The following is a 122,751-nucleotide window of genomic DNA, read 5'->3' as shown; positions in this document are numbered from 1 at the left end:
GGGAATGACACGTACTAGTATCCAAATGACGGCATCCATCTTCTCCAACAAGATTGGAGCCAGTCCCTGCCTATGATCCACAATTCAAAGTCCAACAGCACGCCCGACTTGCCCGTGGTCACACTAAATGACATTGAGGGGGCGTCTTTGGGCGAGATGACTGCTGCCACGCCACTTATTTTCCCCTCAACTTTCAGGCCATTTGGAAAAACTGGAAAGGGCTCGGCCGATCCGACTGAATGCATATGGCGAATCCTTTCTCCTATACCTCCGGCATGGGTCTGTGCATGCTCTGAAAGAGGGAGGGGTCTCCTACAGAAAAGTGCCCCTAGCGTCATATGTAACGCACAGCCCAAATGAATCACATGTGGAATACATGTCTAAAATATTATACAACGGTCAATAAGATAAGTCGTAAATCACAGTCAAAGGCCGATAGGTTACTCGTAGCTCAGCCTACAGAGAATGGGCTTATTATTATTGTTAATCCATACCTGTTGAATAATGGCGGATAGGTTGTCAACCCAGGACTTCTCCAAGTTTTTCAGCACCAAGGACCCCTAAATGAATACATTACATATAGGGTCATACTGACCTAGGGATCCAGTCCGAGAACTGCTTTATAGACGGGCAGAGTGAAACCTATGATCATAATAGCCTTTGTTATACATTTCCTCATAGTGCGGACTTCTGGTAAATTTAATAGGCCTCACAGTGGAATTAAAGTATTTTTTAATTTTGCTGGAAACCCCTTTGGACCTCCCCAAAGGCCCCGTGGGGTTCCGGGTTCTACTCTGAGGACCACTATGTTAAACTATTACTTTGGATATTTCAAATAGAAGTTTAGGTAACATGTAATATTGATATGCAGTTCAAATTCAACTCCAGCCCCTTCAGATTGAAGGTTTTTTTTTTAAGCCTATATAAAGTTTAAGTATAATGCATACACTGTTGCGCACAGGCATGCACAGGCAACAGTAACCTATTAAGTTAATTATTATAAATATGAGATATGAGCTCTATGTTCCAGTCAGTGACTTCTGCATCATGTGTGAGCATACATAATGGCATAATTTAACACATAATCAGTGATGAGTGGCAAATAATATAGGTAAACTATGAACTCACCCCAAAATGGTCAACTAGCGATCTAAACAATATAGCAGGATATAATTCATAATAGCATTAAATTCAGTTTTATTTTCTTAAAAATATATATTTTCATGTAACTTACATATATGTCTGATAGCATTTGCTGTGTCAGATACTGTGAATATATATTCTAAACATTGATACAAGTTTGAAAAGTTGGGTAAACTTCATTTCACAAGGAAAAGGGTAGGCAAAGTGTGTTTAGGTGGGTTTAGCCTCCACTACACCCCTGCAATTTGCAAGTGCATGGAGATATGCTGGGGGCTAAAATTATAGGCTACTGTGTCACTGCTGTGTTTCCTAATGAATAGGCCTAGGTGTGCACGCTCATGTAAAGCAGGCTACAAAGGGAGTGTTGGTTTTGTGGGCCCTTTAGCCAGTGGCTCAGACTGGGGCCATGGCTGTCTGAGTAGGTTTACTCCTCTGCTGCTGAACAAACACAGAGAGCCATCTGATTGGTCGGGAGGGCTATCCAATCAGAGGGCTCCAGACCCGCTCCGTACTACTGCTGCTGGCTCGGCCTCAACGCGCTCATTCATTGGCTCTCCTGCTCCACTATTCTATATGAATCAGCGCGCCAATTATGCATTTCTCCCCATGTTTCCCCTTTTAGGCTTTATCACGAGCCATGGAGATGTAACGAAATATGACCTAGTGACTACATCCGTGGCACTTTATATAACCGGTCATATCATCAATACATGAAGTTTAGATTGTGTTTACAGCTGAGGGTAACAGAGATGAATAAATAAATAAACAATAAAAATTAGTATTTAAAACTCATATTTAACATACTGCCTACTTCCTAATCGTTTTGTAATTCGTTTAAAGTTTCAACTCCAGAAACTTTTCTTGATAAGATTTTGTTCAGTTGCAGTTCCATAGCTTTCTTTATTTTTGGACCTGCACAATGAGGAATTTATTCAAACTTAGCATTTTCCATTGGCCTAGCTGGGCTTATACAATTTTTTAGAACTTAGTTTATTCGACCTTAATGATTTCCGCTGCACGGGAAATAACGAAATGCAAACATAACAACTGTGTCTAAAACATGGCTCCTGTGATAGTTTTATGGACTGAGTGCACAGAAACACAAGTCACAAGAGCGTTTGCCTGACATTGTCTGTTTAAATGAACTAATGCATGGCTGCAGCCTGTGTGTGTGTGGCTGCAGGCTCTGCAGGAGGAGTGAATGTATCGCTGAGGAATGTACAGAAAGTCTCCCCGCCCCCAGCCCCAGCTCTCCTCGCTATGGACAAATTCCATAGGGGCAAACTGACATAAAGTTTCAGACTAGGTTGCATCCTATGTGGGATGATTTCTGCGGTTTATATGAATAGGGGAGAGAAAAAAAGCCTGGCAAAATCGATCTGGTTTAGCATAGCCTAAGTGAGGATATCTGTAGAGAGAGAGAGAAAGAGAGAGAGGCAGAAGGGAAAAGCATTAAGTAAAACGCAGCCTATAGCCTAACTTTGTGCTATTGGCCTCACTCCAAGATGTAGATAGTCTACGTCGCCAAACGCAAGGGTCGTTTCCCCCCTTAGGCTACATGGAATCAAGGGATTCTGTGTTCCGGTGAGATTGCTTTATTTATTTATTTCTTGTTAGGCGAATATAGCCTTTCTCATTGTGTTTTTTCACTTGAGTTTTAACCATTAAATCCACCGACTGACCGCTTTGGACAGAATGTATGGAACATTGTGGTGAACGCCATGTTGAAGGGAATGCTGAGCCTCACAGTAACATAAAACTTTGATGGAAACACTGTCTTTATCGATGTAATAACACGTTTTATCCAGACATATGTTTTCTATTTACATCCAGTGCTTTCATACAGGCTCCCATACAAGTCTTTCAAAAAAAGAACTGGATAAGTCTTTTCTCCACAGATTCCCCTATGGGATGGCACCCCTCATCTCATTAGAAAATGGCGGTTTTATGCCCCTTCAAAACACATGCCAAGGAACATTTCTGTTTAATGGTAGGCTAAATAATGAGTTAATGGTCACTGGCAAATTATTAAAGCGATAACACTATTGCAACTACTACCTTTATTTTATTTAAAAAGAATAATGCTAATAAATAAATTATACTTTTTCTTGGTTTCTCGTTGCTCACTCTGTTTTTTCAACCAAAACTGAAATGCTGTCATTAGTCAGAAAAAGTTGACTCAATCCAGGCCACTGGAAACTGTAGATATTATTTAAATGTGAATGTATTTTTTAAGGAATGAAACTGTCTCTTGTTTTGCTGAAAATAGTTTAAAAAAGGCTATTAATAGTTATCATGCATGACTACCGTCAGACGCTGTTTTGTGTCACAAGTGGCAACAACCATCACTATTATGTCTAATGAAATATTTAATTGCAAGTAGATTGATTTAGTTCTGTACACTCTGCATTTGATCTAGTGTGTAGAATTATGTTGTCTGAAATTCACATTTAGTTTTTACTTACAGTAAAAATATAATTTTTTGTTATCAACATCTGCTGATTGTTTTTTCGTGAGGTAAAGCTGACGCTGTGCATTTTATTGTTGTGAGCAGTTGGTCAGATTAACACCACATGTAGATACAGTGCAGAGACCTGATAAAACTATCTATTTCACACTGGAGTCACATGAATATTTGCTGACTTTGTCACACATTGCAGTTGTAGTCTAAAGGGCCATCTTTGAGCATGAAGCTTTGCCTCTCTGACTTACTGGACAACTTTCCTGCTCTCCTGCTGCCTGCTGTTGTTTGCTTGTTGCAGCACCTTGATTGATTAGTTACACTGTGACTTGTGCTGAGGAAATTTCTCCTTAAAAAGCTCAAAAGCAATAAATTCCTTCAATATCTATGTCAGGTACATTGTTTTCTAAAAGAAGAGAGAACCATGATTTGTTGTGCTTCAAGTTTTAATAAGTGTAATTTCACATTACATTATGTTTATTTCAAAATAAAGTGCATGATTTATTGAATCTGGAATGGGTAGTAGGCTGCGTATTTTATCACAGGTGGAAAAGTTTCAGCAATTGTTGAAAATGTAGTTATTTTCTATTAGTGACATACTGCTAAGATTGAGTTGAGCTGAAATAAAAGTGTTGGAGCTAATTATCTTCCAACTAAATGATTTTGGTGACCAATTGTATTAAAGTTATTGCAATTTTACCTTTTTATTTGATGTATGATTCGATAGGTTTCTTGAATATGCAATATTTTGAAGTTATGGCATAGCAATAAACTTTTCCCACTGTCTGTGGAGTTCCCTTTGCATTTAAATCTGAGATGTGCATATACTATGTGCAACCTTCAATGTAGGTTTAAAACAGTTTTCATATTGATAATGATCAATTTTCTTATATTGAGGCAAATACCAGTTCATTAAAAAAACAATTACACATCAATAACAGCACATCTCTGGCTCAGCAAAGAACTGAATTTGGACAAAACACTCAAATTTCTTTCAGATGTAAATAGATAAATGTTTATTCCATGACCCAAAAATGTCTTTTTCAGAAAACATCATCTGCTTAGAAAGATCCCGAACTTTAGATAAGCCCCTGGTAAACTGATGAAGAAGCCATGTGAGATTTCACCAGTACCAACATAACATCAAAACATCTGACTGATAATGCAGATAATTAGCTTGAGTTGATTGAATAGCAAACAATTCTGTTAACCTTTGTTATTCCACAGTCAACCCTCATGTTTACCGCTTAGACATTAACAAATCAGATTTACATTCTTCGCCACTCTTCCACTCTCTGGAGTATGCATCTAAGAGCATGTTGTTGCTTGTTAACCTTCAGACATTGTCCTGTGGTTCAGGACTGTAGCCTCTGGACTGGACCGCAACTGGACCTGCTGTAACCCACCATGGGCATGCTTGGCTTGTGTAAAACTACTCTGCTCCACATAACTTTGACCTCTGTTAAAGATTTATGAAGGAGTTCACGGTAAAGCTGAGGAAGAATGAAAAATGTAAATTTTATGTAGCCTAAAATCAGAATGCAGCCTGTGTGTCGGAGAGAGTTCAACAGTGAGTCAGCTCATCTTTTTCTGTTAAGTGGAAGGCGTGGGCTCCAAGTAGATCATCTCCCATGCTCTTGATGTTCTCCTTTCTCTGTCTGAGGAAACAATGTACATGTGTCTTTCTGTTTGATGAATGTTTGATCACCTGAGTCACAATTTTATAGGTGAGATATCTCCTCATGCATCCCCAACAATAGGAAACCATCTACCCATTATGTCCGCTACTGGCTATCCTATCTGCAAATGGCCCCCTCCATCCTTCTTCAGAGGATTTTCAGTCATTGTGGGGTCTAAGCTAATGGGGATTCTACCTAAGAAAAAGACATATATATAACATAACACTAGCTCACATTTAAGTATACAATTCAGTGATTTCTTGGTGTTCTTTTCAATCTGTGCACCTGTTCTCTACTATGAAAACAGTAAGACCACTAAAATGTAGCTGTGCTAGACTATGGATCAGAGGAAAGTAAGTGAAAGGCAACATAATGTTTCCTCATTTTATTACTCAGTGTTCTTCCAGGGAATATCAGAATATCAGTGACTGAGTCTCACTAAATGTAATCAAAGGAGCGAACGGGTGCTACGATGTATACACAATAGAAATCTGTCAGTGGCTCGGAGTTCATGTGACTGTTGAATCTTTATTGAGAAAGAACTCATACTTTGACCCTTGTATCCTGCCAGCTAGTGGTTACCTTGGAACCTAAAGAATTATCTTTGAGTCAGTGTGAATGAATGCATAACTCTGAGGGGCCCCATGGCATGTCAGCAGTGATTATGAATGAAGTGCCTCACTATTAGGGCTAAGGTCTATAGATAAAGAGCCCTCAATTTCTTCAGGTTTACTCCTTTGATCAGCCACTCAGTTTCAAGAGCTTGTTTGCTCTCAGCGAGTATCAATCCAGCGTCTGAACCTTTATCTGATCGGGACAGACAACTGACCAAGTTGTCTGATGCAATCTGCAAGGTTTTGATCAATGCAGGAAAATGTGACTGGTAACATTGTCTGATGTGATTCAAAAATGGCCTTGTTCTGTCAACACTTTTCCTAATGTAAAACACACATTTGGTAACTTTGAAAAAGGAAATGTACAAGTAATGTCATGGTTGAGTTGAAGTACATCATGTTGTCACATGGCAGTGAAAAAAGTATTTTAATGTCCGAGCATTTTAATGAAAATAAGCACACGGTCTTGTGTTGTAACTTTGGACTGTTGTAATTTGTTGGGATTTGCCTCTAAACAAAGAAATGTACAATTACAAAAGGCCCTCAAATATAGTGTGTTTTGTAATTTGTACCGTCTGTAATGAAACTCCCCCAATAAAAGATTATGGATAAGTCTATCTGCATCTGGTTTGATTAGTATGGTTTGAATGAGAGAAAATCCAACTTATGGAAAGTCTATTGTGGTTTCAAAGTGTGGCTCCAGTTCAACTAGTTTTACATTTGTATGAACATGAACTTATCATACAGCCATGGCACACATCTTATTCTGTGAAAGCTTGTTTTCTCACCTCACCCACACAATTTCTTAACTCCCACCTATACAACTAAGCCCAACTTCAATTTCATGCACATTAAGTCAGAAACCACCCTACACATTTTGGAGTTTTCAAATTTTATTTCATACAAAGAAACGACAATAAGAAACATAATACATGAAAATAAAACTCTGTGGAGGTACTCAAATGTTGACTTCCTCGACTAAAAAAAAGTGACTCCGAATGTGAGCAGAGACCCAACCACTGATCTTTGGTAACACAAATTTTACAGCCTGATTTTACCTGCTACTTACCAGGAAAACTGAGTTAGCACTAGGCAAAAGGGATCAACCTAATCGGTAAACCAAGACATACATAGACGTTTTATACTTTCTTTGTAACACCTACCTAACACAGGTTGTAAAATGAAGTGTCACCATTAACAATATTAGTTATTGAAACTCTAAAGCCAGTTGCCCTGCATCTTTCCTTCCCCATCATGACACAGACTATATTATAGGTCAATGTAACAGATTAAGAGAATGCCGTTCATTCACCATCACTACAAAATCACTGCTTAGGAAAATGAAGAGGGAAGGAAGGATGCAAGTCTAGGAAACAAGCAACAAGTTAACAATCAGCTGTTGAGTCCTTTGCTCTCATTCGACATGGATGCATTAAAAAGTCTAGAAATTAAGACATCTACTGCATGTAAACAAGACTTCTTATGTCAAACTTAAAGAGTTCTGTCTGTCGATATGGACTTGCTAGCTCAAAATATTCCCCTCTGAAACAACTTGATGAACCGACACCGGCAATGAGAGGGAGGGAATCTGAATGTTGAAAGAAGCGACTCAGTATCGTCCTGCAAAAACATAAAATGGGATTTCACATTAGTACAGGTGCAACTCAGTACAGTGTTAATTAAGTCAATCTGCTTTCAGCAGTGAGTAAAGTACCTAAACGTGTTTGGACATGCATACCAAAGGCAGCCTAATGTCTTAAAACAAGAACATGAATGCAGTGGAGATGTGTGTGTTGCATGCGTTTCTCTTCACACTTACGTGGGCTGTAGGAGCGGGATCGTGAGCGAGACCTGTATCGGCTGTAGTAGGGTGACGGAGAGCGCCTGCGACTGCAGAGAGACAGAAGAAATTACACCTTTCCTCCAACTCAACAGTGTAATATCCATATTGTACTCACATTCATCATGTGCTAGAGGCTCGGGGTAATTACTCACCTATACCTGTAGTCATACTCGTCATATCTGTCATAGCGGTCATAGCCACGGTCATAGTATGAGTCTCTCCCCCTCCTGCTCCCACTGCTGCTGCCGCCGCCACTGCCGCCGCCGCCGCCACCGCCACCGCCGCCACGCCGCCACTGCCACTGCCATTACTGGTGATACAAGAGAAATCAACAAGTGATGACCTCCAGGAGTCTTATCTATTGAGAAACTCAGCACCATGTCATAGTAGATATAAATTGCTTTTTTGTTGTTTTTTTTGTATTTAACCTTTATTTTACCAGGTAAATCCCATTGAGATTAGGAATCTCGTTTCCCAGAGAGACCCCGGCCGTTATTTCACAATCCTTTTGTGTAACACTAAAGGATTTGAAAGTAATTTAACAAAAATGGTATGAATGAGCTCCTACCTAAATACAATACTCCCTGCATCTCAGTTCGCTGCCCTTTACCTCTGTAATGTACACTTGATGTCTAATGCCACACTACAGATACAAGGAACTAAGATATAGGGGACTTGACCATCTAAGTGCTCTTACTGTGTTGGCCGACCCATGTAATATTCCTGGCGTGGGGGTGTGGGGACGCTTGGTAATGGAATAATCCACTCTGATGCGCCTCCCATCCAGCTCCATGCCGTTGGCTCGCTCCATTGCCTAGGGAACACAAGAGGGAGGAAAAGACAAAGCTGCTATCAAAATCTCTTATGCACTTTGGTAAAGTGATTTAATTCACAAAGGCCGACCTACATTACAAGCAGTAGCCCCTTGCAGGGGATGTATGGCGTGTAAGAAGAATTATGTGTGGCAATGTTGACACCTAGTGGTGTGCTCAGGTAATCACACTTAACTAAAAACTACAGGATCCCATATAAAGGGGAGGACCTTTTAACCCTGCATGCATTGCACCTATGAAAACAGTACTGCACAATACATGTATATGTAATTGCCAATGGCCATATGCTGGAGCAAAACTTTTTACAAAATAAACATAGAAGAAAAACAATTAACGTTAAGACTGGATCAAACGGCCTATATTAGTGGGACTGAAGCCCATTGGCCTATACGATCGGACCCAATAAATAAAACCACAACCATTTCCCATACCTCTTTGGAATCCTCAATTCTCTCAAAGTAAACGAAGGCAAAGCCACGGGAGCGACCGGTGGCGCTGGTCATAGACCACGTTGACCCCCGCAAGAGGACCGTAGCGAGAGAAACACTTCCCTCAGGTCACGTTCAGTAGTGTACAGGCTCAAGCCAAACACCCCCAAACATGTGTTGGGGTCAGGGTTCGCCTGGAACAGTAAGGGTCAGAGTTGGTAGGGTGGCTTACCTCATCCACGCCACGGAATTTAGCACACACATTGGGCACAAAGACAGTAGAGACACGTCTTTCCAAACCTCAGGCAAGCAAAAGAATGCAGCACTAGGAAAATATCTTCCATTACTTTGTATATAACTGTGGGAACTTCCTTGTTGATACATTTGGCCACTTGAAATAAGTATTACAGAGTAAGAGTGCAATGCACATTTCTTTGTCCCACCAGCATTTCAGTGCCTTTCAGAGCTCCATACAGTTTGGATAAACATGTCTTCTGCAGTAAGCATGTTGGACAGAAGAGTGGTAATGCAGCATGAGAATTTCTATCTTCAAGAAAAGCACATCAATTATTCACAATAACCATTTCTCTGGGAGATTTGTTCTAACTGCATACAAGGGATGGTGGGAAGGCAAAACGACATTCTCCCTAACTTCCCCCTGACATATATACTGTAGTAAACAAAGGGGGGTATATAAATTAATGAGTTTTAGTCCAAAATGACATATGCACTGTTAGAGAGGGAAACATTTTTATTTAAATAAAATAACTGGACACCTATTCTTACATAATGACTTTTGGCTGGAAGGTTAAGCAGATAATGGGTTACTATTAAAGTTAAGGATCTATGTACATGTTAAGGAGGTGTGTACCATCACTTCCCCTCAAAGTGGCTCTTGGTTGTACCGGTCCATAGGAAATGCTCAGTGGGGAAACTGTATGACAGTTTTTAATAACCCCTTCTGAAACGGCTTTCAAAACATGCCAGAAATCACAGAAAGAGTACAAAAACCATTCCATTTGCCTTCTGCTCACTTTGAAACATTCTCACCTAATTCCTGTCTCACATTATTACATGGAGCTCTTATCCCTCTGATTCAATACTACAATGGGGGCAACACCTTTGGCCCACATAGAAATATTACATATTACAAAATGTTAGAAGGTCCACATACCCTGGCATCAGCATCACCCGCCATGACTGTACGTTTCTTTTGTGAAGTCATGGTTCTGTCGATATAATGAAAGGAGGGGAAGGTTAATCAAAGGGGTTATTAAATGTCACGTCAAGCTGTTCTCCCATGGCATTAAGCAGAAACACCTGAAAAAACATTTCCTCACAAATAAATGACTGTGAAAAATCTTTTTGCCCTTTTGACTTCAAACTTTGTGCTTAGTACCTGTGTGTGAATTTAATTTCTATAAACCTTGCAGTATATAAATGAGAAAAGCATTTTTTTTTTATCATCCAATTCCAATCCTTATGCAAAACTCTCCATTTTGTGTGTGCTCGCCTTTTTGTTTGCTGTAACTATGGTGATTTGTCTCTCCTTCATGAAAAGAAAATGTGCTTAAACAGTGGAGTGTTAAAGAAACAGACCACGTTTTTGGGAGATCTCAGTGTATACCTTTATAGTTTTTAAGAATTAACATGCACAACATGTGTGTGAGAGTATACAATCTGTCCTTTGGTTCATTCTGGCCCTCCGACCTGATCACACTTACCCTGCTGCCTGTGTGGCGGCGACGGTTGGACATGGGAGAGGCGCTCTGGCTCCTCCTGCGGCGGTATTCTGGGCTATAGGAACGGGAGCGGGACTTCTTCCGGTGGGAATGGGAACGAGAGCGTGAGCGGCTGTAGCGGCGGTTTGAGTGCCGTCGAGAGTGAGACCTAAAACAGATGTGACAGAGGGGGAGAGGGAATTGAATATGAGAGGGAGAGTAGAGGCAACAGTCAAAGAGGAGAAACAATGACAGAAGAGACATGATAAGGAACAGGAAGCTTTAGCACATCCTTTAACAGGATGACACATTTCAGTGAACTGTCGATCAATCAGCAGCACTTAATGTTTGCAATAATGTCACAAAGGTCAATAAAATGGCAAAGCATACCTAGATTTTGAACGAGAGCGGGATCTGGACTCCGAGCGTTTGGAGGCCCGGGATGGACTCGGGGAGCCGGACCTGCTCTCCGACTTGACCCGAGCTGGACTCCCACGGTCCGATTTAGATGGGGAGCGAGACTCCTATTGCCACAGGAGCGTGTTAACAACACTTTTATAGACAAATACACATATTGCCTCACACACAAACTACCACACACAGAGCAGTGACATGTAGCAGAGTATGTTGCACACATACACCTTTCTAAAATGTACAGCTTATGTACTGTGGAGGAAAGGGTTAGTGCTCTTATCATTTCAATTAACAAATCTTTGGTTTACAGTGTGGCATTATTAACCCTGTGTAACAATGTAAAATATAGATCTATTTCCGTGTCCACTTGGGCCATGGGAAAAACTAAACGTTAACATGCATTTTCATTTTACAGAAAGGGAGCATGGTACAGAAAAGACATTTGGAACACAAATGGTACATTTACTTAACCTAGGGACACATTCATTCTTCCAGATTCTTTTTACGCTACTCCCTTCTCTCAGGAATTCTATCCTTCTTCATTCTTCTTTTTTCAGTTTTCTCATTTTCTGATTCCAGGTCTGTTTTTCCTCTCTTCACCCAAATTGAAATCAGTTTCATTTTAGCCATTATACTGCAAGTGCTTCTATATCTGAAACCATTCTTCCGTCACATTTCCTCCCTTTCCACTTCTATGTTCTGCTCTGTAAATGTTTTCATTAGCCTTCTTTTATCTTGAATATTTTCTTCCACATTCTTGGATAAAACTCTTCAAATCCTTCACGATCAATAACCTTAATGAAAAAAGAACATTCAATAAAATTAAGATCAAGGGTTTATGAAAAGGAAAATATCTTTAGTGAAAAGATAATGACTTATAACACTGAATGCAGTACAATTACATTGTTGTTACATTATGTATCATTTCAGAATAGGCAAGTCAGTACAACAGTCTAGGTGGTGGGGCTAAATTCAACTAACAAAGTGAAAGCTATGTGTTTACATTGTATAATAGCTTAGGCCTTAAATGTCAGAGTTAAATAGCTAAATCACAGCGTGAAAGCAGGGAAGGAAGAGTGGCTTTCAGAAACTTTCAACTGCAATCCCTAGCTAAAATAAATAAAGGCTGGATCAGGCAACAAAACAAAAGCTCGGGTTGCCCATGTGCAATATGGCTGCAGCAAGAGCAGCGACATTTGAGCCAAGGGATGTTGTGCAAACGACGCAGTAATAACGTCCATTAGGTCAAATAAACGAGTTGCAATACATTGGATAAAAAAAAATTCCAATTCAAATCAATCTGCAAATACCGAGATCTACATTTCCGTGTCTAACGTTAGTAGCTCAATTATTAATTTTGCACGCTAGCTAGCTAGCTAACGTTAGAGGGGTTTGATTGAGGCAGTCTCACTGGAGCGGGAACATTCAGTGAAACAAAAAAAGCGATGTAAAAACAATGTTTGCTAAAAGTAAAGCAAGAGCTCTATCCGCCTCTAACACCGATAACATTAACGTTAAGTCATATAAGTACGTAGCGTAACGCAACGTTGCTGGTGCATTGCCTTGCAGTGTTCCTTATCGGCAGCCACACAAGAGAAAGAAAGGGGGAAAGGAAATACTTGATATCTTTAACTGTAAACACTTACCCGCCCGTCATAGTTTCCATCCTCAATGTCACTCATTGTGCAATATAATATAACCGACAAATATGACCTAAATGGTCCGTACTGGGGTTTTATACACCGTTTTGTTCAGGCCGGTTAGCTAGAAGATGGCGCATGCGGAGGGGGGCGGGGGGGGAAGGTTTGTTTATGGACTGCAGAGTGTGACGTCAGCAGCTGGCTCTCCTCCCACGCTTCCTCGATGCCAAACTTGATTGTTGTGCTAATGTGCCCGATACATGGGTCCCCAAACTTTTTCAGGGAACCCATCTGATAAAATGGATGCCACCTGAGACGATTTCGGCTGCTAGTTGACTTCATGCAGAATTACGTAACTGTTTATATTGTAGCTGGGCAACAAAACAAAAGGTGCAAAAGTGGGGACAGTGAAACCTACAATCAAAACAGTCATCTTTATACATTCTCATTATGCTAAAACCTGTAGTGACTGAAATAGCATAAAACTATTAAACTATTCCTCTTTTGGCTGGAGATCCCCTAGAACCATCTCAAGGACCCCTGTAGGTCCTCGGTCCCCACTTTGGGAACCACTGGCCTAATATTTGGATGGTAGAAAACAAAATTTGATTCCTTGTTTGCTGCTGAGGCACATCATGTCACAGCGAAAAACACCAGAATGACACGGATACATTTTCCAACAATTTTTCATCTGATTTAATTCACAGGGATTCACTGGATGGAGGATCTGTGATAAAAAAATCATCTGGACGGGGAACAACGTATTTTTCCATGAGTTCAAAAGTAATTTTGTGTATCCATGAAGCTTGTTAAAATCCTCAATGTGTATGAATGTAAACTAATATGACACTTCTGGGTGTTAAAGGACAGCTGACAATCTGCCTTACCATCTTTGAAGCAAAGTACATTTATGGCATCGCTCAAAGCATAGAGTAACCACAATTCAATTATTCACTGTACTGGCTTCGAAACACACTTAAGGTCATGAAGTCTGGGCAACATTTAAAGCAAAGTAAATGGGCAATTATGACTGAATGTTTCAGCCCCAATTGTGTTCCTCATATATTACTATGCCATTACTATGATTTTGTCCCATACAATTTCCCAAGCCATATTGATGACAATATTGCCCATCTTCATTGCCTCACAGAGTTGCTCATGTATCATCACCTTTATGAGCATCAGCAACAAAGCCTCTTTCCTTCCCCTGGGCCGGACTCTTGGCATTACAGAAACCATGTTCAGTGTCTGCTGCAGCGAGGCTGGAAGAATAGATATGTCAGAGCTTGACGTCCTCCCCCTAAAATATCCCTAATGTCAAAGTTGGACGAGCCCACTATTTTTAGGGAATCCCTATGGAGTCACAGTGCAACATGAACCCTGAACACGTGTAAGCAATAGGTCAGTCATCTTAACAGCACTACAGGGCTAAATATTGACCATACAGTACATTCAATCCATTCCACATCTAAAATAAAACAGCTCCCAACACTGAGCATGGGAGCTAAATATTGGATTGCAATTGAGACATATAACACATACGCTCTTTGTCATGTATGCGGTGGCAAATAAACATTGTCCCCTCATATTCTACATAGACTTCCAGCTGTCTTACAGCCAAAGTAAATACACATTTAAACTGCCTTCACAGGGAGTGCAAATAACATTCTTTGGATTATCTCTGTCAGGTCTACTATACAGTTTAATTATCCATAAAATCATTGTATATATATATATTAGCTAAAAGAGGAATCTTCTACATAATACGCAATTGGACCAGCTGCAAATTGAAATGCAGCTGTTCCTTACTACCATGAGTGTACTATCTAGTTCAGCATTTCGATATGTTGAAGCAGTATTGCAAATTCATAGGCGCTGTACACACTGAAGCGTTCTTAGCCATTTCTACGGTAAAACATATGAGACGGAGATTCAGTTCCATGAGTGTTTACCTCTACACATTTGCTGTAAACAGTCAGTCAAGTTCCAATCATGACACCATCATAAAAAGTAGCTAAAATTTAAAACAAAGAAGGTCAGCAATGTAAATATCAAAAAAGGTGCTGGGTAGTCCTGGTAAAAAAATAAATATCAGCATATGAAAAGGAAAGAGCATCAAGCAGTCCTCCTTTCTTCTGAGTCGGCATTTCCGAAATGCATCCCGTGTTTTAAGTTAGAGGATGTCCATACTGCTTCCTATTGCTTTTCATTATTCTAATATTGTTAGATCAGTGATTAACTCCGCGAAAGTGTGATGCGTTAAAAATAACACTATATCTATTGACACTACGCTCCTTGATGCAGTCTAGGCCTATTAGGTATGTGTGGGTGGAGGCGGGGCGTCCCTGGGTGGCTGTCCTGCTTCAAGGCTTTCTGTAAGGCAGCTGGCGCAGAGGCAAGGACGCCCCCTGCAGCGTGGGAGGTGTTAGTGGAGGAGGCGTTGACCACCAGGTCGATTTTCCCCTCCAGTTTTACCAGCCGCGTCAGAATGTCATCCAGCAACACAGCTATGGTCCTCTTCAGATCAGCTGTGTGTGTGTATAAAAGAAAGAAAGAAAGAGAAAGAAAGAAAGACAATGAGAAAGAACAAAAAGAAAACAATGTTTGACCAGACTTTCTCACAAAAGATAGACATTTTTTTGTGTTAATCTTTCTCTAAAGCAAGTTAATTCCCCAAAAAGGCTCACCATAACCAGCCATGGAGGTTCCCTGCGGCCCGCCCGGGGCGTTCTGGTTCTCCTCGGTCAGGACCTTGACGTAGCGCCGGCTGAGCTCCAGGATCTGCTGGCGTAGCTCGGCGCTGCTCTGGTGGCGAGGCTGCTGCACGGTGTAGCGCAGCAGCATGAGTCCCCACACCAGGCCGAACACCAGCAGCAGCACGCTCAGCTTCTGGGACATGTTCCTCCGCAGGAGCGTGCCCAGCATGGTACTGGAGCGGGGAGGGGATGGGGAGGGGAGCTGGAGAGGGGCTGATGGAGCTGACAGCGGGAATTAGGACTGCAGGAGGTGGTATCTAGGGAGGACTGGAAATGGGAGGTTTAAAATGTTACTTGGGAAAGAGAGGGGTGGACGCTCTGTTGATGCCTGTCGGTTTTGCTTCTCCACAGTGAGGTCAGCGGTCGGGGATCAGCTACATAACAGCACTCCTGGAGCTGGTAGGGATTAAGTGTCTTGCTCGAGGACGCTTCAGTAGGACAGGTGCTTGCCAATACAAGGGCTCATCCAGCTAAAGGACAGTCTCTCTGACCGCTAGGCCATCCTGCCACCCCTAAGAGGTGGTGAAACGAGACGGCAGCTGACGCCCACAGGTACCAGTGATCAGGTGTTTTGGCTGAAAGACGGCTGGCACCAAACCACTGATGCAAACTGGGTGTTCAACCCGGGGGTCCGCAGGCATCGTTGCCGAACTCTGAGAACTAGAACGAGGAAGAAGGAAAGCAAAGACGAAGTGAAAGAAAGGAAAAAAAGAAAGAAACACACAAATCATACAGCCGTTACAAATGCACAACCTAGACCTTTTTAATTTTCACCTTTAATACATAGATGTAGCAAGGATTTTAATCTCTCATTACACCAACAGCACTGAGCTCAAACTCTGAGCAGTATCCTGTGTTGTACTGGGTTGGTAAATAATTCAAATTCAAAAGGAAGCAGCTGGTGTAAACTCTGCTCACCAGGGTGAGAAATGCAGGTGAGCAACATGAGCGAACTGACCCACTAAGGGTGAAGAGAACCCAAAACAAGGCAATCGGAGAACTGTGACATACTGCATAGCCACCAACTCCTTAAGCTCCTCTAGATTCAGGTTGAGGATTCATCTTGGACTCATAGCCCCACTGAGCAGTCTGGCTTTTATTTCAGGGCTCTATTTTGAGTGGCTGAAGATTTCTTGGTGGGGGGACACGCAAGTAATTTTCCAACACACACACACACACACCACTGCACGCGCTGGATACAATAAGAACAACATCCAGCTCCTCAATACTGGCTACAAGTTGTTGGCTGCATCAAACAGGCTTCCCAGACTCATTACCTATTACTGAGGGAAGAATCTGCTTTGGGTCAGGGTGCACAATAGCCTGCTCATCAAGAAATCTTTTTCAGCCTTCTTAGCCCAGAAACCTGATTACCAGTTTAGATTTCATAGGACCCACTTTGTAGCTCCAGATAGGGGATGGCTGACACAGTAACAAGCTGAGGTATAGAGGGTAGCCTATTCATTTTCTAATCCCACCTCCATAATGGTCATTGGCCTGACAAATAGCCTATGAATGCACAGTGCACACATAGCGGAAATTAGACGATAATATCTCAGTTTTCACAACCCTGTCACTGGGTTCATTCTCTGCTCTCTCTCATGGGCGTGGGAGTGTCACATCCTATTGAGGTCAGATAAGGGACACTGACTGAGGGGGAATAAATTATGAAAAGAAAAGTAACAGAATCCGTTCAGTGATGTCTCCTAGTCTCTATCCATACACACACACACACACACACAAATATGTCCTTCCTATGACCTGTGTGTAGATCTACAATGTAGATATGGACCATGCATCAGCAGGCAAAAACTGGAGGAAACAGAAAGCAAGGTGCAAAGTCTTGATGGAAGTAACAGTTGATGTCTTTGAGGAAGTTACAATGTCTACACGAAACTGCCAGCCAGCCAGCAGAAATATATCAGCCACTTTGAATACTATAACCTTTAGTTTGTGTGGCTGAAAAACAGTTTCACCATGACAACCCTGAACATGAAAGGCGCAAAGTCCTTGTTGCCTTTGTCCAACAGTGTTTTCTATTTGGCCACATGATTATAGAAAATTCTCAAGATTATTTTCATGTGTCTGACAACAAATCTTATCCATTTTAAATAATCGTATGGTTGACACTTGGCAGCCAGAGCAGTCTTGGTATCTAAACTACTTCCACTGTGCTGTCAGGCTATTCAGTAGGCCTGGGCATTGTTCTCAGGAAAGGCACACCGTTTAGGCTAAGGGTTTGGACAATGAATGTTCCACTTGTTTGGCAGGCTACTCAAACAAAAACAGTGTATCCTGTGGAATGATTGACCGTCGATAAGAATCGCAGCCCGGTTTTCACCTGGTGTCAGTGAAATACCTAACCCACAGGTTAAACATTGACTACCACAGCTGCCAACTGTGACATTACCGCTTAATCAACAGCTGGTAGGCTCAGATGTGGGTTTATTCAGCTGACCAGACAAACATGGGCACAAATCTGAAATGTCACTACAGAAGACAGACTGTAAACACACACACACACACACACACACAGAGTCCTAGGCTTTTCATAAGTTGTGGAGGGGCAACTTAACCAGAGTCGACTTTGTCACTGCAAATTACACAATAGTTTGCTCAACATGATTAAAAGATATTGACATTACAAACGCTCCGACAAAGATTGAAAAACACCAGATGATAAGTTTAGTTTCAAGACTTTTAACTACCAAAGGTTTTCGGAATATCTGTAAGTTGACGTTCAATAGACCAATAGATCAACTGCACAGAATGCCATTAAAGCTAAAAGTGAAGCCTCTTCTAACTCCAGTTAACATGTTAGCTCGACATGTTAGCTCGGCAACAAACAAACTTGTCAGCCACCAGAAAAGGCAAACCGTCATCTGCAAATGGAGTACATGGAGTAATCTTAAACAGATTATTTACCTAAACGTGTTGATTGAAAAGCTATCTTGTAGTTGTAGCTGGAATAAAGAGGCTCCAGAAAAGCAGGGACGGGGCGACAGAGAGCTACAGCTGCTGCCTCTGGCTGACACTGAATGATGCTTGTTGTTTGGCAACCCCGGGGTGTTGTTGCTGTCGCCGGGGAAATACTGTGAACCGCCCGCGGTCTCCGTTAAAAACTTAGCTAACGAGCTACATACTGAGGTTTACGTCCGCTTGCTAGCAGCGCTGACTTTTACTTTGGCTTCGACAACAGTCTGGGAAATGATGAGGTCCTCGCAGTCAAAAGTCGGCAGCTATGACTCCGCGCATGCAACTATGCGTGACTGTCATGGTTCCCGTGAACGTGCACTGCGTGCGTCATTGCTATGGCATTATGGGAAATGTATTTTATATCGCGTTCTGGTTCTCTCCCCCCGCACGCCCCCCCCCCCCCCCCCCTCTCTCTCTCTCTCCCTGTCTCTCTCTGTGTGTGTGTGTGTGTGTGTGTGTGTGTGTGTGTGTGAACCCTCTTCGGTATTTACTTGCAGTTCGCTTTTCACCCGATAGAGGGAAGGCTGCGACTATTTCCATGGCAACGTTAACACTGAAGCTAAACCAGATAGCGGTTGTTTTCTACATGGGAAGAAAACAGCATATCTGATGTTTGACAATGGAGACAATATGTGTCGATAAATCTGCTTTAAAGGCAGTGGATGACTATGTGGAGTACAGAAGGTTTGTCTTAACGTTAGACTTTATTCTGTCGGCACTGCTGGGATTAGCTCTCAGTCTCACCTGATTTATTTACTCTGAGAGGTTTTCAGACACCTTGGGGCTAGCAAGCAACAACAACAGCTAGCAGCAATAATGTGACTGCTAAAAAGAGAACAGTTGTATTTGGCGTTGCTCACTTATAACACCAATTTAAGTTAGAAGATACCAAAAGGATATATCATCTGTGCTTGCCTCAGTAGTAGTGATCAGCATGTTGTGTATGTGTAATCATGTTGACAAGAATCTTGACTGTAGCTTTATGAGGTTTTATGGTGGTGTGTTTCTCTTAGGATTGTGGGTGATGCTGACGGAGGAAAACTGTTCACTCCAGAGCAATATGAGGAGTACAAGAGGAAGGTGCTTCCTCAGAGAGTGAAGAACAGGCTGTATGTGAGCTTCGGGGTGCCAGGAGGCATCGACTGCAAACTCATTGGCCCTGAGACACAATGCTTCTGCACACACAGGTAGTACGCTACACCAGAACACATGAAATCAGCCCCACCCAGCCTTTCCTCCAGCACATATAGACACACACGCATAGACCAAGCTGTTGTCTCTTTTTAAAGATACATCTCTTCCAGGTACAAGCAACATAAGACAGAATTTGTCGTGGTTCCCCCTGAGCGCCCCCTGGCCCTCCTGTGCCGGGTCAGGGGTTGTCACTGTCCCGCCTACCAGTACGTTCCCCGAAACGGGTCGCAGCCTGTCCGCTGCAGGTGTAAACACTTGCCTCAAGATCACAGTGAGGCTACTGGGCACTTGTGCAAGAAGTGTGAGTCTGACATCCCCACACTCAAAGTCAGTCGTAGTTCCTGTAATACCCCTAAAATACAAGTTACAAGTTATAGCAAGTTACAAGTTACAAGTTCTTACTCAAGGAAAATATAAGTGTTCCAGATGAATTTCACACATGTTTCCTATGTATCAGGCCCCTGCTGTTCTGGGTTCCAGAGCCCCTTCACCTGTGGGTGTGGCCAGCCAAGCTCTGCCCACCACACACTGGCGAGTACCAGATTTAGGATCAACTTTGCTACCATTATTCCTCAGATATAAGGTAAAACGCCTCACAACTTGACCTTAAGTCACTGTACTGTCACTTTTTCCTCTTTTTCCTGCAGGTTGAGACGAAAGCAGAGAGGGAGGCGCGGGGTCAGCCGGTGGGAAGGGATGTCCCCTATGCCGCCATGGGGGGGCTGACGGGGTTCAGCTCCCTGGCAGACGGTTACCTCGCACTGGAGGCCAGTGGCTCAGGTGAGAGAGCGACATGCACCAGATATGTGATGACTCTATCTGCAGTGAAAAGCTATAGCAGGTAGATCGACGTTAAAGACCCCAGAGAGCAAAATGCGTCTTTCTTGCTCTGTGTCCTTGTGTGTGTGTGTGTGGTACATAGATGGTCCTCCATTCTCTGCCTGGTGTCCTGAACAGTCTGCATCATTCCAGCCACATGTGGTTGAGAAGTCACATGGAACCACCTCACCTTCCGGTCTGACAGGTCTGTCAACAGGTTCAACCGTCGTGCTGTTTGTCATCTCATATTCTTTACTTTTGGTGATCCAGCCGGTCTACTGGGTGAGGAAAGTTCCCTTAAGTGGCACATGAGGGCAGCAGAGAGCAGTGGAGCGATGCTGCTGAACAAACAAGTGCACAGAGCAGAGAGCTATGTTCAGGTCAAATGCAATATAGTGCAGTAAAGGACACCTGAAAGCCCACAAACTGCATCTGCAACCCTTAGATTTGACCAATTCATTGATTTCCCACCTAGACTATATTTGTATGTATGTTTGTATATTTGTCTCTCTCCATATATTTGTGGTAAAACTTTACAACTGTGGGGACCTTCAGGACCACTATAAACCTCCAATATGCATGTGGTGTGTTGGAAAGATGAACTTCTTCTCGAACTCATCTATGCCACATGAATACAAGGGTCACACAGAGGTCTTGGATTGACTTCCATCATAGCATCTTGCCTAGTTTAGTCTACTCATACAAGTCTTTCTTTTTGGGTTTATTAAAGGTTCCAGGAGTTCCACCAGCAAAGATTTCACCTACAGTACAGTATGCATCCAAAACCATAATGCTTCAAAACACAACTAATAAGACCACATACTCTTATTAGAATAGTCACAAGGAGGTGTTTTGAAACCTTGGAATGGACAAAACAAATTTACCTAATTAAAAATGTTTTAAAGATGATAAGTTTACAAATGATATCAGGCCAATAATGACATAATGGCAACATTATGAGAGGTCTTTTGGAATACTTAGAAAAAGGAATGCATTGATGTGGAACACTTTTGTGCATTTATCTGTAGTTAATTATGTATGATTTAATACGCTTCAGATTGATTTCTCCAAAAATTTAGCAGTTACTGTGCACATACAGTGGTACTGAACTGAGTTCCCTAAAGACTTGAGTACAAGTATCCCGAACAGTAGTCTCCCTGAATAGTATTATTATTCTTTCTATTTGAGGCTCATCGCATGAGTCAATTTATGAGTGGAAAAGAGAAACCTCTGAGTTGATTTATGATAAATGGATATCAAATTCAGCAGCGACTGCTCATAAACACACACTGTTCCGTAGCCATTTGTTTTATGGCCCTGACTACCATGAAAGTTGCAATTCCTGGTGTAGTTACTGAACCACAACACATTACAGTGCTATTTATGAAGGTTCCATGCCTGTGAATGACAAAAAAATCCACCGTTGCTATTATTTTTTGGCTCTCTGGCTTATAAAGGATAATACCACATAAATTACTTAGTTTTGTCCCTCCAAAGGTGATTTCCATAATCCCTGCTGTATCTTTTTCAGCTGAAGGCAGAGAAAATGGCTGCCAGGCAGAGAGGCTCAGCATCAAGGGTCAACCCAGCCTCCCCTAAAGCGTCCAGCTCTGTCCTCAGTAAGACATCCAACAAACAGTGAAATGCACCTTCCACCAAAGAGCCCAATAAACTATCTGTCAAATACCACCAGCTGCAAATGTATGGACTATCAACATTTATCATATCAAATAAATCATAATCTGCTTATGATCTGTACATTTTAAAACTTCTCCAAAAGTGAAAAAGCTTTGCTGATGATTGCATTGAATATTTTTTCTCTCTTCGAGTGAAATGCCTTTGGTTGTTTTTGTGATAACATTTAAAACATTAACCAAGCTTAGGGGTTTATTAAATGACTCATCGACTAGTAGCTGAACCAAACTAAAATTTGCATATCTGTAATACACTGTGGTTTGTACTCAGCATCTGCTGTTCCTCTCCAGTGACGCTGTGGTGTAAATCAACTGAGTTAGACATGGAAACCCAAGTGAGCTTCCTGGCAAGCAGCAACTCAGTCTCATCAATAGTCACCAACAAGAGGAAACAATAATGCATCTTTACGTCTTCACAGCTCGACAATTAACTGAGAATGCATTGATCCAACCAGAGGTTTGCGTGTGGGGAACCGCAGTCAATAACACACACTGCGTTGCCATGATGAAGCACAGAACTCCACGTCTGCTACAGTTTTTTCCCTTCTTTCCTTGTAAATTTATGAGACACAACCTGAACAAATCAAAGTCTGACAGAGCCTGAATTGATTTTAATACATACTCAAAGGAAAATGATAATTGGATTGAAAATATTCATGAGAGGCTACATATGGACATATAGGTCAGGAGGAGATGTTGTTATCGCTGTTGTATTCATTATTGTACTTAGCTGCCATATGTGCTTCAAAAATCATCATAAAAAAACACACATAGTATGCAAAAATGTATCACATTTAAAGTATGGTAGAATTTCTGTAATCCAAACAACATTGTAATATGGTCTTTTTATCTGTTAAAATTTTCTGGTTGATTGAAATTATTAGAAATATTGAAGGACTAGATCAAACCTTTTTTCAAAATATGAAACGTGTTCATATGTATTATATAATGCCTTGCACAGTCTAATTTGCCTTCTGTCCATCAACAAACAACTTCCGGTGCATCCTCCCTATTGCTTTAATGCCATTTTTATCATTGTCTCATGTTTTGTTACTGATGCTTATTCCATTAACTGGTCAGTTTGCATGTCTGAGGTTTGAATGATTGATGTTCTCTTGTTGAGAGAATGCCACCCACTCAACATGTTACCAAAATAAGACCAGAATCATAGAGCTACGTGTTCAGTGATGAGAGCAGGTTTTAATTTGCAGATAGATGTACTGTTTCCGATTGATTAATCCCATTCCTCACGGCAGATCAGCGGTGATGAGAGCTGATTTAATCCGCACAGAGAATGGAGATTGAAACAGGTCATGTTTTCTCCATAGGTGGCCCACTTTCAAACGTCTTTAACTGAGAAATAAAATTAATACGGATCTAAATGGGGATTCACTCCCACTCAGATGTTCCCTCCGAGTCGCACTGGATCAGCATCCACATTGGTATGGCTGCACCGGCCGGCGCGTCTCATTTCACCTGTGTCATAATGCCAGCGGCCACCTGAGGGAACTGAGTGTGTGTGTGTGTGTGTGTGTGTGTGTGTGTGCTGAACAGGTGGTCTGGAGGGAAAGCAACTAGGGGAACGCCTGAGGGACGGCATGGACGCACCTGGGTCTCTGCAGCCGGGTGCTGGAGAGGAAGCCAGTGGAAGGGATCCTATCTGAAAGCTGACACTTCTGATTCAGCGTGTTCGTACGATGACAGCGGTGTCAGGTCGCCACAGCATACATCAGTATGTACACACATCCATACCCGTGCAGCCTTGTAGTCGCACTTACACTGACAGGCATGAATCCCATCATGTTTCTCCTTCGCCGTGTATGCGTAATCACAACAGCTCTGTTGACTCTTACAATCAAGCATCCTTAAAATAAACAGCTCACCTGTATCCACTTTCTCCTGGAGGATTACAAATGAGTGAGTGAGTGGGGGGGGTGGACAACTAATTTGAGCGGTAAAGGCCTGACACATTAGTCTGGCACAATTACTGTGCTTAAGGTAATTGCCTCTCCATAGCAACGCTGTTTAGGAGGCAAAAGGCAATTTACTTTGGCCATTGGTTGAAGAGAATGACTACTTCACTTCCCTTATTGCCATGGGAACCACACCCAACTTGACTGACAGATCCATCACTACAAATCATGAAGCAAACACAGAAGATTAGATTGGCAATTTCTGTGCAAGGAAACACTTAATTACCCCTATGACAGGTACGGTAAGCACACACTGATTGAACTGGAGGAACACAGTTCCCTAATTTCTCCACAGATAGAGTGGTGACAAAAATATAAGTGGCACTGAGAGAAGTAACAAAAACTGAGAGACATAGAGAGACTCAAAAGACTGACAGTGACTGACAGTTCACTTGAACCAGTCAAGACTTTGTCAAATGAAACAACACAGATGACATACAATATAAACTAAATTCTCCTTAGAGTGAAAACCCAACAGCAGCAGAATTTCCATGTCATATTCTCAGAATTGCCTGACCATTAACTAATCTTTGTGAAAGGTAGAATGAAGAAGGGCAAGAGTCTCTTAAGATGTCATCAAGAGAAAACATCCTTTAGCTACTCCATTGGCAGTGTATGGGTGACAGAGTTTGAGGACATGGTGACACCGTGACAGTAACCAGGGTGATTTTCTGCTTCACATCTGTTAGCACTATAATGAAACTAAAGCTCTTTTGGTGTAAAATCTCAAACAAATATTCCAGTCCACAAATAGTCAACAAAATCACAAAATCAAATTAATCTCCAAACCTCTGACCTGACCTTTTTGCTTTGCTTCTATTGTTTTAGGTTTGGGATAGAGTTATTCATAATCACAGTTATTTGAATCTGAATCTGAAGTTATTTGAAAAACTAAAGGTCATAGGAATAATGTACTGAATTCTGTTTGAGGGTGGATTTTTTTTTAACCATATCAACATATATAGATATATAGATATAGATGTAATTTCTTGAGGAGGAAAGGCAGATGGAAAAATAAGCATTTTTTTTATCCCATTGTAACACAATACAAATGTAAAGACACATTTGGCTTCAAGATTCATTTAAATGTGTCTTTGTTGACTTGAGCTCTGTGGATTCACTTGAGAATGTCTCCAGTTTTGGCTTTCTCTGGAAGGCCAAACTTTTGATTCAAGTTTAAGAATTTAAGAATTGGACTTTTGACCCATTTTCCCAAGTCCTCAGCTCTGATTTTCACTCTTTCTGTCCTCCTATTACCCCATCGTCTTCTGATTACCAGGAAAAGAGACAGATCTTCCTCAAACAAAATATACAACCTTTTTCTTTTTTACAAACACAAGCAAGGCATCACAATCCCCTGAAATTGAAGCACAATCCTATAACTTCGAGGCTTTGAATGCGTTGTGTTTTGCCTTTCTTTTGTGATGGAAACGCCGGGAAATTGAGGACGCTGTAATTTCATTGAGGCTGTGTGCTTCGATCCCCTCCTGTGTCTGCAGGATCTTTGAAGGGGGTTGAGGATGGAGAGGGAATCATGAGAAATGGATTTTGCTTTTTTCACAAAGCGCTGGGATGACGAAGAGAAAGGGATGTTGTATAACTATGTTAAATCAATAACAGTGTTGGACTAACAAAAATGAGTTCTTGTGCTTCGACAAACACACACACACAGAAAAATACACATGCCTGGAGTGCACACACACACAACACATACACAACTGATGGAAACATAGACACATACACAGAGTACACATATAGTCACAAATACACACTGCATCCCACTGCACCAATATATTTCTTCTCTTTGAAGCTTTCTAGTAATCATGTCTGCTTGGAAATGCTATAAAAGGCAAATAACACACGCTGGAAACATCTGCACGTCGCATCCTGTCTCGTTGGTGGCAAACTCTTCATGCCACACAGACGTTGATTGGATAAGGGCACCTCAGATGCTAAATGAGGGCGCTAAATGCGATGCCAGAGGACATGAGAGAACTAAAGGAGTGGGGAAAAAATAGAGGTGGTAGAGAAGCCTGGAATCAAAGGCAGGAGATCGACCAACAGAGGCACGGCGCATAGAGAAAGAAAGGAAACGTGGGGGGAGAGGCAAAGTGAAACCGCAAGGGAATTAAAGAGAGAACCAGCAGAGTTCTGTCAAAAGGAAGCGATAAGGGTTTACGGAGGCCGCTCCCTCCGCGCTCAGCAAACTGAGCTTGTAGATTGGCAGCCTGTATGTCCATCTCTCCCCGCTGTCTTCATCCAGTAAGCCCCCTATCTCACCAAGATCCTCCTTAAGACACCAAAAAGACTTGGCAAAGATGAGGAAAATGAAAAACAATGAACAACAGACTACAGACAGTCAGCCAGGTTGGCAGAGAGAAAGAGAAGAGGAATATTAACACATTATAGTGAGAGAATTTTGAGTGTGTGTGTGAAGTTGAATACTGGACAGTGTCATCAAAAAAGTCTTGCCAATTTTCAGTGGCAGCTGTGTTTGAGTGACTGTGCGCCCAGGAACGCAACATTATGTCCTATGTTCCACCAGCTACCTGAATATTAACATTAAACCTCGAAAATGCCTTTTAATTTGTAGAATAAGTGTTTGGACACACTCACAGGACAATTTTGTCCTTTATAAATGCAGAACACTCTTGAGAACTGATGCTTTCAAATGCTTTTTAACGCATTTGATGGAATCCTTAAATCATACATTAGCCTTCCATTATCAGGCTGCTCTTGAGTGACGCATATGCATGGTGGTAATAGGTTCAGTGGTTGTCACATTTACTATGGTGAGGGGCGTTCCTTTGCTGCATGTCGTCCCCTTGTTCTCTCTCCCATACCTTCCTGTCTCTCTCTCACTATATCTGTCCAATAAAGCATAAAATGCCAAAAAAAAAAACCATAACATTTACTATGGTAAATGCCTGGGAAAGTGCCTGTATACATGTTAAGACATTAAACCACAACAGCTGATTACTCATCTTGATTACTAATGCTGTTTGTCCTGTGTTACATTAATTATTCAATAAACAGGAAGATTTTAAAAAAGATTTAGAAATAAATCTTTATGCATGTGAGAGTGGCAACATGTTCTTTTCCAGTTTTCCTCTTTGCAACGCTGCAGCTTTAAAGGGACATTTCACTTCGGTGTTGCATTTTGTAATCCATAGTAATTAGATATGAGACAGCACTACCACCATCACCACCAATAGCAGTCAACACTTTAACACCAATATACTAGTTTGACAATCATATTTCAAACACATAGTATGTGTTACAGTAAATGGCAGTTGATCAAGATTATATTGTTTTTTGCTTTGGTTTCCATCACCTGTTTGCAATTTACGAGATTTTTTTCAAGATGAGATGTCCACCATTTGAAAAAACTGATCTAATCTTGCAACTTATCACAAAAAATGAAGTTTTCATAACGGTGTCCTTGGATAACTTTTACGAACAGCATCCTTTGAATTGTGGAGATACTGGATGATGAACAAGTAATGATTTTCTTCTCCAAAATGAATACGTAGCACTTTGGATCGGATTCAAGTCAATTCAAGTCAATTCAAGTATTGATTTTTTTTTAAGTTTGTTAGCATCTGAATCCACACACCAGGGGACAGGAATTGTTAAAAAAAAAGTCTGTTTGTTGCTTTGATATCTGTGGACCGCGCATTACTGCTCAATCACATACTCATCATTAAATGACATTGATAGCAGTGTGACAAACACCCATGGTCTCACATAGGTTATGTCTGTCACAGCATTTATTAAACCAAAGTTTAGTGCCGGTTGATGCGACGACAACTTTCACCGGGCTTCCTAATATCAGAGTCCCTCGGGGCTCATGGACCCCGACCTCCAGGTCACACCTGAGCCGAACCAAGAGGTCACCGCTTGGCCGCGACCTTCTGTTCAATTCTCCATCTGTCAATCAAAACACCTTATATGAACTTTCTCATGACGTGACATGTGAGGCGCTTTTAAACCGAGAACAGATGTGACACACACACACACACACACGCAGTCGCTCACACATACATGGAGAGAAAGAGCATAGGAGGCAGAGAGAGAGGAACACTGAGAGGTAGAGGTAGACAGGTAAATTAACAGACAGACTGGAAAGGGTGACTCTTCCCAATAGCAATGGGACTCAATTAGTGTGATAGAAATTGGAACTAGTGTTGTACTTGCTCTGAACTAAATTAAAGTGGAGAAAAGCTTGTGCTCTCAGAGATGTTATTTCGGTTCAATAATTGCATGCAAAGGCTGTCAATTAATGTGAAAGCCAAACTATTCAGAGAAGCACAATTTGGAGACATACTGTACCTCTTTCAAGTGCTGATAAGAGCTCAGAGTGGTGGATAGCAGACAACCAAGATCTTTTTTTTTTTTTTTTTTTTTTAGAACACTTCAATGGCGATATACCACTTCCTTTAAAACAACCCAGACAGCAAACTGACATTGAATCAACAGAATCATTGCTAAGGCATCAATGTAAATTACATTGAATTAATATTTAAATCTGACATTGCTACAACATCTTTTTACTAACTGATTTAGCATTGATTCAAGTTTTTTTTATTTAGACACACAAAATTTGTGTAGTTTCCCAATTTAAATTCCCACTAATGTTGCAATGCAGGCTGAACCTCCACTATCAGCCTGATATCAGGACCATTTGACTCAAATCACCTTCACTGTCAAGCAGCAGCCCACATACCCTAACAGGGGGCTGCCTATGCTCTATCTAAATAATAGCAGTGCTTGCTTACTAGAAGTCACAGTGTCACCGTAGGACAATAGTACAGTCAGAAGCAGCAATTTTACTGTCAGAGTTGTGTGTAAAAGATATACAATAGCCAAGAAAGCACCAAAGCAGTAACAGATTTAGCCTTTTTCAGTCCTCTTCTCAGTCCGTGTGCATGCAACTGCCCTGTGATAGAGGAGATATGGACAGCCTGCTTGTCAGTGTTTTCTTTTAACAGTTTTATGCACTGTAAATTTGAAATGTGTGATTCACAGGCAGTACATATTGTACAAACCAGGAGGCTGATGAGAGAAGAGGAGGAGGAGAGAAAACACATTTGCATTTAAACAGCTTGTTCTGTAAAAGACTGATACTCCAAACATCGGGAGGGCAATTCGAGCATTTAGTACAGAAACAGTTTCTGATAAAAAGAAGCTAAGCACAAAGCGCCAAGAACCTATTTTGTGCTGTATTCAATTAATGGTGCTGCATTTTTAAACATCAATATATCATTGTCAAATTAATTGAGATTCCTTGGTATAATTACTGTAAACAAATGACATCATGGTCGAGAGAATTGGTAGCCTCTATCTCATGCCAGTGGTATTGTTAGTTCTAGTGTTTTTCTAATTTAAGACCACATTTCCCATAAACCCCGTTGGTTCCTGTCGTGAAGAGGATGTTGCTATTTGTCACTAAGCATGCGTTTGTTTTCTCTTCTGCTTTACAGCATGTGGTTTTTCCATCGGCCTTTCACTCCTTCCACCGTCTGCCATTGCCAGAAACTCTGAAAGTTTTAGCTCCGTTTGTGCTGTGTCTTCCTGTTTTGTGCTGTAAAGCAATTTCCCTCTATGCCGTAAAGCAATCCAGTGAAATTCCTGCAAAATCTGACCTGGTGACTTCATCCACTGTGTGACAAATTTCTGCAGTTTGATTTATCTACTATATCTTTAACACACTTTGATGCAGGGAAGACACTACTGTACTATTACACTACTATTTTATGTACACTCAATGGCCACTTTATTAGGTAGGCTACACTTAGCTAGTACTGCATAGGAACCCCTTTTGCCTCCAGAACAGCCTGAATTCTTCAAGCCATGGATTCAACTAGGTGCTGGAAATGTTCCACATGGATCTTGGTCCACGTTGACTCAATACCGTCATGCGGTTCCTGCAGATTATTCAATGACACGCTAATGCTGCAAACATCCCGTTCCACTTCATGCCAAAAGTAATCTGTAGTAGGTTGAGATATTGCCATATATATGCCAAATTCTGACCCTGGTTTTGTTGGACCAGGCGACATGTTTCCACTCTTCACTCGTCCACTATTGGTGATCCTGTGCCAACTGTAGCTTCATCTTCCTGTTTTTCACTGACAGGAGGGGAACCCGGCTGCTTCAAGGTTCCACGAGAAGCCCTTCCATCACTGTTACATTCAGCTGTTATTTGCACACTTGTCAACTTGTCTTGTTAGCTTGAATGAGTCTTGACACTCTCCTCTGACCTCTCATCAATGAGGTGACTGCCGTAGACTGGAAATCTTTTGTTCATCACACCATTAAACTCTAGACACTGTAGCCTAGAAACCTCAGCATGTCAGCTGTTTCTAAGACGCTAGAACCGGTGCGACTGGCCCCCGACGACCACAAGTCACTTAGCCCATTCTAATGTTTAGGTGAACAGTAACTGCCCTCTTAACCCTGTCCGCACGCTTTATATACCTCCGCTTTATTTATACGTGACTCACCGTCTGGAGGAGTGAGCTGTTTGCTTAAAAGGGGTGGTGTACCTTTTGAAGCGAGTCACTGCGTGTATATGTATCCCAAGAAGAGGAAGAGAAGTTATAATTCATGGCTGATCATCATGATTCGGTCATGTCTTTTTGCTCTACTTTCTCGCACTTGTGCCTCTTTCCCCATCTCCTCCATGGCATCCTGTGGTATACAAAAAGCCCTTAACACATCCTCTGCGCAACTTAAAAACCAGCACCAGTGAAGAATGCTGATTTTGATAGAATATACGCCTGCGAGAGAAGAGGCTGATATACAAAAGGATTATGAATGGGAGTTAAATGAAGCACTTGGTGATACTGATAAACTTCAATTGAAGTGCTATTTGAGGTGTTTTTATTAAGAGGGTTTCTGGGAGATAGGGCTCTTCTAGGCTGATGTTTGGCTGACGTGTCTTGATAACATATTCAAATTTAGGGTCTTTTGTTCACGTTGAGTGTCCCAGTCTCCCTTTCCATCTGAAGGAATGAACTGTGAAACAAAATTAGTGGACTGATTCAATCAGACGCCGCAAAAAAAAGCGTTCATGAACATGTGAGTCTGGTTGAAATCTTTTTATTCCAGATCACTCAAGGCGACGCCATAGGAGACTCATCTGAATAACAAAGTTGGCTCACAGCGTTACATTTCTGCCTCCCATTGCAGGTTATTCTTTTATGATGTCAGATGTGATTATTAATCTCACACATGCGTGCACATAAAGAAGAATCGCTACTTGATTGTGAATTGCTTTCTCACCCCCTTCCTCTATACATACAGGACTTACAAATACTAAAACGTCACACTCAGTGTGTGTGTGCATATGTGTGTGTGTGTCTATCTGTCTGTCAATCTGTTTGCCTGTCTGTGTATGTGTGTGTCTGCATATTTGTTTGTGTGTCTGTGTCTTTGTTTGTAAATGAAATGTGTGAGTGCAAGAGTATGTTAGTGTGAGATGGATAGATGGCAAGAGTGTGTTTATGTGTGTGTGTGTGTGTGTGTTTGTGAGAGAGAGACATAACATAGAATGTACATTACAATATTGATAATACAGTTATTTCTGCACTAAATCAGACCACTTACATCCCACTTGTAAAAGGTCCTTAACAGCTCTATCTGTTGTGGAATTAACTTAACTAGTAGCATTGTCTTAGCTCCCAATGCATATCAATGTACTGCTTTGCAGTGCATATTCCTAACAATCACCATAATTCAATAATTTTCCTATAGGGACTTATAGTGTGTCTAAGGTACTGAAGGGTGAGTTTATAGTGACCTTCTCCTACAGTATCACTGTGATATTCATGTCATATTCCTTCAGGGACTTGTGATATTTGGTTAGTAGGCTATCCTCCTAGATTTTATCATTGAATTGCAATAGTTCTTTTCATAAGGGATAGGACAGCTTAAAAATTGGTTAATTTCCAACCTCTTGGTCTCATTGGAAACAAGTCATATCAACACGACTTCATCTATTTTTAGTTTGTAATTTTATTGTTAAGTCATTAAAACTAATGAAAACATGTTTTAAAAACACTGCGGTGACAGCATCACTAGTGACGTGCACATGAAGAAAGGCAGAGACTTGCGCTAAACAGAGCGCATCTCTGACGCGTCTTCTGCGGCGCGTGTGGCGCACAGAGATATAAAACCCAGCGCGCACGGAGCGCTCAGGAGCAGAAGAGACGCCTGAGGACACCGCGCGCACACCCCTCAAACCCTCTAGTAATTGTAAGTACTTTGCTATTTGATCCATAAAAACCTATCAACGTAATGAAGTGTTATGGAAGGAACAACTACTTTCTAAATGCTTAAGTCATTAAAGTCTCTCGACCTGGCTGCTTGGCTGCGGGTTAACACCAAGAGTTTTTTTAAATGAGTTCAATTCAAACTCTAATATGTTTGAATGGAGCATCTCAGCACAAGAGGGCCCATATTGCAAAGTTTAGTATGGCTTTAGTGATTTTTCTTTTTACTCTGACAAACAAGCAAATTTGTCATCAAGCAATTGGGATAAACTGTGGTACTAATTCATGCTCGACTGCATTCATAGATGCCGTCATACACGTCTAATCCGCAGCAGAGAGTGAAATACTGAGCAAAAACAAAAATACATGGCAGTAGGCTACTGCTGATTTTCTTAGAGTTAAGTGAAATGAAAACCATTGAGGTAAAAAATGCGCAGTGATGTGACCTGGACTTACAGGTATCCGCCCCTGCTGTATCAGATGCATCCTAACTTGGTGACCTGGCTGGGGACTCTGGGGTTCCTGCTGTGGGCGCTGATCTGCTTGGGGAGCCTGACGGAAGGATACCCGGTCAAACCCGAGAACCCGGGCGAGGACGCTCCAGCGGAGGAGCTGGCCAAGTATTACTCCGCCCTGAGACATTATATCAACCTCATCACAAGACAGAGGTAGGCCAAGTGACGGTTTGTGCACTAATTGGGTTTAGAAAACATGTCTTAAACATTCACCTGGATGACTATATTAGGAGATTTTACTGAACATAAAAACATTGTTTTAATTTGACACCAATCATCTCTGGTATAATGAAATTGCAGCAGTTATAAATGTGGATAGATTCACAATCTCAATACAAGACATAAGTATAGAATAGAATAGAATTGAATAGAATGAGATGATATTTAAAAAGAGTTCAAAAACAGTTTTGGAGTCAATTTGCTTTCAATTATTCTGGAAGTGAACTGTTAAAAAAATGTAAACCTGATACATAAATTCCCTTCAAAGAGGTTACAATTTACTTTCTCAAGTGACTGAATTAAGACTAGATTGTCCACCAACTGACACAGTCCCACCAGCTCTATTCTATTCTATTCTATTCTATTCTATTCTATTCTATTCTAATGCATTGCATTGATATTGTGAATCTATCCACATTTATAACTGCTGCAATTTCATTATACCAGAGATGATTGGTGTCAAATTAAAACAATGTTTTTATGTTCAGTAAAATGTCCTAATATAGTTTAATGTTTAATTATTATGTTATGTTGTTTTCCCTCTGACAATGTGAAGAGAGCCTGCATAGGGAAGAAAGCAATGAAAAGTTCAGCTGAATGGGAAAAGGTTGAAGGCTTAATGCTGTTCTTTAATTTTGGAGGATCGTTTATCCTCGTGGCTGGGAGGTCACAGGCTTCAGAAACAGATCATATAGCGTGGGAATGTCATTGGTTGTGTAAAATAGTAAAATTTGTTGCCTCTAAGCTAATTTGCTGACTAGTCGTAATGCTCTTCGTAAACTTTCACTCAGCCTTCAGCATGCATGCTCCAATATGATTGCTGCATACGTATCACACTAATCACTGTAATACAAAATAACACAGCAGTGCATGGGTACGAAAGTGAGTCATCAAGAACAAGAAAAAGGGAACATATCTGTAATCCCACTGAGAGTCTGTTGGAGCTGCTGGTCTGAACCCTGCTGGTCTGGTTTCTGGATCCCGCTGTTACTCCTATAATTACCCATACTCCATCTCACTCACCTCGGTACAGACTAGGGACGACACACGCCGTGCTTGTTCACCACCTGTACAGAAACCTAGGGAGAAACGACTACCAGGGGCCGGCATGCCACGGCAAAATAATCACAATCTTCAGTTTTCTTCTGAATGTCACGGGCTTGGATGCTGCTGCAGTCATTTAGCCACCCGGGGGTGCACATGGCACATGCGGTGTCAGTACAAGCGCACTGACACAGAGCTTATCATCTGAGGAGCAGAACTGGCAGTATGACCACCTACGATTCACCTTGTGTCTGCGCCCGCTGAGGCTCGGACGCACTGTGTTCAGTTTCCACTAAGCTCTAATAGGACACATGACACAAGGACATGTAGGGTAATAGAGTCTTTTATATATATTCAGTCATTTTTTTCCTGCATTTGGTTCAGCTCAGGTCTCTCTTTTTCTCTTGTCTCTTTTTTTTCTGCTTGACAACCAAAAGCTCCAAGTCGCTGCTCCTGGAACTTGCCCTCAGCTTGATAAATCATCTCTCTCTCTCTCTCTCTCTCTCTCTCTCTCCCTCTCTCTCTCTCCCTCTGTCCCCCTCTCTTTCTCTCAGGTATGGGAAGAGGTCCAGTCCTGAGATTCTGGACACACTGGTCTCAGAGCTGCTGCTGAAAGAGAGCACAGACACGCTTCCACAGTCCAGGTGTGTGTGTATGCGTCTGTATCTGTGTCTGTGTAGCCTATGTGTGTTATGATGAGTTGATTCTAGGATTTCAACCCTTACAGATGTGTATTTGTGTGTGTGTGTGTGTGTGTGTGTGTGTGTGACTGTCTGCATCTATATGTGAGTGTTAGGGTGAACCAGGCAGTACAGGCAAAACTAGTGATAGCACACTTTCAGTATGTACAGCTCCAGTGTGTGTGTGTGTGTGTGTGTGTTGGGGAGACAACATGGCTGATCTGGACCTTCTCTCTCTCTCTCTCTCTCTCTCTGCAGATATGATCCCTCGTTGTGGTGATGTCATCGCCGTCTGCCCCACAAAACCCCGCCTCATCGCCACTCCACCGCCGCTGACATACTGACCTCCACATGTCTGTTGACTTACTAGACACTTCATACCTTCCTACACCACCAGCTGACCCCCCCCCCCCACCCACCCACCTCCACCCTTACCTCTATGAGTTGCCAAGTATATTGAACCCCCTCCTCCTTACCCATCAGCTACAATCAAGACTACGTACAGTATGTGCCATAAACCTGTAAATAGTTTATTCTGAGAGTCATCGTCTGTGAATAATAAAGATAGGAGTGAGGGGGGCATGTTGATTGTATGGTATAACCGTGCTATTAAAGATTCATTGTTTGAAACAATGCATCGATCTTGATTTGGATTTATACACACTGCAGACAGGGGCATCAATGGAAAAGTCACTGCATCTAATGTCATTTGCTATCATAATGTTAAAACCTGCTTATATTGATATTTCTGGGGGCAAATATGACTGATGACAAGATCTTATTATTTGGTTCTTGTGATAAATTATTAGAGGTAGACCCACCAAACTATCAGCTTAGAGGGAACAATGAACCTGATTACTTACGTACTTACTCCTCTTCATTCCCTATGGGACATAAGGCTGCAAATGAACCTGATTGCTTCCCTGATCTGAATAGTATTTTAGACACCGTTTGCTTTATCTTTTCTCTCCCTTACAATGATTAAAAAAAAGAAAAGAAACAAACTACAAGATCACATTTGGACCGGCTGTGTTAACGTGCCATGTCTTGCCATACCCAGTTGACACCCGTGGCTGTAGTAATGCAACGCTGTAAAACCCGCACAACAGGGCAAGTGCAGTGAAAGCACATTTGAACTGAGTCTAATAACCGCGAATGGTTGCCCTGAGAGCTTTTCACGGACAGGGAAACATTTGAAGCGCGCCAATTGGGTAGATAATGGCGCACTCTTGTGGCCATAACGCTAAGTACTACTCCGAAACTAAATGGAGAGGAGAAAACACATTTCCAGGAGCATTATTGCAATTATACGAGTGGTTAGCATAACCTGGCATCAAATCAGCCCAAGGGCCATTAAGCTTATTCGTTCAGTGCATTTGTCAAAAAAGAAGGTGGTCTCAAAGCACAGAGTCAGCAGTTATGGGGCACGGGCACAGTGTATGGTGACGAAATGTTAGGAAGAAACATGGAGAGGAACTAGACTCAAGGATACTGTAAGTCTTAGTTCAGGTTTTTGGTATTCATGGTGATTCATCATTTCCCCACAGGCTGGAACAAGTATTTAATCAGTTGTACATAATATAATACAAACACCCGGTCATTGCCAACGCTCATCGACATCATTTCCATATCAATGAATTGGAAACTTCAAAGATTTTACATCCCCCCCCCCCCCCTCTCTCTCTCTCTCTCTCCACGAAAGGCTTGGATTCTCTGTGGTGTGAAGATGAAAGCAGAGTCGAAACGAATGCGGACAGTGCAGGGAACCTGGTCAAACTTGCCACTGTGGGACAGAATTCCTAATCCCCCGCTCTAATTCCCTGTTAATCTCGAAATGTATAATTCCCCTCAAATTTAATTACAGTAATTGAGCACGCACGGCCGTGGTGTGGAACTGCTCTTCTAACCTTCATACATTGTTTTGGCGTGTGGATATACCAGTGGCTCCTACAGAAAAAAATCACTAGCCTAATATTGCCATAATATTCCTATAAGGATTTGTGTGTCTATGTTAGCCTACTTGACAGTGATTTTATAGTGGCCCTGTACTTTTATAGTATTTTTTTTAAACTCCCGTCGCTATAACATTCCTATAAGATTTCATCGTGTATCTCTGATAGTCTATAGCAAGTTAATAGTGATCTTGTCGCACTTTGTTTTTTAATTTCTATAATATTCCTATAATGTAAGAGGGACTTTTGCTGTGATCTTTTTGTATCCGTCACAAATTGATGACTTTTGTTCTTTTACATAAGGAATATTAATGCATTTGAAATCATATGAATAAAATATATTTATGTGAATGGATGAGCGCATGACAATGTAATATTCAATGTATCAATTAGTAACATCATGAAAGAGGTTACTACAATGTACTCAGTTATGCGAGGGTTGAACCTCGACTTGCATTGGTCTATGGCATATGACGTCACTGAAAGAGGCGGGGCCTTTTAGTTTGATTGGCACCGTATTCTCTGGTAGTCTGCTGCGGGACCAGGACAGACAGCTGAGGGGGGTTTGAATGTCCAACCGGGACAGTCGGTGGACTACCGCGAACTCACACGCACAATAAACAGGTAAGACACTGCTCATGATCATATTCAAGACTTGCCAATTCAAATTCACGCGTTCCCTCGCATGCAAATGAAAGAGAAAAACACTTTGCCGTGTTTAAGGTGCAGCAAGACTTTGACAGAAGGAAGCTTCCCCCCATAGAGCCCGCTCTGCCGTGAGAAAGGCTTGACTGTGTGCGTTGAGCGCCTATTGTGAAATCGGACGCGTCCCTTTCCTTTTTCCTGCATGTCCTGAGGAAGGATACAGTGGCCGGGTTGTAGGTTGTAGCCGTAAGTGTGCGCACGCCACAATGGCTCGGATGGGTAACAAAAATGGCCGCACGTGTGGTGGGATCAGTGTGAATTTACAGTTGTCTGGACAGCCAAAACGGCGCAACCATTTGGCACGGATGTGGCGCATGGACCAGGCGCACGGATCTGACTGGCGCACGGATCTGACCGTGCGTCAGAACCGTGACATATGGATCCGTGGGGAGAGAAAAGAGCTGTGGGTTAGTGCTGACAGGATGAGTGCTGCTAGGCGGTTGGGACGCGCCACCGTCCCAAAATGATAGACTGCAATATCTACCAGCAGCGGGGTGGTGGACTTAAGAAAACACGGGGAGCGCACTTACTACAACGCAGCACTGAGCCACGTACAGTAGTACCCGCGCCAGGGAAAACGTTTTGTCTTCTGGCAACGCTTTCACAATAACAAGGCATTGTTTGTATCGAGCTGATGCTGAATGAAAAGGGAGAGGGGAACCGGTGGCTTGGCACAGGCTGCCCGACCGGAGGCGCAGCCAGACGGTGCTATTGATTTTTTTTGTCCTCCACTGAGATGTATGAGTGCACCATCGAATAATAATGTACTAACACAATGTCAAAGCCAATTTATATGAGTGCTTAATCGAAACATAAAACCATGCATTTATCACAACGGGCTGCGGCTTTCAATGAACCTTAGTGCACTTCCACGCTCAGGAGCGCGGGGTCACTTGGCGAGGCCCATAAGCTGTTTAGCCTCGTGCACGTGATGGGGGAAGCCCATGCATATACGCAACATCCTTGGGGATCCTTAGGGAGGGGCTAGGACAGGCCACTAGCCCATCATGCCACCTGAGAAGGCCACCGTGGATCCTGTTGCAGCTAAACTAGAGTTTATGGGTCTTTCTCTCTTCCTTTTCATAGGATAATAGGGCTTAATTAGATTTGTTAAAGCTAATAGGAAGAACAAAATGGGGAAAGGAAGGAGACCCAGACCATTTAGTGCATTAGAGCAAATCGGCAGTCCCTGGACCAGAGTATTCATTCAGCCATATGGGAGGCAGGGCTCCGAAATGACCTTTACTGTAGGCGGAATAATTTGGTACAAAGTTAAGGTGTAAGTCCTCATATGCACGGTCAGCAGGACAGGAGAAACATGAACTTCAAGTTTAGCATGTGCATGACTGTAAATCATGGTGGAACATATGAGAGATGTCAGTGAGTCATGCAAAGACCAAGCCCAAGGACTCAGAGGCATCTACTTTTCCATTATTAATACGCAGCTATGGGAGGGACAGAATGGGGAAAAGGAGGAAGGAAAGGGAGAGATACACATACACACACACACACACACACACACACACACACACACGTACCTGGAGTGACTCAAACCTCCCAGGGATGAGCAACAGATGTATCAGAGGGCAAACACCGCAGTTATCTCCACACCTATAATCAACTCTCCCTCCCCAGCAGCACTCTACACCACCGGTAGATTTGATACAAAGCTGACCCCCGACCTGTTATTATGAGCTAATTCACTGCCAGGAAAACACATGACTAATTGACCAACCCACACAGAGAAGAACAATTATGTTGAATCGATCTGAACTTTTGTGTGAGCATAGCTAGTTGCCAAGAGTAAGCATATGTATTTGTCAGTTTTTGCTGCAGCCCGGTGCTGATTCATCGAATTCCATCTACCACTAAGGCCTTAAAGGGGCATACCACTGCAGATAAACAATAAATTATATTATCTGCACTCCATAATGCGGTTCGATCTTACATAGAAAGCACCTTCTGCTCTCCCATTGGCTGACACAAGGAAGAGGAGCTGAATCTGTGATGCCACGCTGTTATAAAACTCCACAGAGAACACATTAGAAAAGATGGGAAAGGTGACCGAGGCAGTATCTAGGACACCTTTGAGAGGGTAACGACACATTTTCTGACAAAAACTCATCTGCACCAAGATCATATAAAGTTCATGTGGTTGTAAAAGTTCAGGCAAGCATTCCAGGAATGTACCAAATCAAAAGTAACATTCATTTTCCCCACAACAGCTCCAGACCGCAGGTTATAGTCTTGGTTCTATGGCTTCTAGCTTTAGGAGGAAGTTGGGGATAAGGGATAATACATGTGAATTCTTAATCCACTTTAAAAAAATATGAGATGAACTGGTTGTTGCTGGTGAACTTAGTTGGTGATGAATGGTAGAAGCCTTATTTCACCCTGCTGTCCTTACATAACAGGCTGCGTTGGAAAGATACACTTTTAACTCTCATTTCTTTTCCTTAGTCCACTCTCTTCCTCTCCCTCCCTTCTCACCATCAACATTTTTTATCATCCATCAGTTTTCTCATTTGCAGTCATGTTAAGTGCAGTTGCATCACCCCCACCCTCCCACAACACTCTCTCTCTCTCTCTCTTCTCTCTCTCTCCTCTCAATACTAATAGTCAGTAATAGGCATCTGGGAGGGGAGAAGAGGCTGAGGAGAGGCAGGCATGGTCATGTGAGGCGATGAATTATGTCATGGGGCGCTCATTAAGATCGCTGCTCATTAAGCGCAGAGGGCTTTGACGAGCTGCAGATGTAATCACGTCTTCCAAAGCGACGTGCCAAACCGCAGACATCCCAGAAATGTGCGTCGGTTGTAACATCACCGAAGAGTTGAATGAGATAATTTTTGTGCGGTGACGCAACGACGGGCGTGTTTGTGTTTAATGGTAATAATCTGGATAGCAGGTGAAGAGTAGAGATAAGTACCCACATGCAGTATAGTTGCTGGATTGGGCATGAATCAGCAGAAAGTTGGTAAAAGCTGCCGTCTCACCATTTATTGCGACGAAAACTCCCAATTTTTGTCACAATAAATGGTGAAACGGCAGCTAGGAGTGTGCTGATTTCATCAACTTTCTATAGACAGCAGCATCAACAGCTGCAGTGATGATGGAGTGATAACTATAGTGAAAAAAAAACATAATTATGATAAGTATTACGCTGATAATAATGGGCTAAGATGGCCATCTTGGTGGTAGCAGTGTAATCCTCTTATTGAGGGGCCATGCTAACACATGGAGTGACCTACATATGGTTTGTCTGGAGGCAGGGGGTGATGGGTGAGTGGCTGGACGGTGCGGGGTGTGGGGTATTCATATTCATAGCCAATCACACACACACACACACACACACACACACACACACACACACACACACACACACCGCTTCCCCCACTATCCTGCGCCCCCTAGCACTCAGCACCAAAATGGAGTCACACAGTCAGTGGGCAGGCTGTAGCTGTGCTCAGCAACGTTCCCTAATTGCTCTTTGCTCCCCCAGGAGTCAGAGCAAGGCCCCGGCCCAGCGGGACGACATCTGGGCTCCCAGGCAAGATGGAGCTTACTGGCCTCCTTTGTGATTCTCAAGTCAGTGAGAGAAACCGAGAGTGACGGCTGCTCTGAGTGCCCTGCGCCTCTGGCTCTGTGCTGCACTGGGGGGGGGGGGAGAAAGAGAGAGAGAGAGACAGAGAGTGTGAGAGAGTCTGTGTGTAACAGAGAGAGAGAGAGAGAGAGAGAGAGAGATGGGTAATAGGGTCACCCTCACTTATTTGTTTTTGTCAGCCTACGTATCTGTGAATTGAAGTTGGAGGCCCTGTAGACTTGACTGTGTGTGTGTGTGTGTGTGTGTGTGTGTATCCCATGACCCCAAGGGATGCAGCGCACATTGTACTCCAACCAAGACTACTTGAAGCAAATTCACAAAAGGCATTGAGACAGAGGTAGAGTGAGATTTTCTGCTAGCGTGACTGTAACTGGAGGAATTACAGCCGTGCAGCTTGTGATGCCTGCCTGTGCTTTTCATGGCACACACACACACACACACACACACACACACACACACGCACACATGTGTGAGGCAGTGATGATCTCTTGCTGCGTTTTGTACAAAAACAGACCTGATCCTCCGTAATCCCTCTTTCATGGGCTGTCCGTCATCTGACTGCTTGGCAACCTGGGGCAGTGGGAGGGCGTTGGTTGGCTCGTCCCCTTCTGCGGACCAGCCAATGGCAGCCTGGATTGCTGGTGGCCACTTCCTGGTTATTCTCCCTCTGTTCCAGAAGGTGGAAAGAGGTGCAACAGGACATCAGGGGAGCCCAGAGTCCAGCGCATGCTCAGTGGCATGCGCTGGACTCACTATGAGACAGACTGACCTGGTCGTTGAAAGATTTCACCACATGCTGTAACCCAGTTCTTGGTCCTTGAGATGACCGGGCTTTTGCGTGCGAATGTGTGTGTGTGGGTCCATCCTTTCACATCTGTTCTATTTAAAGCAAATTCACATAAATCATTCACAGGCATTGAGACACAAAGACATAACAAGATTTTCTATTAGTAGAGGAATTACAGTCATCTCGCTGTTTGTAGAAACAGTGTAAATAGATTAGAAAGGCTTTTGTATTCAGAGACAGCCACTCCCTCCAATCTTTCTTCCCCCAAGACTCCTTCATCTGTTCCCTCTCCACCCTCTTCTCCTCCTCCTCTAATGCTTCCCCCTTTTTGAAAACATGAGAGGCTTTTCCCCCGCAACTCTACCTATTCTTTAAGGATTCATGCTCTCTCTCGCTCTGCTCCCCCATGACTGCTAATGTGTTTTTTATCTTTCCTGTGTGTATCCTTTACTATCTTTGGGGAGTTTGCTCTAAATCTCTGCTGCGCCTCCTCCCGAAATGCTCTCACTCACTCTGCCCCTCTTATTCTTTCCGCTAAAACCAGATTGTGACCCCTTTCATCTTTTTTTAGTCCGTTTTTTCCATCTCTCTATCTGTTTCCTCCCCCTTTTTTCCGCTCGGACCTTTGATTGGCCTAGCCCGGCTCCTGCTCCTGCTCCGCGGTGCAGATGATTTGATGAGGAATTGCCAGAGTGGCTTTGGCTCCATTAACATTCTTCCAAGGGATATCTTTCACTTCCAATGAGCGTGCCGCCCCTGATTGTAATCTGCGTTGCGTAATGAATCGACCTCTCAAGCCTTTCTGTCTCTCTCACACCCTCTTTCCTCCGCTCTCTCTTTCCCTCATGCAATAATGGACCAATTAGCTGCCAGTGAAAAGAAGAAAGCGTCCCGTAGAGTAAAGAGGGATGAAAGTAACATGGGATGAAGTAAAGGCCCGTGTCGGATAAACCACACCACCTGTTGTGATTGCCTATAACGAGCGTCGCAAATGTTAAAGCACTTGGGAACTGGCCTGATTGTGCAGAAGGGGACGTGTTGCCATGACCCAGACCAGGGAGGAACGTAAGGTCAAAGGTCAACTGAGGAGTTTGATCTCCTTCTGAGTGCGACAGGGGTTAATGGAAACAAATTGACAGACAGAGGCATTTTTTTTAAGCATTCAGCTGATGCTTTTATCCAGAGTGACTTACATTGAGTGAGCAGGTAGGGGAACAGGTAGACGCTCCAACAGGACTCTTGTCTTTTGCTGGGATAGAACCTGTGACTTTCTGGTTACAGGACGGTCTTCCCAACCACCAGGCTACCCTGCCCTCCTGAGAGTGAGAGAGAGAGAGGGAGAGAGAGGGGGGGAGAGAGAGAGACTCAGAGAGAGAGAGGGAGAGAGGGGGAAATGAACCATGTAAGAGTGATAATCTATTGTTTCGTGGGTGAGTGGAGGCATCGGTTATTTGTAATCACACTATTTCATTTTTTTTTGCTGGCTTGCATTTTCTAATGGTCCATTTCATAATAGTCTATTCAGAGGAGCACGGGCGGGCTCAGCGCTGCCAAACCTATGCGGTTTTATTAGAAAGATGATGTTTTAAACAATTTACTGTCAGTACCACAGGGACAGAGGGGGATGGGAGTGTGTGTGGGAGGGTCCTTTCTGCGTTTCTTGAGAAGAAGGGGGTAATGCAAAAATATCAAGCCATCTATGAGTGTGAGAGAGGTGTATGTGTGTGTCTTTGTGTGTATGTACATGATACAGAGAGGGTGTGTCTGCATGTGTGTGAGCCTTGTTGTGAATGAATATGTAGTGCCGTGTCATTAGTTTCAGAGAATAGTGATAATTTACTGTGTTGATGGCTTGGCGCCAGTTGATGATGCGAGCATCCTTGAATAGCTGAGGACAATGAATGATCCTCGATGGCTCTAACCATGGCTCGATCGTTCTGAAGGAACAACAGATTCCTCTCTTACGAGAGACAGGGATGACATACATGATTGTAACAATCCGTTGTGTGTGTGTGTGTGTGTGTGTGTGTGTGTGTGTGTGTGTGTGTGTGTGTGTATGTTTGAATGCTCACACGTGTGGGGAATGAAAACTAGTATGCAGGAATGCAAGTCTAACTAAATGTTTATACCTCAAAGATGAGCAGCTCCTTACAAACTTACTTACAGACTTACAGGCATCCCACTTATTCTCTCTCTCTCTCCCTCTCTAGGTCTCCAAGGTTGACTGATGAGCAGCCAGTAGGACCACTGGGAGGGTTGGGCTACACCAACCAGCACAGGTAAACACAACTTCCCCCCCTCTGACACACTGGAGACATTTAGGAAAATGTTCTATGCACACTGTGTGGATCTGGCTCTGGATCTGACAGTGTCTGGCTTCCCTACATGTGTTTTTGAACATACACTATGGGTTACAGGGTCATGACACTTGCTCAGCACTTGCTCAAGGACCATGTCAGCATTTATCTAAAAAACAGAAAAACAGTTGAAGTTCCAAGGTTTTCATATGACAACAGTGGATGTATATAAGTACATGTAAGAACATGTATTGCATATAAACCCTACACCAGGGCCTGGGAGAGTACTGGATTATGATTGGCTGGAGGGGCATCTATTAAGTTCTTGGCCTCAGGGTCATCTATTCAGAGTACAGCTTGTTGGGAACCATGTCTTATATTTTTGTCAGTATGGGTCAAGTTAAATTTACTGCTGTAAGCTTCCTCCAGCTTGCTACAGAATAGTTTATTAATAATAACACAATTAATGAGAAGAAGATCACCCAATTTTCTCAACAGACTCATTGCTAAGAAACAGCATCACGTGGAGTTTGGTGATCAGTTCTTTTCCTAAAATCTGTGGTGATATCCCATGATGCTTTGTTATGGACAGTGCTGTTTTCTCCTCTCACAGCTGTTCTGCCACAGTCAAACTCTGTGTGACATCGGCTCTCATCTTCTCTTTTTCAAAAGGGAAACAATTGGATAGCCTCATGTGAAAGACTGTGAACTGGCATTTGTTGTGAGGCTCATTTATCTTATTCTCCACTGATAATAACAATAATTTAATACGCTATTGATCACCGCAGGGAAATTCCCCCCCCCCCCCCCCCCCCCCCCCCCCCCCCCCCCTCCACAGAGAGGTCAGAGGTCAGGCGCTGCTACAGAACAGCACTCCTGGAGCTGGCAGGGATTCAGTGTCTTGCTCAAGCAGGGTGGATGTTTCCCAATACAGGTCTTAAACTCAGGTTGCCTGGTTGAAGTGGTCTCTTTAACCACCCACTAGGCCAGTGGTTCTCAACCTGGGGGTCAGGACCATCCAGGGTTCGTGAGATAATTTTGGGAGGTCACAAGATGATTTATGGCATAGGAAAAAAATAAATATTTTTTCTGTACAAATTTATTATCATGTCGATCTTTTCTTATTTTTCTCTCATTTTTGCTTTTTTCTTGTGAAATACTGAATTGTTCCGCCTCTAGGCCTCCTCTCATAATCAAATGAAACGACCTGAAAAGGGAAAATCATTCTTTGGTTGAACTGTTCACCACTCTGCATATGCAGCCCGTGACGGGGCATCGCTTGGTTTTAAGGGATCACAGTTGAGAACTGCTGCACCAGGCCACCCTGTTGCCCTACTGTACAACAGCAAACCATTGCCAAACCAGGCGATGTATCATACTGTAGACATGTAGAGATGTTTTAACAGTGGATATGGTGAGAGAGAGAGGGAGAGATTCTGTAATCCCGTGCTTTCGTGGCCGGATTAAAATCCCGCGTCGGAGTTGGGGGAGGGGCTGACTGGTGGTGGTGAAGGCGGGGTGGAGGGCGGGGCGGGGCGGATTAAATCCTACAGATCATCTCCTCTTACAGTTCAGCTGCGTCACTGTGGGAAGGGCTCCATGGAGGACGCAAAAGGGGAGGAGTCTTATCTTGGATGACTGTAAACCCCGGGCTGTATGGGCTGGCTCTGTTTGCTTGTACATCTTGATGGCCTTGGTATGGCAACAGATGGGGGGAGCGCAGCCACAGAATCTCTGCTGCGTTCTGGCAGTTGTGTCATGTTATATAATGTTGTAGCTGTTGTGGGTAGACAGATGGGTTGGAGGTATGAAAGGGTTGAATGGGTCAGACAACGATTTTTAATCACAGATAATATGACTGTAACTCACAGATCTATGCATCAGCACTCATTAAGGACTCTCTGGCTCCTTTCATTCAAACACTGCCTTGCTTTAATGTGTTAATCCATGCATACTTTGTCCAATAATAATAATCTGCCATCCTGTTCGCATAAAACAGGGCAGAATGTCTAGAAGGTAGTGCACCCAGTGCCGAGCCCAAACATATTTAGGTGCATGGGTGTCCTTCTTATGCTTGTGCTGCTGCACCCCCAAAAATGTGCATACAGCTCCATTGACTTAGAGAAAAGCAGGCAGAAAGGGGACATTAATTCAAAGAGGGAACGAGAGAGAGAAACAGCTTCTATCAGGCTGACACATGCTGCTCGGGGAGGCGGCCGACTGCTGAGGGAATTCGTACCAACGCAATCTGCACACGCTGAGAGATTCTGCACACTACTGCGGCAGGGTGCCAACTAGTGGACTGTCCAAACGCAGAGCAGTGTGAATGACCCCCTGCCTGGAGGAGAGAGAGAGAGAGAGAGAGAGGGAGAGAGAGAGAGAGATAGAGAGGGAGAGAGAGAGAGAGAGAGAGAGAGATCGGAAGGGGTGGTTAAGGAGTTCGTTTGAAGGTAGGGGGCAAGAAGGGGGAAAGAATGGGAATCTAGGGTCAAGCCCCTTCAGTAACACTTATGTAAGATTACTTACATAATGACACAGCCAACTGGTGGGTGGGTGGGTGTGTGTGTGTGTGTGTGTGTGTGTGTGTGTGTGTGTGTGTGTGTGTCCCTCTGTCTAGACAAGAGGGGGTGCACGACTTTGGGCGGGGTGGAGACAGGATCGGGGAAACAAGAGGAGGGGTACTCAAGCAAGCCCTCAACAGCAGGAGAGGATTGTGGGATTATGTGTGTGTGTGTGTGTGTGTGTTCAGCGGGGTGGGTGAGGGTTAGGAGAGGAAGGTATTAAAGCCAGTGTCGAGGGAGGGGACTGACGACCACTGAACGCGTGTCCACATCTGTGTATGCGAGCCAGCTATCTACCTCCGTCTCTCTCTTCTTATCTCTCTTCTCTCTCTCTCTCTCTGTCTTTATGCCTGTCTCTCTGAACGTGTCTCGTCCTTATCTTTGCCACCTCCACCTCTCCCCCTCTTCCCATCTTTCTTCCTCCTCACCGCTCCTTTTTCCTCCTCGTCTCTTAATATCCCCCTCTTAATCCCACTCTATTGTGGCTCTCTTTGTGTCTCTCTCTCTCATTCTCTGCCCTCAATCCCCTCTCTCCCTCTCTCTCACATTCTCTCCTTCTGTATTCTCTCTGTTTCTGGGAGTTTAGCGGGTCAGCGGTGCCAGAGACGAGGATTGGAGGCGGAGGACAGAAGACACAGTTGCAGCAGAACTACTGTCGATCTCGGGGCGCTTTACTAGTGGTTAGCGTTAGCGTACGTGTGGCAGCAGGAGGGAAGAACAGCAGGAAGGAAGGAAGGAAGGGAAGAAGGAAGGTGGTGATGGTGATGGCTATGGAGGATGCCTGTCCCAATGGGGTGCGGGAGGAGGAGGTGACGCCCCCTGCCGATGTGGCCGCCACAGGACAGCCTGCCGGGGAGGGGCCCCCCGCCGCCCAGCCCACCCAGGGACCAGATCCGTCTGGAGGTGAGGAAAGCGGGAAGAGGAGGGGTGTCCCATATTTAGGAAGTAGGACAGATGGATAATATGGAGATACTGTAGTTTGTGGCTGGGTGTTTTACGAATGGAGACGGGAGAGGGATTGATGGAAGGGTTGTTTGAAAAATGTATAATCCACAGATTAGAGTTTGGAGGCAGGCTTGGTTGCCAGGTATTGTAATCTTCCAGCAGTTGTGATAGAAAGCTATAGCAGTGTGGGGATAAAGACTTGGCGGAGATGCAGCTGCCACATTTTTCTATCATCCAGAGAGATATGGGTTTTGACAATCCTTTGGAAGTGTTTTTGGTGAGAGGGGGGGGGGCTTTTTTTCCTCCGGACATGGTTTGTTTTGTCAGCCCTTAACCTGCGCCGCTGAAACCTGTTTTGATATGAGCGGTTTCACTTTTGCTCTAGTCAAGGTGAGAGCTGCAGTTCTCAGATGCTCCAGATCTCCATCTGTGAGCAAAAGAATTATGTTATCAGGTATAGTACGGGTTTCCAGATCTTTGCTCATGGGATTTGTCCTGCATTCCTGGAGAAATAGAGTTAGGAATTCGTAAGCATTCACGGCATTGATATTCACCGCACGCCACAGGGTTAGGTGGAGAGAGGCGTTTGGCAGACTGAGGACTGAGGACAAATAGAGTGCCACAGGGGGAAGACTTAAGTACAGGTACAGCAAGATGAGACATTATGTGGATGAATGAAACATCTGGAAAAGTCTCTAAAAGTATCATTGTCTACTACTGTAGTCTCTTAGCTTTTATAACTCCTTCAGGCTTCGTAGAGCTGGCACCTGCCTGTTTCTGCATGCCATATTCCATAGGATTATAAAGATTTCATGTAGGAGGCTTTAGTCCATCTCCCATACCCCGCTGGGTAGAAAAGCATCTCTTGGTTGCTTGTGGGTTTGAGTAATGTACACACAAGCACACGTGGCAGGGGGCGGTAGACTGGCCGGGATGAACAAACATTCCTGTGGTCGGGGACACAGTGACACAATGATCTGACCAAGAGGGCAAAGGTCAGCGTGGAGTGCACAAACAAGAATCAGGCAGGATCCAACTGGTGTGTGTTTGTGTGGGTGGATGTGTGTGTGTTTGAGGTTTTTGTAGTCAGATCTATTCGAATATGAGAGGTTAGTTTTGACTTTGGGTCCTCTGCTTCAGGGTCTCCTGTGTCACATAATGTTTAGAGAGGTGGTTGTGGTGAAGTAATATTACACACACACACACACACACACACACACACAGCGCAGTGCAGCACAGCGCAGCACAGCACAGCACATTTTAGACTTTTCAGTAGACTCTTGACAGAAGTACAGTTATGCAGTTATACGTGTGTGTGTGTGTGCGTGTGTGTGTGTGCGTGTGTGTGAAAACTCAGCTTTCCTGTGGAATTTTAAAGCACATTATAGTTTTCTGAGTTTCAGGAGCTTGGGCCATTACTATTCATAAGTGTGTGTGTGTGTGTGTGTGTGTGTGTGTGTGTGTATGTGTGCTTGTGTGTGTGTGTTATTGTGTGTCAGTGTACATCTGCAATCAAGGGGGTGGTGTAATGCTTGTTTTTATGCTTGCACACGGTTGTGTGTGGGTGAGTTTACTACAATTACAGCTCTGCTTTGAGACTGTGTATTTATTCTGGCTTGTGAGGGACTGTGTGGGTGCCACAATAGGAACAAACTAGCCTATTCCTATATATATATATATATATATATATATACATAAAAGTTTTAGACTGTCTTTCTGTGCTTTCATGCAGTAAATATGTGTTTATATATGTTGTTTTACGGGTGTACAGTCAGGGTTAATAGTCTGCAAAGCGGTTTTAAACTCACTCCCTCACTTGCCCTTCTTAAATAGGATCATAAATATTTAAGGTTTGTTTTTGCATGGAGCCTACTGTTTATGCAGTCTGTCTGTGCTCTCTGGCAGCACACCGTGCCCCGTCTTCCCCTCACTGTGAGGTGATTTGTGTCTTCACCAGCCTCCCTGTACCCTCTTAATCATACAGTTATGCTAATAGTGTATGTATGATGAATAGATATACAGTATCTTTTGCGATACAAAATGACATTGTCAAGCTGCGGTATGACTGATTTGACAGTTTTTTGGATGCAAAAGGGAAGAGAGATTCATCATTTATGAGTGAAAGGTTTCATTCCAAAACGGCATATACATTTTGGAAAAAATGCTAACCCAAGTTTATTAATCAATATTTTGAAAAGTGCAGATGATTCATTTTTGCCTCATCATGACCTAGCAACGTCAACAGTATTTCATAATGTGTTTCTTTCATGGCAGCAATTATTTGTAAGAGTCTGTAACACCTTTTTCAAATGAGGAGATTTTTTTTTAACAAAACTCAAGTATTACTTGACTTTAGGACATGGAACATGAGCTAAGGCTAAAGAGTAATAGTAGACTAGTAGAGTAAAAATATAGAGTGAGTGTATGAGAGAGAGAGAGAGAGAGAGAGAGAGAAAAGTCTCATGGTGATTCAACTGTTTACCAGTGCTGACTGGACGTATTTACTACCCACATAAGTGTATAAACACACAGCACACTCACACACACAGTACACACACACACACATGTTCCCAGGGCTTTAAATGTCTTACATGGGCTTATATGGGCTTTCAGACCCTGGCATTAGGGTGTTAGCTTGCTGATACCTACAGAGTCTCTCTGTCTCTCTCTCTCTCTCTCTGAGCACAAGACAGGACAGGACACTCAATGGAGTTCATTTGTTTGAGAACATTTGAATCTGTAAAACTGATTTAATGGACTTATTCCTGGACTTATCCCGTCATTTTGTGCTTCGGCTTTGTACATAAACATTATTAACAGCCAATGGACTGCAAGCTGGTTCCAAACTAAACACAAACATAGGTCATTCTGAACTGACTAGTCTGACCTCCAGATGGAGCACACAAGTGCTGGATTTTAGATTGAATTTGATGTTTTGGACCATCAGCTTGTTAGTTGTCTACAGAACTACCCAGGAAGAGAGTGAATCGACCACAATCATGGCCGATCAAGGTCGCAAAACTTTTCAAAACTTGTCAAAACTACGGAAGGGGCTTCTTAGCATCATTATATAGCACTAACGTATTAGAAATTGCACTCTCACTCTCTCTCTCTGTCTCTCTCAATTTGAATTACTATAACTACTATTTTTTGTTATTGTTTTGCTTAGACTGTGTAACATCGGAGTTAGAGGCTGGTCTGTGTGAACTGCTCACCCTCTCAGCCACAACAGTGTCTCTTAATGTCATCTTTGCTTTGCATGACTTTCACGCATGGTTAACTCTCTCTCTTTCTCTCTGTCTCTCTCTCTCTTTCTCTCTGTCTCTTTCTCTCTGTCTCTCTCTCTCTGTCTCTCTTTCTCTCTCTCTCTCCCTCTCTCTCTCTTCCTTTCTCACCCCTCTGTCCAGCCATGCAGCAGGTGTTGGATAACCTGGGCGAGCTGCCTACCTCCACGGGGGCCAAAGACATCGACCTGCTCTTCCTGCGCGGCATCATGGAGAGTCCCATTGTACGCTCCCTCGCCAAGGTAGCACACACACATAGGTAGGGCTGAGCAGCACAGAGATGAACTGCTAGCCAGCTCCCCGCCCTGCTCCGCTCCCAGCAGCGCTCTGCTTGCTGTGGCTAAGGTGCTCAGGTACAGTAAGGCTTCCACTAACACACAGCGCTCAGGATGCAGCGCACGTTGATTCATCGTTAAACCAGTGCACACATCCTGTCAGTGACAAAATGGTACAGCTTCAGTGATAAAAGGTGCAACGGTGCAACTTTTTCACTGACAGTGCACGCACTGCCATGCCTCTGCACACAGACTGGCTTTCCTTTTCTGTTTGCACACACACCCACCCACACACACACACACACTCCCTCACAGCTGTAGCAAATGCAGCATGTAGTAAGGTCAGTTAGAGGGCAGCTGTAGTCCCCGCTAGACTGGCTGATGTCATTCTCTGCCATCTGACTTCCACTGGCGCTCTCCCAGCTTTCGTCTCCATTAGTCTCCATTTTAAAATCTGTGGAGTGAAGACAATTTCACACCAGCCTGGGCCACGGGCTGGCAGGCCAGTTAAAACTTTCATCCTTGAAAAGAATTTAATTTAGAGACAACAGATGATTAGACTTAATAAACTCCTTTGACTTTAACAAGTAAACGTGAGTCAGACAGTGGCTTGCTTAATCTGAACAATATAACTACATGTAGAATCCAATACAATGTCATCAAACACTAGCACACGATCCCCTTTGAAAAATGGTGCAGGAAAAACTCCATTCATTCAACTCTTACACAACTAAACAGAGACTACTAAGAACCAGTTTAAGAGAATCACAAGAACAACACAACTACAATCTATCCCAATTCTCTTCCACATCTGTGACCGGCACTCCCTGACCTTTAACCTCTGGCCCTGTCCGTCCCTCGCAGGCCCACGAGCGGCTGGAGGAGGTGAAGCTGGAGGCGGTGCAGGACAACAACGTGGAGCTGGTGACGGAGATCCTGGGCGACATCAACAGCCTCAGCGTGAAGGACGACAGCGCGGCCGAGCTGTCCAGGATCCTCCAGGAGCCGCACTTCCAGGTGAGACAGAGGGACACAAATACACACACACACACACACACACATAGGTACGCAACTGGTTTGTAGTACTGCTGTTCTGTGTTATGTGAAGACCAGAATTCTGTAACACGTTTATATGCACCAGGGTTTAGCTTTAAAACCCTGGGCTTAGTGTCCAGTACAGTACAGTACAGTACATCGAACCTTAAAATCAGCCCATAATTGTAATGTTTTGATTGTAGTTATAGTAGTACAGAGCCGATGTTTTGGATCCCATCCTCATACACCACTAGAACACTAACCTCTATCCCGGGACCTACCGGGGGATAGACAGGCTACACAGGCTAGACCAGTAGGAGTTCGATTTTTGAGCCGAGCAAAGCCTCTGCACCAATCAGAGCCCTCTGTGCTGTAAGCTCAAGGATAAGACCCTGTTGACCTACTGAGAGAGAGAGAGAGCGAGGGAGGGAAAGCTCGAGAGGGGAGAAGAGAGAGAGCAAGTGAGGGAAACAGATATTACATCATGTATTGACTGTATGAGTTTACACACTTGATGTTATGTTTTCACCCCTGTCTGTCTGTCTGTTAGTTAGCATTTGGCTGAAATTTGATAACTTGCTGATAACTTGATGAAGTGCTGATGGGAAGATCCGACATCCGACAATTCATTCCTTAAAACATCTAGTCGCCATTTCCTTGACATGTTTGAGCATCGCTAACGTCCTCCGCTCTCCCTCGCTCTTTCTTCACCTCTCTCAGTCTCTTCTGGAGGCGCACGACATCGTGGCCTCCAAGTGTTACGAAGTCCCGCCCCCGGCTGAGATGGCCAATGACGCGGCGGTGAACAGCGCTCTGATGCAGGCCGACGCCGTGCGCATGATTGGCATCCGAAAGAAGGCTGGAGAGCCGCTGGTGAGGAGAGGCGGAAACCGTCTGGTTCTGAACGGGTTTGCATGTGTGTGTGTGTGTATGTGTGTGTGTGGATATAGATGGAGAGGAGAGGTTGTCAATAGAGTCAGAGTGAGTATGTGTGTGTAGATGTCATTGCAGTGGGATTGTGGGTGAAGTGAGTAAATGTGTGTGTGTAATGCATGCTAATGCCCATGAGCGGATATCGGAGGATAGACATCATCCCACTCATCCCTATTCTCTCCGTTCCTCACCCCTCACCCTGTCCTGTCCCCTCAGGGCGTGACGTTCCGCGTGGAGAAAGATGACCTGGTCATTGCCAGAATCCTCCACGGCGGCATGATCGACCGGCAGGGCCTGCTGCACGTGGGCGACATCATCAAGGAGGTGAATGGGAAGGACGTCGGCAACAACCCCACCGAGCTGCAGGAGATGCTGAAGGACTGCAGCGGGGGAATCACACTGAAGATACTGCCGAGCTACCGAGACGCTCCGGCCCCGCCACAGGTACACACACACACACACACACACAATATACACACATACACGCCTGTTCAGACACGCACCTAGTTATGTAATAGTTGCAGATGTTGGGCGGTGGTATGGGGCTGGTGATGTGTCCTACGGCCATCCCACAATCCCCTGCGCAGGAATGTGAACCCTGGGAGCCCTATTAATAACACTCCACATGCTATCTGGGTCAGATTCGCTCTTTCTTTCTCTGGGCACATGCTACACACACACACACACACACACACACACACACACACACACACACACACACACACACGCTTACTGTAATCTCAAGCTCTCTCACATGGAAAGTACAGTACATTTTTAGATATTTCCCCTCTAAAGCGGACATGCCCTCTCCAATGGTGCCTCCACCCGTTATGACTCTCAAGTTGTAAATTCCAAAGATATTATATATTCTAAACAAATAAACTTTTTTCACATGGAACAGGAATGCTAATAAGTCTTAAATGGAATGAATAGCAATAAAACGGAATGGGACATTATGTGCAATCTCCTCATGCTCTCTTGCTCAGGGCGTGATACGCAGTATATTTTACTGGCTTGTTTTATTGCTTCCTCTGGCTGCTTGTGTAAGCTAATACACTGACCAGAGTGCTTACCCCCTCTTGGCAAATGCCTCCGCTGTTGGCGCGGCGTGAAGGGCTGTATCGGGTGCAGCGTTAGACATCCAATGTAATGGGTGTGAATGAGCCACAATAACTAGGTGTCAGAATGTGTGAGACATTATGACGCTGACCTTAAGCCTCTTTGTTTTCCAGTCATGTGTGTGTATGTGAGTGCGTGTGTGTGTCTGTAAATGCGCCAAACTGTGCACCATATGTGTTTTGTATCCAAACATCAGCCTGACCTTAACAGAAGTAACACTTGGTGATCTTGTGGATTGTGAAAAATTAGTGAAGTCCTTAGGTCTATAGGTGCTCATTGGGAACAGGGATGAAATCTATAGAAAACTGAGATACTAGCTCTAAGATTGAAAGCCTCCTGTGAGAAAAAAAAAAGTAAATTCTCCAAGGTACTCTAAATCCAGTAAAGAGGGAAGAGACTAAAAACCTGAAATTTTAAAAGCCTTTATTGTCATGGCTTAGTGCCAACATGTTTCAACCATAATGTCTTCATCAGGGCAAGAAAAGCCTGATCTTTTTTGCATTTTTTTTTTTAAGTGTGCAAAAGAACCTCAACCACAATTAATTCCTGCAAAGACTCAAAAATTAGCTTTCAGATTTTGGCAGTGATCTCTCTCCGTATAGGGAGTCAGTAATGATGTGAAATCCACATCTCTTCTCCATAGGTGTACGTGCGACCACACTTTGACTACAATCCAGCCAGTGACAACCTGATCCCCTGCCGAGAGGCGGGGATGGCCTTCAAGAGAGGCGACATCCTTCAGATTGTCAACAGAGAGGATCCCAACTGGTGGCAGGTGAGGTGACGCACGTTGGCCTCACTGGTTCGGTGTTGGCCGCATCTCAATACGCCAAAGTCCTTTCCTCCACTGCTTTCCTTTGTGTTTCTGTCACTAAAGAGCACAGGGACACAAACAGCAGACTGATCTGTGAACTGATCTGTGATCTGTGCCAGGCATGCCATGTGGTGGGTGGCGCCACGGGACTGATCCCCAGCCAGTTCTTGGAGGAGAAGAGGAAAGCCTTCGTCCCTCGAGACTTTGATGGATCAGGTAGCTCGCTACATACATCTGTTGGTGGTGTCATTTCTTGCCTCTCACATTGTCTTAACACAGTGAGCGATGCTTTAGTTAGAGCTCACTTCCAAAGCTTCTGTTTCACTCTCTCTCTAAACCGATGCTGATGTAAAATAGTTGAATCCGTCTAATGTCTCTCTAGTGGGTTGTTGTCATAACTCTGTCACTTCTCTATTCCTACACCAGTCAAGAAGGATTTATGACAAGAAAGCCTGTGTAGCCATTATTACCAACAAAGATACACTCACAGAAAATGGTTTACTCCTGCCCCCTTGTGGCCAACTGGTGCAATAGCACAGATGTACAAGTGTAGAAATGTCCACTTGTGTGTTGTAGGTATCCTGTGTGGAACAATAACTGGAAAGAAGAAGAAGAAGATGATGTACCTAACAGCCAAGAATGCAGGTGAGAAGCCCGTTCACACATTCTACCATTGGCTGACCTCTTGAGTATCCTTTCTTCGGTTGGCTAACTGCTGTGCTGTGATTGTGATCGGACAGAGTTTGACAGACACGAGCTGCAGATCTACGAGGAGGTGGCGAAGATGCCGCCTTTCCAGAGGAAGACACTGGTTCTGATTGGTGCACAGGGAGTGGGCCGGCGCAGCCTGAAGAACCGATTGGTGGTCCTCAACCCCACCCGCTTCGGCACCACTATTCCCTGTGAGTACATGACACCAAGCCAAGACCGCTGTCTTCTTGGTTGTGCTATCCACTGCAGCCAATATTCCTATCTTTGGGAAACACATATCCAGTGTTGGAACTTCAGCAGCCATGGAAGCACAGAGATTTTGGCTAGTTTGACAAGTAGCTGGCTATTGTCAGACTATGGGACACCTCATTAACTATTCATACTGTCAACCAATCAGAGCATTAATTGAAACCTGGCATAGGTAACCAGGAAGTAGTGGAATTCTAAATCTGTTTGATTCTGTTGACAACCAAAGGGAGAGACTCTCAAAGGGTGTTAAGTCAAATTTCCACAGTGCTGACAGTTATAATAATTTGGGTAACTTTACATTAACAGGTCCTTTATTAAATTATACCATGAAATGAGAAATGCAGTTCTCATTGCACTGGACCTTTAAACTCTGAAGCATATTAGAAAGGTCCCAGTGGAAACAAACAGTGGAAGAAAAATGAAAGGAGAGGTAAAGTTCAAACATTTCAACTGAACCATCACTTCTTCTAGTCACCTCGCGGCGGCCCCGCGACGACGAGCTGGATGGAAACTCCTACCACTTCACCACGCGGCTGGAGATGGAGGTGGACGTGAAGGCCGGCCGCTTCCTGGAGCACGGCGAGTACGACGGAAACCTGTACGGCACCAAGATCGAGTCCATCCACGAGGTGGTGGCCGCCGGGCGCACCTGCATCCTGGATGTCAACCCACAGGTACGAGGCCCAGGGTTTAGAGTTTCAGAGGGGGCTGGAAGTGGAGAGATGTTTGGAGTGTTGGGAGTCTTCAGAAGATGACAGTTAAAATGTTTGTGGTAGATTCTGCATGTTTTACAGTGTTGAGAGGTTGATTTAAGGGAGGAGAACGATTTTGTTTTAAAGTAATGGGGGGATGTAGAGAGCAGAAACTTTACTCTCCACAATGCAAATTTTTGTGCCGTCGCCCGCTGTGTGTCTCCAGGCTCTGAAGGTGCTGAAAACAGCAGAGTTCATGCCCTACGTGGTGTTCATCGCAGCGCCGGAGTTCGACACGCTCAAGGCCATGCACAAAGCCGTGGTGGACGCAGGCATCACCACCAAGCAGCTCACGGTCAGTTCACACCCGCGCATGTGCGATAATCTCTTAGATGTAGAGATGAAGTAGCGATGAGATGAGATTAACTTTTTTGATTCTTGAGGGTAAATTTGATCATTGCAGCCATCTTAAAGATGATGATGATTAATGAGTGATGTGGCATTTTCCACAAGCTTTCAGATTATACTTATATACCTTATATACCTGATCTTATACAGCAGCAGGACTACACATAGAAGGTTAGGTTTATATCTTCATGCAAAGGAACATTCAAGTATGAAAGATTGAGTAAGGCACAGGGACTGAAGTCTTTTGCATAGACTGGCAAATAAAAACACACTCACCTGTCCTTTGTGTGTGTCCAGGATGTGGATCTGAGGAAGACGGTGGATGAGAGCGCCCGGATCCAGCGGGCTTACAGCCACTACTTCGACCTGACCATCGTCAACGACAACCTGGACAAGGCCTTCGAGGCGTTACAGGCCGCCGTGGAGAAACTGTGCACTGAACCGCAGTGGGTGCCGGTGAACTGGGTGTACTGAGGCCCGCCCCGGCCCCGCCCCGCCCCCGCCCCAACCGGGTCACACTGACCCGCAGGCATGCGTGTGTTTCTGACCGCAGAGGCCGAGGGAAGAGGAGCAGAGGGCAGCTTCGTCGCTGCAGATCCTTCTGCAAAACAAATATAAGAAAAGCAACTCCTCCTCTCTCAGCGGTCCTCTTCGTCTCCCCTCGGGCCTGCGCACCGTGCGACTTTTTTTCTACTCAAAACTCAAAGGGAAAGAGTGCTTATTTATTTTAGTGTTTGTAACTTTTTATGAAAGATCTTTCTATTCATACCAACGTGGAATTCCGATGAGAATTAAATTTAAAAAAAAAGCGTCTGGTCAAATACTTGGGCCATATTTTTTAATTAATTTATTGCTGTTGTTATGTTTGATTTTTTTTTTTAGTTGTCTCCCCCCCACCCCCCGAGATCAAATGCTTTTGTTTTTCCTTCACGGACACCCAGGAAGAGTTTGTTTATCGTTGCCATCGCAGCTTCAGAATGAAGACGAGGAGAAGCGACAGATGAATCCAGAACTTTGAGCAGTCTTGCCAAAGAAACCAGATAGTGTCACACATCAAGGCCATGTGGGAGAAGCCTCTGTAGCTGTGTTTTATCTTAACCTCCATACAAATGAATTCTCCACTGTTCTTAAGTAGCCTACCTTAAAATATTCTAGCACTGACGTCCATAGGATCATAAACTGGGCATAAATGAATTGGTTTGTACACATTTTTCCTCAAGTATGTAAAAGAAAAAGCTTTATAATGTACTTTCAACAGATCAAACACTGTGTCTGTGTTACACCAGTCTATCTTTAATTTTGTCTAGATTTGTTTTTGTTACACTAGTCTTTCATTGGTGTGGTGATTTCTAGAATTGTAGTGTTTGGTCACCCATGATCCTTTGTTTTATTTTCAGTTGTCCTGTCATCAGCCAGTGTGTCTAAACTGTGGCCATCACAATGTCATTGCCCATCCCTTCTACTATCTACATAAGCCAATTTGTTAGATGTTTTATATTTGTGAATGTGGCATATACCCTCGCTCCCCACACGGTCCTTATCTACAGTGTCGCAGTATGCCAAAGCCCTGATTATACTCCAAATAAAGTTTGAAATCCACCAACTGTATAATATGAATTTATAGTTTAATGTAATAGGAATCAAGGAACATCAAGTAAAATCAACAGGAAAAAAATAATTTTACACTGCCAAAAATATCCATCGTAAGTCATTTATTCTAGTATTGAGTTTTAAAATCTTATTTTTCTTAAAACAAGTGGAAAGAAATCTACCAGTGAGGTGAAATAATTTCATTATTTCTAATGCATATAAACTTTTATCAAGAAATTTGTGTGACATTGTTTTGTTACTAGCAGAGTGATCTTCCTTATTTCAAGATATTGCAATTTGTTCCAAGAAAATTGAAAACAGGTGAAACTGCATTGGAAAAAAAAGTAAAATATCTTTCCCCAAAGGCAGATTCTTTTCATTTATTTAAGGAAAATTAGATTTAAGACTCCTCACTAAATGAAGATGGATATTGTTTGCAGTGTAACATTTCAAACTGCAAATTCCTGGGGTGAAGCTGTGCCACTTGTTTTAGAAAATAGCCCTCCTGTCTTTTATGGTGTTTTCACATCAACCATGTCAAGAGATTTGTGTTATTACAATTCTATCAGTAAAATTACAATGAATAAAGTTTAATCAATCTCACAAACTAGCTGCTTTTGAGATCAGTGTGTAATATTTAATTTTTACTTCGTAAGATTAATTACTGGCAAATATTGAATACTGTAAGCTTGCTAATATGAAAAATTAGCAAATGCACATTTTTAGAATTAAGAAGTGTATGAAATTGAGTAAAGAAAGTCATGGGAGTTGTAGCCTAATCGATGCCATGGGTGATTTTTACAGCCTAAAGCTTATACAACATTACAACAGGTGAATCTAAAAGGTTCAAACTATGATTGGTGTGAGAAGTGTTCTGAAATTATTAAACAGGTGATTAGCAGAAAATGAGAAGGCAGTGTATGCCATGGAGTTACACTATGTACTGTAGAGAGATGTAGGCTACTATATGAAAATGGCAAGTAATTCTGCAGAACTGCTGCATAACACTTGCTCAAGCCATTATATATTGAAAGTATCACAGTAGAGTATATTCTGAATTTCTGCTTTCAGTGTGTGGGTAGCATCCATGAGCAAATGCCCAATTAGAGCCAGTTGTGTATTTTCTTGAGCCTCGACCGGACCAAACTCTCATTAGCCCGTCCTACCAGGAGTCACTGTGCAGGTCCATAGATAATGAATCCAAGTTACTGCAATGCATTTCACTGGTGTTACAGCTAATCTTGTTTGGTCTCAGTCCTCTAAAGGCTCTTTGACCATGTTCTGTGTATCATTAGGGTTTTGCCATTTCATTAATTTTCAGTTAATTCAGAAGCCTAGTAGGTCTAATTTTTACCGTTTTTACCCCAGGACGTCCCTGGCTGTTGTCTTCAGATTCTTCCAGAAAGTCATTCCTGGTAAATACTGTAAAATGGCATCCTTCTAAACCAGTGTCATGTCAGCAGTAATTGCAAATCAAACCTCTGGTGAAGGTTTTTCAGAATGAGTCTTGTCTTTTAGAAATTATTTCATTTTATTAACTTTGGCCCTCATTGCCTGGGAGTTAGTGTGATGGAGTAGTCATACTTTCCCAAAGTCTCTGGAACAAAATTTGGAAGAGGTCGGTCAACTCTTCAAACTGGTGAGGAAGGTTTTTGAGTAAGTGTCAACCTGAAATTGAATTTTTCAAAACTGAATCTCAATAATGAACATCCACAAATTTAATTTCATAACTGAATGGAAATTAAGTTTTTTTTCAAAACTGACGATTTCAAAATAGTATGAATACGATTCAATTTGAGCATGAAAACAACAAATGAAAGCAATTCTTTAAAGAGAAAAGTCACAACACGACTGGAGAAACTTTACATTTTTATTAATTAACGCAACTTACAGTCAAGCCAAAGAGTGAACTATATTAAGTGATACGTATTCACATTATGTCCTAACAGGGTTTACAGCATATCTTGTGTTTTGTAAGCATAATTGTTAACAAAAATAAGGAAATGTAAAATAGAAATCAAAGCTTACACATATACTTTACGACAACAAGAACAAGGAGCTTAGCAGTGGATGTGAACAAATTAAATCAGCAACATAAAGACCCTCACCATAACAGGAATGACAGCAAATTCAGTTTTGGCATGTCGTGGTTTAAATAAGGAAAAAAAAAACTCGAGACTGAGCTCAAATGACACAAATGAAGGGAGGTTTGAATTCACACAGCTGTGCAGCACTGCCTTTGCCAAGAGAGACTTTGGTCACTTTGCTTCTCCATCATGGCTTACAATGAAAGAAAATAAAATGTACTGTATATAATGAAAATGGCCAATGAGGAAAAAAAACAGAAAAATGGAGTGTCCTGGAAACTGTGTTCTATGAATGAAGTTAGGGGAATATTTTGCATTTTTCTTCAAACAAGGAAAAATGCAAAGAATCTAGAGATGATTGTCAGTGTTTTCCCTAAATAAACAAAATTTCTCAAAGAAATATATATAAAAAAAAAAACAATAAAAACATAAAAAATGTTTTGCAGTGGACTACAACTCCAGGACCACCCCTACATTCATAGGAGGTAGATAACATGGCAATGACACATGACGCAATTTCTAAAAAGATGTGTCAGAATGGGAATCAAGCTCTCTGGCAAGTTTGTGGAATTGTAGTGCATAATTTGTTCAACTTTTAAGGCCAAATATAATAGAAACAAAGTACCTCACGTGTAGATCTAAGGCTATTTTAAGACAAAGGTGTGGGGAGAATTAGGACAGGGACACAGTAAGCAGATACAGCCCTTTCACGGCAATACCTGAGTCAACAGTCATATTAAACCACAGAGTCTCGCCAGATGGTTGGTGCACATCAACTCTTCATTGCCTCAACCCAATATTTTTGGCTACACAGACACAGAGCGTATGCAAACAAAAAAAACAGAACACAGAAAAATGATGTGGCTACAATTGAGAAATACTCTGATGAGATTAAGCGTGTTTAGAAATTGCATAAACGACACAATCATTTGGCCACAAGGTGCAACGCACTGCTTCGTCACACCTGTTAATGGTATAATAGAACTCTATCGGATTAATTGGTCATGGCATATGCACAGCCTGTCGTGACGTTCAAACCTCCCAAAGGGGAAAATTAAAAATTTTATTGGACAATATGAAGTACGCTAAAGAAAAAAAAAATGAAAAAGTCAATGCAGCATATATCAGGCTTATGAGGTACTTCATGAATATATAGATATATATATCTTAACCTTTTTAGAAAAGCTCTTCAAAGTCATATTATTCCTTATAATTCCTATCGATAGCATAAAATACCTCGTCAGTTATTTTTTACTTTCTGCCCGACCTCAAATGGGCGATTTTTTTTTTGAGACTGTTTTGAAAGTGCAAAACACAAATACTGATCGTTCTATGCAGCATCTACACTCAAGGTTGCATGATAATTAAAATGGAAATTCTTTTTATGTGGCGCTGTCTATTTTGTCAATCCTATATGTAAAAAGGACTGGCAAACCCACCGTTGGGGGAGATGGAGAAGAGATCCTATAAAGGCACACATAAAACGACTACAAACATACTGGATGTTTTCAGCTCAGACAGAAATGACAAGAATTTGAAGTTAATTGCCACACAACCTCATATGTACCTTTCGTTGAAGTCACAATGTTATGACATTGCAAAGTATGTTCAAATGTGTATATTCCCTTTGTAAATTGTCGCATGCAAAACTACGTCTTTTAACCTTATCAAAACGGTATTGAATCTGGTTAATCGTAGGAAAAGCGGAAATAAATTGAGTAAGAGACAGGGACAAACTCCCTGATTTTATTGCAGTACTGGGTAACATGGCAGAGAAATGTAGGCATTTGATCACTTGGAGTGGCTCTATCCAGTATTAAACCTTAAGATTTCTATATTCTGTTAAAAAAAAAAAAGAAAAAAGAAAAAAGGCTGGTTCCAGCAAAAACATCGTCAGAACACAACAATGCAGACCTAAAATTCAGTAGATCTCCATAAAGCCTCTTTGATGTCAAGGAAACCAGCGGTGTGATTTAATACAGAAACTGAACTCTGTTATTCTACCCATTTGCAAAGTATTGTCTTGCTAACTCTAATGCTTATGGAGAGTTGCCTTGACCTACTTGTAGAGACCGACCGGTGTAAAGACAACCAGATAATCACCAACAGCTCACAGCCCACGCTCAGACATTATTGCTGTACATACAACATTCCAACAAGCCTTGCTCCTTTTCCTCCACAACAAACACTCCACAACACCGCCACCATTATGCAGGAATATTGATAATAACGCATCGTTATAGGAAATAGCAATTACGATGTCACTATATATATATCACTACGTTTGTCACTATATAATCCAGTCTTGACTACAGTTTGTATTGCCTCTTGAACGAGTCCCAGGTTCTGCTGAGCACTGGCGCCTTGTTTTTGTCGTTATTGTGTTTTGAAAAATGAAGGACTCACATGAAACAATGAGACTTGAGCTCCAATTGCAAAATTTGGTCGCCTAAACTTTACAAACTAAAACAACCAACCAGTCATCCATGAGCACATGGTTTTCCGTTTATCAAGGTTCGAGAAAAGAACAATGCTCGCACACAATATTGGCTTGTATTGGTTTGGTCACTACAATTTTTGTCTTTGTCACCATTATAAATTAGGGCTAATATTAGCTAGCACCCGACACCGCTCTGAGGTAGTTGTTCCAAGTTGGTAAATAAAAAGCCAAGTCATTCTGAAGACCAAAAATGCTTTCAGAATAATACAAAATACCCACATCAGTCTTGCATGATTGGATGCATGTAGATGAGCTGGCATTGGTTTAGTTTGGTGAAGCTCTATTACTGTCCTCTTCTTAGCTTTCATCAATGGAAATCAGTCAAGGTCAGATTTACTACAGCCTCCAGCCTGAGGGGTCTTTCTTCAGTCCCCCATTTGAATTTGTACTCAATACATCAGACTTGTAGCTAGAAACAACAATATAGGCCAACTTTAGTTGCAAAGACTTTGGGGACCCCACACCGGTGTCACATGGGTATAGGTAACAGGGGAAAAGGGACATTGGTATGATGACAGCTGACTCAACCAGATACAATGTGATTTAAAAAATGTTTGTCTATTTAAATTGAAAACATGAGAAGGGAAATTACGCGGGACTCTCATATGGTAGCAGGGCCTGCTGAAGCCAACACACAGTGTTATGGAAATCATCAACGGTAGTTTGGATTCTTGAAAACAGAGCTACGTAGTAGTACAATCGACAAAATTAAGAAATACAAGCAATCAAAGACGACACTCAAACGAAAGCTTTAGCCTCTATGATTTCAATGTTGTGTAGTCACTAGCGAAGGACCGCACCTGGAGCATCAACATCACGGTGCTAATCCATTAGTGAACTGAACGGGGCGATTTTAGGGTTTTGCAGGACAACTCTGCAAAAGACTGAATAGGAATATCAGACCAAAGACTTAAGCAGAAGCCGAAAATCTAACAGCAAACAAGATCACACTACACTGCAACCATCATATATACACACAGCTCTTATGTTACAGCACCTCACACAAGCATGACAGAATAGAAAACATGACTACTCTGCACCAGTGTGAAACGTTTGTCTCCTAAAGTACAGTAGCCAACATCCAGAGAGAGATGTCTGAATGGTAGATTTATGTATCTCCTGTAAATCAATGAAAAGATTTATGATATCAGCTGCTATGTAGATGATATCTAATCAATGAAATATCAAAGAAGAAAATATAATAGTTTCCTCCATTGAGCCTATAAATAACAGAAAAAACACCAAAAATTAAGATGGCTAAATTCAATATGTTTTTTTTATGTTAATGAAAGGGCTTTGCATAAAAAGTGAACATGAGTAGAAACATACTGGATGGATAGCCTATACAATATTACAAAACACGCTGGCTCTAAGTACATTCATTGTTACATTTTGAGCTAGGAAAATAGGTTCTACTCTACTAGAGGTTTCTGTATATCCGCAATAGCTTTTCTAGGAAACATGGAGAAGAGGCAGAGAGGAGAGATATCACTGTACAGAGGGCAATGTTTTGGAGATAAACTCTTGTGTTTAGATTTCACCTTGCTATAGCTACTCGCCTCATTTGAAATTGGGGCTTAAAGGCAATTCAAAACCTGTAAGTCTGCTTAAAAACAGGAAAATGGGCCGATCGTCAAACTTGGAAGAATTTTGTCTGTCTCAGCCTCTTTCAGCCTAAATATCATATCCACAACACACAAAAAGCATGTTATTGTGGAAAAGAAAAACTTAACTGATCAGTTGAATTAGCCTATGATATGCTCTTTAGTTTGACTAGCCAGCCATCTTCAGTTTTTCCTAGTTTCACTCAAAACCATACGGGGAAACGGCCAAAGTGAGGTGAATATATTCATTTAAAAAGTGACTTGGGGAGGGAAAAAGTATACCGCAATTTCATTAGGGTTCCAACTACAGATGTTTGTGTGGCTCTTAATGTTATTATGTCACTCAACTCCTTGTGAAGGACTGTCACATTCATCCCGGCTGGTGTATCCATTTACAGATGAGCTCCCTATGGCCACAGTTCATCTGTCCCATACACATTCTTGATTTGGCTCACAATGACTCAGATCGATTTAAAAAGGAAAAGCTTCTCCTAGATCTTGATATGTAGCTAGTTCTACCCGACACATAATGAGGCCCTATTTAAGCATGACTCTTCTATGCACATTGCAGTCTCGAGCAAGGACTGTGACAATGTAATATTACACACATTAACGTCCAGCACACTTCCCCCTCACACACTACTTTGGCATCGTGTCTAAAACAAGCAGTGCGATAACAGACATCTGAACGTCCACAGCTAATCAGTTCTTTACAATACCGGTCAGTATATTCATTTTGCATAAAGCACCTTTCTACTGCACCACAGTACAAAGGCAACCCAACAACCTCGCTGACGACAACCCGCTGGAAATTTCACACTTTCGTTAACATTTAAAGGCATTAGGCTATTTCTGAAAAGTCATGCGCTGTATGCTGGTTGGCTGGGGAGAATCCCTCTGGATCGACAGCTGTGTTTATCTGAATGGGCAGTGCACATACCGAGGCTCTCGGACCCGTCTGGGCTGTGCAATGTTAATTAGCCGTGCGTTTTTTCATTTTGAAAAGCCACCAACCCAGATTGTTCCTCTCTAAAAAAAAAAAGGAAGCTGCCAGCCTGCCACCTGATAAATACTAAACTCACAATGCTGCAACAGCTTAAAAAGTCCATTTTAGTTTAGTGCAAAAATAACATTATCAAAGGTTTGACTTTTTTTTTTTCAGGAAAAGCAATGCCATTCAGGTCTGGTATTCTAAGGTGCTGGTATAGGTAATGTAAAACACAAAGAAGCAGTAACAACAAGTACAAACTATATCTCTTACAAAGCAAACCTTGATGTTTTGAATTTTAGCAGGTTATTTTTCTTGGGACGCTCACATTGTGTGGAAGCTAGCGGTGTCCTTTCATTTCAAGGAGGAATGCTAACAATGCTGACAAGCCATTCTGGGGAACCTGAATGACAAAAATAGGAACTTTCCCCGCACAATATGACAGGCATCTAGTGAACAACCTCCAACTAAAATCCAAAGTGTCAAGGTATCCCTTTTTAGCGACTATTTGAAGACTGAACAAACGGATGAGTGAAGAATGTGGCAGCATTAAAAAGACCTGTGTTCACTCAGAGACAAAGACATTCACGTTTCAAAGCGCAGAGCCACTGGCAGGCTTCACCTGGCACAAGTCTCCATGAAAACGCCATCAACACAACATGTGATTGAATAAGCTTGACCCGTTTCTAATCATATCATACTTGTGAGTGAGTGGGGGAATTAAAACGCACGATTAGAATACACCAATACATACAGACGCAGTAAATGCTTCATTCAAAACTTAACTGATCAGAGGCCTTGCTGTACACACTACGCACACTGCATCTATTCACACCGATTTCAATACATGTTCAATATTTTTCAGGCTGATCCTTTGAAGGGGGATGTAGTCTACATTTTGTTAGCTTGCAAGCAACTTTTATTAACAGTCTACCCGACAGCACAACTAGGATGCATCAACGTTTTGTCCAGATCAAGGATATGCAATGACCTTACTGTGATTACCCTGATGTGGGCTTTGCATTTGTTGTTAAACTTCTCAAGCGGGAAAAACAAGGTGTTAAAAAAAAAAAAAAAAAGACTGCTGTTCCATTGGCGCACAGAGAAAAAGGAAAGAGGAGGGAAAGCTACGTATAAATATACATATTTCAAGAATTTGGTCGTACAGCTCAACGTTCAAAATCCCTCAAAGGAAAAAAACGAATAAAATAAACCACCTTCTCTTGAAATTAGCATTTTGAGCGAACCTATGAATGTCACACGACTACATAAATCGAGAAAGCACGTTCACCATCATGCATACCAAGCATTTAAAACCTTGAATATCAATACAAGGCTCAAACAATGCCAATTAGATAGATAGTAGGGGTAATTATAAGGAAATGGCCAGCGGTGTGATGTTACCATAACACTTTAACAGGTAACAAGAGGTAGAACACACGGCCATTTCCATACAATTACACCAGTGTCACACAATATGGCCGAGCCTCCTGCTTCGATTGAGAAACAAAAATCTATAGAATTCATATCATACCAACTTTCTGCTATCAAAAGTGCATCCAAATTTACATGTTGTGAGACCAGCACCGATAAGAACAATATTGACATCATAACAGTAAATATCAAGTACATGATTTTCAGAATGCCCCACAAACACAGTCAGTCGGATTTCGAGTTACTTTACAGGTAATGAGTAACGAGGGTAACACAGAGGTCATCGAGGGAGGAAAAGATCCTCAAAATGGTTAAGCATCTTTTAGCATACGTCTAACAAGTTCAAAGCCTCTTGGACCAGTCCAGTGAGGATTTAAGGTGGCTTTACAGTGAAAACTTCTAGCACCTAGAATCAAGATGTCCTTTTGTGCTTCCATTTCTATTGAATAGTAATCATGTAAAAGTTTGTAATCTTGTTTGGCTAAGAAAGATTGTGTGTTACAAAGGATATACCCAATTTTTGTGCTATAAAATCTACAACAATACAAATGAGGACATAAATCCTTCACACCATTACAAAGGCATGAAGATACTGATAAGCACTAAGAAACGCTACTAAATGCAACATGCTAAAAAAAACAAACAAAAAAAAAAAGCCCTGATTAGCTACCTCTATAAATGACCCAAATTCATGTGAGAAACCCCACTGCTAAATCTCTTGGTTAAAAATTATGCATAGTTAGAAAATAGAGATTATTCCCCTCCAATCAAGACTATATGAACATTCGCCAACTCAACTTGTAAGTAGTAAAACTTAGATGGGATGCTAGGAAATGTCTAGGGTTATTAGTAAAACTTCAGCGACAGTCTTGGAAGGCAATAGAATATTTGCATTTATGTTCTGTGTATACAAATAGACAGTGTTAATTTAGACTACATACGGGCCAGTCATTTTAAAAAATTGCCTCTATAATAATTTCAACAGCCTCCCCCGAAAGCTTATTCAAAATATACCCTATAATCAACAATTCTATATACTATAAAGACTCGCAAAAAATAAATTTGCATAAAACCCAAGCTTTCGTGCGACGACAAGTGCTCCTAATTCATGGAGCAACATCTATAATGAAAGAGTATTGGGGAATCTTGATCAATTAAATTAAACTCTTTGTCATTCTTCACTCCAGGCTCTCTGTTGAAACTAAAGCAAATGTTGCAGGTCTCATTCTACTGTACCGAATGCCTGGATACCAAGATGCCAGACCAACATCCAGCTCTGACAATGACATTGCAGAAAGACTATTTTGCTGCCATAGATATATAAAAAAAAAAACAAATGAACTAGGGTTAATGCGTGTAAAGGAAAAAAATAAACAATTATCACAAATACCTAAATGTCTAAAAAATATGTGAGTCATCTACATGCATATTCATTACAAAAATGATTAAAATTAAAATAGAGAGACTATAAAAACAGATGGGGACACGCAAGATTTCATTATTGTTCCCCTATGTAGATTTCTACATCATGTATCTCGTATCAACACGGCTCAGAGTACATTACAAAGGTGTCCTTGTCGGGAGCCAGTCCCGATGGACCATTTCTCGGCAGCATGGGAGTTCGATTATTGATGCAACTTAATCAGTTCCAAGTAGGAAGCGAGGCAGGAAAGCATACAATTGCTGTTCTTTCGATCTCATCAATATTAAAAGCCCTCTTCTAGAGTAAAATAAGTGTTGGTTTAAAAGGGTCGTATACAAATCTGATGCAAAAACCATTCACCAAGTTGTCACCAGATTTGGCATAAAAATGTGTTGGTCACCAGTGTCAATCAAGGACAAATACTGAAAACCCAGCAATGTGGGCCACTTGATTCATAGTTGTACATAGAAATGTCAACACAACGGTGGTCTCAAATGGCACTTTTCTTCACATAGTGCACTATGTGAGAAATTAAAGTAGGATTTGAGACACAATCCTCAATATATTAAGTACTTTTGTCCTGATTAAAGTATCCATTCTGGTCAGTGCACTTTGCTTTGATTGGCTGTTAAATAATGTTTGTCAGAGGAGCAAATGATTAGGCCTATAAACAGTGAATGGGCCCCCCCATCTTTTGATGTCCCCTCCTCCGTTCAAGCACCAGGCCCCTATCAAACAGAATGACAACAGGAGAAAGAGGGTGACCGGCTTCTTCTAAATTCTAAACCACACCCAGTGTATGATGATACTGCCCACTAGTTTAGAAATGGTAGTTTTTTTCTGTCAGTGTACAAAACTTTCTACCTTTTCCTCTCATACTTTGTAAACACATTTCCCCACGACATTTACAAATACACACTAATGCACAACATGTAAATAAAAACTCCGCCATCCACACCCCAATATAGAGGAATTCTTTTGCGCCTTACAGTCTAATAGCTGGAACGTTTGGGTGGGTCAGGGGCTTGCACATGTGGGCTTAAATACGATTGTGGCCATATTGGGAAAGTGACAGGCCTGCTGGGTAGGGGGATCACTGTGTGAGACCACAGTGATGGTATCTACACCTGACAGCGAGGGGTAGTGGGTTCTAGCAGTGGGGTCTCACCCACGCCAACCTGGGCCTGTGCGTACTCAGGCAAAGTACATGGTGCGTAGGGTGTCCTGGTGGATCTGAACGGCCTTGGCCAAGGCCTGCTGGTCACGCCCGTTGCTCTGGCCTGATGTGTGGCTGCCCTCAGCACTGAAACGGAAAAAATAAATAAATAAAATAAACAATACCATTACAGAAGAGTAAACATTGATTTGTAGAGATAGCTGATGTGTAGAGATAGCTGATGTGTGGTGAGCGTTCTGGCGCAAACTGGCTGCCGTGCATCACCCAGGTGGGTGCTACACATCGGTGGTGGATGAGTTGAGTCCCCCCCCCCATATGTGAAGTGCTTTGAGTACCTAGAAAAGCGCTATATAAATGTAATCAATTATTATTATTATTGTATAACTGTCTACAGTGTATGTGGGGACATAATTGTGGGGAGAGTGAGACTTATGATTAGTACAGTCATTCTTTTACATTCCCTAATGGGGAATTCCCTAATTTCTAAAGAATTATAGAATATAAACTATAAAAAATGATAGTAAATTGTTCCTCATTTTTCTGGGGACCCTGTGGAAACCCCTCCAGGACTCCTGAGGTTCCCCAAGCCCCACTTTAACAACCACTTGTCTAGCAACAAAGCAAGCCCCCTTCCTTGTTAATTTAACAGAACTTGTGTACACCAGGGTCTTCTTGCTCTGCGACAGGCCTGACAAACGGGAGTCTGGCTCCTTACCTGTCGTGCTCTTTGTCCACCAAGTGATAACGGGCGCGGAAAGCCACCAAGTGGGCGTAGTAGGCTGGTGCTGGGATGGAGACGGACCGGGTGCAGCGCACGTAGGTGTGGCACAGCTGGTAGGTGAGGACCTGCAGCTCATCTGAAGTGAAGTGGTTGTCATCCCAGAGCACATGGTAGTGAGATGGCCTGCTTGTGCCCTGAAAAGAGTGGTTATGGAGGACAAGTGTTGCTTCAGTGCTAACAAGGCAACAGTAAGCATCCCCAACAAATGGTACGGTCCACCTCTGGGCCAATCAGCAACAAATATGCCACATTGTGGTTGAGTATTTGTGGGATAGGAATAACTGAAAAGGACCATCACTCAGTACAGTTACGTGCACTGTAACTCTTGAAATGTACTTGACTGACTGGTTATAATAATAATATAATATTTAATGTTTTGACCTGTAATTGTAGAGGCCCCTTTGGGCCAATCAGTGTAATTGTGAAATTGCTGGAACGCAGTAGTGAGATGCCCATTACCCCAAGTTTTGTTAAAAATTCAATCAGATGAGATGTCAGTTGTGCTGGATGGATGAACAGATGGAGATCGATGCATAGTGGGGGGCAATTATCAATAGTGGGGAACAATTAGGGATGCACCGCTCAGGTTATCTGGGGCTGATTCCAACTGCAGATTTTTTAATAGTTTAATCAGCCGATCACCGATCCAACTGCCGACTGCAATGATGCATTTTACCCAGACTTTCTACTAACAACAAGCCAAGTTGTAAAAGTGAACAAAAAACATAAATTGTAAACACAGTGCTATACTGTGATTTTACTGATTGTCCTTATGGCTCCATGACATTGCTGGCCTATCCATGTGTAAATAAATCAGAGGTTTTATCCAAACAGTAATTACATGTTAGTGTGTGACGACTAAGGTGCTTACTCACCTATTGCCACTGGTACTACTGCATGAAAAGGTTTTAATTGTGGCAGCATAGGCTCTGCCTTCTGTCCAATATATTAAACTGGTTCTAATCTATGATCATAGGCTGTGAAATTCAAAACGGTGTCAGAAATTATCTGTCAATGCCAGATGGACGACCCACCTATGCTACTAACGTTTTACTGGCTGCCACAAATCCGCTCATACTTTTTTCGGCATGCGTGACCGCTTTCCTGATCCGGCAGTGAAACTTTTTTTTGGATCAAGCCGTTGAAATGCTAATTGGACAGTCACTAGTGACCTATTCATAATTTTTATTGGCCGATTTGATCAATCAATGCACTGGTGCACTTGGTGCAAGTATTACTGTTTTAAAGAGCAATATGTAATGTGTTTCCTAAGCCTAGCCAAATTCAATGTAATTAGGGCAAACAACTGAATCTGCCCCATCTTTTGATGCCGCATCCTCAAATACACTACACTGTTCCCAATGCAATTTTTACCTGTATACCAGCATGACTGCAAAGGTAGAAATCAAACTCCGACGGGTGAGTGATTTTGGTGTCCACTGTGGTGCCTGCAGGAATGTTGCCACTCTTGCCAACCTGCAGAAATCCCACCAAAATATTAGAATAGTGTTTCAGTGCAAATAAAATTATACCATTTTTTTGTTCCAATTCCAGCGATGTGTGTTAGGATTGCTTCATTACATGGCTTCCATGGCAAACTTTATTTTAGTAAGAGACAAAGACATCACAAACAAATTGCCTTTTGCAAAACTTTTTTTGAAAGCCAATAACACAATTTTAATTTTAAAGTGAAGAAGACAGGAAACTTAACACTACTGACCCGCTCATTCCTGTCCATGCAGAACAGTCTTGTGTGGTGTCTCTTCTGCACGACCACAAAGGTGATACCAGGCTGGTAGTCCTTCTCTAGCTTGATGCAGGCCTCGCGGATCGCCAGCAGCTCATGCTGAAGAACCTGGGGCTCACAAGGAAAAACACAGATTTGATCACCAAGTGAGACCAAGTACACTCTACACATCTAACCCACAATTCATACTGACACAAATATAGGAAATTCACACATTGCACCTAGACCATATTAACAGCTCTTGGCAGGTAAAAAATTCTATGACAACACTGCAATGCTCATCTCTCTTTAAAAGCTATAACCCCTTTCTCACTTTCACACTAAGCAGAGCAGAGTTTGACCCCGCTCTCAACCCTGATCTTGACCAAGATCGACTTCCCCATCTCGACCCTTTCACAAACCCACTAGCACACTCCTCCTGTATGAGAGGGCTATGTATGTGTCTCACCTGGTTGAACTGGCCCTCAGAGATGCCGTCGCGGTAGTAGATGATGCGGGTGGGCTTGAAGCGGGTGGACTTGTAGAACTGGATGAGCAGCTCCCTCACCATGGTTGCCAGGTCTTGGATGATGTCCTGGCGGTGCTGCTGGACCCGCACTGTAGCGCAGTAGCGGCTGGGGTGGGCGTCCATACTGCCGACCACCTGGAGAGGAAAGCATATATTTAGTTACAATTAGAAGGAATGACTGAGAACGCCTTATTAAACAATCCTACAAATTAAAGGGTGGACACAAAAAAGTAAAGGGGCTTTGTATCGCTTAATGTCTGACCAAGTGTCCAAGGGGATTTATGTGTGTGCTTAACAGGTGGTGATTGTCTGCCATCTTGCTTACAGCTATGCACCAAGATCTAAAGTTTAAGCCATTAGTTAGACCTATATACTGTATCCTTTCCTCCTTTGTTGCAGTGCAGGTAATTGAAAGCCTTATGTATTTACTTTGTATACAGCAGGTGTCCTAAAAACAGAGAATTAATTGCTTCAATTATTTAAAATCATGCAATTTATGTGCGACATGAACATGCCCTTCCTTAGAAGTTACTAGTAGAGGTTAGAAGTTCATGCTGTGCTGCTGTGCGGTGTGATGTTACTTACAGCGGCGATGGAGGGTTTCTTTCCGTCTCCTGCAGGTGGATGAGTCACGTCTGCACCAAGGAAGATGACTGGCTGCTGGAACACTAGAGGCCTGGAACGAGGATGCAGAGTTCATGGGTACAAGTGAGATTCAGCACAAGTAGATGATATATTCGTACAATTTGGGAGAAAAAATGCTAAGGTTAAACATTGAACATACAGCCTTCGATTCCAACCATTTAATGTCAGGATTTCAGTCAGGGTTTAGTAGGGGCCTCACTAACCTGCCCTGTGGGAGGAGGATGTTATTGACGCCGCCCAGCTTGACGTTGATCTTCAGACAGAGGTTGGAGAGGGTCTGAGGCGTGGTCTTCTGAACGTTCTTCACCTGCACACACTGCGTGGCCATGCCCAGCACCGTGTCCCCAACACGCTTCACCTCAGCTGCAACACACACCGGGACAAGTCAGTAATGTCATCTCACAAAACCTCAGTATGAATGTGTACTAGAAGTTGATACAGGTCAAAAATCATTCATCCCTCAGGGGGATGAAGAAGGTAAGAATTGTGAAGATGTTGAAGACAGGGGCTATTGTGTTGTGATTGGAACTTATTGAGTGAGCTGTTGTGAATGACTGTTGCATGTAGCCTACAGTGTATACATAGTGTCATGGTGTATTTTCAAGGGGCGCTACTACGCCATTCTAACAGCACTGTAGTCACCTTTCTAAAAAAACACACTCACACACTTCACAGCTACCCTAAACTGGGATCACCTGATTTATCTGGGTCATCAAGCACCACACCAAACATGTGGCCACTGGCATTGATAGACAATTGACCTAAAACCGAAACCATGATTTCATAGCTACCTGCCTGTGATTTATAAGACACTGTGTCATAATGCCTCTTTCAATAGCATGCAGCATCAGAAATCACATCAAACCTTTACCGCCAATCTACATTTGCTAATTATGTTTGACAGTCACATTTAGAAAAGTCATACCAAGCGAACTTTATGTCATCCCCGTCATCAGAGGCTGTTTGTGTAACCGGTTCCAATTCATGAACACACCCAATAATTCACAACATTACTGGCAGAGATTTTAGATTTAGTCTTGGTCACTGGTTAGTTTGTCTAATTCACATATGCCACTTTCAACCCTCAAACCACCAGTTTCAGTAGTCGATAACAGACCACAGAAGTCTTCTATCTTGATGTCATTATCAGCAACAGACTAACCACCAACATCAAGCACCAAAAAAAAAGTGTGTGAAAATCTACAACCCAATGGGTGGTGTAAGAATAAATAAAGTAAAGCATCAAAGCATCAACAGCATAATTGCAAACATGTGCAGACTAGCTAGCTGCAAGACTAGAAAGACTGATTTCACCCCAAGAGAGAGTATTGACAAGTGTAATGGTGTCTATAAGCATGTCATACTAACACAAGTACATAAGTAGTAGAAGTTTGGAGCCTAAGTTTCACTTGTTTTCACACCAACAGTCTAAGTGGAGATGGACCAAATGTAAAGCTCCAGTCTCCGGTCCTGGCAGGGCGCCAACACCTAGTGTAAGTCTGTCTGATAGTAAACTACAAGTCACCTAACATCAATATGGTGAAGAGATTGAGGACAATATCCCACATTAAAAACAAAAATGAAAAAGGAGCCGCCTGGAAAGGTGTCAGTATATAGCTATCTAGACGGCAGTCACTTGTGGAAACCTGTTTCCCCATTTCAGTCTCTTGCAGATTTTCAGTGTCTTAATGTTTGGCGGGCTGTCCTAATACCAGAGAATTTAATCCCTGGTCACTGTAGTAGCTGGAATTTCGAAATTTGAGTTTATTTGGGTGTGAGGAGTGGTAGTGGGTTACCGACTTGTTAACCCCTGGCCCCTGCAGCAATAAGTACACTACCTCAATCCCCACTAAACGACAGGAGAACTAGAACAAACTGTAGGAGTTGGGTTCCTCACCATAGACAGGCGTCTTCCCCGGCAGGATGACCACCACCAGCTGGAGGCCCTGGTAGGTGTACTTGAGGTGCTTGAACATGGGCTCCACGCTGTCGGCTCCCTGGGCGTACTTACAGAAGCAAGGCTGACCCTGAATGGGCATCCCCGCATCCCGCGAGATCTTCCTCAGCTGGTCTGTGAATGCTCTGAGAAAGACAAGTACCAAATTGGAAATTGCATATTCAATGATCTAAAAATTACACAGTGGGGTTTATCAGCTTGGGTTATACCAGACTCATGTTCGAACTGACATTTGAATTCTGAATGAACAGAGGATGAAATGGCAAGTGATGGGCAAACTTCACATGCAAAACCAAGAACAAGTCAAGTAACTCAAAATACTTGAATTGTGCATTTGGCAGAAAATGTTCCATATGATAGGAATTCTAAATTTCTACTATTTATATACATATATATTCAAATTTTTTGAATGAAGACATGGTTCAAATGTCAATGTATCACACTTACTTGAGCAGGAGTTCAGTGCACTGTCTCTGTGGGGCAAAGCAAGCGATGGCCCACACTTTGATCTCGATGCCGGTGTGGAATTGCTTGTTCCTCATGTCCCATACTCCCTGGATTGGTGTGGCTATTGCTTTGTTCTGCAAATTATGATAACAGCAAGCTTAAATTGGATAGTGTCAGTTGCATGAAGTCACTTTGATATAACCTTAGAACAACAAATGGAATACTTTGTGGATGAAAAGCATATTGTCTTCAGGCCACCATCGACCCATCCAGGCTCTGGTGATCAACATACCCTGCCTCCATAGAGGATGGAAGGTGCCTGTAGGACGCGGCCGTTCACTTCCGTCATCTCATCCCTCACCATCACTCCGAACTCCCGAACATAAGGGTCAGTGTTAAAGTTGGCACTTCTCATCTGGAAAATACAACAAAAGTCGAAGCAGTAAGAAATCAAAATTAGGGGAGAGATGAAGATGTGCATATGTAGGGGTGTGTGTTTGAATAAGTGTGTGGATGAAAGTAGAGGTGAAGGTGGCATGCAGACTGGTTGGTCGAGAGAATGAATGATGACGGAGTTGAGCATAAATAGTTGATGGGGTTGGGGAAATGACGGAAAATGGGGACAGGGAAGTAAAGGAAATCTACACAGATTACAAGTTTTGGATTTTTATTTACTAGAATTTAAATGGAAAATGTTGTAACAACTGGAATGTTTGTTTAACTTTGCCCAATAAACAAAGTTGAAAAAAAAAAGAAATCAAAATCACATTAAGACTGCAGTGTGAATATTTATAATTCAGGGAAAAATCTTCAACAAAAGTTTCCACTCTGCTCATCGTTTGTAAGGTCAACCTGCCACCTAATCGGGATGCCAGGATTTCATCATGTTTAACAGTTTTTAAGACCTTTTTAAAGTCAATTAGAATGAAATATAAGACCAATCTGGCAACTGAAATAAACATGAAAATGAACACAACTGTAGGCCTAGGTCTGTGTGACTGGGCTGATTTCTCAATGGAAAACAGAGCACCAAGAAACCGCAACATATTTAAGACCTCTTAAAATGAATTTAAGACTTAAAACACTTTATTCAACTGTACTGAAGAAATTTTAAAGCCTTGAGTTTAGATAAAAGTTTCCAACAGTTTAAGACTTTCTGGGCCTGCAGGCAAACTGCTAACTGCTGTTACATTCAGCAGTAAATATCTCTCAGAGTAACAACAATCCACGGCCATCATTTCAGAGGGACTCACCAATTTACTGATCTCATCCTGACGGTCGGGCGCCGATCGGGCTGTGGCACGGATCATAGTGGAGGTCTGATTGTCTGTCAGCTTCTTGATGCAGCGCTGGCCTGCCACTATGTTACACACCTAGACCGATGAGAAACAAAACATGTAAGGACCTCTGATGGATTTTGATAAAAATCAATAGTGAATCAAGTCTCTAACAAAAGTAAATAAGCGTGAGAGGTTGGTGGCTGCGTACCTCTAGAGGCAGGTAGGTGTGCTTCTGCTCCTGTCCCACCTGGAGACATGGGAGGTGGGGGTACCGCAGGATCAGCTTGTACTTGTCTTTGAAGTACTGTGCTACTGTGCATTCAATAGTTTGGCCATTCTCCTGTTGCAGGGGGAACCTGAGGAGAGCATACACCAGACAAATAAGTGAGGGGAAAAATACAGCAGCTCCCCGTCTTATCCGCAAAGGGCAAGGTTGTTCCCCAGTCAATGAAGAATATCGTAGACAAAACCCGTGTTCAAAAGACTTTACAATAGTCATCTTCTGAGCTCATCAGTGAGTCACATTTATGAAGCCAAGCCAAAAAAAACAAAACACATTTCAACAGCAAATTAAACATTTAGCATGCATATTAGATGTTCTGGTCCAGTATTTCAATATACCAAACATGTAAATAATGAGGAAAATTATTTTAGTATATCCACCAGCTATTACTGATTTACTATAAATCTTAGGATCTTTAACATGAACAAAAAAACATGGTACAGCATTCTTACGTCTGGTGGCTGGCTGGCCTTCTGGTCACGTTGCACACTCTGTACTTCCTCTTCATCTGCCCACAGTGGGTGATCTCCACCTTCAAACCTGGATGGGGGGGATCACAATACAGGATGACCAAGTTTGCCATATGACTTAAAACAAAACTGCTTCAAGTTGGTAAATGGGCATGTGGCAAAAGATTTGGCTCATAACTTTTTAAGTTTAGTTTATTTCCAAAGAAAATTAAACCATAAAAAGCATAGAAAGAAGAAACAAATTACTAAATTATGCAGGTGAGCAGGTAAAAACCGAAGAGGCTTATCAATACATCTCACCTTAACAAATAAAGAAACAAATAAACAACTTAAAAATCTAAATGACAAGCAAAGACTCCATTGGCCACTAACAAATTAACAATGATTACCTTTGATTTCCTTTGTAAATTTCACTCTCTGAGAGTCAGTTAAGGGCTTCTGTTGTTCTTCAATGCTTTTGAAATCCAAGACCTCACACATGAACTCAATTACAGGCTGGGCTTTGTAGAATGCAGTGGCCGAAACTGCAAAACAAAAACACGGCAATGAGATTCACAGAAATGGCTTCCCCTCATGCAAGCGGTACACAAACAATATGAAACCTACCATCAATGTTGAGCATCATTTTCCAGAGGGAAGGTCTGACAGACTGGTGGAAGCCAAACCACACCTCCCTGCCCCCGCCGAGGGGGTTCGAACATCCTTCTGAGGGTGTGAAGAAAGAGCGGCCCACAGGGGTATACCTGTAACAGAAAACGGTCGACAATAAAACCTGATTAACATGTTTTTCGCAAAAGAAGCTGGCCACGGGACAGCTTTAAGGAGACGCAGTTAGGAAAAACCGGAGAGACAGAGAATGAGATGGTCAGCAGGCTTTGACATGTGCCTCGAATAAATCAGGTCTGTGATAGGTGTCTGGATAGAACTGAAGGACAGTAGGGATCACTGTGGATAAGTACTGTAACTACCATATATTCCTAACTAGATACACTTTAATACAAATAGGTCATGAACCACAACCTATGAAAAAACTCATCACCCACATATGAAGCAATGTTCAACAATGAAAGACTGACCTCATAGAGGGCAAATGTCTCATGACCACGTCCAAGGCTTGGATCGTCTCAAAGGGGATGTTGGGTAGCCGTCCTGACAGCGCCTCATGCAGAGCTTGCAGACTAACGCAGGACACCCACTTGATGGCCACTTTGAAGCTGCGGTCCTTGCCTTCACCAGGAATGGTCACCTCAAGCTCCACCTGTGCAGTGGATGGGATTGGAGAAAAGAGGACAGGGGGAATGCTGTGATATTGTCCTGAAGACCAATTTTAGCACATTTTAACGGCTCACATGTATGAACATAGTTTAAGCAATTTCCCCACAACTGGAGACTGTGCTAAAAAAAACATACCTTATCTCTTCCTATGGGCAAGGGCATGGCTGTGTAGAGATTCTTCCTCCCGTCATACACTGGCTTTCGATCCCCGAAGATCTGTGTTTTAAAGTGCTGGACCATGTGCTCCACGATTTCACTGAGAAACAAAATGAAATCGGCAAATCACCACACTGACTGGGACATCATTATCAATGGAAAGCCACTGATCTCCCAGTTGCCAAGTGTAAACAGGGCTGCCTTGTGATCAATACACCCATGCGTACCGATTGACCCTTCTGGGACATTTCTCAGGCTTGATGTCAATGTCGTAATGGTACACCTCCAGTTTAGGGATTTCCATCTCAAAGAAGTTGGCCTGCAGCTTGATTGTCCTGCCCATGGTGCCAAAGTCTGGCCGTGATGGCGGCTTGAACACATATTCTGGCACCGGGGGAGATGGCGGGTCTAAATCAGAGGGGTCAAGGGTAGGAAAGAGACAAATAACATGTTAACAATCACATTATATAGGCACCTCTGACATTTCCAAAGATCTTAGGTAAACCCATTACGAGTTTTCCACCCAAGCCAACTCCTGCATATTCCGAAGCAGAACCAGTCTGTATCAGTTACACTACACTACTTAAACTTGAAGGTTTCTTATTTTTTTATGTGTTCAACCATGCTTTGTGCTTTTCTAGTGAGTCAGAAGATGCATAAATGTTTCATCATTGGTTGACAGTGTTGAACCAAGTAGCCTTGTATCTGCAACTTGAATAAGGCAACAGTGCGACTGTCAGAGCACACTCCCTTTGGCACCTTATCTTTGACCAACAGCTCTGTTCACTCAAATAAAATAACACCCATAAAACCTAGTAATATCCGGTAGTAATTATTGAATGGCCTTTGGTGTATAAAAGTATGCAACCACTCAAAACTTAAAATGGGATGCATTCAGAGGAAATTGACTATCTACTGTGACGTAGTCTTTTATTTAGAATCTCAGTTATGTTGACAAATCAGCTGTGTCCCATTTCCTGGACAATTTCATTATTCAGTCAGGAGGATAAATTGTACGACTTAGATGAATGCTTACTGTGAAGCAGAAAAAGCATTGTGTTGTCAATTACACTGGGACCAATACTGGGACCAGCGTTAGGCTTTAAAGCCCAAATATAGAAAAAGCTTACCAGAGCCTATTGACCCAGAGGAATGGGGTCCCTCAAGCATCTCAGCAGCTAAAGAAGACACAAATTACATGTTATGGTTTCTCATACACTCCATTGGGCTTGACAGACGCTTGAGATTGTTGGGTTAAAAAACAATTTAAACAGGTTAGTAGTCTAGGTTTGACTGTCTTATAAAGTTAACATGAACAAGTTCTTAATGTAGCAAATGGCCAGGAATAAGGAAAGCACAAAGTGCTGCTAAACCCTGTACATTTCTAGAGCAAATACTTTCTTCATTCTTCATTTTGCTCTCTTATCTGCACCCAAACACTATCGTTCACAACTAAGGGCGACTTTTCAAAACTCTTATCAATATACACACACAAGCAGTCCAGCAACCTGGCAATCACACCCTCCTGAAGCCACCCATTCTCCTGGAAATTAGCCTGTGGTACACATCATTAGTATTACAACCTATTACAGAAAGGACAAGAAATAGAGCTGCATCCAGCTGTAACATAAAAAGAACAACCCCTAAAACAATACATTTAATTTGAATGAAAAGGAAAATAACCCTATACAAAGTCGAGGAAAATTAGGAGGCCAATATGTGCTCAATGACGTTAGTCTCAGTATGACAACGAAGCGAACAAAACTTAGAAATAAAACTAGGAGTCTAACGTTGTAATTTTCAAAAACCTCAGGTTTGCTTACTAGTCATGTACGTTAGAGTCTGTTACATTTAATGGCTGAAGACAGCCAAAGTTGGACTAATTCACATTAGCCACTTTCATCTTCATAGTTTTTATCTTTTAACATCTGTGTGTACAGTTATCCGTAATTTCGTAATGTTTAATGCCACAATTTCCATAATAAAATGATATAGTTAGCGATTACATAGGTAACTTATATCGTGGGCAAAACGGACAGAAAACAACTGAATTAAAGTTAGCTAACGGAAGCTAACGCTAGCTAGGATCGGTTATGAGATTATATAGTATGGTCGCTAATCATTGTGTCTCAATGTTCAATTCGCTTCTGAGATGCAAAATACTGCTCTGAATTAGTGAATCTTTCATTTTACAGAAAATTTAAGCTTAATCGCTCGACCGCACACTAAGCAATTATCTTGGAAAGCTAGCTAACAATAACAAGGTCGGGGAACGTTGTAAAGCTAGCTAGCAGCAGCTTGTTGTTATTGGATGCTAGCTAAGCTTGCTTCTACTACTACTGCTTCTAGTTTGGTTGGGACGAAATGTTCTTATGCAAAGGATCGGTTGAGTTTTACAATAAACAACGTCACAGAATGAGAAAACTGAGCCTTTATTTCAGCGATTGCTCACTGCATGCACAGATAAAGCAGTAAAACGTTGGAACCATCGTTGAGTTTTTAGCTAGCTGCATTACCTAGCCGACGCTAGCTGCACAACTTACCTCCAGCAGAGGAATACATTTTGTCGATTTAAGCGTGTGCCGTGGACGTACGGATACTCCACTTTATTCTTGCCAAATGCCTCCCAAACACATACGTGGCCGAAAAGTATTTCTATATAAAAGAGCGAGGGAAGCCCAGTTCGGAAACAAAGATTTTTAGTTAGTCAAGTGGTAAATATTTGCACCACGAGAGCTTTCTCATCCTCGGCACGGCCCCATCCCCCCAACACACAAAACGGGAGCCGAGAGAAAAGCTAGCACAGAAACTATCCAGGCAACGCGAGAGGTTTCCCTCCCGTGTACTTCCGTCTTCGCTTAAATCCCGTCGGACAGACAAGACCGCTTCGTCTTTGCTGTGGAGTCGATGAGAGTCTCACGTTCGGTGCAATATGTTTTTTTTTCTGCGAAGGGCTTATTTGATTTTGCCCTCCAACGTAATGTTTAAGCTGTTAGTAAGCTATCGAGCGTGAGACATAACGTTATGACACCTAGACATGTTTTTTAAACTGGCGAAAACACTTTAGTAGTGCTCCTGTTTCGCACATGCGTAGTATGGTGACGCCTGATGAATATTTATTTATACAGCTTCTTGCATGAGTTAGCTGTTGTTTGTATCAGCTGGCTGTACTTCTAGCTCTATCAATAGGTGTATCCCAAATTTGCGATGTTGAATGTGCGAGTTGATTTCCGGTCTAGCGGAAAAGGTTTTCGTGAATGTGAGCAGGAGGGAATTATCTTGGTAACTGAGACCAAGGTCTTCAGTGATGTCAGACGCACACTGCGCGCTCACCGCCTTGACCCGCACTCGAAAAACGCAGGGATAAAACGCTCTTTTCACGCATTAAAAAGTGTTGATATGCCACATACGCAGCGACATTGACCTAGTGAAAACAAGGACCACAAACCGATCACGTTGCTAGCAACTTGTCAATAAACAAGAAAGCACAGGAAGAAGATCTCACCGTCGTGTGCCCCAAAAGGGGGAATATTTCCGGGGTACATTGTAAAATTCATATATTGATTTATTATCATCATTGTTATTATATCGAAATGATTATCACTCATAAATGCATCGATAGTCTCATTATTAGAGGCGGAAAGAGCTGTGGAATATTTTTTTTATTTAGATAGAAGTAATACTACTAAAGTAATTTTTTACTCATTTAGGACCATAAATATTTTGCAGGCTACATCATGTTCCAAAATGTTCTCTCAAAAAAACTAACGGATTATTCGTTTTGACGTGGTCTTTGAAGATAATTTGACAATCAGTTCAAGGTTTAGGGATGGTTCCCTTTTTACCACATAATAACATACAGTAGCCTATACTATGTATAATATCAGTTAAGGCATTTAAAGTCCAGCATTTCTGATTGTACATGCTCGCACATCTCGCTATATCCACTCTTATGTCTAAAAATAAAATTTGCTTATTAGAGGTAGGGGTAAATGCTTAGAAAGAATAAATTCATACTGAATAACAGATCTGAAAAATATAGCCTACTTCAAAAGTAGCATAACAAACCAAGACCGTTTGAGTTCTTTAAACAAATATGCCTGTACCTAATGTCCCACATTATTCCCCGTTCCTCTTTATAATTGTGATTTATGTTGGCTTATATGTTTCGTCATATTGTCAAACTCGAAACTGAAAGCAGTTCACATGAATGGCTCATATACCCTGGTCTACAATGTGGTCTCATTTTTCATTTTGTTTTGCATTCCTTTATCCGTTGTGTAATGTAGTGTATCCATAGTGGTAGGCCTATACTAACCGTGAATAGCCTACTCATCCTCACACCTGTTGGCCAAATACTGTATAATTGAGTTTCTTGGTTGTAGTTTATGCTGTCATTAAGCTGTAGGTATTACAGCCTATTGTATTTCATTTACAAACACTCTTTCTCTACTTTAAACGTGAGAACCAAACATTTGTTCATCGTCCGTTTTTTTTCTCTCCATTTTCAAAGTGTTGAGGGGCTCAGTGGTGGGTGCGCTTGGTTTGTAACTACTATATCTGCTCACTGGGCGGCGCTGTTTACCACTGAATGTGTCGACTGGCGGGCTGAATTGATTTTGCACGCTTGGCAGTAGGTTTTAAGATAAGATAAGATGAAACTTTAATGATCCCCTTGGGGAAATTGGGCAATTTTGGCATTATTTTCAATGATAGACCTATCGAACATAGTGGATTTAAAAAGTGGGTTTGGGAGAGCGATAACTAATGTAGGCTATATGATAATTATTACATAGTAGTAACTGGGTTAGATATTAGATATTGGATATTAGATAGGCTATTAGATAGATTTATAGGCCTATATTTTCCACATTTTATGAAGATAGCACTGCTTTGGCTATAGGCTATCGAATTTCCCATCAGGTGTATGTGCCTGAAAAAAATATAAAATAATATGGGCCGAATGAGTAAATCATTCTGTTTTTATGTATTATAGGTTAAGTCTTTTTTCTGCAAAATAACATGCGATTGAATATTTGATTTCATTCCATAATATGGGGGTTAGTTAGCCTAAATCACTGTATAAAATAATGTCTTCTGTGTGACTTTAGTCGTTGATTTTATTGAAAAAATAATACAAATTAGGTCAATCCTACAGCAGGAGGCCTTTTCTTAATGTGATTTTGTCCCTCTGGATTTTAATTCAGCCTTCTCAAAACGTCGATGCGCGACATGACCAGCAGTTTAATTGCTCACATTGATGGATGGTAACAACACAACAATGCAGCCATATAGCCTGAGTGGTTTTCCCCCTATAGGCAGACTGGCCCAGTGAATTGGGTGTAGCTGTGTCTGTGTGCGCCTTGGCCAATGGAACCAGATCCTCCCTGCAGCGCGTAAGAGCGCAATTTAGGATTTAACCAAGTCTTTGCTGCGGGGCTGGCTGCAGTCTTCACCAGAGCCCGACGGCGCGAGAGCCCTTCAACAATGCCAGTGTAGTTTTCCCACCACTTTGGAGTCAGACTGCCCTGTTTTTACTAACGAAATACAACTAAAACCACGCTTTTGCCCTTCGAAGTATGACTGGAGTATTCGACCGGAGGATCCCGAGTGTCAAACCCGCAGATTTCCAGAGCTCCTTTCAACTCTCCACCATGCATCATCCATCTCAGGAATCTCCTACCTTACCCGAGTCCACCGCCACGGATTCTGGCTACTACAGTCCCGCCGGTGGAGTCACTCACGGCTACTGTTCGCCCAACTCGACCTCGTACGGGAAGCCTCTGAATGCATATCAGTACCAGTACCACGGCGTAAACGGATCCGCTGGAAATTACTCGACAAAATCCTACCCAGATTACAGCTCGTACACGACCTCTGCCTACCACCAGTACGCCGGGACTTACAGCAGAGTACAAGCCCAGCCGAGTCCGCAAGGTACGGGCCTGATTTCGTTATAATAATAATAAGAAAAACAGATTATTATAACTAGTCACGTGGCTATAGTTGATACTCGCTAATATTTGCTCATATTATCATCCCTTCTAATGGATTTGTTTCTGATTGTTCCTCTTGAATAAGAAATGCAGAAATGCTTTCGCAATCTGTGCGGCTGTTGAATTAAAACGAATAAATTCTGCAAAAGGGCTTTTCCTTTAGTTTTAGTCTCATTCAACCACCACTTGAGTTGATGTGATTTTGAAATATTATGAGGATACAGGCTATTATTTCTTTTCTTTTTTTTTCTTTTTTTTTGGCCAACCTGCGTTTATCTTCCTTTCGTTTGGTTTGCATGTTTGGTTTTGGTGAAATGGAGGTTATTCTGATTTTAAGGGATGGGCGATGAGCAACACAAAATGTTTAAAAAAAGATGCTGCAGTTTGTGATGGGCAATCATGCTTATTTTGTTTTTTTTTTCTATTTATTTTGAACAGAAAAAGAGGTAGCAGAGCCTGAGGTGAGGATGGTGAACGGCAAACCCAAGAAAGTGAGAAAACCCCGGACGATCTACTCCAGCTTCCAGCTGGCCGCCCTGCAGCGGAGGTTTCAGAACACACAGTACCTGGCGCTGCCGGAGAGAGCCGAGCTGGCGGCCTCACTGGGACTCACGCAAACACAGGTGGGATTATAGATGAATACTTTCTTACCCTGTTTCATTAAACTGTAGAAAAGTGTCGTATTTTTGTTCAAATGTTAAAGATGTGAAGGAGCCTTATCACCCTCCTTGGCTCTCGAACTAAAGCATGGCGCATTTGGCGAGCTTTGTCCAAACGCTATGCGCCTTGACGCACTGTGCGTCTTTTAAGTTATGCTATTTCTGTGCCATTGTTTGTGCGGTTATATATGAGATTTTAATAGTCCCGTTTATTCAACCTTTTCCAGGTCAAAATCTGGTTCCAGAACAAAAGATCGAAGCTGAAGAAGATCATGAAAAACGGCGAGCTTCCCCCAGAGCACAGCCCCAGCTCCAGCGACCCCATGGCCTGCAACTCTCCACAGTCCCCGGCCGTCTGGGACACACAGGGCCCGTCCAGGCCCCACAGCCTACAGCCTCAAAGCATCAACACGACGGCCTCTAACTTTTTGGAAAGCTCGGGGTCATGGTACACCTCCGCGGCCGGCGGCTCCATGAATTCCCACCTGCAGACCCCGAACTCGATACAGCACTCTTTGGCTCTTGGAGCGGGGACGTTATATTGAAAACCTGTTGTTCATTTCAAATATTTTTTTTTCTTCCTTCTATGGGACTCGTGTTTAAATTTCAGAGGAATATGCAATGTATTTGATGACAGTCATAGAAGAAACGTGTAAAATGTGTAAATGTGTGCATGTAATTTATTGCATTTTGGAAGACTATTAAACGTTTAAATGGACAATGGACTTTGAAAACGTTCAGTATCTGACTTTCGGCCTCACTGCAGTTTCTTGTTATTCTAACCCTCCGTTATTTGCAATGAAAATCATGACAAGGGCTTACTGAGAAAAAAAACGTTTGTAAGCCTTAGGCGACATTTTCACCCAAGGTTGTAAATCACAGCTGCTCAATATTAAGATGAATTATCTAGAAAGTGCCGTAAATCGTAATGGTCGTGTAAATGATCAATCTAACTATTTTGAATTGGCCAAAACACCCACGGTCTATATTTATCTCTTTGACTGTGTGTCTTTTAAACCGCAAAACTCTCAGGGTGATCATGTCTGCAGACGCCTCAGACAAACTCGTTCTGAGCGACTTAATTGACTTTCATTACACAAGAGGGCTAAAAAATATCTGCCTTTATGTGAAGAATTCCCCATTGTTTTTTTAGTTTATAGGATGCTGCAGCACGCGCAGCCTGTATTACACTAATGGAAGAAAACAATACCCATGGAATGCTAATTTGCCACTTAATTAAACAGACATATCAAAACCCATTTAATTATTTTTTTTGTAAAAAAAATTGCTGTGAAAATTCAATATAGGTCAATGTCAGACAACAGTTGATAAGCCAAAATAATTACACATAGGCGAAGTCAAATGAATATCGGTGTTTCTTGGTTTGTCTGAACTATTATTGTGATTTCTCCAACGAATCACTATAATTGCCCTATAATATTTCTATACGTATGTGTGTGTGGCATTCAATAGTAGCCACTTGCATTGCATGATTTTATGATCTTCTATGGTATCGCTATAATAATCCTATAATATTCTTATAGTAGGCTATATTAACCTACATTATGTTACTGTGAAATTTTAATAGTATCCTTCGAATGCTTTTTGTCTTTTTTCTTCTAAAATTATTATAGGATTACTATAGTTATTATATAGCCTATACGATTATATAGCTACCAAGGGTTTATATTATTATTATTCATTCATTTTTTATTATCATTATTTAATTTATTGTTGTTGTTACTTGGCCTACTACTGACCACCACGATCATCACCATGCTATTTTTCCATTCAGACTTTATTTTAGTGCAGAACAGCCCTCTGCCTTTGACTTGACTCCAGCCTCCCTGTAAAGAAAATGCCTGGGTCTCGCAGCAGACAGTCTGCAGTCGTGCTCGCTTTGTGTCCCCTACAATTAGCTGCTTTGAATGGCAGAGAGGAGGCGAGGGGGGCGGCACGGAGATCTGAGACAATCCGCATTCCTGTGGGGGTAGACCGGCTCCAGAGCTCTGCCACTCCCGGCCGCAGCCCACCTTCCGGGTAAAATAAAAAAAAAAGAAAATCCTCCACAGTTTCACCATGTTATTAGCAGCCAGTACTACCAGCGCTGCCACTGCAAAACCACTAAACAAACCGTGCCACTGTGAGAAACATTAGGGCTTTGAAAATGGCTCTAATTGAATTTTCCCGGCCATATGCACAAAGAACATAACGTGAGTTTTTATAAACGAATATGCCACACAAGGTCCTGCCTCCCCATTCTCTCTCTCTCTCTCTCTCTCTCTCTCTCTCTCTCTCTCTCTCTTTCTCACATACACACACACACTCACCCACACACACTAAACAATGCAGTTGCATCTGACCCACACACTGACCCATGCATGTTACAATTTCCACCTGACACAGAATCCTCTTCCTTCCCTTGATTGTACGGAATAGACTTTACCAACACACACACACACACACACACACACACACACACACACACACACACACACACACACACACACACATTGGGGCAAAATGCTGTATAAAATACTTTCCTCATTCTAATCCAAAACACGCGACGGTGCTTCTTGTTGTTTTCAACCTAATTTCTACTGTAGCCGCTGGTCTCGTAATTACATTGCGAGCAGGTCACTCGAGAAATCTAGGCTACATCTGATTTTCATATCACACACGCACGCGCTCATGCACAGCCAAGGGCGCGCACAAACTCACGTGCACATACACAGACACACACACACACATATAGGCCTAGTCTCTCTCTCTCTCTCTCTCTCTCTCTCTCTCTCTCTCACACACACACACACACACACACACACACGCGCGCGCACGCACGCACGCACTCATACACACGCGCATGCACACTGGCGGTGCCATTATATCGAGAGCCCCCGTTTATTTCCAACCGAACATTTTCCACTCAGCTAGTTTCCCCCCGTTTTGCAAATCGAGTCTAAATAATGACAGTTAGCTTTACTGGACAGCTTCAACTGTAACACTCCACAATAATTATTCTCCAGGATTAGGGCCTCCATTATCATAATCTGGACATTGACAATTATCTATAATTTGCAAAGATGCGCTTGGTTCTTGATTGCAGAGGGCTTTTTTTCAAGCTCGCCATCACTAAACAGTGACAGTAATAACAGCTAATTTTGCAGGCAATATATAAGAGCTTACCGGGGTGTGCAAACACTCTCCCACCTGGATTTGCTTATTCAACCACCAGCAGTAAAACCGTGCACCGCGTTTTGCTTATAGTCTGTTTTAGAGCAGCGAAGAAAGGTAAGGATATTTCTCATTTTCCTCCTCTGACCATTCCTTTTTGGCTTTTGGGATCATTTGTCCGGACAGGACGAGGCTGCAACATTCTTGACTGCAATTTACTATTCAGTAAGCTAAGCCTGATGGTTTCTGGAGTCAGAATTATTGACGGGGAAATAGAGAAATTTTAGATAGGCCAGTGCAGTTTACTAAAACATGATTATTTCATATTTGTTGGTGAGATTATTTGGTGTTTGGGTGTCTTTACAAAGCCTGATCCGCTGCTGCTGAGCGTGTGAGGTTAGCAGAGCTGTCTGAAATCCTATGAGCTGCTATAGGAGCTTTTTCTATGGGACCCTGGCTGTACATCACCTATTGCTGATGGAGCAAACAGACCAAGGAGGGCTGACACATGTCCCTCCCTAACCCCCCCCTCCCCCCCGCATATCTATCTATCTATCTATCTATCTATCTATCTATCTATCTATCTATCTATCTATCTATCTGTCTATCTATCTATCTATCTATATTCAGTGTTAAAATTATAGGCTATTTGATTTAGCTCGGGAAAGCTGTTATAGGCCTTTCCATTTTCAAACCACAACCTACTAAAACATGACAGTGGAGTTTAGGGACATTTTTTTTTAAAGCGTAATAGCTGAATGTGGCTAGGGCTCTCTCTATATATTCAGTCCCTTTGTTTATGTTTTGCACACTGAGGGTTTTGGCTCGTGCTTGCAGCCCCTGGATGCACATGGCCCATAGAGCCGACAGGCCCCAGTCTGGGGGCCCAGGTAGGCTCATTCTGTGCGCCAGTGGGGCATCCGCGACTTGACAGCTGCATGAAGCTTTTCAACGTTGTAATTTCAGATAATATCCCGAGCGTTCACTCCTCTCAGCAATTTGTATATGAATAACCGAATAATTTTCTCTTTTGTTCCGTCTGTGCTACCTCAAATCCAAATAAAGATGCCTTTTAGTATTAAAAGTGGTAGAAAATTACAGGTAATTATCTTTGACGGTAAAAACGCTGTAATCAGCGGGCTACATCAAAAATTACCCTAATTATGCCTGCATTTATGAGAATGGAAAAAAAAACCTCACTTGGATAAAAACCCACAAATTGTCCCAAATATCTCCTTCATATTGAACGCCACTGCAGCTGGATGCTTTGTTCAAGATCGATCCTGTGGAGCTTGGCATTTAACGGCCTGCATTAGGACGGAGAGAAGGGAGAAAACATTTTGTCAATACTTCTAATAATTGAGGGTGAAATGACAAGATAAGCTGGACCTGGAGCGAATGTCTTTCGAGGTAAATGTAGAAACGAGCTGTGCAGGGTAAGTTAATTTCCTGTGGCGTTCAATGTATTTGATAAATCTATATAAGCTGTGCTGTAGCTTTCTGCGTGAGTCACTGAGCTTCTTGGATGTATTTAAAGTGTTTACTGTGATGAAATAGGCTATTCACTGAAGACTGTCTTTAACTCGTGTTCAGATTGTTGTTTAGTAGCTTCTACGCACCAGAGTGACACGGGCAATAGGCCTTTTCATGTTGTGATGTTGGCCTAATATGAAGGATAACAGGCCTAATTTAAAAAAAAAAGAACAATTCTCATTTCATTTTTTAAAATCATGGAACAACAGACATCTGTTTTGAGTCATGGTTTACTCAATCTGACAAAACATAAAAAGTGTATGTACAACTAAAATCGCAGATTATATTTACAGACAGACAAATTGCTTGGTTTTGCATGTTGGAGAAACAACCAGTCAAATAGCAGTCAGGAGTCCTTCAATAAACCATAGCGAAAGGTTCTGTGCGCCACAGCGCGTGGAGAGTGTATGCAGTCCTTGCCCCAACTGGCTAAAATGTCACTGATATATTTGGTATTTTGACGTTCAGATGTTGACATGAATGAAAGCATAACAAATGCGAGCCCACTGAACAGCCATGTACGTTAAAATGGTTAGTTCCCTTGCTTTGTGTCATCTCACCGAGGCTTGGCCGCATTTATCCTTCAGCAGAGGAGCAGCAGAGGCTTCGCTGCTCGCCAAGCTCCAGTCTCTGGGCTGACAGAAATTAAACGTACGTGGGAAACTGGCGGAGATCCGGAGGCCTCCAGACAGCTCACCGACCTTCTGCCTCGCCAGTCTATCTCTGCATTGAATCTTGATGTGGGGACGAGTACCAGTGAGAGTAACCGGGCATGTAGCTGTTGGCCGGCATGTTTACTCCTTTGGAAGAGGCCGACACGTCCCATATCGGAGGAATGGTCGGGGAGCGCGGGGAGAGGGCGATGGAGCCGGGCATAGGGTCGCTCTCATGCGGGTTGCCGCCTTGCTTCAGCAGCTTCTTGAACTTTGACCTCTTATTCTGGAACCATATCTTTACCTGCATGAGAGGACGAGGGGAATGCATGCAATTAGTAAAGCATAGCATATAAATGTCAATATAACCTGTGTGAAGCTGCGAGCAGGATGGGTCTATTTTCTGCAAAACTGAAAAAGAAATCACTGATAGCAAAATAATAAACAAAAACAAAACAACAGCCATAATAATAATAATAATAATAATAATAATACAACAATATCAATAATAATAATGATAATAATAATATTCACAGGCCCTAAATGTAAAATATGAAGCAGTGTACCTGTGTTTGTGTCAGCCCTAGAGAGGCAGCCAGCTCGGCGCGCTCCGGTAATGCGAGGTACTGTGTTTGCTGGAAACGGTGGTTCAGTGCTTGAAGCTGCAAACTGGAATAAATTGTCCGAGGTTTGCGAATCTTCTTGCCTTTCCCATTGAAACGAATTTCCCCATTTTCAATCACTGTCGTTTTCTGCTGCTCTGCAACAAAAATGGGCAATGTTATGATTCACAAATGCCTTTTAATCATGTGTAGAAAACATCAAATATCTGTCAAGGTGAAGGCAAATATTGAGACGCAGAATCAAACTGTCCAGAAATCAATCCAGGCTGATAAAAACTGACATTTCGCATTGTCTTTATCCGCCGTGGCAGCCACAATCCGCATACGCTGTCATATTTAGGATATTGCTCGTAATGACATGTCAATTAAATGCTAATTACAACATTCGAGGCGAGCAGGCTGCCTAATTTCCACGAATAGTTGGTGAGGATTGCACGGTCGTGATGATCACACCCCGGGCATAAAATGGGTTTGTGGGAACTGAGGGGAGAGCTGTGGTTCAGCGAAACCGGGACAGCAAAAACGCTATAACGTCGAGACGGGAGGGTAATAGGCTGGAGCTCGAATTATCCGCTGCCATTTACGCCGCGATTTTCTCCAATGCAGGCTGATCGCCCACCTGCGCTTAAGAGATCATTCGTGTGAATTTCGCATGGCACTAACACCGGCAGGGTTAGGGGTTCGGTTCCCACCCATACTAGAGAAAATGTAGGCGCTAATGGTACGGTAAGGCGCTCTGGATAAAAGCGGTCCAGCCAAAACGGCTAGTGATAGCTGGACATGACGCGGTACGTTTCCCCAAAAGCGGCGTGTCTTACCTGTGCCGTCTAACCTTGTCTGTCCGCCCGTGTTGTTGTGATAGGATGGCAGATACGGGCTGTGGTGCGGGTGGCTCACATAGGAGTAGGGTAACGACCTGTTGTAGGAGTTGGTCCCGGCGTACGGGGGGTTGTCGTGCTGGTGGTGCGGGTGCGAGCCGGAGTGGAGACAGTGCAGCGGGTAGTGGCCGGCGGCCATCGACGGGGAGCTCTGTTGTGAGTGCGACTGCTGCCCAAACTCCATGAAAGCAGACTTGGACGAGTCCTGAGCCTCCAGACCGTCAGCCATCGTAGTCATGGTCATCATCAAATTTTCTGCCTTGAGAGCACTCACCCCCCTCTCTCTCAAGTCCAAATCGGTTTTTCTCTCTCTCGCTGTGCTGTTGTCTCTCTCCCCCTCTCTCCACCGCGAACCGATATTGTCCTATTAACACCCGAATTTTCCAGTGGCGTCTTTTTTTTTCTCGTGTCCTGTGATATTCTCACTCAATGTGGCGGAAGGTGGGCATAAGTTAAGGGAGAGATTTTAAGGTGGATTCTGTTAAAATTGAGCCCTTGCTTCCAGACTTGATGCAGACACTACAAGTAAAATGGTTTGTCTCCAAAGGGCAGCGCCTCCCGATTGGTCATCCAACCCAACGTCATCAGTGCTCTGCGCTTCGCGGAGACTTGAGCTGGAGTTAACCCACCTTACCAGCTCCCACCACAACTATGGGGGAAATAATATATGGTGGGAAAGACGCCTAATTCCTACAGACAAGCTTCACACGTAAAATCAGGTCTTTTGGAATTGCCGAGTCGATTTTGTTTTTACCTAAACCCCCAAATTACGCACGACGCGCAACATAGTGCGCGCTTTGATTTAGCCTGATGAGCAAGCAGCCTATATGTCCCGCTTCTTCTTCTCTACCAGTTTATTTACAGTTTACAGTTCTCTTCTTTTTTCTGAGGAACTTATGACCCACAGGCAATCATCATATACGCATCACTCTTATAGAATAATAATCGATTTTGATTTTACACCAAACCCCCATAAATTACGCACGGTGCGCAACATACACTACAAAAAATATCCATCTTAACAAGTCATTTATCTTAGTCTTATAGGCCTAAAATATTTTCATCCAAACGTGGAAAAAAAATCTGCCAAAGGATGTGAAATAATTTCACTTGTTTCCAATTCAAATAAACGTTTTCCAAATTTATCCTGAATTGTGACACAATGATGATATTTGTGGAGAGATCTGCCTTATTTCAAGAAAATTCTTGAAACAGGTGGAATTGCTTTGGAAATAAGTGGAATTATCACACTCCACTGGTGGGTTTTTTCCACTTGTTTTCAGGCAAATAAGATTTTAAGACTCAATAATATTAAATGAGCTGTTAAGATGTATGTTTTTTGCAGTGCAGTGTGCGCTTTGATTTAGCCTAATGATCACGCACCCTTTATACCCCTCTTCCTCTCTGCAAGTACCAATCTATTTTATAACTTCGTTTTTGACCATATGATTAAGGATGTTCAGACAATGCAAAGTACTGGTACACGTGACACATCTAATAACAATACGCCTGAGGTACAATAGGTTATTTTGCAGATAGAAGGGTGGATACCGAGATAAACTGACAGTGTCTTTTATCCCTGTTGAAATATGAGGCCTGATGGGGTCTTCAATATATGTAAATTATACAGTTTGCCCCTGCGGGCTGGAATGTTCGATTTGCAAATAAGAATAAAATTCTCTTTCCGTTTATGTTAATGCAGTATGTATTCAAATCATGTTTTACACTGCTTTCAACACTTTTTGCCACAATGTAGCATTCAGCGATTTTAAAAAAAGGTGATGAAAAAATAATTATGGTCGCAATCAAGTTACAACCAAAACCTATTTGATTAGCGGCCACACTTTATTCAAATTGCAGCTATAAAATTAAGAACAATTCGCCTGTAATGATTATGGACTGGGCTTATTTTGGGAGGGTGGAATAAAAGTGGATATAGCATAAATTATCCCCTAATTATACGCCAGTGTCGCCTCAATTATCCTCTTATCAAAAATGGTTGTCTAAATGCAGCGTTTAGTTTCAATTTTCTCCTTTTCAGTAACAAGAACTTGGTACCTTGCTATTATCGCCAGCTACGGCTGTTATTTACTTTGTGGGATTTAAAAGTGCACAACCCAGTCGGATAATCATTTTACAGCAGTGGACCAAGCTGGAAGCACAGAGGCAGTTCGCAGATATGAGCCAGGCGAGACACCCAACAACATTTGGATTTGTCTTATACTTTCAGGCTGTCTCAGAATAAATGAGAGAAAAAAAAAAAAGAATACTCAGAATACTTCTTTATCGACAGGAGGGATGCAGGTAAGAACGTCTTTCGCATGCTGTTTTGTGTTCAGTGCCATTAGGGAATGATTTTATTGCCAACTGGGAATTGTAAGAGAATTTAAGGCACAAAGTAATGACCTTGCAGGACCCAGCGCACCTTGGTCACCCTTCAATGATCTAACATAGTGGCCAATTCCCCAGCCCGTGTTCCACTTGGACACGCAGAAGAGAAACCAGATCCTATACCTTTTCTAATCGCCTTTGAGTGGTACTACAAAGCCACGCATGCTTTGCAGAGTTGTTGCTCGCTTCCTTATAGGCTAAATCTCCGTGCTCAATTAGCTGGGACATCTTTATTTCTCCGTTTTTGCAGCATCACCTGTGCGCCACGACAGGATTATGAGCTTGTAGGATAGCAGTGTGGCTAATATGGAAGTCTCGGTGTCCCGCAGGCGTGTTGGGAGGCTTTTCTACACACTGAGAATAACTGAAGTGATGAAAGGACAGATTTGTTTGAATGGGGAGAACATGCCATACTCGACCTTAGTGCTTTTGAAATGTTTAAGATGTATTGTATGCAAGGTGACAACCGTGTCTAATTGCAAAGCACATTTATGCGCAGAAAACGTGATTCCGGCCTATATAACATTCTATTAATGGTTGTAGGTTGGCCATATGTCTGCAGAATTTATAGATGTTGATATTTAATATTTTCTGAATAAATAACCTGAAATCACATTTGATTCTTCCAAATTAAAGATTGGCAAAACAAATTGTGTTGTGCCACGAATTCAAGATAGGCTAATAATAATTAAAAAAAAAAAAAAAAAAAAAAGCCAACCATATGCAAAATTAGACATAATCCACAGCATGTTTCACCTGCTGCATCATGGCCTGCTGCAGTACAGTTGCCTATTAATTGTGGATTAGGAGTTCATAGCCTTATTCAGTTTTGGAGAGAAATTATTTGATATTTCAATTCGACAAAATGTCAATCACAAAATGAACATCATTCAGCTGCAGATCTAGAAATCACTTTGTCCCTAAGTAGATGATTGACCTTCAGCACAATCAATGGCCGTGGTGGTTTAACAGAAGTGGTCTTTATTTCCAGCTGTCCTATAAACGCTGATGAATGACTCTCTAAAATCACTCCAATATCCAACCACTGGATGCATCAGGCCCGGGGTTTCCCTCACACCGACTGTCTGCGCTGGATACAGGCAAACTGACAATATTTTACACTCCATTTATTGGTGTAACCTGGCGTTATTTTAAAGTTAACAGGTCAGTCATTATCAATTTTAATATCTTAAAGATAGGATAGGTGGCCTAACACAAATTGACTATACCAATACGCACACATAGTCTAATTACGCATGCATAATGTGCTAGATTTACGCACAAAATGTAGGTTAAAAATATCTAAAATATAAAACAGTTCTCTGTCTCTCTCTCTCTGTTTCTCTCTGTCTCCCCCTTCTTCCTCTCTCTCTGATGTGTGTCACTGTATGACTGCATGACACTGCATGGCTTTTCTTGTCTATCTGGCAACATGTGTTAATCATATTTGAGCGCTAACATGGAGTTCCCGCAAGACACAAGTCATATTTCTAGCAGAGTGCCTGGGAGTTTGCGGTCGGTCCCTCTAACAGCTATTGACTGGCTCGCATGGAAAGCCACCTCCTTGACTGGGGCCCAGGCAGCTGGGGACGCCGAGGCTTGTCAGTGCAGAAGAGGCCGGGAGGCACTTAAACAACATGTCTCCCTTCTCCAGAGCAACAAACCCACTGGCGCTTCACAGACAGCCAGGCGTCGACGGCTTTCCATCGCTGCCGCGTGAAGGGCGGGAAGTGGCCAAGGGAAGGGAAGCGCAGATGCATACCACACACAGCTGTCAGTATAACACGGTTCATTGTAATGAGATTCAGAAGGAGCACCCGTGGCCCCCCACCCCAGACCCCCCACCCTCGACCCAAAATGATCACCGAATAGCCTTTAATGCTCCAGCAGAACTCATCCGTGCCCAAATACACACATCGTGGCGCACCGCTTTTACGCACAGAAATTTCGCGCATTGTGCTAATGCAAACCCAATACATGCAAACCTTTCATGTGTTATGTAAAAAGAGTGCAACTTCGCCAGACGGTACAAGAAAAATAATTGTGTTTTTTTGTCATAAAAAAACAGGCACTCGCGTGTTTTTATAATCAGTTTTGCATCATTAATTGGGATTGCATTATCTCTTGAGTAAATGGCAAAATTGGCATATGCATGGATCCAGGTGCACGCGAGGGCCTTCAGATGTACCAAACCTAGCGTGGTCGTTGCGGGGCTAAATGACCACAAATAAGCAAAGACCTGCACCATTGGGTCTTCACAGCCTCTCATAGCCTAATGGATTCAATTTGGCACGGCTGAAGCTGCGCTGCGGTGACTCACGGCCCGCGTCTTAATTAACGCTGCTTGTTTCTCTTCTCGCCTTCTCTGGAAACACTGGAGGTTTAGGCCTGCGTAAACGATTGCTTTGCTCCGTTTCCTGGCACCAATCATACGACTTTCTGTTTTTGTCGTTTGTTTATGAAATGGCGAGGACAAAATAAAGGCCAGTAAACGTGGTCAAACAGGTAGAAATGCAGGTGATAATTACATTTATATTACATTTAGTGACATGCAACGGGTGCAAGCTTATATTCACCAACGTTACAAGCGACCAAAATTAAGGAATATAGTGTCCTACAACATTTCTGTGACCATGTGATCATGTGCAAGGAAAATAAATTGAATAAGAGCTAAGCAGAGACACAGAAGGCATTTTTTTTCTCAGTTTTTCTATTACTGGCAGTTTTAGGGGCGAAAACATTAATACCGATAACACAATTTAATCAGTGTAAATGCTTTTGGTTATGCTCAGGACCTGGATAGTCTATATGACCTGGTGCACGCCTAGGTCTGTGATATTATCTATCACATCAATAACAAAGGAGCTATATCAAAAAAAAAAAAGTTGCTATGAATTTTATCTTGGTGACAAATAAGACTACTGAGGCACAGAGGCGTATACCTCTTTGGTACCTTTTTCCTCTCTCGACTTAATACGCGGCATTATTAGGTCTGACAGCACAGTGGTCGGTCTTGAAGGAGAGGATTTGGTCGGTAGATGACAGACAGGAAGGCCAGCAATCATAGGCTTTTTCTTTTTTTATCAGAATGTACTGTTCGATGCCGTTTATCCCTGATGATAGAAAATTGCTCTGTTGCCAGGACGCTGCCGCCGAAATAGAGGGCAGGAGCAACATTTCCATTTTCCAGTTTGAAAGCCATTGAAATGAATTAGTAAAAAAAGAGGAAAAAAAAAGAGAAAAGAGAAAGAATCCCGTGGTAAACAAAGGGGAGCAAACAAAGATACCATTTTCTTTGCCTAGAATCCTCCCTCCTCATTTTTTCCCTTTTTTCCCCGCAGCCGAGTGAGGGTTTTACTTCAACAGTTGCAAATCACATGCTTGGCTTCTAATGTAGTCCAAGGCCCAGGCCTACTTCAAAGACAATCATTTATTTCCCAACCTCCTGAAATAATTAGAGCCCTTTTCATCTCTCATGACAGGGGAAAAAAAGAACAGAATACTTGACAACGAGGAGCATTAAGTAAACTTCTGAAATGTTTAAGCATTAAGCATAAATTAACTGATGTAGGCCATAGTAAAGAGAGTCGAGTATTAGAGCCTGAGGTGTGGGCCTGTCCTAATTTAGAAAGCCTGAAATTGTAACCCTGTGGGACAGAGGTTCACCTTGTTCACCTTAAAGTTTCCATAAAATATGTAAAATAGGTCTAAGATTATAGACAGAGCCTCCCTCCACCGGTCAATTACTGCACGGTCGTTTCCTTTAATATGATTCGCTTTCATTTTGGCCTTTAAAATTCTGATTATTAATTCACATTTATTATTATTATTATTGCTGTTATTATTATTATTAATAATAATATTATTACTAATATTATTGATGTTGCTGCTGTTGCTGCTATTATCATTATCGTCATCATCATCATCATCGTCACACACACACACAGCAGTCATGTGCAGTAGGCCTACTGTATGGCGGGTTCGTTGAAGTAGTTTGTATTGCTAATTAATATACTGTAGCTCATCTTTAAAACAATGTCCTACGAAAACCTAGACTAACCCTATATAGTCAATTGTATAATGATATTATACAAATATCACGGCAAAAACCCCTAGAGAAAATAATATAGGAATATTATATAGATGCCATAGGAGATAAAATATACCATTAAGTTCGATAAGGCCACCATAAGCTCACTGCTGAGCACCACACACACACTATAAGTCCCAATAGGAATATTATATATAGCAATATTGGGTCACTATTAACTCACTATTGAATAGATCTTCCACAAACACAATATAGGTCCCTATAGGAATATTATATGAATATTCTAGTGATTCTTCGTTGAGGAAACCGCTCACGGCAGTTTCTGATGAGGCAACTTTGATCTTCCAAATGGAGAATATTCATCACTCGCCACAGGACCCTGAGTCCTGTGGCCAGACTATCGATACAGAGGGGTGTGTGTGTGTGTGTGTGTGTGTGGTGGGGGGTGTTACTGTGTCAGAGAAGGCAGGTGGTTTAAAACTTACACAAGGTCTAAGCGCGCCTCCAATGCGCGCCACATACCTATTAGGAGCCTATAGGCTTGTATGTGGGCCTACTATAAAAATTACACCCGCTCGCCTGGATTATGATGAACACTTACAAAAAGTACTATATTAGAAATTAATTGTAGGAAAATGCTTTACAAATATCACATCGCAATAGCCTACTGCATTGTAGGAATAATGTAGGAATATTACAGTGACACTATAGGAGATTAAAAAAAGAGCATTAAATACGATATTGTCACTACAAACACACTATTGAGTACCAGACACTATAAATCCCTGTAGGAATATTATAGGAATACTATATTGATTTTTCGTTAGGGAATTCACAACATATGAAAATGCGTGGGTTTCTAAATGAGATATGATAGTATGGGCATTAACCAGGCCACAATAAAATCTCACTTATACAGAAGGCACAACATGAAATAAAGAGATTGCTATTAACTTTCAAGTTTGATCTTGCTAGTTTAATCCTTTAAGCAATTCCAGAAATCATTGGGAAAAACACTGTTAGTGAGAATATCTTGTGCATACATCCTTAATCAGAGCCTCTCCACATCTCCCATCCACACAACAGTCCACCCTGATAACAAAACAAGCAGTGTGTGTTCCAACAAGAGAGTCCTGGCTCACATATAGGAATGAATGTACCAGTGGAGGAAGTGGGGCACACAATAGTCAACCCTGCCTGCAAAATAAAGAGGCTTGAAATTTAAGAGCACAAGGTGAACTGAGGCGGAAAAAAAAGTGAAGAGAGAAAAAAAAAAGTCACACCTGGTCCAGAGCTGTGTGTGTGTGTGTGTGTGTGTGGTGGACGGGCCTGTCCCACTCTCTGAGCTGCTCAGGTTCTCATGAGCTGTGGGTTGCAGCAGTGTGTCAGATGATAGCTGTGGACCTTTGTCTGCTGCAGCTCGAAACACACCTACCTGAAACTGCATTTCACATCAGCCTGGGTCTTGTTTTGTCTTGTGCTCTGCCCTCCTGTGAATGTCATTTCTGGAGAGGTTGGAGAAGTTTCTGTAATTGTTTTATTCTATGGTGTGTAGTATTTATACAGACCAAAACCATTTAAACCATTCAAAGTTCAAATGATGTGTACAGGAGGGACATCCGCACCCGGCCATTTGGCTTTGGGAGCCCAAGTGCCCCTTTAAGGCCAATGGATGTCCAGTTAGTGGAAGTACAAGGACCAAACAAACTATGTGTTTGTTGTTTCACTTCCCTTTAAAGGAAAAGCCAGACCATATAGGAAATAAAAGCTGTGCATGTTTCAAAGTTGAAAAACGTTAGGGAAGCTGAAGAAATTTATCTGATTCTAATTTAGAGGGTTTTTTTTTTTTTACTTCTAAACAAAGTCTCAGCAGAAATATCATTATGCACCTTTTTATAGAATACTAAGATTTTTTTTTAACTCAACAAACAAAACAACCAGAATTTTTAATAACAATACTTGCTATTATTTTTTCCTTTAATGGTGGCAGTTTGGCGTTGAAGGTAGAGAGGCTGAAGGCCGCTGTATATATAGGATTGTGAAAGCTGGACATGAACCAGTGACAAGTTACTACCCTTGAGCAAGGCACTGCACCCATGATGCTCTGGGGCGCCGCTCTGAAGGCTTTACCCACCTTCTGTTTCTAAATTGGCCTGGTCAGTGGACACATGGGCTCTACTGATTTTTAACATCAGAGATTCTTTCAAATGTATTCATGGGAAGAGCCTCACAGCTAAAATCTGATGGTTGAAAATCCTTCTTTCAAAAGTCACTCCAAAAAGCTCATGTCTCAGTCTCTCTTTAGCATTTTTGGGGAAATGTCAAGAATTGTTCTCGCTACCTTGAAAGAGTCTGCACATGCCACTCAGCTTTGATATCAAATGGGGAAAAAAAGTGCAACAGTAGCAAAACACAGAGAAAATCTCATCAGTTCAATTGCCTTTCTTATATTGTGACTGCAGCATTATGGCAAATGTTTCATTTATTGAAATTTAAAAAGGCTACATTACGTATCAACCGGGTCTCAACCATGTAAAAGTCTCTTGGGCCTTGACGATCAGTATAGCAGCTTCATAACAGAATCATAAACTGCTGTGAAACACTTACAAGTAAGACAGTTGAGGGTTTTCTGAGTTTACAAATCACAGATCACAGATCAGTTTAATGGTCTGTCCAGGAAATAATTTCTATAGCTAGCCTTATAATTTCATAGTTATTAATTCTTTGCCTAGAAAGCCCTTATAGTCCTTATTTTCATTTGCTCTGAACTGACAATTTCAAGTGGAGAGGTTTTAGGACTTTGTCCATTTTGGTGAAATGAAGGTAGCCAATTATTGTGATCATTGCCCTTGAAAATGCATTACGCATCACCTGAGGGCTCGCTCAATCAAAGAGACTGAAGGGCCGATTAACAAAAGCCTTGTGACCTTAATCCATCGCAAAAATTACCCAAAAGGCGGAGCAGCAAGCAACATTTCTCATTCAACTTCATGTTGTAAACTTTCTCATTGTTGGCATCCAACCTTGGCAACATCATGGTGACTTTAGGCTTGGGACCTTGACTGTTGGCTTCCAGCATTATGGTTCAAAACTAGGCAAAGGTTTGTTCAACCTGGAATATGTTTCAAATGAGCCAAAATGAGCAATTTTGCATCATGAATCTCTGGTTTTATTAATTTTACCATTTGTTAGTACTTGAGATAAATCTACTTTGTTCCCAGCAGAGCCATAATGTAATGCTTAAAATGAGCTTGATAAAAGAAAAATGAAACCTGAAAAGAGAAAAGCCACCATATGGTTTGAACAACCAACACAACCAGTGAAAATGGTTCAAGGGAAACTTCAAGGAAGTAAATAAGACACCTTAACATCTCTGCAGCAATGTACTGGAAACTACAGGGTGGCTCTGTCTTTTTATTAGTGTTTAACAAGCTAATTGTGCCTTACATCAAACTATTTTAGGCACACTGTGGGCCAGGTGCCATTAGCATTTGAGTGCAGCTCTACCTCCATGGCCGGTACAGAGGAAAGACAATTACAACCCAGTCATCATGTTCTGGTGATAAGATGTAATGTTACAAAAAATATATTCATGATAGAGTCAGTCATGGAAATACAGCATTTTTTTCCACCTGAATAATTACAATGAACATCGAGTGCATATACAGTCTAATGTTTTTAATACTTACAATAGTTGCTGGTTGTTGATATTAAATATTAAAAAAAATGCAAAATAAGAAGGCACATATTTATGATTAACTAATTTTTTCTCTTTGTCCCCCTATTTCCCTTCTCCCATGCCCCTGTCTTTTCCATCACGCCCACCTTCCTCTCACTCTCTCCATCCCCCCATGTCCGACCGCCGGTCTGCATCTCTCCATCCGCTCTCTCCCTCCCTCTCTCTCTCTCTCTCCCTCTCTGTCTCTCTCCATCCCTTCCCCTTCTCTGCTCTCCATCTCCCTCTTCATGCCCACTCTGCCCCACTCTTCCTTTCTCCTCAACCTCTCTCCCTCTTCCTAACCCCACACCTCTCTCTCTCTCTCTCTCTCTCTCTCCCCCCTTTCCTCCACTCACCCCCCACCCCTACGTACGCCTTCATCCCCCCTGCCTCCCTCTTGGCAACTCCATCTCCCTCCCCCAACTCCCCCCCCCCCCCCCCCCATCCCTCCCTCCCTCCCTCCCTCCCTCTCTCCCCTGGTTGGTTTCCACAGCTGTGGTGAGTGAGGGGCAGATGACCGGAGAATTGGCCCCTGGGAGAGCGCTGAGCCATCCTGGTGCTATTAGGCTCGTGGCTAATAATAGGTGTTTCAGACCGGGGGAAGATCAATCAGGGGGAATCATGGGGAATGTTCGGAGCAGCGCTTTTTACACATCGGCCCAGATGGATGAAATTACACTTGTCAGTTTTTAGTTGCATTACTCCCAAATTGGTTGTCTACTCTTTTTTCTCTCCCTCCCTCGCTCCCTCCCTCTCTCTCTCTCTTCTCTCCTTTCTCTCTCTTTCCCCTCATTCATGTGTCATTGGCCTGCTAAAAGGATTCGGTGGTGAAATCCCTGTCATTTTTGTCTTTTCCCTGTTTAGCCCTCGGCCGGCAGCTCTGCTGCCTGCATATGCACTCAGATGAAATCAGTTTGAGATCTTGTCTTAGGGGCTCGGGCAATTTCCATGTTAAAGGCAAGTGTGTGAGCGAAATGTGCATCTGACATCCTTTATAGGTTGTTGCATAGAAATAACAATTTCATTATATCACCCTCCAATCATCTGGAATGTCCAATAAAGGATTATAATAATAATAATGCATGTAATGCTGAGCATTAAGTTGATTTAAACAAATGTCCTCAGTAGCAACACACCACAATGTTACACAGTTTAAGTACAGCCATTACATTGTAATTGTTTTGTGGAGCAATCCTGTTTAATTGCAATCTAATTCATCCTCTCAGTGGCAAATAAACCATTTAGGCTGTATCTCGCTGTTTCAAATCTGAATAAAATCTGCTGGAAAATACTGACTTTCTTGGGTATTTTTTTTTCAAATGTATATTGATTTTTCAAAATAACAGCATGTGATTGACCTAGTTGCAGATATTTTATATGGAACCACAGATATTCCCCAGAAACACAAGACTCCTAAAAAAGACAAGAAAGACACTGCAGTGCTGCTTTATATCAGATACAAACTGAGGCTTCTTGGCTCATAGTGCTCAGCTTTATTTAACAATTCTTCTTGAGTATTTCCAACCTACAGTTCCTGTTCAGTGACAGATAAGAACTTCAATCATCTATCTGGGCAGTAATAATTAACACTGAGTTTTCTTAGTCATATTTCATTTTGGTAGAACATTTTCACCTTTGAGCATGTGGAGCTGAGGAGCAGTCGACCTCTAACAGCTGTCCTGGGGAACGGCTGTCTTCACATTACTGCAAGCAGGTTTAATTACTTCCTAAAACATCTGTCCCTGGACACAGAGGGAAATCATAATTCCTGGGTTTGCTTTGTAGTGTTTGTATATTAGTTAGAAGTATGAATAGCCCATATTGGTTGTTGACTCTTCAGGAACTCCTACAGTATGGATTAAAAAGTGTGAAAATGTTTTACCAACGTGAAATCTAACTGTAACTACCGACATGGCAGCACAGAATATGATAGCGGCCCTAGAGATGTGGCAGTCGAATGACCCCGGGTTATAATGTTTCCATGCAATTGCAGGTAGCGAAAGAGCTCGCTCAGGCCAAAGTGGTTTATGCCTGGCAGTATATGCAAGCTATACAGAATATCATCTAAACCCCCTTAAGCTCCTGCTGTGCTACATGATAACTAGCGCAGCGTGTCAGTCAGAGGTGACTATGGAGACTGAGAGGGATCATTTTGAGGCGGCCACACAACAGCTATTTGTGTCAGTGATTTCCACTGCTGACTAGGGTTGACAGACTAAAATGTTTAGTGTTTACAGTGCTTTCCTTGCAACTTGTCCTCACATTAGCAATTTTCCCTTGATGTGGCTAGCGGCTAAGTCTCTGGCTCAAGGGAGGGCATGATATTGATATATTAAAGCGGCTCGAGTGGTTACTCTGTTTCTTCTGTGTAAGACAAGAGAGCTACTGTACCCTACCATCAGAACACTAGCATGACAATCACAGTGGAGATTGGCTGTGGGCTAAAATGGCTCTTCTGAATGGCTCACCAGGGAGACATTTTCCCCCCATTGAAAATCAATACTGCCCCCAGATGTTGGGGTCTCCCGGTCTGATGTGAGATGTTCCTCAATGTCTGATTGCACAACATCCCCATCCGAGAAGACTGGAAACAGAAAGGGCTCTTTGACCATGGGGGAGGGAACCGGGCCCTCTGTGAGAGAGTGTCTCCTTAGCAACGGGGAGAAAATTAACATTGACATCCTGACTTCCCCGCAAAACTCGTCTCAGGGCTTCTGGTGGATATTTCCATGGGGCGAGCAAAAAAGTGATGTTCAAAAGCCGATATAAAGACACACACACTCCCTGCTTGCCTTCCATTTATATTGAAATGAGTTTTTTTCCCCCTCCCCCTCCTCCTCCTCCTCCTCCTCTCCCTCCTCTCCTCGGCTTGTGTGAAGTGAATACAGAGAGTCCTAATGTATGTATTTTGCTCATTTTACTGTGTCTGGCGTTTCCGCGCCTCTCCTCTGTGACTCCGTGTTTGCCTCCTGCTGCGGTAAACACAACATCGCTATGATAGCGCATGCATTTCAGAAAGCTCAAAACACCACCGAGGAGCCGAAACATTCATTCTCTCCCTCTCTCAATCTCTTTCCCCCCTCTCCCTCTGCCTCTGTCGGTCCTCTCCCTCACTTCCAGCCAAGGTATTCAGCTCCCATGATTGCAAACACGCATAATGACAGCATCTCCCGGAGGCCAGCGGAGGTACCCCACTGATGCTGAGAGACTCTATCCTGTCGTCACATTGCAGGAAATTTGTCTGCAGTGCTACACTGGAGCCTGGTGAGCTTTGGCAAGGCTCCGCCAGAAGCTGGGGCTGGCTGTTTTTTTGTTAATAAAATGAAGTGCAAATTGTGCCGAGCTCGTATGCATTGGAACAGCTCGCTGCTTCCTCCCATTACGAGGCCAGGGCGAGCGCCATGGAAGCGTAAGCGTGAATACATTATAAAGTAATGAGGAAACATCCAGGAGAGGGTCACGGGGGGCTCCAGAGGCCTCACCGAGAGCTTTCACTGTGCTCCGTGATGGATTAGTCATTCGCGTTTGAAGAGCGAGCGAGAGGTGGAGTTCAACAATGTTACACATAGCAACAGTTGCTAAGAGTTGCAGCGAGCGAGGCCTATTCAGTTTGTGAATATGTACAGTTGTTGCCGAATACGAATATAGGTGAATAGAGATAGGGCTGTTTTGTATATCAATGATGATGATGGTGACATTTCTAGCAATACCACATAATATTCATGAACATGGAAAAACTGCTATCCACCACGGGGAGTGGAGAGGATGATAATGTAAACCATTCATAGCATAGTAGCATAAGAGTGGTTAAGACAAAGTGACACTGATGTTTGGAATTTGAGGCACATCTCAAACAAGTCGTGCCGTGTGAATGTAAAATATGACATTCCCAATCCCCACCATCACCACAGCTGGAACATGTCGTTCTTATAAGATTCTTCCAAAAATGAAAGCCATGCAGCCTGGCACTTTGAAGGCCTTTTGGTCGGATACAAAAAAAAAAAGATGCATGCACATAAGTCTGCACACCAGCACATCATCCGTCTAACTGGAGTGATCAAATCGAATTCAAGAGGCAGCCATCTTCGATATGTCACAGAAATCGTGGAATTCACAGTGACACACTTAACCGAGAAAGCCAAGCCGTGAGTGCGTTATATACTCTCCCTGTCAATCATGCATCACACACACACATACACATACACAGGTCACACAGCATATTCTATAGATTCTCCTGGAGGTGGGGGTGGGTGTGGGGGATGGGGGTGGGGGTGGGGGGGTTTGCTCGAGCCGAGTGCTTTAGAGCCACTTTTGGTTTCTCCGCAGAGCGTACACCCTCCCATTGGCATTCAGTCACTGATGAGCCCGCCGAGCCGCAATGGAGTTGCCTGATGGAATGCCATGGCAACGACCGACACCTGGCAAGAGTTCATCCCACCTCCTCTCTCTCTCTCTCTCTCTCCCTCTCTCTCTCTCTCCTCCATCATCCCCCTTTCCCTCCATCACCCCCACCCCCCTCCCCCCCTCCTCCACCCAGATGCTGGAACATATTTCCCTCAGACTGACTGAAAGCCCCTGTGAACAAATAATGGGTGCACGCCAGTCTAAATAAAGTGCGGTTTATGAGTTGCGGTCAGAAACGTCTCCCTCTGCCCCTCTCTCTCTTGCTCTCTTTTTAATGTTCTGCACAGAAAACAGTTGCCAACATTTTTCTTTTTTTTTTTGGCCATACGGCGGGTTGGTGATTATACAAAGCCATTTTTTCCTTTCTCCCAGTGAGGCACATAGTCAAATAAAAGAGAGCGGCTCCACACCAGTAGTCTGCAAACCCATTTCGTACAGTAGAATGGAACAAGGCTCCCAAGCCAAAACAAACCAATGTGTCCCTTTGCCATTTTTCAACCTCAGCTTTTCAATAATATGTTTATTAGGCCTTGGTTCTGAATAAATCTTCTGCAGCGCGCTTTGACTCGCTCGTGTTATCAATTAATCAAATGAATCAAGATTTGAGAGGGTTTTGTTAGACCCTTGCATTAGAGTCAGGGGTTGCATTGATGTTCAAGTAAAGCACTCTTTGATGGAAACCCCAGATGGGTATTAATCAAACAAACCAAATCCACTGATGATGGAGGCTTCTGTAATGTTGTTTCTGAGTTCATGGCACTGAAGTCAAATCTCTGTTGTAAGAGTGAAATACTAGGAAGGAACTCGTGATTGGTTTTGAAGCATGTTAAGTGTACTATCAAATTCAGTGAGACTGCATTTACCACTGTCTTAGTCCTGGAAGGAAAGCATTACAAGCTTTATTGTGGTAGTATTCCAATGTTTTTGAGGGGGAAGAGATAGTATGTTGAAACACTGACACTCACTCAACATTGATACACCATCACAGCAAAGTCCAAGAATCACTGACAACTGACACTATGAATCCTTGTGTCAGCCACTGAAAAGAGGAGAGGAGGAAGCAAATGCTAAGTGACTATTTTCACTTAGTCCCCTGGTGATTCCGCACGTTCATAAATACACTAGCTATCAAGACTTGGTTTAGCAACCCGTGATTAGTGGCTTGGTCAGTGCTATGGTTTGGTAAAGCCCTTAGTCTCCATCTCTTAGGGTCTGGCAGCACTTACAGGCCTCATTTTGTCCCCCAGAAACCAAACCGTGGAGGCCAAGGCTGCCATTTCTCATGCCAGCAGAAAAATTCAAAATGGCCGCTGCCGTAAAGCCAAGGAAAAAACTCTGAGGTTTTAGCAAGGAGCTTGGTATTGTCAATCATACTTTAAAACCTAACACGTCTAGCAGGAATTATGCCGTCCATTTTAATGACTCTCTGCTAGAGTTATTGACCAACATAGAGTAGACCTGTATGTTTTTTTTTTCCATCTCTCAAATGTTCCTGCAGTGGAGCATGTGGCCATCACCAAATTATTCATCCTAAATTGCCATAGCTACAGGAGGTATGAAGCTAAATACGAACGGAGAAAATTGAAGAGGAACATTGAACGGTTGCTCATAAAAGAAAGGACTGCTAATCACCTACTAATTCTAGTAGGTGATCATGCTGCTTTCACCATAATCACATTTATGCATCCATACATGGTGGAAAATACCCATCTATAATTCTCTGAAGGCAATACTGTGCTTCTGACAACTGCATAAGCCATTCAATCACATTATGTCAGTTTGGTATGTGCATCTAATAACTGTGAATATAAACTATATCATAATTCACAGGAACAGTGATCAGAACAATCTATGCATGTTGCATGGTACCCTAAAGTATCATCCCATCCCATCCTTGTTTATAGCCATCCAAAAAGTGTAGCAAACTTGAATGTTGTGTAACCATGAAAAACACATTTACATAGCTGAGTCAATGCCCCACTTTGAGTCTCTCAGTGACAAATTGTGCTGAATGTGTAATAAGTTGTTTATTTAAGTGGTTTTAAATAAATACCAGTAGCACCCTACTAACTCTTGGTTTATGGCGGCTTAAGAGGGTCTGGATAATATCTGGGTATTGTGGCACTTGCTCGAAAGCCACTGACCTGAGTCAGAACTACACAGACGCTTATTCACGTATCTAAACTCCAGAGAAATCTCCACATCTACTAACTTCCATTAAAATAAATCACAAATTTGGCCTTGAGGTAAACTTAGTCTTTTTCTGTTTGAGTGCCGCTTAATCACAAATGTCATTGAGATAGGGTGGTTTATGTAAAAAAAAAAAAAATCTATGTTAATCTCTTATATTTCAGGTGTGAAGCCTGTTGAGTGACAATTCAATACCTCAGCATGAGGAGAGAAAGGGAGAGCATGTGTGCATGTCCACATTAGTCTGCATGTGCTTGGGTGTGTGCATGCCTGTGTTTGTTTACCTGTATATGTGTGTGTGTGTGTGTGTGCGTGTGTGTGCGTGTGTGTGTGTGTGTGCGTGTGTGTGTGTCTATTGTGCGCGCATACATGCCCATTCCTCTCAGCCACAGGGAGAAGTAGCCAGAAGTTAAACCCAGGCCTGAGGAGCCAGAAGTGTTAATGAGCATTAAAAAGCTCTTAAAGCATAATCATGGACGCTCGCTCTGAGGTAATGCCTATCACATGGCCTCTGTTGGCACCCTCACTGCTAACCACAACCCACTCTGCTCCAGAAACCAGAACCCTTAAATCAACCAGCTCAGACTACACACTAGAAGTTTTGATAGGCATGCAATATGATGGAAATACACAAGAAGATAGAGCTATTATTGTATTTACTAAAACTATCTATTCTCCTCAGATCTGCACAAGTGCTTAGAGGATGGAACTGGGTGGTAGATGGGAGTTTAAGCTAGATTCATTCATTGGAAGAACACACACACACACACACACACACACGCAACAACTGTTTGCTTTCTTTGGCTGTTCATAATTTTCTCTTTATTAGTAAGTCGGCTATGTTTTGAGCAAAATGGGCAATCGCACGTTTGTGTAATCACTGGGAAAATGGGTGCAGTTCAAAAATAGAACGACCCTTCCTTCACACCAGGCTAGCATGGATGTGAACAACAGGTGTGAAGTGGCCAAAATACTCCATATACGACCAAAAACAATGGTCTTTTTGTTTGTCGCAGGAAGGCAAACAGGTAACAAAAAAGATTGTGCATGGCATACCACATCGATGACACAGTGAAGGGTCCAAAAAAAAAGACATTTGTTTTTCTCAGATGAACTACTCCTTCTTTCTAGATTATGGATTCCCCTTAAGAGGGGAAGGAAAGAGAGGAGATGGGACCTTCTTGTTCTATATACATCAGCCAAACATGACCATCAAAAAAAGGGTGGCAAGGAAGTGAATCTCCACTAAAATAATGGATTTTGAAACATGAGCAACTTATCTGTGCCAGAGATACCAACCATTTATTTGCAATTGTCCAGAAAATCTGAAAGTAAAATGGAAATTTATGAATTGTGCCTTTAAGTAGATCAGTATTCTCCACTGGGGGCAACTAATCTTCATCATAACAACAGGCACGCTTACACTAACTCACGCTACCATTGGGATTTATTAGCTTTCAGCGCTAAATTAAACAAGCCCGCGTTTACATAACCACCTCAAAATGGCCGTCATAAATTATCACACATTAGCGGACGCTTCTGGTGCATACCAGTGTTGTACCTTTCCTGTTAGGAGAGTGGAGTACAGCAAGCACCGGGGGACAAACATCGCTCTGTCCACTTGATTACAACAAATAAATACTACAGGGAGAGGGATACATCTTCCGTGAGAATGTATATGGAGCGCCAGGCCGCATTTATGAATCGGACCAAAGAAACTTTATGTGTAAAAGCAATGTCAATCTCTCCATGAGCAGCGGGATAGCGATAGTTAGTTACAGAACATTTTCTGACTCACTCATTCAAACTTTGTTTTACAGCGCTGACACGCACTCATGACAAGCAGCTAAAGTGCTGCCTAATAAATATTGCCTCCGTTTTTATGCCTGCTTTGAGGTAGCCCTAATTAACCAGGCACTGCACGCACTCCCCAATGACATATGTCCCAGCCAGAGCCAAAAATAACACTGCCCCGAGGGAGGACGGCGGAGGAAAGAGGAGAAGGTGAGTGTTTTGTCGCGTGCATGTGTGAGTGTGTGCGTGGGTATCCGTGTGTGAGTGTGTGTGTGCATCCTTGCTGTGTGCGTGCGTGTGAAAAAAGAAAAAAAAAATGTTCCAAGAGGCCACAGGTCTCTCAGATATTGAATTCAAGTGAGGCTGCACATTTGCATTAAGAGTCCAGGCCTGGGTCTCTGGTGGCGTCTCCCTGAGGAGTGCTTCAGAGGCCGGGGCCCCGGGCGATGAGAGGAGCCTGCTTCCATGTGAGCGAGGCCGGGGCACAGCCACCTGTGAGGAGAGCAGGAGGTGGAGGAGGAGGAGGAGGAGGGGGAGGAGGAGGGAGGAAGAGAGCTGGAGAAGTAAGAGGAAGGTAACGGTGACAGAATAAAAGAGAGAGAAAGAAAGAAAGCAAGAAGAAGTCAGCTTAACCAAGTTGTTTTAGTTGCCTAAATTTAACCATAACCTTAACCAAAGTCTTTTTACTTGCCAAAACATAACCGTTAGCCAATGTGTTTAAATTTGTGGCGGGGGAACTTATTTCAAGTTGTGGTGGAGAAACGTTATTTTCAAGTAACGCGTGTCCACAGCGCATAAATCGGCGTTTCAGAGTTCGTATCCATTTCACGCATTTGTGTGAGATCATGTCGGCAGTGTTAGATGTGCCAGTGCATCCATCCACAGGACCTGCAGGCCCGCTGCTGTGGTTTGCAGGGGTGGAGGTGAAGCTGTGGCAGAATGCAGTCACAGAGGGGAGATGGAGGGCTGAGCAGGCCCCATTAACCCAAATGACTGGGCCCAGGCAGCGAGGCGAGGAAACAGGCAATAAGTTAGCGTGGGGGCTTCTGGAGCTCAAAGGGCAAAGGGGGTTACGGGGGGGGGGGTTGAATCCAGCTTGCTCACTCACGCTTCTCCACACACCTGTAACAACCTCTCTGCTGAAGGACTTCTTTCTCTGCACCTTCTCTTCATCCTTCTCTCTTTTTCTCTTTTCTCAAGTCGAGCTTTGTTTCGCCCCTGGTTTTCCTCTTTGAAGAATGCAGGCCTGCTTGACTTATGCCCTCAACTTTTGCATCATAACACTTAGCCTTGTGTATCCTGATATGTATCTGTCAAAAACCACACAAGACAGAAAAACATTTGAGAGGAGGTTTGCAGTATTAAGCGTTCTGCCCAGTGGTGAGTATTCTGCAAGATGTTTGAAGCAAAACAGATGGAGTTACGAGACTGTAGCGGTTGCCAAAGCTTTGTGCTCTAAGGAACACTTAGATGAAGAACCAGATGAAGTTAGAGTTAGTTGCAATTAAACACATTTCCTGTCTTTTTCTTGTCTTTTTAACCAGCTAGCTTTTCACTAATAAGGTAATTTCTCCCGATAGAATCTCCAAAGAAATAAAGATTCTGCCAATGATACTTGCTTTTGTTTGCTTAAGAGGTGCAGTCAGCTTCTCTTGAAACACAATTAACAAATCATGGATGAGTGGAGAGTAGAAATAAGTTGTTTGTAGAACAGCTATGGTTGCAATTAAAAAGCCTTAATTTTGTTTCGGGGTTCATAAAATTTGAACTGCTCACTGTAGCCAAGTGTTTTTTCCAGGAAATTGGCATGTGTGTGAAATAATATGAAAGTTGGTTTGGAAATGGTGGAGAGATATCGATGTCAGAAATGTCTTTTCAGCTAACTGACAGCCCTGCTCTGATGGAATAATATGGCACCATGCTAAAGGTATGGATCCAAACTGTCTCTGGAATCCAAACCCAGATAGCTACAGCTACTCCAAGAGCCAAGGGTTCAAGAGCTGATCCTCTTAATCCAAGAGTGATAATTGGTCGCTTCAAGTCTCACCACAAAAGTTTTCAAAACAACAGCTGTTTCACATGCACCTCCTAGCTGAAAAACCTCGACATTTGTGCCTACACTTCCCTACATGTGCACCAAGAGCCAGAAATGCAAATCCAAAACAAAACCCCCTGTTTGGAAGCCAAGAGCTAATTGATATTTTTCCACAAACAACATTCAGCAAATGCACTCTAATGGCCTTAAACCTTAATCATTGCAGCCGCTCTAGACTAGACATGACATCATGGCAACAGGTAGCCCGGTTTGTTCCACGCGTCTTTAATCATCAAGATTACCATCATAATGGTTGAGTCGGCCTCTGGTCCACAAAAGAAGGCCTCTCTGTGCAGAGGAGTCTGATAAGGTATGTCTCCGCTTCATATAGTCTGGAAACAGAGCGGAGGAGAACAGGCCTTCCTTTATTTTGATCATCTCAGATAAAGGGACAATCAACAACTGCTGACATTTCCATTTCTGAATTGGAAGTTGCAATATCCTGAGATGTTTGAACCAAAATGGCAATAAATCCAACCATTTAGGGCGGTACATATAAAATTTCATAAACAAGTGGAGATTTTTTCCATATATGGTGCAACGGATATAGTTAAAGGGCCGCAGAGGGTCTCACTTTGCGGCCTCACAAGACAATAGACAGTTAAGGCCGATAGATTCAAACCTTTACCAATAACCAGACCTCCGCCAAAACACAATCAACTCCCTGTCAACACATTCGCTGCACTCTGTTCTCCTTTCTCTCTCCTCCTTCCCTCCCTAACCCTGCATGCTGGATGCCTCGGTGTCAGCCACACCAGTTATTCCCCTAATCCTAAACAGATTGGCTTCCGCCACAGGAGAAACCCTCAGTCTGGCCGTCTCCTCGGCGCTCGCTCCGCAGAAACCCCATTAATCGGCAGCACATGGCGATAGGTTATGGAATGGATTATGGGCCCTGCGACGTATGTGGTCCGTTGGCTGCTCCGCCGGCTACATGGTGGCGTTCGGGGACACGCCGCCTAACGAGGAGACAGAATTGATCGGTGCTGTTCTCACTTTTACAGCCTCCCCGACCGAAGGGGGAGGGGGACCGTTGTCAGTCATTCCCAATAGTCGTTCTCCTCAACAGCGGAGTCAATGGCTTTCTCCCCGATGTGAACACTGCATAGAAACTCATGCGGCGGGCTGAACGTGTAATTATCAAACTTGGAGCTGCTTATTAAGATGAGAAAGAGGACAAGGCGATTGTGTTTCTTTTTTTTTTTTTGTTCCTCGGCACAATGGAGTAAGTGGAGGTCTGTGGAATCATGGCGAGGAAGAGGGATCTGAGAGGAGGAGGACAAGAGAGAGAGAGAGACGCATGGGGAGAACGAGATAAAGGAGAAAGAGACAATCAAACACATACACATACATGCACACACACGCACACACAAACAATAGTCACAGAATACATAGTGAGGTAACCACAGTCCTCTTTTTTTCAACTGCTGTACCAGTAGGTGGTACGTGTGAACAAGTGTGTGTGTGTGTTCATGTGTGTGTGGATGTGTACCTCTTAGGGGGTGGGGCGAGGTCTCAGAAACACAGCTGCAAGGCCTGCTCTGCCTCTGTCATTTGTACGGCAGTAGTCTGCCAAGGGTGAAAAGTGACCAAAATTATCCAAGAATTCAGGGTGAACTGTGTGTATGTGTGTGTGTGTGTGTGTGTGTGTGTGTGTGTGTGTGTGTGTGGTGGGGGGGCGTCCTAATTCAGGAGGAAAGGGTGAAAATTACACTGCTGCACACATGTCCAGAGAAAACAGAGTGGATCATACACTGGGGGGGTTGCAAAGCCATCTGAAAATGGAGGGCACTGTGTATGTGCGTATTCTTTTGTGTGTGTGTGTGAGTGAGCACTTAACTGATGGGGGGGCTATAGATCGGTCTCTGTCCATTCGTTCCATTCATTTGTTTGTTTGTTTGTTCGACAGTACATCACATGCGATATCTCAGACACTTGATTAGATTTTGATTAAATTTGGGAGAGTGATGCATCTCACCACTGCAGTCCAGCATTTTCAAAATTACAATGATTGGAAATCAAAACAAAGTAACATATCTGGTATTGATTGGCCCAGAGGGGGATTGCATATATTGACATGCTCACTGTTGCCTTGTTCTTTATTGAGTTTTTGTATGCTTGCATTTTATGTACATTTGTGTATCAAGGATTATATACGCTTGACTGTGGGTGTATACTTGCCTGCGCATGACAGTGCTGCCAGACTAGACTATCTATGGTTTGTATGTGCGAGCACACGTGACCGGCCATTATGTGTGTGTGTATAGTGGGTCTGTGCGCGTAAGGCCGCAAACAATGGGAGTGTTTCATAGACGCCACTGCGAGCGGCCCGAGGCCAGAGAGACGTCGGCCCGTCAACAGCCCATACAGAAGACTCTGGCTGGCTGCACGCCCATTATCTTCCCCCAGCCAGCCAGCCAGCCAGCCAGCCAGCCAGCCAGCCAGCAGCTACTCAATGTTCTCTGGCCTTTTACAAGTGCTAATAAAGAGAATTAGCAGGAACACTTGTAAACGCCTAAAAGGCCATTTTGGGCCTGAGTTTTGAGACGGCTGCCTGCTCAGGACACCCAACAGACAAATGAGAATTAGATGTGTCCCTTCAGTTTTTGGGTGGTATATCTTCCATTACAAAGATATCATCATGGTTATTTACTTTCAGGGTGGCAGCATGCTATGAATGAAAATGCCTGATGTGATACACCCAGGTTTGCAGATGATAGTCCCTTTTCATTCTTAAAGTAATGCACTTTCAAAGAAAGATGAACGAGCAAACATTTGTAAAGTTTGTAGAAAAAAAAACTCAGCGAGAGCCTCAGCCTTTATGCCCTTTAGTGTCAAGCACTCAGAGATGATTCAAAGTGCTGTAGTATTTAATTTCATATGACTATATTACTATCCACAATCAGTTGGATTTTATTTCATTAGAGCAAGGGGCTAACCTCTTCACACTGCCTCTGTGTGCAGTGTGCAGTGTTACTAGTGTTATTAGCAGGTAGCTTTTTTTTTTTTTTAAATGCCCATTATCCAGAGTTTGTGGATGTTCACATAATGGAGGAGTAGAGGTATTTCACTGAGCAGGTCAACTCAAAGTTAAATCATTCTAAACTCTTTATCATCTCTTGACAGTGTTAAAAGCATTTGAAAAGCTTGTACTTTATAACATGAGAGGGTTTCGGGAAACTACTATAAAACATCTGTGTGTGTGTGTGTGTGTGTGTGTGCGTGTGCGCGTGTGTGTGTGCGTGATTGTAGGGTGGGTAGATTGATCCTACAGACATATAAGAAAAACTGTGACCGTTAAATATCTCTGAAAATATGTTTTTTTTTTAGAATCAGAATGAAAATGATTGATTCCAGTGGGAAACATACAAGGGAACCGATGTTGACAATAGTTTACTCTACTGTTGAACTGTAGATGTTTTGAAGCTCGATATTCTGGCGCAAAGGACCAATATTCTCTCTCAAGCGTGTCTTTTTCGGGGTGGTGGATTACTTTCCCCTTGACCTACGGCACTTTTAACATTGCTTCGGCACAATTCCAACCTTTGGGAGAGTCTCCTTTGGCTCTGCAATGGCGGTGGAGTTGGACCCGGCACAACCCTGAAATGCCCTGTGTTTCCCCTTTGCGTGTGTCGGGATCTGAGAGCCTCCCACACAATCCCAGACTGCCTTGCTCTTGATCAAAGGTACAGTGTGTTTATTCATACAGCCTGAAACTATGATAAAGGGGCTCCTGTTACAATTAGGGGGGAAGTTGTACCTCCCCCCCTCCCCTCCCCTCCCCACCAGCCCCCCTCTTGTAGATGCAATGGTCAGACATTACGGACATGAGAGCGCTGGCTCTGACCTCTGTTTGACAGTAATGATCGTGTCTCGACCCCAGGCATTTTTCCTCTAAGTGATGACTACCCTGTATGTATTTTGATGGGAGATGACTAAGCGCGGACAGAGAGAGATGCTCGAGTGATATGACCGTACAACACCGCCATTGGTCAGACTGATCACATATGTTCCTCCGTCTGAGCTTTGCAGCAGGACTCGCCAAACCAGCGAGCCGCAGTTTCGAACTCTCATGTCCCGTATGCATGGGAACGTGTCCTCTTCCCCTGCAGCAACCCCCCCCCCCCCCCCCCCCTCCCTCCCTCCTCCCTCCTCCATTCCCCCCATCCACTTCCTGCTATCTCCAGGCCCAATCTAAAGCTGCGCTATTAGCAGTCCTGTACTCGGTGTGTTGGCGGCCGATTTAGAACGTCAACACCATCAATCACCCCGCCGATGGGGCCGACCAGCTGGCTGAACCGTCCCGTCCCGCCGCCGGACAATTTGTCATCCGACGGGGGCCAAGTTGCGTTCACGTGTAACTGCACCCCAACCTTTCTCCACTCCGTCTCACCCTTCGCTAAAAACCTCTTTTGATGACTTTTTGACTCGGCCTTTGACTACTGTCCCCCTGCAGGCCGATCGTGACTCACTCCTCTCGAATGTCTCACTCCCCTCCCTCCCAAAACATAACTACTTCCCTTCAGCCCTCGTCGTCTCGACTCACAACAGCCGCTCTCCCAAATGCCTTAACTCTTTACAATTGTTTTCTTACTGTCCCTCCGGATGAGGATAATTGAACACTTATACACAGCCATGGGACAGGGCTGAGTTTATGCCGGGTTCCTCTCGACTGATGGTTTGGTTTCTGTTCGCAGGGGAATAGCCGCTTGTTTTTGTCTACCATGGTGGCCAGCGCTTTTGCTGACAAAGCTAATGTGCATAGGCCACTAAAAATGTTTCCCCTTCGCCTGTCTTGGTTTGCTGAGGTGGGTCATTATGCACCAAAACACAATGTGTAGCCAACAACAAACAAACAAACACGCAATGGAGAAACCATGAGTCATGCTTCTATAAAACATTGTTGGATACGTTTACCACGCTCACATAAACTACACAAATATTTGACTTTATGTATGCTTTCTGTATACTTCAGCCATAATAATAGAGTAGGACAGACTTTATGTGTCTATAAAAGTCATGGACATGGTCGATAAAAAGGAAGGCTTGTCGTAAACTAATAACACAGAAGCAAGATTTATCTTCCAAATCCCCTGTCATCTACTAACATAAGTGGTTGCAAAAAAGAGATATCGCAGATTACATGACCACAAATTATTGTCCAAGTTTTTGTTAATACACAGACAGAAGCAGAATAATTACAATTACTGCGACCCTACATGTGACAAATGGCTGTCATACACAACAATGAGGTCATGGATTCCTCATCACCACACATCCCATAACACACACTTACACGTGTGCGCACACACACACACACACACACACACACTTCCCCTCTTAATCGGCCAGTGTTCTTTGCCTTGCCTTTTTTGCCGGTCCCTCTCACTCTCTGGGCCAGCTGAGCGGCCCCTGGGGGCACGGAGGGGGCCTTAGAGTTGTCCAAACACCCCAAATGAAGGTCTGGGGAAGTTCCTTGCCCCTTTGTCTCTGCCGGGGGAACAAGTGCAGCACAGTGCGCGGGCTGGGTGTGTGTCTGCCGGGGTCACGGTGTGGCCGCTCAGCCGTCCCTCGCAGTCACGCTACCATTCCTCGGCTCCCCATAACTCGGCTCCCCCAACTGGCTGCCCTTTACCAGTTCAATCAGCCAAGGTCAGCGACAATCAACCAGTGATGCTGCACATCTGTGTGTCTGCGTGTGCGGGGAGGGAGGTATTGAGGAGCATGGACTTCTTTAACTCAAATCGTAATGTACTCACCACACACACACACACACACACACACACACACACTCCATCTTAACAAGTCATTAGGTCTACTATTTAGTCCTAAAATCTTAATTTTCTTAAAATAAGTGAAAAAATCTGCCAATGGGGTTAGACAATTTCACTTGTTTCCAATGCAATGAACTTGTTTCGAGAATTTTGTAGAATCAAGTGTCATTTTCTTGATAGCAGTGCAGTGATCTGCCTTCTTCTCACTTATTTCAAGATACTGACACTCATTTCTAGAAAATTCCTGCAACAAGTGAAACTGCATTGGAAGCAAGTTATCTTTCCTCATTGGCAGAATTTTTCTCTCGGTTTAAGAAAAAATACATTTGAAGGCTGGAAAATGACTTGGCTTAAAATGGATGTTTTTTTGCAGTGCACACACCCCACCGCCCCACATACACGCACACATGCAGAGATGTCCACACATGCACAAATGCATGCAAACACATGCACACACAAAATCACGCTGTTGCACTCTGTGAAAGGCGAGAGCTGTGTTGAATTGACATGATCAACTTTCAAGTGTGAGCGAGGGACTCAGAAGAGTCTGCAGCAAATCACATTCGACACTTCAATATTTCTGAGTGAAAATGATTTCTGCTAAACAGAACCATACACCAGAACTGGGCGGCCTTTTAAATGGTCTCACGCAACTTTATTTGCCTGTAAATAATTTTCCAACATCCCATTCAAGAATTGGAGCGTTTGATTCCAGTTTATGAGAGCGAGTTTCACAAATCCTGTACAAGCCAAAACAAACTGTACCTGGCAGACATACTGAGCGAGGCTTTCCACGCCCTCGCTCCATATTAATGAACCCAGCGACAGTTCAGATTCAAAGCCAAGACAGATTACATGTGAGCCACTTGCCAAACATGCACTGCATGTAAAATGAATGTAAAAACTGGGCTCTGATGCTTAATGGATGCTGAACTGGATTCCATCACATTAAACAAAGACAGACAATTGAAATCAGTAATAAACATATTTCTGGAAATATGATTGATTGAAAATGACGGAATATTCAATCATAAACAAACACAGTTGTAAAAATATTCCAGGCATTGTGTGATGGGTGACATTTCTGCATAGTAAATTTAATCATACATTTCCAGTTGCAACTCCAGTGTGGTGTTCTTTGGACCTGGAGGAAGGATGTGTTTGGGGGGGGTGGGGCGAGGGATTGGAGTGAAATTATAATAAGCATAAATTGGACCCTTGGCATTGGCCTTTCTTTGAAAAGTCTTAATGACAAATCACCACTTTCCCTTTCACCTCCTAGTGTTTCATCTGGGCTCTACCCAGGGTGCTTTGCTCCGATCCTGAGCGCCACATCGTTGGCTGAGCTGCTTAAGCCTCGCCTATGGCCATATTCTCGAGGAATTATTTTTGGTTTTATGCCTGCCTGGACTTCAGCGCTAAACTGGAGGCTGACTTGCTAGTGCTGCACTCTTCTGCACTCAATTTGAAAATGCAGGCCAGCCTCTTTCTACAGTTTAAGCCCGCAGTATGTGGGAACTGTGGTGTTTCGGTGGTGGTAGAAGGATTGATTCTGTCACTAATACACACAATCTGGCTCGAATGATTAATCCTATATGTCTCATGTCTTCCCCAAATTCAGTATGTGTGAGACAGAATTCAACTCAGGAAGCATTACGGTAGTCCAATACATGTGGAGTCTATTGTAGCCTTTTCCTCTCCACTTAATTTAAGATGTTTATTTGCTTCTTTTCTACTCTGAAACTTTCGAAATTGATTATGAACAGACACACAGCCCATCTCAGCGTAGGAATTCATTGGAGGAGAAGAAACAATTATGGAACAGTAATGACTTTGCCGAGGGGGGGGAAGTTCCATGCCTACTCTTGCATACCTTCCTCTCTGTTTTATCATTAACTTCCCCAATGCAAATAACAATACCTGTGAAGAGAATCTAAATTGATAGCAAGGGGGTAAAGTTAACTAGTTAACTTTTTCAGTAGACTGAAAAAGCATAATTAAACATTTAGACTTCATGTTGCCGACAAAAATACTTAGATTGAAAGGCCTCCTGCACTTGCTCAACTCCATTCAGTGCCCAAAGGATCTCTATCTTGTGGACAAAGACACATTGGTGAAATAGAAAGTCAACAAACTGGGGGATGGCTGTCTGGTTGTTTTGATAAAGTACTAATAATTACATCTTTTTGAATGACCAGGCTGAACAAACACACAACCCTTGACCTTAGCGTAGAAGAGAGACGATTGTGTCCCATTCACCACATACAGCCACAGTCAGACCCCCAAACCTGGCCGGTGGGTGAGGGATGCCAAAGCTGGATCCAGGCCCAGGTGACCACCAGCGGTCCCTGTCTGCAGCCTCCTGTTGAGGGTCTAACTACTTAATAAGTGGCTGTCCCAGGTTTCCTGGACATAGTCCAGACCCGCAGAGGCCCCTCCGAACGGACCCCCAAAAGCATAAGGAGGGCTTCATTTATCAATCAGACCAATCACAGGCATTTCCGGGGCTAGGGACAGCCACATGTTGGGGATTAGGGGGTATGGAATTCAGTACAGGGGTAAAAGCAGCCAAATTGTGGAGAGTTAGTGAATTAGTGATTATAGCAAATCAGCAACGAAAAGAGTTGGATTACACTACATTTGGATCTGGATTGATGTGCCTCAGGTGTCACGTATCAAATCTAAATTCAGGACACTTCTCACTAAAGGCTTGTATGTACACTGATTTATCACACAATTCTAAACTCATTTGCCATGTAAAGATGATCACATCTGACAACCTGTGCACAGTGGTACCGACTGACACACAGCCATGGCTAAAACATCACAACTCAAACGGCTGAGTGGCGTGACATCACCGCATTACAAATGAGGTTCATCTAAAAGCCTGGAGCAGATAATTATTGTTACCCACCCAGCGCACGAGCCGCGAGGTGCGCAGCCGATTTAGAAGCTGAGGAAAGAGAGGCGAGCCGTCACCGTCACCTGTGGCATGTTGTGTCACTCCTGCTCATTCCATCCCTCCTCACAGATGACAGATGAGGGGCTGACGGGTGGCAGAGCAGAGCAGAGCAGGTCTTGTCACTCATTCGCTGAAAACCTCCTGCTGCGGGACACACACACACACTTTGACATGCCATGACTGTAACTACAGAGAGAGGTGTGTCTGTGTG

At 42.8% G+C, this 122,751-nt stretch overlaps 8 protein-coding genes and 1 long non-coding RNA gene across 11 annotated transcripts; 5 read left to right on the top strand and 4 right to left on the bottom strand.

The window, feature by feature from the left end:
• Positions 1-6,779: 6,779 nt before the first annotated feature.
• On the bottom strand, positions 6,780-12,914 carry tra2a (transformer 2 alpha homolog). Its single transcript, XM_071529299.1, is given in 11 exon segments — positions 6,780-7,517; positions 7,717-7,787; positions 7,893-8,027; positions 8,438-8,457; positions 8,459-8,554; positions 9,005-9,064; positions 9,066-9,116; positions 9,118-9,195; positions 10,726-10,891; positions 11,113-11,246; positions 12,783-12,914. Coding segments are annotated over 11 exon segments (858 nt in total). The 5' UTR covers positions 12,819-12,914; the 3' UTR covers positions 6,780-7,506.
• Positions 12,915-13,485: 571 nt separating this feature from the next.
• On the bottom strand, positions 13,486-18,741 carry ccdc126 (coiled-coil domain containing 126). Its single transcript, XM_071529322.1, has 3 exons — positions 18,458-18,741; positions 15,464-16,192; positions 13,486-15,304 (listed from the first exon to the last, which is right to left on the bottom strand). Exons 2-3 carry the CDS (start codon positions 15,699-15,701, stop codon positions 15,063-15,065), a joined length of 480 nt encoding a protein of 159 aa, XP_071385423.1. The 5' UTR covers positions 15,702-16,192; positions 18,458-18,741; the 3' UTR covers positions 13,486-15,062.
• Positions 18,742-19,127: 386 nt separating this feature from the next.
• fam221a (family with sequence similarity 221 member A) lies at positions 19,128-22,120 on the top strand. The gene is made up of 6 exons (XM_071529294.1): positions 19,128-19,192; positions 19,522-19,695; positions 19,813-20,003; positions 20,160-20,233; positions 20,350-20,482; positions 22,053-22,120. Exons 1-6 carry the CDS (start codon positions 19,128-19,130, stop codon positions 22,118-22,120), a joined length of 705 nt encoding a protein of 234 aa, XP_071385395.1.
• Positions 22,121-32,944: 10,824 nt separating this feature from the next.
• Positions 32,945-35,308, top strand: npy (neuropeptide Y). The gene is made up of 3 exons (XM_071529298.1): positions 32,945-33,132; positions 34,797-34,886; positions 35,181-35,308. The coding sequence occupies exons 1-3, from the start codon at positions 32,945-32,947 to the stop codon at positions 35,200-35,202; spliced, it is 300 nt and encodes a 99-aa protein (XP_071385399.1). The 3' UTR covers positions 35,203-35,308.
• Positions 35,309-37,414: 2,106 nt separating this feature from the next.
• pals2b (protein associated with LIN7 2, MAGUK p55 family member b) lies at positions 37,415-58,892 on the top strand. 2 transcript variants are annotated; one of them, XM_071529296.1, is made up of 14 exons: positions 37,415-37,498; positions 44,181-44,249; positions 47,415-47,731; positions 51,181-51,281; positions 52,197-52,349; positions 53,088-53,240; positions 53,517-53,744; positions 55,063-55,194; positions 55,353-55,449; positions 55,810-55,878; positions 55,974-56,135; positions 56,665-56,867; positions 57,112-57,240; positions 57,591-58,892. In XM_071529296.1, exons 3-14 carry the CDS (start codon positions 47,587-47,589, stop codon positions 57,765-57,767), a joined length of 1,749 nt encoding a protein of 582 aa, XP_071385397.1. In that variant the 5' UTR covers positions 37,415-37,498; positions 44,181-44,249; positions 47,415-47,586; the 3' UTR covers positions 57,768-58,892. The 2 variants fall into 2 exon arrangements, with proteins under 2 accessions (XP_071385397.1, XP_071385398.1); XM_071529297.1 differs by having other exon boundaries at positions 51,181-51,299.
• Positions 58,893-60,739: 1,847 nt separating this feature from the next.
• Positions 60,740-82,406, bottom strand: ago2 (argonaute RISC catalytic component 2). Of its 2 annotated transcripts, none has more exons than XM_071529327.1 (20): positions 82,189-82,406; positions 80,776-80,823; positions 79,873-80,053; positions 79,625-79,745; positions 79,291-79,472; positions 78,821-78,957; positions 78,604-78,738; positions 78,197-78,284; positions 77,670-77,817; positions 77,435-77,554; positions 76,474-76,596; positions 76,182-76,315; positions 75,675-75,859; positions 73,981-74,140; positions 73,718-73,808; positions 73,073-73,267; positions 72,598-72,732; positions 72,252-72,353; positions 70,812-71,011; positions 60,740-70,222 (listed from the first exon to the last, which is right to left on the bottom strand). In XM_071529327.1, exons 1-20 carry the CDS (start codon positions 82,205-82,207, stop codon positions 70,114-70,116), a joined length of 2,613 nt encoding a protein of 870 aa, XP_071385428.1. In that variant the 5' UTR covers positions 82,208-82,406; the 3' UTR covers positions 60,740-70,113. The 2 variants fall into 2 exon arrangements, with proteins under 2 accessions (XP_071385428.1, XP_071385427.1); XM_071529326.1 differs by having other exon boundaries at positions 79,873-80,070; positions 80,778-80,823.
• A 2,315-nt stretch (positions 82,407-84,721) lies between these two features.
• Positions 84,722-87,021, top strand: dlx5a (distal-less homeobox 5a). The gene is made up of 3 exons (XM_071529315.1): positions 84,722-85,582; positions 86,080-86,264; positions 86,528-87,021. Exons 1-3 carry the CDS (start codon positions 85,225-85,227, stop codon positions 86,843-86,845), a joined length of 861 nt encoding a protein of 286 aa, XP_071385416.1. The 5' UTR covers positions 84,722-85,224; the 3' UTR covers positions 86,846-87,021.
• A 4,225-nt stretch (positions 87,022-91,246) lies between these two features.
• dlx6a (distal-less homeobox 6a) lies at positions 91,247-93,647 on the bottom strand. The gene is made up of 3 exons (XM_071529317.1): positions 93,102-93,647; positions 92,227-92,420; positions 91,247-91,964 (listed from the first exon to the last, which is right to left on the bottom strand). Exons 1-3 carry the CDS (start codon positions 93,406-93,408, stop codon positions 91,725-91,727), a joined length of 741 nt encoding a protein of 246 aa, XP_071385418.1. The 5' UTR covers positions 93,409-93,647; the 3' UTR covers positions 91,247-91,724.
• A 1,667-nt stretch (positions 93,648-95,314) lies between these two features.
• Positions 95,315-104,597, top strand: LOC139652299 (uncharacterized). The gene is made up of 4 exons (XR_011695740.1): positions 95,315-95,465; positions 96,544-96,716; positions 97,207-97,325; positions 103,815-104,597. It is a non-coding gene; the product is annotated as an uncharacterized lncRNA (long non-coding RNA).
• The last annotated feature ends 18,154 nt before the right edge of the window (positions 104,598-122,751 follow it).

The sequence above is a fragment of the Centroberyx affinis genome, unplaced genomic scaffold, assembly GCF_046629955.1.
Source record: "Centroberyx affinis isolate AG114_WGS23_722 - 3 ecotype Tasmania unplaced genomic scaffold, CSIRO-AGI_Caff_v1 ptg001778l_1, whole genome shotgun sequence".
NCBI lineage: Eukaryota > Metazoa > Chordata > Actinopteri > Beryciformes > Berycidae > Centroberyx > Centroberyx affinis.
This window is presented reverse-complemented; position numbering and strand designations above follow the sequence as displayed.

Excerpts from the sequence above, each read along its gene's own strand:
- pals2b (XM_071529297.1), top strand. The coding sequence starts at position 47,587 with ATGGTGATGGCTATGGAGGATGCCTGTCCCAATGGGGTGCGGGAGGAG. Across the intron at positions 52,350-53,087 it reads TCCAGGAGCCGCACTTCCAG|TCTCTTCTGGAGGCGCACGA; the intron begins GTGAGACAGAGG and ends CACCTCTCTCAG. Across the intron at positions 53,745-55,062 it reads ACGCTCCGGCCCCGCCACAG|GTGTACGTGCGACCACACTT; the intron begins GTACACACACAC and ends TCTTCTCCATAG.
- dlx5a (XM_071529315.1), top strand. The coding sequence starts at position 85,225 with ATGACTGGAGTATTCGACCGGAGGATCCCGAGTGTCAAACCCGCAGAT. Across the intron at positions 85,583-86,079 it reads AGCCCAGCCGAGTCCGCAAG|AAAAAGAGGTAGCAGAGCCT; the intron begins GTACGGGCCTGA and ends TATTTTGAACAG. Across the intron at positions 86,265-86,527 it reads TGGGACTCACGCAAACACAG|GTCAAAATCTGGTTCCAGAA; the intron begins GTGGGATTATAG and ends AACCTTTTCCAG.
- npy (XM_071529298.1), top strand. The coding sequence starts at position 32,945 with ATGCATCCTAACTTGGTGACCTGGCTGGGGACTCTGGGGTTCCTGCTG. Across the intron at positions 33,133-34,796 it reads AACCTCATCACAAGACAGAG|GTATGGGAAGAGGTCCAGTC; the intron begins GTAGGCCAAGTG and ends TCTTTCTCTCAG. Across the intron at positions 34,887-35,180 it reads GACACGCTTCCACAGTCCAG|ATATGATCCCTCGTTGTGGT; the intron begins GTGTGTGTGTAT and ends CTCTCTCTGCAG.
- fam221a (XM_071529294.1), top strand. The coding sequence starts at position 19,128 with ATGGAGACAATATGTGTCGATAAATCTGCTTTAAAGGCAGTGGATGAC. Across the intron at positions 20,004-20,159 it reads TGGGCACTTGTGCAAGAAGT|GCCCCTGCTGTTCTGGGTTC; the intron begins GTGAGTCTGACA and ends CCTATGTATCAG. Across the intron at positions 20,483-22,052 it reads ACTGGAGGCCAGTGGCTCAG|CTGAAGGCAGAGAAAATGGC; the intron begins GTGAGAGAGCGA and ends TATCTTTTTCAG.
- ccdc126 (XM_071529322.1), bottom strand. The coding sequence starts at position 15,701 with ATGCTGGGCACGCTCCTGCGGAGGAACATGTCCCAGAAGCTGAGCGTG. Across the intron at positions 15,305-15,463 it reads AACCTCCATGGCTGGTTATG|CTGATCTGAAGAGGACCATA; the intron begins GTGAGCCTTTTT and ends ACACACACACAG.
- dlx6a (XM_071529317.1), bottom strand. The coding sequence starts at position 93,408 with ATGATGACCATGACTACGATGGCTGACGGTCTGGAGGCTCAGGACTCG. Across the intron at positions 92,421-93,101 it reads GACAAGGTTAGACGGCACAG|AGCAGCAGAAAACGACAGTG; the intron begins GTAAGACACGCC and ends TTTTTGTTGCAG. Across the intron at positions 91,965-92,226 it reads TAGGGCTGACACAAACACAG|GTAAAGATATGGTTCCAGAA; the intron begins GTACACTGCTTC and ends CCTCTCATGCAG.
- ago2 (XM_071529326.1), bottom strand. Across the intron at positions 76,597-77,434 it reads AGGATGAGATCAGTAAATTG|ATGAGAAGTGCCAACTTTAA; the intron begins GTGAGTCCCTCT and ends TGTATTTTCCAG. Across the intron at positions 74,141-75,674 it reads GGGGAAGACGCCTGTCTATG|CTGAGGTGAAGCGTGTTGGG; the intron begins GTGAGGAACCCA and ends TGTGTGTTGCAG.